Here is a 118,209-nt window from a genome sequence, read left to right on the forward strand (position 1 = left end):
TATTTACCATTTGGCGGCACGTAGGATCAGTGGTTAGCACTGTTTCCTCACAGCAAGAAGGTCCTGGGTTTGGGCACGGGTCAACCCAGGTCCTTTCTGTGTGGAGTTTGCATGTTCTCCCCGTGTCTGGGTGGGTTTACTCCAGGTGCTCTGGTTTCCCCCACCATCAAAAACATGAATGTTAAGTTAATTACTCCTGTCGGTGCTCCTGACCAAGGCACTGGCAGAAGATTTGGAGTTGGTCTCCATTCGTCTTCTTAATTAACTCTATTACCTTAAATAAAAAACAAAAAATAAATAGTATTGTTGTTTGGTCTATGTAAAATGATGTGCTTGTTTTGAAGGTATATTGTGTTTTAAATACAAGGTACAAGGTAGATTTATTAGTCATTTTTTTAGACAAAGTTTCAAAAAGGAAATTAAAATTTGTCCTTGATACTGCTACATTTTTGGGGTTGAAGGATGTCTTAATTAAAATCAGCAAAGAGATTCATAAATCAGGAAGAGCATTTTGGTGTTTATCTTTTCAAATTTTATTTAAAATCAGCAGCTACTATGAAAATTTCATCCAGTATGGCATATTGCTGCTGATGGCATCATACAATACCCACAAGTTAGAATTAGAATTTGCATCGACAGTGTGCTTGGAAGTGCTGCTTCAGATAAAGACCAAGGAATAAGATCTAGCTGACATCTGAGGACAGTGAAATGATGATCCAAGATGTTTTTTTGTGAGTTTCATTTTGTTTCTGACTTTGAATGAAGTGTGTTTTTTACAAGCTGGATGTGGCGACACATTTTGACAAATAAAGGCCTGTCTCAATTAGAAGCTCGGTCTGGTTGCCATTCATCGAAGTTCTTTGGATGTATAAAATCGGGTTGTTGGCCACCTGCTGGAGTTAACATTAGTTGCTGCTTAAATCACACATGCAGTATGTATATATGTTTAAACTTTTGTCAATATGGACAATGGATACTACACACATCGTTGTCTTGGTAAGATCCTCCTCAGTTCAATCACTCAGTTAATTTTACTGAAAATTAACTGAGCACTAGAGAAGATGGTATTATGGACATAGCAAACAGGAGAGATGCAAAAAAGAGATTAGTAGATGCAGATACTATTTTTAAAAAAGCCGGGGAAAAAGCGCCCCTTCCACACAATACTTGGAACATCAACTGCACAGTCCTCACACCGCTCCACTGCATTACTGTTGGCTAAGGAAAGCCACAGACAGCATCAGCTCCATGCTGCTTAAGGACTGTGCACATCAGCTCTATGAGATGGTTCTGCACATTTTCAATCTGAGCCTTAGCCTGGAAAAAATCTCTGTCCTGTAGGAAACTTCCTGCGTGGTTTCACCACCGAAGACTGCGCACCCCAGGGAGTTCAGCCACTTTAAACCGGTAACTTTACCCTCACACCTGACTGACAGACTTTGCATTGTACACCTCGGGGATATATTGTGTTGTATTTATTTCATTACATTTCATCTTAAATTTATTTTCACTTTATATTTACAATACTGCTACACACGTGTTCACTAGTTTTCCTGAGCATAGTTATCCTGTGTACTCTGTCCTCAGAGGTCACACTGGTATGTGGGGCAGTAAGTAAGGAAGTATACATAGTCTTTATTCTTACTGTGAACAGTAGTACTTTTACTTTTATTAGATTTTATTTTTTTATTAGTTTTTATTTTATTTATTATATATTTTATTTTATTTATTATTTTAATTTTTTTATTTTTATTTTTTTTTTATTTTTATTTTTTATTATTTATCATTCTTTGTGTATTTCATTTTCTGCCATGCTTATTTTGATTCAATCCTTTTTCTATCCGTAAATTGCTGGAACAAGAAAATTCCCCCAGTGAGGGATCAAAACAGTTGTATCTTAAAAATGTTAAGTAAACTATATTCATAATTATATATTTAAAATTATTTTACAGATTTTTTTTTTTAAATATTATTTTTGTTTGGAATTTTTTTTGGCAAATTTTCAGGTAATTTTCTTGCTAACTTCTGGGTTATTTCTTCTTTTGTTGCTCATTACATCCTTTACATATTTTTTGATCAAATAAAGCCAATTTGCCCAGGTCTCAAAATGTTACATAAACAATTTGATTGTATTTTTCATCTTTGCTGAGCAAGTTTTGTGTAAAAGCCATTAACAGTCCATCCCACACAGAGGCCTGTCCCCAATAATAAGCCTGCTGAGTTCAATGATTTAAGCTTACAATAGCCTACGTTATTAACTGAAGTTTTACAGTAGGCTAGTATTAATTATCAAAACAAATTAAGAACCACTGTTGTGTTAAATATGCTTTTATCAGTCATTCCACTGACACCGTTCAATGGTGGGATACAGTCATAAAGTGCGCTCACCTTTATTGTTTTCATTCAGGACGTTCAAACTGTCTTTTGCTTCAACTCATTTTGTCTGGACAACTTTGAGCTGACCTGTTGAAGACGTCAGGAACTCAGTCTGAAAAACAAAAATATAAAAAACAGACTTGTTCAAGGCTTCAATTAGAAAAAAAAACGGCATATAATATTTTTGAATGATAAAAATGGACTTGATAGTAGGAAAAAAATATTTTGAATTTATATATTTTTTAATGGGAAATATTACATTAATAAATGTAAATGGACTCAAAAGAAACCCAAAATACAAGAATTCAAAATAGAAATAGAACATTACATCCAACCATTGACTGAAGGACAGCAAAGCTGAGAAAACATCAGACGTTTGTTATTCTTTAATATTGGTCGATTCCCCTAATGTATTTAAGGAAATAGTTGTATATAGTTTGTTCTGCATGGTTTTTTTGGTCTTAGTTTTGTCTTTTTTGTTTTTTTTCATGTTTTGTTTGCAGTGTCCTCGTTATGTTTGTGACGTAACTGAATTTGTAAATAAATATGAATAAAATTTGTAAAAATTTGCAGACAAAAGTTATTTCTGCTCTTCTAATTTTCATATTTTTTTCCAATCTGTTCAGTCTTATCTGACCACCTGTCACCATATTACTATTATGAAAAATAATTTGAATCCATTTACTCAGCCCTTGCATTTTTAATTATTTGTACTTTTAATCGTGAAGATTCAACATGAATGTGACTTTTTTCAGTCATTGGTAAATGATTAATACAAAACAAGGTTATATAATGTACGTTTTCAGATGCCAGAGTATTGGTAACAGGGGCTGTGTCCAGCATAGTAAATAATAAATAAAACATTGCGTAAAAAGTGCACCATTGATGCCCAAGCTGGACAAAACACATTTTCTGATGGTTTATAACCCAATTTCCTAAAAGACATTACAGATTATCACAAAGCAGGGGGAACATTTTTACCGTTTTAATGCCTAAATTGTCTTCTGATTTTGCTGACAGGTGTAGAAGCAGGTCTCCTCCCTCTCACCCTCAGATAAAAACACAGCTACAACAGAAACACACTAAACATTTTATTAATATTACCTGGTTTAATTGGGTTTTTAGTCTCTCTTATTGAGGCAGGGAGAGGAAAATATATCCAGCTGAAGCATGGCAGCCAATGCAGACACACACACCTTCACACTAAACAGGTCACCTGACTACACTAGGTCACCTGACAGGTCACCTGACAGGTCACCTGACAGGTCAGCTGGTACCCAGTAGGCTCCCATTCATAAAAACATAAAGACAAAAACAGTAAAAGATAACAATTTAACTAAATGTGGATTAAATATGTGATGACAAGACAAAAATGCAGATAAAGCTGCAAAAATGTGTATATATAAAAATAAATATAAATACCTACATATATACATATAACCTCACTGTACCATTCTTAGGGCCCTTTCAGTCAGGGGCCCTAACTTTTCATGCCCATATATGTCTTTGGCCTGAATGATGCTGCTGCATTCAAACACTTGTGAAGGAGCCAGATGGAGCTCGTGCTGAGATCTTCATTCAAGGTCATTTTGTTGTGATGTGTTCAAGGACCGGGAACATTTCTTGTTTGTTTCTTAAGAACACATTTTCAACCTTTTTCACAGCAGAGATGACACAACTAAAAGCTGAAAACAATATCACAAATCATTTTCTGCTTTATGTCTTTTCAATCTGCATTTTGCCAAAGCTCAAAAGATATTTTAATTTAAGCACTTTCAATGCCTTAATCCGCCCTCAAGTTCAGAGACTGTCAAGGATTTCAAAGACTCGTGGGAACCCTAAAATAATGCTCTTAAAGATGCTCATGCCCTCAAAAATTGATATTATCCTTCAAGATCACACTTAACTTGTTTAAAATTTGAACATTTAACAAATCCAGTTTATATATTTTTTATATCATGATGACATAAAATACAGCATAGTAGTGTCATACACAATGAGAAACCACATGTTCTACTGAAAGAACTTTTTAATTTATTTATTTATTTTGAAGGATTCACATTTGGATCATTACTCTTTTTTTTTTTAAATAAACAAATTATGATCTTCACAAAAATATTCTATCCATTACATTTTCCAGACTTTTGTAGAAGTGCTACACAAATTAAAACACACACATAACACCAATAGTTCACAACTGTTTGCATTTCCATGACTCAGTTCTCCAAACATGCAAAAATATAAGCTCGGCACGAGAGACAGAGAGAGAGTTTTGGCAGAGTTGTGTTACAAATAACGAGGGTTTAAACTGTATACGTGATCGCTCGGGTCACTGGATGGTGAATCTGTACGCAGGTGTTTGCTCTCCTGCTCCAGATACATTTCTGCTGGGAACATTAAAGCCATTTGCATGCATTTGTTTTACCCACACACAAACAAATCAGAAACTTGTTGAGCTTTCCTAACAATATGGAATAGAAATCCAGAGCCAAACAACGGCTTTCTGAGGAAAAATGCTATTGTGCCCTTTTGTTTATAGCCCTCATTAGTTTAATCCTGATATCTCAGTCTAAGGCAACTTTCCTGTCAAAGGAAATCTGGGTTTGAATGTCTCTTTTGACCAGTCGAGTTCACAGCTGACAAAAAGACATCACAGTGATGGGGAGAGTATACTTTTTAATGCCGTCTGAACAACTAAACACTTGCAGACTTCTTGGCTCGCCTGTATTATGAATACAAGGTTCAGTGGAGGTTAATTAAAGGTCCAGTGTGTACGACTGAGTGCTATCTAGTGGTGAGGTTGCAGATTAAACTGCCAAGCATGTAGGTCTGAACTGGTGGAATATTAAACGAATCAGAAAATGTGAGCAGGAAATAAATGTGCTCTCACATTTAGGATAATTAGTATTTTTTAAATATGCCTGCATACATCGATTAATACAATTAAATTGCCGGTTGTAAATATGCACAGTTTATCACTATGAATGTATTGGCTGTAGACAAGTAGTGTGTAGTCACTTACTTGTGAAAAGAACTATAAACAAAGAGAATTTCCTCTCAGGTGAGAGGATATTGCTTTGGGACCCCTGCGACCTATAATATCTGACGCCCCCAAAACAAGAGAATGGCAAACAAAATGCCAAGTGTCACTACAGACGTACCCGCACTGTTTACTGTTGACCTTTCACATCTAATCTTTTCAGAACAAATCAGCAATCATAGTTTTTCATTCCAGCCCTCTGAAATCACTGCTGACAGGTGAGGTTAGCAGTGAAAGGTAAATGTTTATGGTTTCAGACATGAAAACTGTTCATAATGCCCCATGTTAAAAAACAAAGACCTGTAGGAAAAAACAGCACAAGAGAGGTAGGAATTTGAATTCCTGTGATCCACAAACACTTGGATGTTTTATTGACTTTGCATGCTAATTACCTGTTGGCTGCAGAGAAAAAAATAAAAAAATAAAAATAAAAGCATACTGTTCACAACCAGAAATATGGCACCACGTAAACTAGAGGACACGATCACACTCAGCGAGCCCTCGACCCAGAAGGATATTTACACTGGCAGCGCTCCGGCCCTGGAAGAGTTTCTGCTCTGCTAGGCGACCACTTCCTCACGTGGCAGGTTGAGCCTCACCTCCCCTCCTGCTGCCGCGGAGGCTGAGTAGACTGCGGTGGTGGAAACAGAAAAAGGGCCGTTGGTCTCCATGGTGACGTGGTTACAGGACCCTGGCGGAGCCACGTCAGGAGCCTCTTTTCCTGGGCTTGACGCCCGGGATGACCCTGGGGAGGATGTGGGGCTGAGCTGCACAGCTGTAGTATCCTGCAGCGTGTGCTCGCTGGTCTCTATTTCAAACACCGCCCCACCAGCCAGCCCGCCGTGTCCCATCAGCCCCGCACCCCTGCCACCCACTTTAGACCTCCGTGAGCTGTGGGGAGGTGGGAGGCGGCTGCACACGCAACAGGCGCCAAAAAAGGAGAAGGCCACCAGCAGAAGGATAGGTCCGATGATGATCGGGGGGTTGGCAGAAGGCACCAGTGTGCTGAAGGCGAACGCTCCCACCAGGGTGATGTTGAGTCCAGCCAGCATGATGCACAGGCCGCAGGCGCAGCAGAGCGCCGGAGACGGCAGGCCATGAGGGCGGGACTTCCTCCTCGTCTTACTCTGGGGCTCCTTTTTAAGTACAGGGGTGTTTCTATCGGTGATGACCATGTCGTCACCTCCAGGCTCTCGCTCCTCCACTGTGTTATCAAATTTCCCCGTGTTTTAGTCCGAACTCTTCTCCATGGCAATGTTTAAATGAATTCACAGCCAGGAAACGTCTTTGTCTGTAGATGAAACAGGACAAAAGAGGACAGCTGTAAGCATTTTTAGATATGAAAAATGGCAGAAACTCTCAAAATGTTGCTCTTGTTCTGTGCACCAGTGTCACTGTACAGCTGTCTAAAGACCACTGTGGACACAGTGGAGTGTCCTCCCTGAGAGCGTCTCTTTAATCCAGCAATGAGCTCTGAACATGCATCACTCTGTCCTGATACTCCAAAAATTACACATTTCATGATAATACAATGATGTAGGTGAGGGGTACAGATGAAGTTGGCTCTTATAGTACAGGAGTAGACTTACTGGTCACAAACGGCATGTTTGGGGCGACAGAGGGTCGAGACCAGAGACTGTATATAAAGATGGACAATAATTCCCCCAGAGTGTGATTTCTCAATCTCGAGCGCCCCCTCTTGTCTGACTACAGTAAAGGTCATAAAGCCCGTCCCTCCATGTTAGTGAACGGGACTAAAAACTCAAAGTACACACCAAATAAATCTTTCCCAAAGATGGTTTCTGGTCAGACATCTTTATATACAGTCTTTGGTGCGGACTGATTCAGAGAGAGAAACAAAATTTTGAGCTCACGTCATCAGGATGGTTTTATCAGGACACTGATTTGCTGCATTCTGGTGGATTTCTATGGACTGCTAATTTATGCCTTTGCTGCATAAATTTAGGGTGGTCTTATCTTTATATTTTCAAAATGAAAGTCCTCTCCTCCTCTCATGTTTTTATTGATTTCTATTATTGATAGAATATTGATCTGAATTGGTAGGATATCGTAGAAACCTTTGTATGAGGATACATTGATCCTCACCCAACAGTTAGGATATCCTGCAAATTTGTGCCCCACAAATGACAACACACACTCAATGTAAAGTCAACCAGTTAACCAAAAACGTTACACAGGTTAGGCTGAGAAAAAAAGAAACATGGCGACAGTGTACCTTAAAATTACATATTTTCACACGGGTCTGACCGTCTGAATTTATCACATGATCTCAGCCTTCCCAAATATGTGGGTTATGCACAAATAACTGTCTCATGATTACATGGGATATGTGTACATTTTAATGCATTACTGTGCATAAGAAGAGCCTTGACATTGAGGGGGACGTGCCCCCTGTGTCCCCCCACTAATCTATGCCTATGTTGAAGACACAGCTAAGAATACTGTACATTGACATCTTGAAAACTACTGTTTTTTTTAAAAAAACGCAATTTAGTTTTTTTTTTTGTTCATGTTAAACACAAGAAAAGTAAACATGTCTTTTAACCCTTTGAAACCTGAGCAGATTCGGCCTGATTAATCCAAAATCACCGGAAGAAGGCAACAAGCAATGAAAGAGGAAACGACCCAAAAATTAGCAAGAAACTAGTAAAACATACAAGAAAATTACCTGCAAATTATTAAAAAAAAAAAAACAACACAAAAAAAAAAAAAAATGAAGAAAAAAAAGTTTTTTAAAAAAAACTTGGAAAAAAATAATTAAAAATTAAAATAATTCTAAATATGTAATTATGATATTTATCTTTTCCCCTATACATTTACCCTAAAAAAATTCCCAAGTGTTTTTTTGTGTTGTTTTTTAAGATTTTATTAATTTATTAAAATATGTGGAACATTTCTTACCAAGTTACACATAGCCTTTTGCTCTATATTTTAAAGAAATGACAAAAATTTGTTTAAGCTCCAAAGGCTTAAATAATTGCAAAAGGCATCTGAAAGTAGCACCAGAAAAGTGATGTTGCTCCAGGTTTCAAAGTGTTAACTGAGGTAGACAAAGACAGTGAAATGAGAGTTTAGCGGATGAGAGGTATTGGTAGAATTTGATGTCTATCTTTGTATGATCCCACAGAATAAATGAGACCCTGTGACTCTTGCACCACCAGTTTTAAAAAGTCATGAGTGCAGCTCAATAATTCAACATGTTTGCTGTGTATTTGATCTTGTTTTAAGGCTTTAAATGCGTGCAGTGGCACTGCAGCTGCTTCATTTGTGCCAGCTAGGCCACTGTATCACTGTATTTAGTTGCAATCAAATCAGTCTTTTCATTCCAGCATGCAACAGCACACAGTGCAAACAGAAAGAGGCGATATTATCTTTTGTAAATTGTGCAAATCTATGACACCGAATAGCCTGTATTGCAAACAGTGCATTTAAATGCATACTTGCTGCACTGATGTGTTGCCTGTAAATTTAATACGTAAAAAAATCTTACCTTTTATGTCGATACAATGAAGGTCTGCCCATTGTTTGATCAGTAAATTTCACCGAGATTCCCAGTCTAATTACCGGCTGTAATTACTGAGAGGTTGGAAGGACGCATAAACGCCAAAGGAGGGATTTTCATCCTGCTTTCGTATCTTCACGGTCCTGAGGGCACAAGTCATGACAGCCATTCAATCAGCAGCCACGGAAACATAAAAAGCGAGGCGATCCGACCTGCTGACGGTGATCAAAATCCGAGAGGAAGAGACGGAAGATCACTTGGTTGAGATGGCATTTCTTCTGAGTTGACACACAGACGCAACACAGCGCGCCGCTTCTGGTGTGGACCGAGACGCACGTAACACCTGACAGGTCATCCTGCAACGGAAATGGAGGGAAACCGCTAAAATGCGCGAGGCATCTCTCCGGTAGTCGGTGTGAGGTCGTCATATTTCATGATTGCATGTTTTTGATCTGCAGCGCGCAGCATTCTCTCTCCTCTGTGGACCGATCCGTCCTTTACCAGCCTTCAACCTGTGTGGTGTGTGTGTGTGTGTGTGTGTGTGTGTGTGTGTGTGAGAGAGAGAGAGAGACCAGTGTGATGTGTGTGTGTGTGTGTGTGTGTGTGTGTGTGTGTGTGTGAGAGAGACGGTGTGTGTGTGTGTGTGTGTGTGTGTGTGTGTGTGTGTGTGTGTGTTGAGGGTGAAGACTGTTGCTTTACTTTACTTCTTGCTGATTTTTTTTTCTTTGAAATTTAATTAACAATAATTGTCCCTGATACCATGTTTTAATCACACCATTAAATCTGGATGCACTCTTTCATTAATTAAAATCAATCAGAAATGAATTGCATTAATTATGTAAGTCATACATTAAAATAGTCTTACTGTTGTCAGGTGGTGAAAATTCTCTTTGGGTGTTGAATCATTAATAAATAAATAAGCCAACAAGATTGCAGGTATATACCACAGAAGATGGAAAAAGACTGAAGAATAAATAAACAAATAAGTAAATGTTGACATAAATCCAAAAACATAAATAAATACTGAAATAAATCTGTAAATAAATGTCTAAATAAACATCAAAACAAATAAATACATCCTGATATGAACAAATATATGTATATACAAATACGGGAATTACTAACTAATTAACTAACTTGTCTTTTTTGTCACCCATGACAAATATTCACTCAAGGTTCATTTTTTTTCTGCATTTTTCACTTCATGTTTAAAATGTCAGGGTTTTTTTTAAGCAGTGGGTTTTTTCCAACAGAAGTTCACCTTGAGTGAAAATCTTAAGAGGTTAAACTCAGCTTGTTTTTTGTTTCTTTAGATGTACTATGCAACCATAGCAACACAAGGTCTCCTTAGTGTCTGGCTCCAGCACTTTTAACCATATTGGCCATAAACATCTGTGGTTTGCATCCTCTACATCGAAATTCAGTTCTAGTCTGAAGCATTCAGACTTGAAAGAAAACTCAAAGATAAAACAAAACTCAAAATCTCTTAAATTAAGTAAATCAAAATAAATTAAGTGAGCACTTTATGTGGCTGCCTCTTGGGGGTAATTGAGAAGGTTTTGTTAGTGATTTGGGTGAACTGTCCCTTTCAATGTCTCCTGTTCTGGTTTTAAGGTTAGTCCTTATCAGCCCTCACCACCTTCTGATTTTCTTAACAGGCATCTGGGTACGACTGGGTGGTTTACAGGTGCTGAAATTGTTTACACCTTTTCTAAAAAAAAATATTTTAATTGGCAATCATTTTATTGGGGCAGTTCCACTCAAATTCAAAAATACATATTTTTCCTCTTACGTGTAACACAATTTATCATTCTATCATTTGGTGTGAGTTGCCGAGTGTTGGAGATATCGACCATAGAGATGTGTGTCTTCTCGCCAATATAATGGAGCTAGACGGCACTCGGCTTGGGGATAAAACATCTGAACAACTCAACAGCGATGTCTCTTTCCAGAAATCATGACCTGATTACTCAATATAACGCACAGACCTTGTGAGCCATTTCATGGAGGAACTATTTTCTTTCTACTGAACTACATCCGCCAACCGCGTCACCGTGCAGAAAGAAGCATACACGGACATCAACTGCGTCCTCTTTGGTAGCGGAGTTGTAACAGTAGCTGGCTCAGCGGCACTGGGTGAGCGAGTGGTAGATGCACACTCCCTTCTCTACTGTGATAAAGTTGGTGCATGTAGTTTGGTAGAAAGAAAATAGTTCCTACAGACATTGCTGTTGAGATTTTAAATTGAATTTATTTGCCGCTTTCACCACCACAAGCTGAGTGCCCTCTAGTTTTATTATATTTTAAAGAAGACATGTCTCTTTGACCCATGTCTCCAACACTCTGCTGCTCACACTAAAACATATAGACTGATGAACAGAAGGTAAGAGGAAAATTGTGTATTTTTGATTTGAGGTGAACTGTCCCTTTAACCAATCCTGGATAATGTGCAATTAGGCATTTGTTATGTGTCCCTCAGTTGTTAATTTCCACACAGACACAGAGTGATTTGTCTGTGATTTGAGGCCTGACAATCAAACTGCTGGTTGTCATCAAGGCTCTGCAGAGTCCTTGGGCTCCTGTTGTCGACATTATTCAGCCTCACAGCACGCCACAATTTTGTCAGAGCACAGCGTTCTCCGCCACGCCGCTTTCCATGCAGCAGCCATTCTGCCTGTGCTGTCCTGAATATCAATGTATTATGTTTCACTGCAGGGGTGCAGTTCACTGTGTGCATGCAACACATGTATCTGTTTGTGTGTGTGTGTGTGTCTGTATATGTGTGTCTGTATATATGTATTCCAATTTGTTTCGCTCATGACAAATGCGAGCACGGGAACCTGAGCTGAATCTGTACGAGTCCCATCATCACATAACGACTGTAATCATTTCTTAATTGGCGGCTGAGAACATTGTGAGATGATGAGATGAGCTGCACACAAGTGGGACTACTGGGCTTAATTTGCTTCACTCGTTGGCAGGAAGTATAGAAGTACCTCAATAACAATCACAGTCTTTGGAGACGTTTATTAGACCACATAAGGGCTATATCATGGGGCGATCTCAGTAAACAGGAAAAGTGGAACTAATACAACAATTACACATAAAATTAACATATTTACTCCTACATTTGAAAGAAAATGATTGAAAAAGATTTAGCGGGGAAGTTAAATTATGTAAGTGATTGATAACGACGTGATGACATCATGGCAGGTCTTGATCTGGTGGTTGCTTGAGTTTCCGTCTAGATAAGACGTCTGGCATGTCTGATGTCCTGCAACACACCAGAGCAAGACTCACGTAAGCAGAGCATGTGGTATTATCTGCGTGTTCGTCTGATGAAGCTGAACTAAAACAATCATTTAAAAGGCATCTTGTTTACGATATCTTCAGTTTATGACAGCCTATATTATGTTCCTCCCCTAAGTCATCCAAAATTTGAAGAGAAAGAAGAAAAGAAGTTTAGAAAGTAGTGTCACAAAATCGAGTGATAGTGAATGCAGTGATGATCTCAACTACTTCATTTAAAAGGGACGGTTCACCCCAAAATCAAAAATAAAAGAAACATTTTTCTTTTTACCCGTAGTGCTATTTTTCAGTCAAAATTATTTTGGTGTGAGTTGCCGTAGAGATATCTGCCTATTTTTCAATATAATTGAACTAGATGGCACTCGGCCAAAAAAACATTAACTAAAATAAAAAAAGCTGAAAATTTGAAAATCTCAACAGCAATGTTTCTTTCCAGAAATCATGACCCGGCTACTCAAGATAATCTGCAGATCTTGTTGTAAGCAGTTTCTTATGGGAACTTTTTTTTTCTACCGAATTTCATCCACCAGCCATATCATCTCGCAGAAGTGCATGAGCATCAGCGGTGTCCTCTGTAGCTGAGCTGTAATTGTAGTGAGCTTGTTTGGTAGTTTGGAGGAAAAATATGTATTTTTTGGCCTCGGGAGAAACAGTTTCATACATAGCGAACAACCAACTGAAGCTCACTGATCTTGAGTCACAGCTCAAATAAATGTGTTTTCTGCATAAATTTGAAACTGATGTTGCGAGTGAAAAATAGATGAGGCAGCATGCAAATTGAGAATAAAATTAGGCCAAGCACTGACTCCTGCTGGATCACACAGCGCTGGATCTTAGGTGGATAATTTACTCTCACCAAGACCTGCGCTGAACCTGCCAGAGAAGCAGCACTGGAACCAGTAACAACCTTACGCCCAAGCAGAGCTTAGGTTGAATAAACGGATCTTCAAATCTGGTAAATCTACATTTATTAGACGCATCAACTTTGCATAATTTGGGGCATTTACCTGTGAAAGCATGTATTCTTTTATAAGCATAAGTCTCATCCTTTTCTACTTGCACATGGCAAAATCAAACAAATGAACACATTTAAGGAATTAAAAGTTCTCTGAGTTGAGTGAAACATTGTCATCTTGAAGGTTAGCCTCAAAGTCAGCACCGCCCCTCTCCTGTTCATCCTCACCTTTCTTGCACTATATGAACGTCATCACATCACTACTTGCTCTTGTGTGTAAATCGCTAATCCACATGAACATTATTCACAGGATGTAATATAGATCAGATACAGTACCCCTCGTCTGGATTGGTGTCGGCCATCGGTCCGCCTTCCACAAAGGTTCCCATTCGACTCTTAGAGCGCTCCAGATTTAGCTGACTCTGAGTCCCTGCCGAGAGCAGATTACAGCGTTTGATATTGTAAATACATGTTTTCTATAAAAAGAAGAAACAACAGTAAATCTGTTTTTTTGCTTTTTAAAAAAACAGTCAGATTAAATTTGTTAGATGAAGCCCACATAATATAACATAATACAATACTAAAAGCTATTTAATTTTTCATGTAGAAAGCCAGTAGGTTAAAGACCACCTTTGTTTTCAGGAAAGTTCATGAAAAGTTTGTTCAGACTGCAGACCAAAGTGACCCCAATCTGACTCAGATTTTTTTTCCCCCCATAACAATTTGAACAACATAAATCACATGGAATCAGATATTTTCTAGTTGGATTTCATATGTGGTCCTAAATCAGATCAGAAAGTTCTCATGCACTGTTTGTACATATACCTTAAAAAAGTAGTGCGACTCCATGAGCCAGTAATTTGTGTAAAATTGACATATTTGGGGAGGCTTCATGTGACCAATGTGCTGTCAGGGGTGAAAAAGGAATGCAGGAGTCTCCTCAGGAGAGCGGTGTTTGGGACCGCGTGAACTTTAAGTTGTTTTAAGGTCTTTCTTTCCCTGTTGCGACCTCATTCTGAACACTCGTACCAGAATTAATGCAACTTTTACATCAACCTGGATTCATCACAAGTCCGAACACTAACATATCATCATACATCCTAAAATTTTTGATGAAATCCAAATTATGTTACAGAAAAAATATATGTATTTTTAAAAACTATAATTTTCGGGCTATGTCTTGTTAAGTTGCTCATTGCCTTCTCCTCATATTTTTTTAAAGAAATCAAGCCAATTTGCCCAGGATTCAAAGGGTTAATTGGAGCACAAATATGAAGTTCTTCTAGTCAAGTTCTGTTTTCATACTTTTATAGTTGGATGGTCGTCACTAAAACAGACGTTTTGTAATCACAGTACACTGCTGTGTGATGCTAATACGAGGTCATCTCCCCTTGATCTCATCATGTTTTCCATCTCAGTCAAGACAAAGTGGCTATGAAAGAAGAAAGCATCGTTTTTAAATTATTATTCAGCTGCACCCCATGAGATATTAGAGCGACTTCTGATGCTCTGCAATAAACAACCTAGACACAACACCGCTCTCTGGTGTTAACCCTCAGCTCTCCGCTGTACAGGCAGGTATCAGATTTGCTCTCAGCAAATAACAAACAAAAGACTGGACAGCTGACAATAAAGTAGCAAACTGAGCAACGAATCTTTGAATATTATATGAACTTTAAAGAAAGGCTGTTTCACACACTCACTCACCTTCTCTTCTCAGTGTATCTGCAGGTTGTTCAGGAGCTGGATTGGCAGGTGTGGGGTGCACTCTGAAGTTTCCTAGAAAGTTAAGACATTTTTAGAGCCATAATAATGTTATAGTTTAAATGCTTTAATATTGAAGTTAAGTTTTCAAATTAGGACTGCAGTATATATACTGTATATTATATATTTATAGTTTTTTATCATCAGTGATGTTAGCACAGCTCAAGACTGCAATATTGTTCTCAGGAGTTTTTTTGAGTTATTGGGTTATTTTTTTGATATACTTCCGTCTGTGATATACGTCACACGAGGTAATTACAACATCTACGTACTTATTTTAACACGAATCATGATGTTTTTCTCGAAACATAACCAGGTTTGTTGTTGAAGTTTTATTGCGCACGCCTTGCCTTGATGGTTTTGCAACATTAATCACATTAACCATTTTCACCCAGGAGAAAACTGTGCGTCACATAGAGACATTAAAGGGTGTGTCAAAGATTTGCCTTTACTAGCGAAGAAATGATCCCCCTACTCTGCCTTAATTTGCCTCTGATTGGTTTACCCTGATATTGTTACCAATCTCACCCCTGTTATCCAAAATGAACCAATCCAACCAATGAAGAGTACTAGCCTATGAGGAATTAATATATGAGCACCTGGGAGCGTCGGTATTTAATGACCTGGGATGGTGTTGGTAACAATATAATTCATAATAATAATAATATAAAATTCACCAACATTATCACAAATCACAGTTTCCTCATATCGTGCTGCCCAATTAAAATAATGAATAAAACATAAAACAGCTCACCGAAAGATGGAAGAATATGGTTGATGTTCAGCCAGGCTTTTATGAAGGGGTAGATCGATATGAGCAGGCCTGCAGAGCAGATAGCATAATTAACTTGATCAATTATACAAACACACCACTTTTACTTTAGTGTCCTTGTCAATACTAGTTGAATAAATAAGAACAGATTATTTGCAGTGTTTGTGCAAATGAATGTCACAATCATGGGTTCAAAAGAAATGATAATCAATCGTGTTTATTTCCTGACCTGAATTGACACTGCAAAAAAACAAGGAGTGGAGGAAAATATTGTGCATGCAGGCAATAAGAAAAATCTCATTATAAAAGGGATATCTGATAATCAGTCAGCTTATCTCATTTGCTCAAGCGCCATAGATTTCATGTGAGCCACACCAGAAGGAAGAAAAACTCTTCCCTTTTTCCCTTACTTGTAGACATCACGACCGACAATAAGACTGTTTGATGATACAGCCTTCAGATTATTTTTAGCGTACACTGTGTGATGTTTCTTCCTGCTCAACTCAAAGTATAAAGTAATATCTGAACCGGAGGGCTTGTGTGCCTCCCAGTGGCACTGTGCTCTAATTCAACACAGTTATTGATTTTCCTTATAAGCCACAAGAGCTGGCATTAGAAACCCGGCAGCTCCTGCGGGTGGCCGTGATGCATGCATGTGCTTAAAATGTCATGAAACTGCAGAAGGAGTGAAAAGAATCTGCCGAGAACACTCTGTTCATACTCATTAGTCAGCCTATGTGTCGGAGGAGGCATCAAGGCACATAAGCCCCAAAACACATAATTAGATTCTACTTAGCTGTCAGAGTGAATGCCTCTGTCAAACTGCTGAGCCCAGTTTTGATTTGCAAAATACTTGTGCGCACTAGAAACACAAATTAATTATTGAAAGGTGATCAGATCATCAGTGTGAATACATTTCCCATTAACTATGCATGCTGATGAGTCTCACTCAGATCAGGAGCCCTGCCCTTTGCTCTCTCTCTCTTTCTCAGTGTAATTATCTTGGTGACTCCTCAGGCTGGTTCCAGTTACACGGTTGTATCAAATGATCACATGGTGTGTTTTTCAATAATGGTGAATGGAAAATGTCACAGGCCACAGATCTTTCACTTTTATTTTGAAACAGATATGTCTTTTTTAAATATATAAGTTTTACTTCCTCATTGTTTAGGGTCTCACAGATCCCACAGCTGCATACCTACAAATAATAATAATTGTTGTTATATATACTTTTTTTTCTTCTGAAGTATTTCAGTGCTGGAATGGTGGTCTTTTTATATAATGGGCTGTCTATGCAGTAGAGAGACGGTTGGTTTCTACCATTTTTCCCGTTAAAGGGTTTTTAAAGGGAGTTATTTTTTTATCCGCTGTGAGGGTCCAAGGACAGAGGGATGTTGTATGCTATGAAGCTCTCCGAGACAAATTATGATTTCTAATAATGGGCTTTATAAATAAAATTGACATGACTTGATATTGGTGCTACATGGCTATGGCATTCACTTTTGCTTCAGAGATGTAGAAAACATACAACTACCTGAATGCACTGCGCCACGGTGGAACAATAAATGCCTCCGCCAGTAGGTGACATAATGAAAACTTGTCTGTTTGACCCAGTGGCGGACAGCTGGCAACAAATGATCTCATATTACAGTTAAACACTAAAAAATAAATCTTACATTAACATTCAGTTATAAAAAAAGATTAACATCTGGTTTTAGTGGCTGAAAGCAAAAAGCAATCAAGACATTCAGTGACTCTTAACAAATGCTTTTCCCAAAAGTGGGTCAGTAGTTCCTAAAAAGTTTGACACACACTCACCAAGGCCCCCCGCTCCCAGGAAGATCCCTCCTACAGCATCAGCGTCACACTCCCTGGACACCCCTATGATGATGCAGCCCGCCACAATGCTGAGCAGGGATGAGCCCACCCGCAGCCCGTGGTACTCCCCAACACTGACGGGGTTCATTCAGTAGGTGGCGGCCCCCCACCTGCCCCTCACACACACACACACAGACACACACACACACACAGTGAACAGTCCTGACACTGTAACTGCTCAGGGCCCTCACTGCCACTGTCCTCTGCACGAGCCTCTGCGCTCGTTTTCTTTCACTCTCTCTGACACAGAAACACTTTCTCTGTCTTTTCTCCGTAGCTCAAGACGTCTCATGCATCTTTAAAGATGGAGCTCTGGTTTCCACTGACACCGAAAATTAGAGCGCTTGGGGCGCCGACTCTAATGACAGCGATACTACAAATCTGATCACAGCCTGCTTCCTACCAGCACCGGCATGTAGTATAATGAACGCAGTCAATACCTGGAGTGTAATTTAGGAAATATGAACACCAAAACAACACATGGCTGCACGTGCAGTGCACCAAGGACTTAGAAGTTTGGCTAAAGAAAAAATAAATATGTGTAATGAGTTTGTCATACCCATAGACTGTATATAAAGATGGACAACATGACAGTTCCCCCAAAGTGTGGCTTTTGAATCTCGATCAGCCCCTGGTGTCTGTCTGCAGTATAGGTTATAAAGCCATCCTTATATACAGTCTATGGTCATACCACAGAAAAACATGTTATTATCCACCCAGCCAAATGCAAATCAATGAAAAAAACTGCAGTGTTTAAAGTTAGGTTTCAAAATCATAATAAAATGAGCAGTATTGAGACGCTGGGGGAGTGTCTGCTGACGGAGCTGACACTACATTAAAGATATAACGAATGTTAGAGCTGATAACGATACATTATATTTTAGTGTCTTCCAATTCACCGCTCTTTGTTTTTGTCTGAGTGGCGGCTGTAATGTGTGGTATAGAGTGCCCCAGGGATGATGTTTTTCTGTAGGCCAACCCGGAAGCTAACATAACCCTGGTTTCCGAGGCAAGAAGCGTATGGGATTTTTCCATTGGATTTTGGATTATAGCAGATACCCGATACCTAGCATACCTGTAGTAAACAAGCGTTTATGACACTTACAAGTTTTTTTTAAGCAAGATAATCTTCACAAATGAACACAATTTTCGGGATTATTGAAGCCTAAAAGTAAAAAGGTTAAAAACTAATGTCAGGCTATAATGAACTACACTGCGGTTGCATCACCGCATCTATCAAGCTGCAAAAATGTGAACGTCTTTAAGGCTTGTGATAACCACATGGGGGGACAGGCAGAAGGTAGGCCGAGACGGAGGATTGAGAAGCCAGCAGGTAAGTACTCACAAGACGCAAACAAAATAGCGCATGTGGCGACATAGTCAAAGTCTCTGGACCTCAGAAAACCACAGGTGAACTGACTGAACACTCCCACAGTAGTTTGGCCTCGGATGTCGGTGCAAAGCAGCCACAGGCAAACAGGAAACAAAGATGCAGAAGCAGATCTCAAGGTCAAGGACAGAATGCCGGTGCGTTTACCAGGGATAAGACGAAGCAGGCATGTCAGAGGCAGGCAGGGCCGGCAACAGAAATCAGTCCCAAATCAGATATCAGACTGAGAGGCTGGGGTATTAATGCTGAAGAGGAACAGGTGAACTCAGTTACCTTAATGAGGTGGGCGTGGCTAGTGATGAGGAATCCAATATGAACGAAAAATTACTGACTGAGAGCTGCATGAGTGGGCACACAAAAAAGTATGGAATGCCATTTTTATTAATATTAAATAAATAGATAAACAAATACACCAAAAAATAAGTATGTTATTATGAAATTGTATCCATGTATTTCTTTTCCCTATTTATTTAGATTTACTAATTACGGATTTATTTCATTGTCATATTTATTTATTTCCAACTCATATTTATTGATGTATGTATGTATGTATTTGTTTATTTATCTATTTATTTATGACAGAAATGCATTCTATAGAAAAGAGCAGGTGGCCAGAAATGTGACAGCAGAGGTATTATATTAAGGATGGCTCCAGTGCCTCACCAAAACATACGGGACATACAAAATTAAAAAACTGTTCTCTGGTCTAACTCCACAATTCAGTGCTACACAGTTCCCAGTCGTTTTTTCAGCAAGTATTTTCTAACATTTATGATGTGTTTAGAAAGGAATCACAGATTTTGTTTTCACAGTAGTGTAAAGGGCAGAGCAGCACAGAGACATGAGCAGTGAAGGCAGGATGGAGAGACAAAGAGAGGGCCAACAGTTAGAGAGTTACATGCTACTTGTGTGATTTGTCTGCAAGCTTGAAGGGAATGTGTAATGAAAGGTTCAGAGAGTCCTCTACGGTGGGGGCCCGAGGCCATCCGCAAAGGCCTGCAGTTGCCATAGGAATAGCATATCCATGGCAACAGAGGGAAAAAGAGGGTAAGCAGGATTAACACTGGTGAATAGGATAACAAATGAATTTAGTAGGGAGAGGAGAAACAGTGACACATTTCCTGTGCAGCAAGTAAACTCTTTCCACAGACACATATCTATTGTCAAACAATGCTGCCGGTGTGGTGTGCGTGTGCGTGTGCGTGTGTGTGTGTGTGTGGGACACAGGCAGCCCATACCTTTGTGACCCTTTAAACAACACATTACCAAAGCTTATATATTTCTCAGTTTTGAGATCAATAAAGCATATCTATCTATCTATCTATGTGACAGCAATTAGAGACAACAAAAAGAGGAAGAAAATTGTGTATTCTTCCTTCTCAAAGGCTAACAGACTAATTTTCTAAGGCCCAAAGAAGTAAAACTGTCCATTATTCCAAAAGAAAATAGTAAAGATGAGAGAAATCTTTGAAGCGTAATCAAACTTTATGTTTTTTAATCATTTCGTGACCCCCCATCAGATCTATCTTATCTCAGGATGGTGCTGAAAAACTTGTTTGTGCTTTTATTTCTAGTCGGCCGTAATATTGCAATGCACTGCTCACAGTAATACCTAAAAAACACATAGAGCTACAGCTCCTTCAAAATGAAGCTGCCAGGTTTTAACCCGAATAAAGAAATCTGATCACGTAACACTTGAGCTGAAGTCACTACACTGGCTTACAGATGATTTAAAAATGTTATTGCTCATTTTTAAGGCTTTAAACGGTCAGGCACCCCAATATCTTTCTGATATGACTGTGAGCTATGAGCCGGGAGGATACCTGAGGTCACCTGGAACAGGTCAAGAAAAAAATTAACTTCACTATATATAACATAAATGATAAAAACGGACCGAATGAAATTGCTGCAAAATTGCTGCAATCTCTCTGTAATACTGTATCAAGGATCACTTGTCTCCCAAATTTAAGTATTCTCACAAAAACTATAACATACTTTTTTTTTTTAATTGAGGCTGCAAATATGTGATGACAATTTTGTAACTGTGTAAAAACATTAGCAAAGACTGTTAAAATTGCATGTGTAAATATGTACGAAACAATTTACTCTGAATGCTAATCTCTGCCTTGAAGGTATTGTTAAATTCTAAATAAGCATTTTGTAGTTTACTTGTGCTTTATGATGTATGTGCACGGATTATGATTAGCTGTATGCAACCTAAAATTTTGCTAGCCTTTATAAAAACTGACCTAATTAAAAAAACAGGTTAAAAAAAGCAATGGCTTACTAAATTTATGAATAAATGCTGGGAACTTCTTTTCCTCAATAAGCATGAAAAAAAGTTCTTGATAGCTTATTCTGTGTTTTTTTCTGATTACCAAAAAGCTGATTTTACCAGCGTCAATTTAAAAACACAATGCGTTGGCCGGGAATCGAACCCGGGTCAACTGCTTGGAAGGCAGCTATGCTAACCACTATACCACCAACGCCTTGAATATTCTCATCGGAGGACCCCTAATTTTCGCTAACCAAAACTGTGACACCACTGATGTGTTTTTTCCGTGTGCAACCCCCCCTCCCCCGCTTTCCTCTTCCCTACTGCAAGACCACCGTACCGAGGACAGCCTGTAAAAGTGTCCCAGGTGATGGGTTAAATTATAAAATACCTGCATTGAACGCAGTAACGTGTCCTGAAAATGTAAACAAGCTCCTCGCGCAGCTGTCGGTGGCCGGTAATGACATTTATTTCATGTTAGTCACTAATGTGATGGGCTTGGTAATACCGGATGTAGTCCACTTGGTGGCGTTGTAAACTGTATCAGTGGACATTTTCGCCCATTGTTGCTGTCATTATATGTAAAGGTAAATAGTTATTAATACATATTTATTTGATTCTTATTATTACTTCTTATTATTTTATCTTATTATTATAGATTTTGCACACTCGGTATATTACATATATTCGTATATTTCAATTTCCACATACTAGTGCTATATGTTTTTTTTTATCTTTGTAATTCTACTTAAAATGCTTGCATACTCTGTGCTGGTAACAAACCACAATTTTCCCCAGGGAATCAATGACGTATTTGTCATTCAAATGTATCTGGTTATGTATTTTTATCTATTTTTCGAACATATCTTTTTATTATTTTTAACATATATCGTGTATTTATTTTGTCCTACTTTGTTCTTTTTTTTTTCCTCATCCACCCACCACATAATATGAGGAAAAGTCTACGCAGTTTGTAAAGTTTAAAAGAATGTCATATACTCGTTGTTCAGTACACAGTAAAATGTTAATGGCCCGTACGGGGATCGAACCCGCGACCTTGGCGTTATTAGCACCACGCTCTAACCAACTGAGCTAACCGGCCCACGACTACGCGCTTTGCAGACGTGTCTGAATATTACAGTAGGTATGATGGTTTCTGAAGATGATCTAGAAATGACAAAATACCAATGCGGACTTTCTGATACCCCCCGCCCCGTATATAACTACAATATATTACTGTTACTATTTACATTCATCACAACTCAACATCTTAGATACATACCATCGCAACTGTGTACATGTTCATATACAGTATATACACTATACAGGACATCGACCTCGTGGCGCAACGGTAGCGCGTCTGACTCCAGATCAGAAGGTTGCGTGTTCAAATCACGTCGGGGTCATTTGTTTTGTGAATTGCTTCATTGTTGTATTTATGACAACGCACACTGTTGTTTGTGAATGAAGTGTTTGGGGCTCAAATGTATTGCTCAGGACTCAAGGAAGCGCAGTGTGGAGTGTGTGTGTGTGTGTGTTGTTTGCTTTAGTTGAGTGGTTGTCCAGTATGCTGTTAGCTGTTTTACCACAAGACAAACAATGAATCAGTTCAGAAGGGATGTTTTTGGGCACTTCTATCAAAATGGTGCGAGGGAAGATTTTCTGAGAGCAAAACGGAACACCAGGTCTCAAAAACGGTGGGCTCGTCCGGGATTTGAACCCGGGACCTCTCGCACCCTAAGCGAGAATCATACCCCTAGACCAACGAGCCGATGACATTACTCACAAAAATAAAGCTGGAAATTCCCGACTGTGTGGTATTTGTATTCGTTTAACACTGGTTCTCCAATCTTCTATTGCCCTTTAACAGTGCACCACCGCAAAACAAAACCAGTATCACCAAACATACGCAGTTACTTCAAAATTATATGATTTGATTTGCACCGCCAACAAAAACGTTTTCACAAGGGCCGTACTTTGTATCTTTTCCCAATTTAAAATTGTCAATTTGTAAACTAACTTTAAATTAACATGTTTTCCCTAATGACTCTTAAGTTATACATCTTTATTATATAGAAAATATGCTGTTTTTTCTACATGTTACAGTAAAATGACCGCAAACTACTGTTGATCCTTGTTAAATTTTAGTCGTTTAAAATGCAAAACGTGTGTTACAATTTGGTTTGTTTGTTTTACGCTTGTAACAAATGTAGTCTGCATTTGTGTTTTTGGACATTAAAAGTTAAACGCTACATTAACGTTACGCTTCAACGTACAGTCCCCAAAAAGTTCATTTATACAGGAGATCGTGTTGGCTAATTATTAGCATATATTAGCTAATTAGCAACAGCGTGACCCGTAACTTCATTGGTAAACACAACGTAATGTACGTATTGTTAGCTTATTATTTGTGTTTATTACCGAAGTCAGGTACCTGAATCCATAACATTAGTTAGTTCCGTTGGGTCCAGCTGATGACAAAGCCACGGCCACGATACAGCGCGATGAGGCGCGTCCATTAGCTGGCTAGCGGTTAGTTAACCTGGCTGTGTATTAGCAGCACCGGCCGTAATTACACAGTGATGTGGTAAAACTAACGTGAGCTCCGTTAGATAGCTAGTCCACCACTACGTCTCTGGTTGAATGTTGACTAACCATGCTGAAACCACTGGTACGCTGCCCTCCGGCCCTCCAACAGGTTAATCCGGCCAAGCAAAATAACAGCAAAACCTACCGGAGGGCAGCGTTTGGCTGTGAGGTCTTCACTGACCCGCCACCTCCGTCTACACTGTAAAATATGACGTTGATCTTACTTAAATCATCTTTGAAATGATTGCCTTGAAAAAGTAAACTAAATATGACTAATCTTAATCTTAATTTATGTTTACTTTATGTCGAATTATTCTCACATTTAGCTGCATTTACTGTGAAGTAAACTAAGTAAACTTAAAATTTTATTTTTTTAATTTCCTTGTTCTATTTAAGTGTTAGTAACTTCAGTAAACCAAGTTAGTCTGACTGAAACTGATCATCACAAAGAGGATTTTGCAAATGATACAAACAAATAAAATATGGCTAACTAGTTTGCAACACGCAGTATATATATATATATACTATATATTATATATATATATATATATATATATATATATATATATATATATATATAGAGCACAGTTGATTTAAAAATGCACAGTAAATTTGGTTTACTAAAGATGCTCAAACTTAGTAAGATTGAATTGATTAAACTTGCCATTTTAAGCAAAATTATAAGCAAAATTAAGCAAATATAACTAGAGTTTAATTAAACTTAACAAGGCAATCAGTTTCCTAGATTTTTAAAAGTAAAATCAACTTGTCAGATTTTACAGTGTGTACCAGTCTTTGCACTGTAAATGTAAGCTACACAAACACCTCCAAGATAATAATGAAACAAGCATACAGCTGACTCCATTGTACAAATATGGTGGTAAACAAATATAATGCTGGTGTATAATATTTTACGTGGTTGTAAAATTTTCTAAATTGTATTACAGTTTCTCTTTTTGTTTTTGTCTTTTGCATAACTTAAATTAAATAGTACATTACTCATTAGAATATAGCAAAAGGGCAGGTATAATAAACTTTAGCTTCTGCCTACACCTTTTCGATCCATACTTTTATTTCAGGTGATTTGTTAATTATTAAGGGCATTCTTGAAAAATGAACAAGGACAGAAATTTAAAAAATACCAACAAACGGGGGAGGGGGGTATATATGACAGCCTTACATCACTGTGTACATTGGTTTCTTGGGAAGGTGGGTGACACATAAGGCCCGTGCAATATCCCTACCTTAATACTTTTGATGCGTACAAACCATACATCCATGGTACAAACCACAAACAAAGTAATAACCTCTTTATTTATTGCCACGTGGTTGATACGACTGAATATAGTGTGCACGCTATATAAAGCGACAGCGATAAAAACGGTGGTAATAACCACTTCGTTGTTCGTGAATACGCACCAGTCAGCGAATCTGTCCACGGCATACGGGTTTTATCAGCTGTCATGTGACCCACACTCAGCCATCTTGTGGAAAACGAAGAGAGAGAGAGAGAGAGCCCAGAGAGAGCCACACAACTCGCATACAAACCTTGTGCTGTCAGATCAAGCAGAGGTAAGACAGCAAAAGTTTAACGCACTAGCGGAGAAAAAACGTACATTTGAGTAAAGTGCCATGTCAGAGAGTCATATTCTGACTAGCTGGGGCTGCTAGGGACTCTTGTTAAATCACCATGTTTACTTGGCCTTGCAGCACCGGGCTCCCGTGACTGTGTGTGCGTGTCAGGGCCGTGTGAGCTGCGGGGCGGTTTGACAAGGAAATGTTGTTGTGGATCCAGGCTGCTCGAAGGCCGCGTGTAGCTAGTTAGCATGCTAGCTACAAATGTTGACGACAGGGATTAACTCATGTGTCAGGTCAGCGGTGTATTTATTACACAGCGTTAGATAATGTGACAAGGCGTATTTTCTTGCGGTAAAACAAAACACTGTCAGGATATATGTAAGTATTCACTTATGACTGGCATACATTACCTACGTTGGATTAAAACGCTGCTAGCCAGCTAGGTGGCCAGATAGCTAACGCGCTAGCATCGTTGGAAAACGTTAGCGACGGTGTGGCATCAGCATGTAGCAAAGTGGCACTTTAACTACAAATCTGCTGTCACATTTTAACGTAACAACACACCTGCTGCCAATGTGTTACCGCTGGGAAATGTTTTAGCTAATGTCTGTTGCTAGTGTTATGTGTTAGCTCAGTTATCAATGATTGTTTAGCCTGCTACGTTAGCTAGCATAATCTTCGTAACGTTAACCGAGGATGATTTCCAGTTAACCTTCCAGAGTGACCATCATGGATTCAGCCAACTTTTAACATCCACCAGTAACTAGCGTTAACCTCAGTCCAAATCTACAAAGGCGGAGTGGATCAGTTGGAGTAATATAAGACTGCTGCAGGCTATGCGGTTTAATTATCGTTAATGTAAAGTTACACGATGACTTTTACGCAAGGTAACAATCGGGACAACAATGCAAGATCATAGTAGTTTTTCCGCTGACTTAAGCCGTTTCCTTCACATCTAAAACCCAAATCTGACATAATTAAACCGATAAAAGTTGTGTTATTGTGAACGGATTGGTCAGTTGGCGAGCTTTGGTGACATCAAACAAGTCATAACGTTATGTAAACGTCCGGTTTGTACTTAATGTTACCACTGTGCGAGGCGTGCAGCAGAGTCGCCACAAATGTCGCGATCTTCAGTTGAGTTGGTGTATTTAACCACCAACTTACACGTGGCTTATCCTGCTTCCATATGGTCAGTTGTACTGGTGTGTCTACTGTCGACTGATATTTGAGGAAGCCTCGCGATGTAATAAATCCGTACTTCAACCAAAGTGTTTGGAAAAGTTTTGGCAGTGGAGACACACGCGCAAACAAACTGCTAATCTTATTTGCCAAACATGATTATTTTTCTAGTTTATTTACTCGAGTGACGCAATCTCCGTTTGTCAATTACAGGTGTCTGACATACCCTCTTTGCAGACGGGGAGACTGCTTAAAATAGCTTTTGCAGATTGAAATTGTACACTGCTTAAGTGCTGGTGGGACGGGCTATATATCTACAGGAGTTGTAAAACACGAGAGCAATTATAAAACCTTATGCATTTTTCCAAAGTTCTATCAAGCAAAGTTATGCTCCAGTGGATGAGTTGTGAAATAAAATATTTATTCAAGGTATAGTAAAACAATATACAGGGTTCCCACAGTCATGGAAACCTGAAGAAGAAGTAATGGAATTTCATAATCAGGTATTTCAGACCTGGAAAATTAATTGAATTTGTAAAATAATTGGGCGAAGAATCTCATCTTTATTTTAGTTATTTTCAAGAGTGAGACTCTTTACATATACTTTAATTTAAAAAATGATTTAAAGGCTTAATTATAGAAATAAATCGTTTGTTAAACCAAAACTAACCCTTCTGTTTTCATTCTGTCATTCTGACTCGTAATAATAATAATAATAATGTCACACTGTGAAGCCGCACTGTTTTCTGATGCAGTTATTGTATCATAAAAATCAAATACCATTACAACCTTAAACGAAAGTTTTGGAAAAGTCATGATATTTTGTTGTGTGTAATGTAATGGTTACACTGATTCTCTATAGATAACCCTCCATGTATTGTAACATAACAGCAACTTAATATTCTGAAGCTGTTGACATAAAGTAGCTCTAATTTGTATTAGTGTGTGTGTCAGCATTTTGTCTACCATCACATACGTTTTTTAATTTTATCCCTACATTCTGTCTCTCCCCTCGTTTATGCCTGCAGGCTGAAATTATGTTTTACGGAGTTCAAATCTGATATGTTTGAAAAACACTGGGCAAGTGGGGCAAGAAAATAATATTATGGTTCTTGAAAAGTCATTGAAAAGTTTTTAAATTTTGTCGATGAAAATGTCTTTGAACCCTGAATATAGGTTAGTTGGTAATACTTTGTAGATTGATTGAAATATGTTCAACATATCAAAATTGATTAGCTATCCTACTTTAAGGAATAGTAATTGGTGATCAACATGTGCAATCTAGTAAAAACATACACTAAAGTTTCTTTTAAAGACATACATTTAAAACAGCTTATTGCTGCCAGTGTACCAGCAAAACTAAAATCACAGAACAAAAAACTAGTAGTAAATATTTGTTAAACAAAACAGGCTACACAAGTAAATATTTAGGATTTTCATTTTTTTGGTGCAAGTTTTAGGGGGAAAACTTCTTCATAGTGATGATGTGTATATTTATTTTCTTGCATTTATTTAGAAATAGTTTTTCAAAGTAGTACTTGTATAACGGTATATACTGGGTGATACTAATCCTTATCCTCCCTTTGTAGAACTTCCAGGAAGAATGGCCGAAACCCAGACACTTAACTTTGGACCAGAATGGTAAATAAACAGGCATGAAAGCATCATCAGTCTGACAATAATTATTTGTAGGCTGTGAAACTGGTTTTCTGTTCGGGCCCAGTGCACCTTTTTCATACATGTTCAGACATGTTAAGTGTCACCTCAGCTTAAGTGTTGTCTCCCCTTCCTCTGTCCCTTCTGCTTTTACCCCCCCCCCCCTCTCTCTGCAGGCTCCGTGCCTTGTCTGGAGGTGGTGGCAGCGGCGGTAGTGGTGGAGGCGGCTGTGCAGTTGCCTCTCCACCCCTCTCACCTGCATTGCCAAAGTATAAACTTGCAGACTATCGCTACGGGAGAGAAGAAATGTTAGCACTTTATGTAAAGGATAACAAGGTTGGTATAAAATCTGAGTTTTAGCTGTTGATGCAGGCTTGCAGTCCACATGTTTGCATACAAATCATGTTCCTGCATTAAAACACATTCTTTCAAACCCTTCAGCGTCTTAAAAGGTGAAGCCTGTAATTGTTTATCTCTTTCCTACAGATCCCTATAGACCTACACGACAAGGAGTTCCTGCCCATATTGCAAGAGGAGCCCTTGCCGCCCCTGGCACTCGTGTCTTTTACAGAGGAGGAACAGGTAGGAGTACTTATATTAGCGTCTTTCTTTGTGAGAAATGGTAAGATTAGAAACAGCTTCTGACTTATTGCACAGACCAAAATAAATGTCATATTGGCCTCAGGCCAGCCAGCTTCATATTGTAATATCTTGGATTATACAGAACTTCTGCAGTTAGGCTACCGAATGCAGAGCAGGTGCTGAGAAGAGAGCAGAGAGCTTACTTTTTGCCCCCCGCGCTCCCCTCCCCCGTTTGTGTTTGCAGAGAAATTTTTCCATGTCTGTAAACAGTGCAGCTGTACTTAGGCTGACAGGGCGAGGAGGCGGTCCAATAGCAGGGGCACCAAGAGGCCGAAGTACCTCAAGGGGTAGAGGTAAGAATTTAACTGAGATCATCCCTGAATGTGACATGTTTTCTTTCTTATTTCACAAATAAATCACTGCTGGTGGAGCTTACATTGTGAAAGAACTGTGGTGGATATTTAATTTTTTTTTTTTTTTTTTTGGTCAAACAAGCCTTTATGTTAGATATTTAGCTGTTTTGTCTATGCAGTTTCAGAAGTCAGAAAGAGCACAGATAGTTGAGATGCCTTTGTGGAATCCCACCAACTAAGGCAAGGGGTGTAATATTAGCCCTCTGCAGGTGTTGTGCTTACTCAGCATACTCCTCTGCAGCTGCCTGAACTATTGATGTGTCTCAAACACGGAAAACCCTGTTTGAAGTACGACTAGTAGCGCACACACACGCTCAGACGACTATGTACGTCCTCTGATCAATTAAAGCTGCATACTGTATTTTACAGGAGGTATTTGAGTACAAGTGCACTTCAATTTGGACGTCAATATTTGTTCAACTTGTAGACTTTTTTGCTTGTAAAGGAAACACATGTACACATATAATATAAACTTAAATTAAACTTGTTCTTAAATTTACATGATTTGGATGGGATGCAGTAGTTTTACTACCATCTACGAATACTGGATCTGCACAGAGCCATATAGTAACAGTGATAGATTTGTGCAGCTACAGATAATGTTCAGTGTTTATTTGTCAGAAATCACTTGATCTAATGTTACAAGCAGGATGGTGAGCAGGCACAAGAGTGATGTTTGGAAGTATTTTGACAAAATAAACTAAATGAATGTTCAGAAAGGGCTCCCACTGAGCAATTTAATGTTGAGAAGACGTTTAGAAATGTGTATTATAGGTCTGTTTGTCTACAGATGTTAAGATTTAGTTGTCTTTAGACGTTTATATTTATTTGTCTTAAGCTGTTGAAGATTTCGGGTACTAAAGGTTGAAAAGTGAAAGTTTGGTGGACATCCAGTCTTAACCTTGAAAAAAAAAAAGGTTTATGTGACAAAAAAATGAACATTACTAATGTAAACGTGGGGATATGCAGTACTTTTGTTAGTTATTTACAGGTCTTTATGTATTTATATTTAATGAGTAATTTAAAATATGGTCTAAAATTGGGCCATATGTAGCTGATAAATCCTGGTCTTTAACGGGGCACTAAAGCTGGGAGACAAGTAGTCAAATATGGAAATAACTTAAAATGTCCTTTCCTGCTTTACAGTGCTGTTTAACTGCTTTAGTTGGTTAGCTGTTGGTTAGTTTGTTAGTTTTTAGAGACGTTCAGTATATGGCAGTGCTGTTATTGACTGGTCCATGTGTTGTGGTTACTGCAACAGAATGAAAATTAATATCTTGTTTTTGTACAATGTCATCTCCCACCGTTGCTCACTGCCAGGTTTGTCTGGACCCACTACAGTTTAGAGACGCAGTTCTGGGAAGACAGCAAGACACAAGCCACTCAAAATTTAAAAGTGATGAATGGAATATACCACTGATTGCAAAAACTGTAGGCTATAACTCACTGACCAGCCCTAAAGAGCTTAAACATGATCTTGCAAAGTCACTGGCCACGCCTTTACCAATCTGCTTTTATACTGACTGAGCATATAGCCTGTTTAAACCCATATTTCTTCACTGCTTAATGTCCTGTTCTCTCTGCTGTTGAACACTCAGTTTGATTTACACAGTTCAAATTTGCAGCTTAAGATCGAGGCAATGGGGAGAGTTTAAATTGAATCAGTAGCATTTCTCCTGTAGGCTTCTGTGTACTTCCAATGTTATCTGAGCATGCTAGATCATTCATAAACCTTAAACTGAGAGGTGGTCAAGAAGCTGCGTAGCATAAAGGGTTTATTATAAACAGTAAGTGGCCTGAGGAACAATAATGAGATGTTAACCGTTGCGCACAATAACGTTGTTTATCATCAGACAGATACTGAGAGATGAGAGAATATGAGGAAAGTACTACAGCCAAACTGCTGTGTCACTATTAGAGGATATTGTCTATGAATCACGGAGAGATCAGATGAATTAAAAACCACGAGCTGGTGTATTGTACACCCTGGGATGAAAAAGGAAAGGGAGTGCACAGCATCATGATTCAGCAGATTTTCTGTAATGGATGATGGTGGTACAGTTGTGTGTGTGTGAGTGTGTGAGAGAGAGAGAGAGAGAGAGAGAGACTTTTAGCTGCAGGAAGTGGGTTCAGGCTTTAACCGTCCACTGATGTTTGAGCCACATCTGGTCTTTTGATCAAAATGTTAAATATCCTACCTAAAGGTTAGTTGATGCTTTGCAGTTGCTCACCATTAAGAGCACCTTTACCTCTTCAGGTCATATCGGGTCATGTCAACCTGTGATTGTTTTCAGGCCGGGGAAGAGGAGATGGAGGGTTTTACCAAAGAAGTTTTGATGATGTGGAAGGTTTTGGTCGCGGAGGGAGGGAGATGCATCGCTCCCAAAGCTGGGAAGAAAGGTATGAACATGCCCATTTGTGGTGTCAGGTTTTGTTTTAAAAATCTTACCCTTATATTGACCATGTTCATCAGAAGTTTTTAAACATATTTTAAAGCATTTTTGATTACTTTACATAATGTGTGTGTTGTTTTTTTTCAATCTCTCACCAGGGGAGAAAGAAGGTTTGAAAAGCCAGGTCGAAAAGACCCAGGTTGGTGTTAAATTTTGTTTCTCAAATAATCAATACATGATGTACTCATTGACAAATGCCCTGGCTTATCTACTTGTTGCTCTCTTTCTCCACAGCAGAAGTTGTTCCAGGACATTTTCAGATGAATCACAGTAAGTTTGCCTTTGCTGTTAAATATTTGACCACTGAGTTCTTTAGTAGGTGTAAATAGGTGTTTTTGGACCAAACAGTTCTGGGGTCACCCCTGAGAGCTACATATCTTCAAGGGTTTTTTTTTTGTTTGCATTTGCACAGCCAATAGAAACGCTGAGGTGACATGAAGTGAGCCGGCCGATGGTTGGTATAGCAACGTCGCTTTCACTTTGATGAGTCAAAATCACATTGTATTTTTTCCTTCTGAGCTGTTGTTTTTTGTTGTCTGTATTTACAAGACCAAAAGGATTTTAAAAAAGATGACTGCCAGTTCTGCATCGGCCCGTGTTCGATTAATCAATGTACACTTATGTCACTAATTGTTCCCTTTTTCTGTAAGAAAACCTAAAACTGGGAGCTAAGAAGAGTCCCTCAAAACAACCTTTTAAGAACTATGATCATTCCTAAATCTTGTCATGTGGACACAATAGAAAGGGGGGGGTCAAAGAACTACGAAAAAGTTCCTCTGGTCCAAAAACGCCTAATAACACACAATACAGTTTGTTTACTGATAAAGTGAGTTTGATAATCTGTCTTTTAACATCAACTAGCAATATAGTGATGATGGCTTCACCTTTAACTATCCTCCTTACCACTACTTTTTACAGTCCGAGGCAACTACGAGGATGGTGTAACGGGACTACCAAGGAAGCACGACTTCACGCGTTCAGAGAGTGAGAACTGGCGTTCTGCTCAGAACGGTGAGGATGATGAGGGGGGCTGGCGTCTGGCGGGGTCTCGACGGGACAGTGACCGGTGGTGCCCCCCAAGCCCAGGTGGGCGCCGCACTGACCGAACTATTAATATGTCTATTTTTGTTAAACGTATTTGTGGTGAGCAGCTGTGTTTGCTGCATGGCTGGTTTCAGAATAAGGTACATTTGTGTGTTACAGCCTGTAAACTGTTGTGTGGTCTGTCATTGAAGCACACAGGAAAATATCTAATAACAATACAACTAAAAAAGCTCCACTTTTTCTGTTTTTATAGTGGCTGGTTTGATCGGCTTGAATTATATTACATATAACGGGTACTAATTAAGGGCACTTTCTAATGTTTTGTTTAACATGGACAATTCAGTGGTGAACCGGTGTCTCATTTCTTAGCTTCCCTTATGCTTTTGAACTTCACATCTTAGTGCAGATGCTCAAAATCATACTGTTACTCTTGTGTTATTGTATGTGTAGACACTTTAGTAATGCTAGTGGTGGCTAAAATGTCTGCTGTCCATCTTTTTGTAGCTAAGGTAGATGATGAAATTGATTGGTTGTAAACAAGAACTATTTTCTCCAGATGGGCCTCGGTCTGCAGGGTGGCGGGAACACCCAGATCAGCGTCGCCGATTCCCATTTGATGCAAGAGAAGACGAACGTGGCTACCGGAGGCCACGGTCAGGCAGCGGCAGCCTGGAGGACGAGAGGGACAGCCTGCCAGAGTGGTGTCTAGAGGACGCAGACGAGGAGGCGGGCACCTTCGACTCATCAGGGGCCTTCCTCTCACTTAAGGTAAGAGGAGAATTTTAAATAAATCATTCAAAACGTTTAAATAAAGTATTGATGTGCCAATTATTCATCTAAAAAACGCTTCCTCACTAGAATTTATGGAGCAGATAATTTGTTTGCTTGATGTTTGATGGGATGACACCGGTGTCACAGTCACTGTAATTCTTGTTTTTTGTTGTGTATTCAGAAAGCCTCCAAGGAACCAATTCTGGAGGAGGCAGAGCTCGACTTCAAACCCTTGGAAGAGTGTGAAGAGGGCCTGGAGGAGGAGGACTGTCAGCCCAGGGAGACCAAAGAAATGGAAACAGAGGCCAACAGACAGGCTGAAAGAAAAGGTTGGATAGTGCTGATTTTTTGAAAAATTATTTTTAGTATTGCCGGACAAGCGTAGACATGAAGTCATAGAATTTTACTTTTAAAACATATTCCTCTGTCTACATTGTGGTAGTTTTTAGTTCAGTTACAGAAAAGCACCAGTGAAGCTATTTTTGTGTCTTAAGCGTACTGACGTTGGCTTAAAAAGGTGGGGCCCTTTTGATCAAATTTGCAACATACAAGCTGCGACCTGCAACGTGAGAAATTCCTCTCATGTTACTTTTGACACATTTAATTAATCAAAAGGATCTACATACTTGTGACACATGCAAGAGAAAGTCAGGACTTGCAATTTTATCTGACATTTGTTCTAATCATTTGTGAAACGGAATATAGGCACCCCTTGTGATCTGCCTACAAGCAGTACACGGATCACTTTTGTGAAACGGGCCCCTGGCTCCCACAGCTGAATAGTATTCTTTTCGTAGACTATGCCATTGTGTTGCCTCGACACCACAATTGTACCCAAATTATCTTTTAGAGAAAGTAACGTTAACATCTCAGTTAATACTGAAAAAAAGATTTAAGAGCCACACAGCATTAAACACAAAAAGATGCAATCGATTGCTCCACAGATGGTGCTTGGTTGACAAAGCAGCACCACGATAAAACAGAATTTACTGACAGCAATTTCAAAGCAATCAAAGCCACTTTATTTGAGCATGACCAGTGAATAGGAAAATGGCTGATGTGGAAGATGTTTTCATTTTCAGTTGATTGTCAATTTCTGTAACATCATCCGCAATAAAAACTGTTCCTTTTTAAAATCAGGATCATAGTTATTTTGGTTATGATCCCATCTCATGTCTTTACTGTTATTATTATTATTTTTTTTTTTTTTAGAGTTGTCGAGAGCATCAGAGGAGGTTTTACCCGTGGCTCCACCTGTTGCTCCCGCAGTCTCAGAGCCCCAGCTTCCTACCCAGTCTCTGCAGCTGAGCCAGCCCAACAGAACAGAAGAGTCTGAGAGGCCCGTTGAACGACAGCCACCCCTGGAGCTCCCACCAGAGCCCTGCAAAGTCCCCCTGCACGTCCCCTTGTCTAACAGCATGCTCGAGTCCCTACCCATGAACCACATTTCTACCACCCTTGCAGGTGAGATTTGGTTCTCCAACGTCACTCTGAAAAGGACTTTTTTTGCAGTTGCTTACACCTGAAACATGAAAACCAAATATCTGCTTCTTCCTCATGTCGTTCTTGGCAGACGTATCTGCTCCATCACCCAGTGTGCAGCTACCACAAAAGCCCATGGAGGTACCTGTGGCGATGAACAATCCTCTGCCCTTCCCTTCAAGTATAATTGCCCCTATTGGCAGGCCAGCGGCTGTGCCACACGACACAGATGAAGATGAGGGACTGAAACACTTTGAGCAGGTTCGTTAGTGGACTTAACATGAAAGTCTGTCATGGGATAGGTGGGCTATCCTCCATTCCATCAACAGCCATAAGATATCTTTTACAGATTTTTAAGAAACTCTTAACATTTTGAACTCATAGACTCTCACTGGGACGACATTATCTCTGCCTCCTCTTGGTTCTGTAAAAAAAGGCAGTGTCATTAAGTGACTTTGTAGTGGCCCTATTGCTCAATCTCTGTGTAAAAAGAACTTGTGTCTTGGCATCCCTCCCCAGGAGGCAGAAAAGATGGTAGCGTACCTACAAGACGGTGTAGCAGATGATGACAGACTCACTGCAAAGACTTCAGAGAAGCCCAAACCTGCAGGCCTGCCGCTTACCCATGAGGCTGCTTTGAAGTGGTTCTACAAAGACCCCCAAGGGGAGATACAGGGTAAGTTTGGAGGATGCTCATGTGCTAAAACTGCAACATAAATACTGTACATTTATTTTTAGAACTGTTCCAGTGTCCCTCCTAAATCCCCTTTGTTCTCTTTTTCTACTCTCTCAGGTCCATTCAGTAACCAGGAGATGACTGAGTGGTTCCAGGCTGGTTACTTCACAATGTCTCTCTTAGTTAAAAGAGGGTGTGATGAAGTATTTCAAGCTCTTGGAGAGATCATGAAGATATGGGGGAGAGTACCATTCACTCCAGGTCCTGCACCACCACCTCTACAGGTATGCATGTGCTCAATGTGGCTTGGCGTCCAAAGGTTTGCTTTGTAACCTGCACTAGTTGCCATTACTAACCATGACCTGCAGGTGGTGTCACATTCCACTGTTTTTACCACTACACCTCTCTACTCTCTGACTTGATGGACTTTGTGGAGCTTTATCATGTAACTATTGAGATTTTCTCTTTTGTAATAGCCAAAAAAATGTAAATACATCCAAGAAGCACTGAAGACTGATTGAAATCCACATTTTAGCCAAATGTTTTAAAGGTCAAAATACTTCTGTCTGTCCAAGATGTTTACATTATCTTTACCCGCGGGTAGTCATAGTGTGACTACGTCAGTAGCAGAAGTAGCCACTCACTATCTTTTATGATGGCGGCAGCTTAGGTTAAAACTAAAATTGACTTTAAAGCAGCAAAGTCTATATATGATCAAATATTTCTGTTACTTGTTAGGTTTTTTTTTTTTTTTTTGGGTTTTTTTCATATGGTGACTTAGAATATTTTTTGTGTCTTTTTTGTGTGACCAAATGGCTTTGAATCAAAACTGAAAAGAAATCTTACCTAATCTATGTCAAGTAAAAAAACACAAACAAACGATCAACTAAAGTAATTGCTCTCCTTGAAGATGACATTTAGTAGCTGCGTAGTTATAGAAAAATAATATAATACGGAGGAAAGCAGCAATTTTTAGAGGTAAAGTGAGTAGCAGCTAGGCATAGTCATAGCAAAAGTCATGAAACATATTAGTGTGGATGTACCCTGCATGGTCTTTTTTTACAACTGGATGCTGCTCAAGATCTGTCAAATTGCGCATAGACTGTGAGTAAACTGCAGTTCTGAGGTCTGAAGATGTTGTTTATTTGTAGCCATGTTTTACCTGTTTTACTGCTATGACTAATTCTGACTATGTCGTTTTATGTAATGCAGGGTGATGATCAAGAGAGGTTGAAGAGGCAGCAGGAGCTCACTGCTCTTAACCTTTACCAGTTACAGCAGCTCCAGTATCAATACCTCCTCAGGTAAACCAAGCTCAGATCTGACATTTCTTTCGTTTGCATTTGCAGAATTATGAAAATATACAAATGCAGACATTTATAAACTCACCTCCTGGATTCAATACAGGAATAGTTTACAGAGTTCATCTATCCTCAGAATCAACAACTCTCAACTATCTAATAAAAACACATTCAACATCAAGTCAAATTTATGCAATAAAATACACAAAGAAAAACATCTAAAATGCAACATGCATAATTCATCCACTGATATTTATTCATGTGTTAACTTATCTCTCCCATTTATTTGTCTTGCACCTTTCAGGCAGCAGTATGCTCAGGCCCTGGCCCAGCAGAAAGCTGCAGCGCTCAGCTCAGCTCCTCTTCAGCAACAGCAGCAACACCAACAGCAGATCAACCTGCTTCTACAGCAATACCAGGCTCTCAAGCTAAGGTTCGTGACACACAATCTATTCCACAGTCATTTCTGTATCGCCCCACCTCTAAATAAATCCGTACCAGCGCCTCAGCTCACGTTAGGAGATTGTTGCATTTATTAATGTGTGTTTTTTCTTATTTTTCTTTAGAGCTTCTGAGAGCCTCCTACCTCCTGTTACCCGATCCCTGTCTGTACCAGACTCCGGTTCTGTTTGGGAAATGCAGAACCCGTCCTCTCAGGCTTCCTGCACGCCAAGCGTCCAACAAGCTGCTCAAAACAGTGAGTTTCTGCCTTAAATGTTCTGCGGTTTCTTTTTGAATCATGAGAGGACAAGAAAGAGTGTTTCATGTTATAGCAGGTGTAATGCATTATCTTATATCACACTCAACAGCGTGGGACGGCAGCAGCGTGTGGGATTTGCCTATAGACTCCATGGCGCAGGCTCCGACCATCGAGCAGATGCAACAGTTAGAAAAGACAAAGTCTGCAAAGGTAGACAGTTTTTCTGCTCACTCTTCTGTTTTTGCTGTCAGTGTGAAATGGCTCTAAAAAGATTTATCAAAAGTCAACACCTTTAGTAGTCTTGAATACAGTAGCAGTTTATGTCTGTTTTCAAAGTAGCTTCTTGATTTCTAAGATGAAGTAGATTACATTTAAAATAGTCTAATCTTAAAATAAAGCTGATGAATCTATGATGTTAACATGTAGGATTAGTCAGAAATATTTTCTAATCTCTCATCTCTTCAGATAGTATCATATCTCTATTTTTATTTTCTCACCCGACAGTTGGAGTTGGAGAGGCGTGAGGCAGAAATGAGAGCCAAAAGGGAGGAAGAGGAGAGGAAACGGCTAGAGGAGGCCCTGAGGGCTCGACAGGAGGAAGAACGCAAACGCTTAGAAGAAGAGGAGCTGGCACGGCAAAAACAGGTCGAGCATTTGGACAGTGTCAATATGAAGCCTTTGAGCTACTGTTTCATTATAAGCCACTTTTCTCATATGGAGTTGAGACTGACCCAGTGTTGTAAATCTTTAGGAAGAAGCTTTAAGACGGCAGCGAGAGCAAGAGGAGGCACAGCGCAGACAAAAAGAGGAAGAGGAGAGACTGGCTCAAGAGGAAGCTCTGCGTAGATTAGAGGAGAGGCGGAGGGAGGAGGAGGAGAGAAAGAAACGGGAAGAGTTCCTACGCAAACAGGTAAGCTAATGAAAACTTGCCCTTAATTCTACCTCCTGTCTGAATTTGTGAAGTTTCCCTAAATCACAGTTTTCTTAATCATCAGGAAGAGGAGCGCAGAAAGCAGGAGGAACTTGAAGCACTGAGGAGGCGTGAGGAGGAGAAGCGAGCGGAGGAAGAAGCGGCAGCTGCTGCAGCGGCAGCTGCTCTGGCCCAACAGCAGCTGGAGGAGCAGAAGAGGAGAGAGCAAGAGGCCCAAAGACAGCAGGAGCTGCAGAGACAGAGGCAGCAGCAACAAGAGGCTCTCAGGAGACTTCAGCAACAGCAGCAGCAGCAGCAGCTCGCACAAATGAAGGTGTGACGGCTTTTCGTTTTTAAAAGCAGCGAGCGCTGAATACATGATCTGCTCTGACGTACTTCCAAAAAAACGTCCTGTTACTTCACAAATTTAATTACTTAACAGACTCAAACATGTTCCAAACATTGTCTGTAAAACTCTGTCTGTGTGTGTGTGTGTGTGTGTGTGTGTGTGTGTGTGTGTGTGTGTGTGTGTGTGTGTTCATTGTATCGTGTACTGTATGTTCATTGTGGCTTCGGCTGCCCAATGTTAACTGAAATCGCACCCATATTACCTGTATCTTACAGCTAGAGGTCAGGCCATACCTGACATGCACACCAAGTCTCTCCAATATAAGAAACATTCATTCAAATGAATACAACCCACAGCTCTTAAAAAACACTTAAGTTTCTAATACAAAAATATGTTCTCAAAATATTTGACATTTTGCAAACCTTTTTTTTCAAACTGCTATGACAGAAGGTAAAGGCACAGAGGAGAAGGGGGATCAAAAATAGAAGGTACAAAATATTTTTAAAGTTGCTAAAACACCTTGTCCTGCTCTGCAGCTTCCATCCTCCTCCAAGTGGGGCCAGCAGTCGGTCAACGCTATAAACCAGACTCAGAGCGCCCTGTCACTGGCTGAGATCCAGAAACTGGAAGAGGAGAGAGAACGACAGACGCGGGAGGAGGTAAAGACAGCAAGCAGCCTGGTTGTGTTTGTTGGCTCTATCATCAGTAGTGTTTTAGTGCCTCTCCTGAGTTTTTGACTAATTCCTGTCATTTAGCCAAATATCATTTTTATGCACACTAATTCAAGTTCTCCCTCCTCGCCCCCACAGCAGCGTCGTCAGCAACAAGAGCTCCTGAAGCTGCAGCAGCAGCAGGCCTTGCAGCTGGCTCAGCAGCCCCAGGCCAAGCTGTCTGGTTGGGGCAGTGTGGCCAAACAGCCGGCTGCTACCAAGTCTTTGCTGGAGATTCAAAGGGAAGAAGCCCAGCAGATGAAACAGCGGAAGGAGCAGCATCAGCAGCAACAGCAGCAGCAAACACACCCCATTGTCAACCAACAGATCCGCACTCAAAACAGAACTGTACGTGACCAACAAGATAACATGTCTGTTTCGCTAAAAGAGGATAAAAGCTAAGCAGAGATGAAGGGTTGGACAGTCAAAAAGGGAAACCGGAAGAACGTCAGGACAGATATGAGATTCTAGTTAGCACAGATTAACAACACATTAACAACACAATACGATGCTGCAAGAACACATATTTACTGTCAGCTAGTGAACCAAGACACAGTTATTAACTGCTTCTACTAAAGAGCTCAATGGCTAAAAAAATGTTGCCTATTATGGTTTTGATCTCACGCCCTCTTGACTTTTTCTACTTATGTTTCTCTTCTGGTGTGTTGAGCTGAACTGCTAATCAGAGTGATTTCTCTCATGGTCAGATGTGACAGCCGATACAGGCCAACTTGTGCCAAAGGTGCAGGAAACACAGCAAAAACTAGGCAACAGGATTACCTCTTTAATTTCAAAAACTTCAAGTGATCTTTTGCAAAAGAAGGACGGAAGGCTAAAATTATGAAATGAGTCAGCAACTTTTGTTTGAATCATTATAATTATTTCTGCGCTTTTTAAGCGCAATGCAAAACATTCCTTCATTCCAGCTATCTAGTTAGTGAGGATTTTGTGCTTTTCTGTGCACAATGCAACAGAAAACCAAATATTTGGAGGTTTTGAACTGTTAGCTGAACAAAATGAGCAAGTTGTTAGGTTTCAGTAAATTGCGATGGGCATATTCTGACATTTTACAAACCAAACAATTGATTTATCAATGAAGTAATAGAAATCATCAGTGTTATAATAAATAATCTGTATTGCAATTTAATGCGACTTGCATTCTAAGAAACAAGTGTTATGTCAGTAACAGTATCTCCCTCTCGCAACAGACGGCGTCTCTGAGTAACTCAGTGTGGGGGTCTGTGAACACCAGCTCCTGCACTAACTGGGGCTCAGACTCCAGCAGCATCTGGGGCGACACCCACAACTCCAACATGGGCTTCTGGGACGAGGCTGTGAAAGAAGCTGTCCAGCAGCCTCCTCCAACTAAGAAAGGCAACACGCAGAAGAACAATAAAGGAAACGCCAACCTCAGGTATTTAAGAAAGCCAAAATGGAAAAAAAGTCTTAGTCATGACCTCCTGATGAGAAGCATGATTTACAATACGTAGGATATGAGTAATACACTGATCTTAATGACTTCTTTTTGTCTCCCGCCTGCATTTTTCTGCACATGTAAAGCAACTCTGTGAGTGGGCGGGCCAATAAGAAAGTAGAAGAGGAGGAGAAGCTGCTAAAGTTGTTTCAAGGGGTCAATAAGAGCCAGCAGGACACCTTCATGCAGTGGTGTGAGCAAACCCTGCACACCCTCAACACGGCCAACAATCTGGATGGTATGACTTTGAAAATATTCTTTGCAAAGGCCTCCCACCCACAACTATTGATCAACCATTTCTGTAAGCCAAACTCACAAATGTTCTCCATCTGTCTCCCTGCCAGTTCCAACATTCGCATCCTTCCTGAAAGAAGTGGACTCTCCATACGAGGTGCACGACTACGTCAGGGCCTATCTGGGGGACACTCCCGAGGCCAAGGACTTTGCCAAGCAGTTCCTCGAACGTCGTGCCAAACAGAACGCTAACCAACAGAAACCGGCACCGCAAAACCAACAGCAAGCCCTCAAGCAGCAGCAGCAGCAGCAGCAGCAGCAGGTGAGCAGGGCTGAAATAGCACCAGCGAGGTACAGCAGATGAGGTATCATATGTTTTGGTCCCATTTTAAGTTGTGAGACTTGTAATATGATTTTTTTTTTTTTTTTTTTTAAAGGAGAAATCTGTCCCCTTTGCTCCCTAAAAATATTTTGCTCTCTGAAGCATTTTTGCCTGGCATGTTCTGACCAATCAGAGCAAGTCATCTGACACAGTCAATGCCGTCATACTCCATGGCTTCAGCTACTATTTACATTTCTGTTGTGACTCTCTTTCTCACGTCACCTCTTTGAATCGGCTCCAAAAGATTTCACTGCGCTAATTATTCCTTGTTTCCCAATGGGGATAAAGACCAAATATGTGATCCTCTTTCAAAGATGGTCCTCGTCGTCATTTCTGCTGTCGGATACTTTCAAAGTGCATGACAGATTTCTCAGGCCTGTCTCTCTTTAGTGTTGCTGGGTGGGTTGTGTTTCATGAGCAGCATGGCTTCATGGCAACACTGCATCGTTTTTAATTTAATTAATTTAATTTTTATTAGTCTGACTCACTCTGCGCGGTGTATCAAAACATAAATCACACATACTCTTAACGAGGACTGCATCCATAATGCCCTCATCTGGTGATTGCACTTTAACTTTTGAAGGCAGCTTTATCTTCAGTAATCTGACTATCTTCTTGAGACAGCTACTCTCTGCTTTTACTTGGCTCAAAAGCTCAAAAGCTTTGACTCATTGAACTTACATAATCACCACACTGAGAACATTGTCTTCCTGCTGAAATATTACTTTGTCTGAATACCATTTAGAACAAAAGAACTTCAGTAAACCCACATCTGCCACTAAAACAATGACAAAAGTTGTGTTTCCATTCAATATTGACAATTTTTAACCTTAAAATTTCACAAAAAAATGTTTTTTAATAAAATAATAAACTATTCTACTTAAAGGTTCAGCGGTATATAGCAGCAAAATTTCAGATCAACCAACTAAAACTACTCCTTTTTGCTAAACATGTACGCAAATTATAGTGACAGATGTGAAAACAGGATTGAAGAGGACCTGCTCCGTATGTAGATATTAACGGGTCATTCTACAGTCACAATAACATAATTCTTAGTTTCAGGTGGTTAAAAACAACTGAAAACATAGCCATATATATAATACACACTATTTCTGCCAAAATATGCCCCAAAATCCTATACACTGGACCCTTTAAAGTGTAGTTTTATCAGAAGGCAGTATAGGCTATACTTAAGGCTTAGCTGTAATCTGCCAGTAAACAGAGTAAAAGTAGAGGTTGCCAAATGGGGAAAAAAAGTGAGAGATAAATGGAGAGAAGTCTCACATGGGCAAATGCAGGCTAATGACTGAATGAAAAGCTAGAAAGCAAACATAAACAGCGAAATACGCTGACAGCAGAAACAGTTGATCTTGGTTAAATGTTCGCTACAACAGGACTTATTCCGCAAAGGTGTTTCCATGTCCCATTTAGTTTAACATTTTTTTGACAAAATTAAAAAAAAAAAAACACTCAAGTGAGTGTTAGAACTTTCTTGATTCTTCAAAATGTGCACAATATGTTTATGAAAACGCGGCTCTCTGATGTTACTTAATGCGCACTACAATACATGTCTTGAGAAACTGAATGTTGCCATGTATCTCAGTCTGACATTATGTTACGTCAATAGGTTAAATGGAAGTCATGTTTGCATTTAATTGCACAATAAATAATTCTTAGCTCTTAGAACCTAGCTCAGTCTTTGTATAGTTTTGAAAAAGAAAACCGAAGCATTACTGGTTTTGATTTCCCCTTCTTCCAGATTTTAGCATGATTGTCAGTATTCTTTAGGACCACATGATGTCAAGAGGCAACATTTTGACTTTGCTGGTGTCAGCACAGACAGTATTTTTTGTGCCTTAAATCCTCATTTCTCTCCTCCCCAGGATTCTGTATGGGGTGGAACAGGATCTTCGCAGCTCTACCAGTCCAACCACACGAGTGGCCAGCAGCAGCGTTTTGAGACTGTCACCTCAGGGAAGAAGAAAAAGAAGCAGAAGATGGTCCGCGCAGACCCCAGCCTTCTAGGTGAGCGCAAATGCCCATCTGCTACTAAATCTGAAATATCTGCAACGATGTGTCACTGCTTTTTATATCCCATCTGCTTATTGGATCTGTCTATTTTTTTAATCGTCAGGTTTTTCTGTGAATGCGTCATCTGAGAGATTGAACATGGGAGAGATTGAGACTTTGGAGGACTTTTAAGGGACTGCAGCCAAGCGACCCCCACTGACTGTATCCAATTTGAACAGCAGCTGATTTACCCGAACCCCTGCCACGACCCCTTCGACTGCTTCCACAACTTTCATCTTTAGTTTCACTTTATCAGAACTACTCTGGTTATCCCTCACAAATTTCAAATTGTGAAGAAACAGCGATCTCTGAGGCAGGGCGCATTTTCCTTGTGGACCTATAATCTTCTGAAAACTTCGAGAGAAATGGACTGGACCAAACTGGCCAGTGAAACATCCGACCAGCCAAGACAGCAATCACCATATGAACTCAAGTTTCCGGAGACAGTCTGCAGAAGCGTCGATGTCTGTTCGGCATCAGCTGCTCAGTCCCAATCGTGTCCTGTTGTATTCGCAGTGACAACATATTTCAAATTTGGCCCTCATTGTATGGGTTTCTTTTAAATGTGGATATATGGATGGGATGGTTGGGGTTTAATGGGAAAGGTTAGAGAGATTATATCCATTGTTTTTGATTTATTTATTGAAAGTTTTTCCCTTACACTTTAATCCCCCCCTTCTCCTTTCCCTCCCTGTTTTCTGCTGGGTGTTCATGGATAATGATGGCAAAGTAGAGCCCAAGGATTCGTGCCCACTTATGTCCTGTTTTAAGGACATGTTCAAAAGTTCCAAGTAGTTATCTATTTCTTGTAAAATACTAGGCTGTTTAAAGAATAAACTTTCAATTCTGCATCTGTATTATAATATATGAAAATGATCCTCTGGAGTCATACTTTTTTTATTGCGGTATGAAATAATAAAACAGTCTGATGTGTGGGCTGTTCACACCTGTGTCTGAACTATTCAGAAAAAAACACAAATGTGCAGAATTCATTTGATTCACACGCATTCACCCGGTCACGCTACGACAAAACGAAGTATTTCACAGAGATCCCGTTAATGTTCCTGTCTAGGCACTGAAAAAAACCCTAAAAACGTATCTGTTCATCAAAAATGCATACGTAGAAAGTTTTTCAACCTGGACCCTATTTTCCCATGTTGTGGTTAAGTGACTAATGAAACAACAGTTTTTGACATTGGTCCAGCACTGAGAGAGAGCGCTGCAGCCATTATACAAGCTGGAAGGTAACCACTTAGGGCATGTTTGCACCATCACCATCAAAAGAGCTTGTTTTTTTGCCACTGAAAGGCTCAGATGATAATTTAAGTGTCTAAAAAAAACATTATGGATAGAAAACTTAGAGGTGGACCTTTTTATTAAAGTGTAAGATCCTATTTATCCAGAAATTGCTATTGCCAAATCCACCAGACTCTAAATAAACAGTAATTTTATCATCATAAAGCACACTTTACTCAAAGTCAACAGGACTTTGAAATTCTACTCATGGTAATGTCTTGTAGGACATAAAAATACACCATATGGACACGTCAACAAGGTTTAGGACTTGATTTACATTGAGTGGTGTCCTCAATAATAATCATTTTAGTCAATATTAATAAATAAATAAATACATCAGTAAATAAATACATTTGACTATGAAATAAATAAGGAAAGGATCGTTACAGAGACGGACCTTTTTACTAAAGAGTAATTTTCTTTTTTGTTTAAAATCACTATCGCTTTATTTCCTGCTTACATTTATTTATTGATGTATCTTATTTATTTAATATCAACTAAAATGGCATCCGTTACTTCAAGAGCTAGAAATGCATTAATAAAAACCGATTGTTGCCAGAGAACATAACCTAGTTATCTGCTACCATGTCCAGATTTATAGTTTGTGTCAAACAGATGCAGGAGACAGCAGCAGATGGGATTGATGGTGAAACTGAAAACTAACACTGAAAACTTTTCAGGAAGTAAAAGCACATTGTGTAACTGATTACTTGTAGTGCATATTTGACAGTTAAGGTTTTTAAATCCACAATGAGGAAGTGAAACCCACGAATTCCCTCTAATGAAAAGCAACATCACATTTCTAAGCACGCACACAGATCGTCATCTTAGTGAAGCAAAAACACTTCACTGCTAGTGTGAAGTGTACCTACACTAACAAAACATTCAAGTATTGTACTTAATCACACATTTGTGGTACTTGCAGTTTCTCTGAATACATTAATTTCATGGAACTTACCACTTCTATATGTACAATTATATTTTTTACTCCACTAGTTATTTGACCGCTAGAGTTACTGCTTACATTGCAAACTAAAAAGGGCACACAAAACTTTTAATCAGCTCAAGTTTAACTCGAAAATATGCACCAGAGAAGACTTTACAGTTGGGCAGCTAGCTAGTTACATCCATGAATAAAGAAAGATGGCGACAAGTACGGATGAGCTGGACACAGCTGTACGAGTCCTGATTGGCCTTACAGAAACAACCCTTAAGTCAGGTTTGATTAACCTGAAAAACTTAAAAAAAAAACTGCTCTTAGTCACTGAAGCAGCAGCTAACAAGTCAACTGAAAATGATGTGAGTGGGATGTCACTTACTACCAAGTGGCAACTTCCAAAGCTGAGAAATGAAGCCAATGAGGAAGTGCAAAAAAAACTGCAGGTAATCGAATGGCCCCTTCAGTCAGTCCACATAGACCCCCATGATGAAATGCCTAACTTTACACCAGAAATAATTATGATCACTTCTGGCTCCAAAAACCAAGATGGCGGCAGCCAAAATGCCAAACTCAAGGTTTCAAAACGTAACCACAAACCAATGGGTGACTGAACGAAAGCTATGTCCATTAGTAATACAGCCTATGTTTGCTACTGACTGCTCTGGGAAACACAAAACAATTCCTCTTCCAACATAATAACAACACCAGGCTGAATAAATGAAGAGAAATATAATGGCCATTCAGTCTGATTATTAGGCAAGTTGCATTATGGGAAATACAGGACCCAACATTATCAGAGCTTGACCCACACTTGGCACTACTGTCAGGATATCTCTGCACCTACAACTTTGACCTAGATCATTTTTATTCTGATTTATCTGATGTGAGTTGCCAACTATCTGTTCTCCGCCGCAGTAGCAGGTCCGACCACGTGTGCATGTTACTGCATGAGAGTCTGTGTGTGTGTATTCCTCTGACTAGTAGGGGTGGGGGAAAATTTGGTACATCAGTATCGAGATACTTTTGTCAATATTGCATCGCTATGTATCTATTTCTTTATTATATGCATTATTAATATTGCAAGTACAAATTAATACTTTGCTTATCTACAAGACCAATAAAATTATTTAATTTTTCAGTCCACAAAATATATTTTGCTGCAATAAAAAAGGCCGATGTGAGATGAATGGACTGAAAACTTTTATCGTATTAGGAAACATATTACAAAGTTTTTTTCAGTTGATAAAATAGGTAATGAGTCTCATTATAATTCAGTACTTTATTGCCTATTGCAATACATATCAAGTCACCGTGACATTGTATCGTGACGCAGCATTGTTGCTATTCTTGTGCCGTTTATGGAGTTAGCATTGTGAGCTGCCAGTCGTTAGATCGGTTTCCTCAATGTTGAGAGCCATGTTCAGACAATCCTGCCCCTGACCCCTTATAGCTTTGAATTTCGCATGCAGCTCCTTTTCGAATGCAGGATTTTTCTTTTGTGATAAATTATTTTCAAGGCTGAGATGTTGGTACTTTTAGCTTTCAATACTTCCTCCACCACTGAAATTTAATTTCTTTGCTGTCAAATATTTCTTTGATGAGTAAAGGCGTAAAACGTCCAGGAGAGACCTTCGTGATGTGACCTGGCCAAGGTCAGCGGTTACTGAATGTTTACCCCTCACACCCAGTTATGTGGCCATAGGAGTTTGGAGTGGGTGGACCCTGCGATGATGTGCTCACAAAGTCCACACTGTCCAGACAACACACCTAGTCCCGCCCCTGCTCTCACCCCTCAGCTGCCTACCTCTCCAGCTCCTGCGCTGCCCTGTAGTCTTCTCCTGCTCCTCTCCCAGGGTCAGCTACTTGGTTGAAGTTCGAGGAGTTTTGGAGACGCTCTCGTGCTATCTGACATCCCACACAGCCACCATGGTTCACAGCAGCGGCATCTGCAGATTCCTTCTCCTGGTGCTCCTGGGCCTCTTGGTCGCCTTTGTACACACAGGTAAATGTCCTTTTGAGTGTGATTAGTATGTTAATTTCATATCTGTGGATGGGTGACAAGTATGCAACCTCACCTGTGTGTGGTAGAAATATTGCAAGCAACAGAGGAAGGTTTAGGAAGATTTATATAAATAATCTGGCTGTTGTTCTTGAAATTAAAAGATTAGATGTTTACAAATGAGGCAACAATAATTAGTATCAAGAAATTTTGTATGGTCATCAAAAAATTGGTCATTTTAAATCATTGGTGATCTTTTTTTTTTGCATTATAAGGCTGTTTCCTGAAACATATGGAACATTTTATCATAGGTACCCTCTAACCTCCTATAGATGTTTGTTTATCTGCTGTATGTGATTAATGGGCTCATGTTTGGTCCTCTGTGGGTATAAAATCAAAGATGTGTGTGTACGTGTAATTTTTGCCCTCTTTTTTCCACACACACACACAGGCCGGTATGTGTGAGTCTGCAGCCTGATGTAAATGATGCAGTTGTTGAGAGTCTGTGAAAGCTGCTCTTTGACAAACAGGATGACTCAGAGGCTTTCATGATGCCTGATGTTCATACAAAACTGAGTACCTGCTGCCCTCTGACTCAAGCTTTAAAGCTGAAGTGATTCTTTTTCGTATTTAGTATTAGTTTGAGGTAGTGAAATGTCTGCATGTGTGTAGCTTAATCGAGGTATTAGAAAGACTGTCCCAACAGTGTGAATGCTATTTAAGACTTGACAGATCAGCAGTTATTTTCACTTTCACTTACCGTACTTCTTTGTTCCTTTTTGCCACGTCTCTCAAATCAACTTGAAAACACAGTGGAGCAGCTCTCAGGCCCTCAGGTCACATTGGAGGTCAAGAGGGCACCGGGATGACAGGGACATAGCAAATCAATGTGCACCCTTTCCTGTGAAAAAACAAACAAACATGGCTGTCACCTTTAAGACACAGAACCTACTGTGATAGAAAACACATCGGTGCCAAACACTTTGTCAGAGTTTCTGACATTGAGGTGCCTTTTTTTCTCTTAAAAAATCATCCAGTGTGTTCTTGTTTTGTACAGTTTTAAGGTGGAAACATATTTTTAATGCTTCACAACACTCAGTAAACCCATCAAAAGAGATGTTACGAAGGACGACTGTGCTTCACACTGCCTCCTCTTATCTGTCTGTGGTTGCCATGTACAGTATTTGATGTTTTCAAAGTAGTGCCACCAATCTTGACCACATCACCAACTAACCTGGTGACTGAAACATCGTGAAATGCCGCCCTGACGTTTGACTCAGCATGGGAATCAAACAGATGTGTTACATAAGAGCCTGAGGCAACACAGTGTGGTGATTACTCATACTTTCCTTGATCTTCCTCAAAATGACTGATCTGATAAAGTGTGAGAGGCTTGTACTACAATACAGAGAAGTGTTAATCACAACTTTCAGAATAAAATCCAAAACACGCTGGTCATCCCAAAAATATTTTACTAGGAAAATGCGGCCGCCACCTCTGAAAGTTTAAGAGGGTGAGGCAAGGACACACTACACCCTCGATGTCATGTTTGGGCTTCGCGGTTTCGATGCTTGGCCAGGTCGCTTCTCACACACACTCGTCTGCGCGTTTTGTCATCTCTCTGGCTGGTGTGAAATCCTGACCGAAGAGGTCTGAGGTACCAACAAATGGCCTTCTGTGTTTTGAGTGTCTGAAATCAGCCTTCCCTACAGTCTGCCAGACTTTTATGAGTCTGAACGAGGGCTCTTGATTGACACGTTGAGTCACGTTTTCAAAAAGTGCGACTTAGTGCAGTTATTTCCCATCCAGGAGCACTTCTGTAGATACCAGGTGATACATTTAAAGTCCTCCCTTTGACACATTTAAAAATATTTAAAAATACTGTGCTTAATATTTAAATACAGTTTTCCCACATAAAAAAGTGGGGAAAAATTGAAAATAGGCCTGAAGCAGACTGATGTTTCTTTTTCGCTTTCTCCAGCACTGGCACACCCTAAAAAAAATGTGGATATAAGTCTGGTTATAGGAGTCTCGCCCCATGCCGACCAGTGCAAGAAAAGTGTGCATCATGATGGCTTGCATTGGCGTTAGAAGATTCAGCTCACTCACTCAGACGAGGAGTCTGTTGTGCACCAAAGTCTGCGACTAGAAGACGCATCAGAATAGTAGACGTGAGAATTACTAAAGGCCTCAGGATACGACATTATCACAATATTTATGACATGATACAATGTGATTGACCTGCAGGCTGTAATCACACTTTTGGTCTCTATGTAAAATTGGCTTTACACACACACACACACACACACACACAGATACGGAGCAAGGGGTTTGGTGGTTCTCTGCCACAAAATTCAGAGTATTAAACCACCACAAACAACTGCATTTTGGTGATTTCTTTTATGCACCTATGTGTCTGCTCTGCAATTTCAAAATCAATTTATAGCATGAATGTCTTGAATTTTTTTTTGCTAACTCAATGTTATTATTAGAGGAGACAAATACACATGCTCTGTATACTAAGGGAGACGTGTCCCCCACTCTTCCCCATCTATAATCGAATCTACACCGAGGGGTAGAGGAGTACTTGAGCTCATCTCACAGGGCTGTGGGGTACATCAGACAACAAATATTGCCACTGACCAAGCAGCGAGCAGTCAACTGTTTTTTCTTGTCGCATCAGTTATTTTAATTACATTAAACAGAAATGACAAGCTGTAGTGAACTCCTCCTCATGGAAACAAACACCAATGGAAAACATCATGTTATTATTTTTTGCCTTCTTATTAAATCAAGCTGTCCAGAGGGCACAGCCTTTTACACACATGGACTATTTAATAAACAAGTTTGTTTGACATCTAGTGCCCAGCCGGTGCCTGGTTTGGGCCTGGCCGGTTGCTACTGGTTGCAGCCCGCCGCCCTGCGTGACCGCACAAACTGCCTTTTGTGCCCTCAGCTGAAGGCCTCATTGATGGCTGAGCTGGCCAGAGGCCCGGCCCTCCAAACCTCTAGCCAGCTACAGGACAGGAAGCTGCACACGACTCAGAGTCCACACAGCCGCATCAAAATACATCAGAAGTGCATATCAGAGTTTTGAAGAAACCGCAGCTAACATGCTGATGTTAAAGACTTGAGATTATATCATGGCTTTTGAGTAATTGTGTCCTGTTTTCCACTCTATTAGACAGAAAAATGAGAAGCTTGTTTGATAATGACAGAGGAAAGACAGCAGAGGAAAGATGTAAAGCAGGGTGAGGGAGTTTACTGAGGGCGTCAGAGGCTACAAAGTAAATATGTAGCGTTAAATAAACTGAGTGTAAATATGTTTGGATTACGGTTTTCTTGGTATGTGTAGAGCTGAGGATAGGATAAGTGAATCAGTGAGTGGGTGGGCTTGTGTGCGAAGAGTTTGTCTTTTTCAAGGGAGGTGAAGATCAAAATTTCCCCGTTCCTCTGAATTTCAAAAGAAAAGCTTTAGAGCTGCTCAGTTAATGATGTCAGCAACCATACTCGTCATTTTGTTTTTTTAATCTTCAATTGAGGCTCTGAGAAACATAAATGTGGCCTAGAGAGAGACCTTGTTTGTCTGGCTGCTGTAGAAGTGTGAAAAGTCTCAGGGTAACTTCATGCTCAGATGGGAGGAATGTCAGAGGACAATTCGGGGTGGGAAGAGAACAACAGCTGATAAGCAGAGAGACTTGTACAAACTCTAAGCTTCATGGAGTCAGCAATTTACTGCCTCTCCTCCACTGAAATAATGAACCTTTTAAAATCTGGTCAGACATCAGTTTCTTGTTCTGCGTTCAGACACCTCTCACAGGCTATTTAACCCATTGACAACTGGGAAAATTGGTTGGATTTCTTTCAAAAACATTGGGGAAAAAGAAATGTCCCACAAACTGCAAAAAATGAGTAAAAGGTGACTTAGAAAATAGCCTAAAAATAGCCTGTAAATTAGTTTCAAAAAAGGGGGAGAACTATTATAAAATGACCAAAAAAAAAAATCCAGAAAATTATATTTATATATATTTTTTTATTATATAGTTAAAATTTTGTCACAAAAAATAATGGGTTTATTCATATTCTATATTCTGAAATTTTTCTGCGTCACTTTCTTGTTTTTTTTTTAACTTTTCTTTTTTGTTTATTTTTTGGTAATTTTCTTTTAACTTTTTACAGTTTTTCGGGTATTTTTTGACCATGTGTTGTGAAGTTGCTCTTTGCATGCTCTCCATGTTTATGAAAGAAATCACACCAATTTGCTCAGGTTTCAACGGGTTAGCCAAACATTGGTTGGAAGTTTTTTTGGACAATAGAAAACCTTCGTTGAACCCTTGAAACACGTCAAGAGGCTACATGAAGCTCAAACGGACGAAATGTTCATCCTCTACAAAGACATCCTTATGCCCAGGCCTAAGCCGTTAACCCACTGAGACAGAGAGAGGCTGTTGGGGTCATTACAGACGGGGCCATGTGTGCAGCTCTGCATCCCCGAGGCCTCCACGTTCAGAGAAAAGTCAAACAGAACCATAAGCGAAGCGCCTTGTAAGTGTAATTAGTGACTTAAATAAAGGTACAGTTCACCCAAACAGAAAAATATTTTTCCTCTTACCTGTAGTGCTATTTAAATCAATCTGGATTGTCAATGGTGTCCTCCTCTGCTGAGCTGTAACATTAACTAGCTCAGTGGTGCTAGGTGAGTTAGCAGTAGATGTGAAGCAGTTCCTTCAGCACTTTGATACGGTTGGTGGGTGTAGTTTTGCTTTCTACCAAACTACACCCACCAACCGTATCACTGTGCAGAATAAAGCGTGCATCTACTCCTAGCTCACCTCGTACGACTGAGATAGCTAACAGCTCAGCTGATGAGGACGTCATTGATATTTACATCTCTCAGTGTCTTCCATGAGTAGATGTACACTTCCTTCTGTGTGGTGATTCAGATGTTGTTTGGCAGAAAGAAAATAGCTCCTACACAAAAATTCCTCTCAACAAGGTCTGTGGATTATCATGAGTAATCAGGTCATGATTTCCTGCAAGAGACATTTCTTCTTTTTTTTCAGTTATTATTTTTTGGGTCTTTTTGCCTTTACTAAATAGGACAGCTTAAGCATGAAAGGGGGAGAGAGGGGGGATGACATGCAGCAAAGGGCCGAGGTTAGAATCAAGCCTGTTGCCGCTGTGGAGAGGACACAGTCTCTGAACATGGGGCGTCCACTCTACCAACTAAGCTACTTCAACTTCAATTTCAAACAACTTTATTTATCCCAACTGGGCAATTCAGGTTCACAATCTACCCAGACTATACACGACCGACAGACAATAACACGCAACACTCAGCAGGGAACCCCCTGGGAGGACACATTTCAAATGTATTTTTTTCACTTTGAGCACCACAAGCTGAGTGCCATCTAGTTCCATTATACTAGAGAAAAGGCAGAAATCTCCAACACTCAGTGGCTCACGTCAAAACAAACTGGATTGATAAATGGTGCTTCAGGCAAGAATAAAAATATGCATTTTTGACTTGGTGGTGAACTTACTTTAAAAACTGCTTCTGGATGAAACAGAAGCACAAGTGGTAATTTTTCTGTCTGGGTCTGCAGAGACAATCGGAGACGCGACAACCAGAGACAACCAGGACACTATGTCTGGAGAGCCACCCAGTGACGTCACCACCAAAGACCCTTTCCAGGACATGACGGAGCAGTCCTTCACCTTCGACTACGAGGACACCACACACTCCCAGGCCCTGGACGAAGAGGAGGGTAAAACTGTCTCTATATACACCATTTTTTTGTCAGTTTTATATATTTAAATGATTAAAACTGCATGTATACGTGTGTGCAGGGGTGCTGGGGCCAGGGGCCATCACAGCTATTGTTATAGCAGTCTTCCTGGGAGCGTCTGTCCTCCTCGCCCTCATCGTCATCACACTCAGGAAGTTCACTGCCTCCTAGAGTGAATACATCTTGTGTGCGTGTGTGAGTGTGTGAGTGTGTGTGTGTGTGTGTGTGTGTGTGTGTGTGTGTGTGTGTGTGTTTGTATGTCAACTTGTCTTTTGCCTCTCATCTCTCAACTCAAACTTGCAAAGATTAGTTATGACTTTCACTTTGATGTAGATGCTAAAAATTGTGGCAGGTCCCTTGACTGACTATCTACAGATTTCCTGCTGTAAACAGGAGGAAACCTGTTGTTGCTCAACATGTCCACTAAAGGTTTGATGTTAGAAACTGGCTGGCTCTTCCAGTGGAAATCGTAGAGTGTCCATGTCATTCATTTTGGGGGTTTTCTTGATCTTGCATACTCTAAAGGGTTTTTTTTTTAATGTTTGTGGGCTGTTTGTTACCTGATGTGAGGTATCCTCTATGTGTTTGCTTTTAATTGTATATGAAGTGTGCGTGCTTTTCTCAGTCTGTCTTATTTTTTTCATTCAGCAAGAAAGATACACGTTTTTATTAGTCTTTCACAATGATTTTAAAGTTTTCCAAAATCATGTCTAAAATATTCCCTGGGTGTTACACATGTAGAAGTTTGTATTGCACCATTTACAAACATTTGTAGAGTCAAAATAAGAAGAAAACATTTTAGAAAGGCTTTTTTGATGAATGTAAACAGGGTAGTTGGTTGGTTGTTTGTACCTGCAGAGCCAATATAAATTTAGAGTGGGGATGAATTTGTGTTTGCACTCAAGTGAGTGTTTGTAGCTTTTTGTCGTTGTATTATTTACAGGGGGATTGGAAATTATTTTAGTAACATTATTTTGTCATTTTGTATATGCCTCAGCCATACAGCTGGGTGTTACCATGGTAATGTCATTGCCAAATTATTTTGTGAGATTTAAATTGAATAAATAAATCTAATAAATCAGATACCAAATGTCTGTGACATCTGTGTGGGTTTTTGAGTGAACATTATATATGCAATTGTAATTAGATAATATATACACTATATTTATGGAGGATTTTTTAAAAAAATATTATCATAGCCATTTCTTTTCTGTCAGTTAGCATAAAAGTATTGATTGTCAAGGTAAGGTAACTGCAATCTTAGTCACAGAAAACAGATTTCTACAAAATAAATAAACCATGTTTTTCTAAAACATGACAAAGAACCTGCATTTAATATTTTTTTTCCTTTTCAGTGTTTTTTAATCTCTAACTGTAGACTACATCACAATAACTTACTAATTAACTAACTACTCACTTACATAAAATGAAACAGTGCTGTGCAAACGCTGCCTAAATTAGTTAGTTTTTAGCCATATAAAACAAGGCTTACACTAAAAAAAGTTAACATCAGATTTCTGTATTAGAAGTAGATTTTAGAAGACCTCCACCACTTGATGTTCATGTTCTGTGAAAATGCATTTACATGATGTAAAAAATGCTGCAGCATGTGTTAAAAAATGTGTCTCAAATAGCTATACAAAATAAACTCTTTACAAAAGCCCTTTTGGTCCCAAAACAAAGATGAGAATATGAAGTTAGGCATGAATCTATATAAACCACCAGGCTCACTTCTGGCACAGCAGTAGGTGGCAGTGCGGATACCAGTTTCGTTTACATTTACAGAAAAAAAAGGCAATGGTTTTCCCTAAAATGAAATTAATACTATTAATATTACTATTGGGCTCTAAACCTTTATGATTTTTTCCACTTTAAAAACATTTTTCTGCTGACTAATGAGGATTCAAGTTCAAAGTGTCCTTCACAAACATCATAGTTAATATGTCTTGCATTTCACTTTTAAATAAAAGGGTTAAAAAGAAAGTCGTCACACTTTAAATACAGTTAAGTCATCTCAGTACTTGAAACCAGGAAACCAAAAAACTTAATCTATGTCTAAATCTGCTCTGCAGCTTCTCGCCTACCTGAAACATGCAATGCTTTGAACGTCTTGGCTTTCTGTCTCCCTTTGAGACAGGAAGACCGATTTCCACAGACGCACTGAGACTTAAACCAAAACTAATACCAGTATAGAAATCACAGTGTCGGAGTCTGTCTGTCGCGAGATTTAAACATTAATGAAAAGATGGAAACTACAAACAAATTAGTCTTTGACCTAAAAATAAAAATGTCAGTATATAAAGTCACCTGATCCAGGCCTTTTCTTCACGTTTCAACAGACGAGTGGCTGTTTACTGTAATCTCTACATCACAACACTGAGTTTAGTAAACACTTACATACACAAGATACAGTGAACAATCACCAACATGACCTCATATATATATATAGTTACAGAAATTCCTGTTTGAGGAAATATAATACCACAGTCCTGACATGTGACAGACTGACATGACAGACATGAAGCAAACACTAGTTTCCTCAATTCGATATAATTTCATCCAGTTGAAATTTGTATCGTGTGTGTGTGTTTTTGATATTTTGCTTATGAATCTTTGTTCTTTTGGCTCATTTTTAGTCACACTATTCACAACTTTAGTCTAAATTATCTCAGCAACTATTAAAAGGATTAAAATAAAATGATGTACAGGCAGTTATCGTCATCCTGCTGACTTTGTGAAACCTCTACCTTTTCAACCACCGCCAACATTTCAATATATTTAATCAATTTATTTACAAAAAAATACTTGCTAAAGTATACTGACGTTCCCAAATGTAGCATGATCACATGCAATATAAAATGTTGAGCATGGTAAAAATTTGCATGTTTTTTTGCAGACATGCTTGCTGTTTAACTTCAAATGTTGAAAACTACACATTTTGCAAGTTGTATTCAATGTTTTGTGTTGATATTGTTATTTGGACAAGATTATTTTAAATGCATTTTAGTTTTAGGATTATTTAAAAAAAAAAAAAAAAAATCATTATTTACTCTCTGTCAACAAAATAGCAAAAGAGTGCCTGCCACAATTTCTCTGAACCCAAAAAGATGTCTCTGAATGCCACGTTTTGTCCGAGAAGCAATTTAAGTCAAATAATGCTTAGTTTAAAATTATATAAAACAGAGAAAGATGGTGTATAGAAGCCTTTTCAAATTCATTGTTTCAGCTATAATTCGGGTTTTTTTAATGCTGTGAAATTACTCATCATTACTTACACTGCAAACACGATAGTATGAGTATCTAAGTATTAGTAAATACATATATATATATATATATATACACACACACATATGTATATACAGTGAGACCTGCTAGACAAGTTCACCTTTGTGTTTATTTTAAAACGGCTATAATGCACATCTGAACACACACATGATGTGTGCCATGACTCAGGAAGTGGTGATGAAACAACAAAGGTACAGAAAGCAGAAGTGCGTCTGGGAGGGCACAGACTGTCAGACAGACACACACACACACCCCGACGTTCCACTGAGATATTGCGATCTGTGAGGTAAGACAGCAGCTACATTTTCCACTGTACGACAAAGTGCTGGGTTAGATATATTAAATGTTGCAGTTAAATGTTTTTGATGAACTAAATGTGAGTATCACCTTTCTTTGAATGTTTAAATTAAAAGCCAGACTTTCAGTTTAAATATTCAAAATTTAGAGGACATGTGAAAGGAATAAGTATAAAATAATTGTAAAATATTTTAGTCTTTCAAAAATTCATCGAGAATGATATTGATCTAACTGAAAAGGGCTTCAATGTCGATCACTTGAGTGAACAACAGCATACTGCAGATATGTCTGCCGACGATTATCTACTTTCTATCTGCTAAAATGTGGTTAGTCTGGTGGGTGATTTTTAAATTCTCCTCCAGATACAAAATATGTTTTTGTTTTTTTTGTAAAACCATTTTTAACTCCTCATTGTAGTAATAAATTTGGGTTTTCTTAGTAACAAGCTTCCCTTCTCTAGCAGTGATGAGTGTAGAGTAACGCAAGTGTTTAAATAATTAACAGGTCAAACAGAGATTAAGCTACATTAATTCGGGTCAAAACTGAATGTCAAAATAAATCACCAATTTACTTGAACTTGTCCCGACTACTATAACTAGTTAAAACATTGGTCATATTGAGCGTGTGAACGAAATTATTGTATGTTCTCTTGGTATAGTTGACCTTTACATAAAAAAGCAGATACAAAAACACATTTGCAGCTACTGAACCCACGCAACTGAAAGCTTTCACTTGGCTAAGTAAAGCAGCATATAGTTTGCTGTGTGAGATCAAAGAGTAATGACAGGGAAAACTGATTAACTTTGAATTCACTCTTGCAAAGCTGTGAAAATCAAATCAAACTATTTCCTCTGCAGCAGCAGTAGCAGTAGTGGCAGCGAGACCATGACAAGCAACTGTTCGTTTGAAGGGGTGGACGAGCTGATGAGATATTTGGAGCTGGCTATCTACATGCCCATCTTCCTCCTTGGTGTGATTCTTAATGTTGCAGCACTCTTAGTCTTCTGCCTCTTGCTGCGGAAATGGACGGAGTCAACTATCTACATGACCAGCTTGGCCCTGATGGACCTGCTCCTCCTCTTCCCTCTTCCCTTCAAAATGCACTCCACCAATCACCGCTGGCCCGGCCACCTCCAGCCTCTCTGTTCGGTGTTGGAGAGCCTGTATTTTGTTGGGATATACGGCAGCATCTACACCATCATGTGTATAGCTGTAGACCGATGGCTGGCTATCTGTCACCCATTCAAAGCCAAGCAGCTGCGTTCACCCAAAGCGGCTCTGGGGACCTGCATCGGGGTGTGGGTGCTGGTGCTGACAGCGATGTCTCCCACCGTCTATCAGTTCAGGGAGGCTGATTTGACGGACTTCCATTGCTTCCACAGGTTTTCAGCAAAAGGCTGGAGCCCTCCGGTTATTATCTGCCTGCAGGTGTTTGGGTTCCTGCTGCCCGCGCTGGTGTTGGTTTACTGCTCAGTCCAGACCATTGTGGCGCTTAAGCAGTCCGGCCAGCGCAGTGCCCAGAGCCGAGCCTGTGTGAAGATCATCTACAGCAGTCTGAGTGCCTTCCTGCTGCCTTTCACCCCCAGCCACCTGGCCATTCTCTTGCAATTCTTGGTGAGAGAAACTGCAAGGTCATATTCAGTAAACTGGTCTCTAAATTTAAAAGAGTGAAGCAGGTTAAAGTAGGTAAAAATCTCACCTCAGGGTTCATTTAGTAGCTGTTCTGGTGCTTTCGATCACAAGTATTCATTAGAGGATGGGGTTAAACCCAGTTAAATGAGAGATGTTTGAATTTCCATTTTATCGCACCACATTAGGGCCTCATCTTTATGTATAAAGATCTTTTTGAAAACTGATACTTTTCCTTTTCTTTTACAAAAAAAAAAAATCTGTCCACACAACCTTCGTTTGACAAAATATTTCCCATCACAAATGACTGCCGTTAGCTGTCTTCGGCAGTCTCCTCTTGTTGCAAAGGCAGGAAAGTTTACAGGTTAATGTTGTCTTTTACCAAAAACATACTGGAGATCTCATCACCATTGATTCCCTTTCAATATAAGGTTGAAGGAGCTCCATCAAACACACGAGCGATGCTCTGAAAATGCTAAAGGTTGAATTTTTTATTCCTAACTGACAACAATCCCACTCTGGAAAGTGTCCCACTATCAGCTGGTTCGGTCAGTGGACTAACCCGTGGATGTTGCGGTGTGTCCTCTCTTAGTAGAAAAGTTGCACCGACGCAGCTGCTTTGCGCTCGCCTTACACTGTACGTTGGTTAGATTTTTTAATATTATTATTTTTGGGGGCTTTTATGTCTTCCATTGAGAGAGGGCAACATGCAGCAAAGGTCCAAGGCTGGAATCGAATCCACGGCCTCTGGACAAGGACATCACTTTATACATGGGGCGCCTGCTGGGGTTTCAATAGTATGCATAATTTAAAATGACACATTTGAAATTTTTATACTTACATAAAACATTGCAGCAAAAACATTGGCTGCATTAGACGCCTCTGTTCGTCCATGAAGTGTTGCAGCAGTAGCCTAAGTTTAAGTGTTAAGTAGTCATGAGACCATGCAGTGCTTTCAAAACATAAGCAAATCATTGTCTACCATTGCTGTTGTTTGTAGCGTACGCTCATCACACAAAGCAAAAATGGACATGCACGAGTTGAGGAGATGACATCATCACTCAGTTCTACGCGTCAACACAGTTCAACAGTAACCGCAGTTTTAAAAACATGTGCACCTCAGATGTTGTTTTTTTTCTCTTTTTTTCCAAAAAGAAATGTTTGACGTAAAACTCTGTGTACAAGAGACCAAAATGTAGACAAAAAAATCAGTACATGTAGACAGGGCCTAAACACTTCCCATCCATGTTGACTTAGCGAGTAAATGATTTCTTTCCAAAATACAATATATACATGAAATATATATATTTATATAGATATGTATAGTAATGACTAAAAATCATAGGCTTACTTTTGCAATTAACAAACAATATAAATGAGTTGAAATGACTTTGTGTTATACTGCAGTCAAAAGCTGCTCTTCCATCTTTGTTTTTATACTAAACCAAACAAACTAGCAGCGGGCACAGAGCAGGGCTGTAACCGGGATTTTTAGAAATACTGACAACCTTTGTGTTTTGTTTTGTTTTGTTTTGTTTTTAAAAAGACAAACCAGTAAGCTTACAGTTATTTGATCATTTTCAGACAAATTTTCTTAGGTGACTCACTGTCCCTTGTTTCAGTTTAAATGGTATTAAAATCCATGCACACAAGAGCAAAAAAAACAGCTAATTTAACTAGTGGTGAATACACATTGTGCGCAGTTTATTTTATTTTTCTATTTAAGTATCAAAAATGTTGTGTGTGGCCATTCTATAAAGATGATTATGAAACATCCTGAGTGAGACATACATACTAATCACTGCTGCTGATTTGGCAGACTGTTTTAGCAAGTGTGGCAAATGTACAAAGACAAGCCTGATAAGAATATGAAAAACCACAGCAGAGTTCACAATTCTGGGTCACCGCTAGTGTTTTTAAAATGTATTTATTTATTTATTTTTGGATATCATGTTGTATTTTAAGATTTTGTAAAGCTGCTACCTTAGCCAAGTCTGTCCTGTAAAATAGATTATTGATCTTAGTGGGACTTCCTGGTAAAATCAAGTTATTTGTAGGTATTTTAAAAACCCCGATTTTCATACAGTTTGTCAGGATGGTGGACTAACTTTTCTCTGTCCTCAATCTGTGACCCTTCACATTATTCCAGGTACGCCAAGGAATAATTCAGGACTGCAGCAACAAGACCAGGATCAGCCTGTTCATACAGATAGCTATGTGCCTGTCCAACATCACCTGCTGTCTGGACGCTCTGTGCTACTACTTCATTGCTCGTGAGGTGAGGAGCACCAAACACACCTTCAGGATATCAATGGTCAGCCAAAGAAGAGCCACCTTCAGCACCTCAGAGGTCTGAACACAGAGACAATGCAAGTTCAAATTTATATTTGCCCTCAGAGGACGGCTGGTGGTGAATACCAGATTTGGCTTCCTGATTTTAGGAGGGGATTTAAACTAATAAAGAGCCGGTATTGTTTCCAGAAGGTGATAATGTAGCCTGCACTAAGAGTAACAGGGTCAGAGTGCAAGCTCAGTTAACCACAGTGCTTGAAAGTAAGGTGAAAATGTAGCACAGGGAGAGGATCTGACAAGATGTGATACACGATTTGGTCCAGTGACAGGAAGCCTGTAACTTAGGTAACTGTAGACAGCTCTCAGAATTTCGGCTGCAAAAAACAAACCCACAAGCCACAATGTGACTTATTCTTATGATGATTAATGGATGAGCTTGTGATTTGGTTAGGCACTTCCAGATCATCCAGTCCTACACGCTGAGAAAACTGATGAGGGCTACGATGCATTTTAAAGCAGTTAAACTGAGCAGTGGCAGCTTGTTGCAGAGCTTTGTGTCTATTGTGTTCAACAGTGAAGTCAAAGGAGCTCTTACTGTTGTCAAGACCAACCATTAAAAATCTGAGACCGGTTTGATTCCATAGATAGTCATTGAATTGTATAACTTCTTGTAACTAACTATAACAATTATAGGTTTTATTCTTGTAGCATCTCTCATATAAAATTCATATTTGCATAAAAAGTCAACCTGAAAAAATAATTTAAACTCAAGCAAGTAAATAAACTGAACCTACATATTTATTCAAACGTTAATTTAAAAATTCACTTACCTAGGAGATGACTACATCAGGGCACCGAGCAGTTGAGATCTGAAAAACACACAAATGTAACTGATTAATATAAATTGATAATTACTGAGAAAGATCACTTTCAAGTAATTTTATCTATCAGTGATTAAAAAAAAATCTAGATATATGGCATCAGATATATATTTAGCCCATAAATGTTGGGTATTCTGATGTGTTCATTTTAATTAATCATGGACAGAAGATACAATTACGTATCCATCCAATAAATTACTTTATAGTCTAAAAACAACACCTGAGGCTCAGAAACAAATATTTTCTATAGAATTAAACTTATACAAAATTATTAAAGCAAACTCAAATAATGTTCATACTTAACACATTTAATATAGTTGCCCTGATATGAATGAGGAAGCAAATAAGTGGAAAGGTCTGCTGAACATTTTGACTGACTGTAAAGTCACCACAATGTGTATATATGACATAAATGTATTTTTTATTAAATTAGATTTTTGTACTTGATTTTTAGCTTTAAATGTGCAATTTTATATATATATATTATTAAAAAATTGTTAAAAGCCAGCAATTGCTGGCAGTCAGCCTGACCTGTGAACAAAGTGTTAATGAGACTTTTTGATGTTTACAGGAGGATTTTATGTTTGTGTGAAGTTGCACATGCAGTGAATAGAGCCGCTTTCTGTCAAATCTTTCGGATGTTGAACAAAGTCACCTTGTGGTAACAATGGAAGGGCTTACTGTAAATTAATGCTGTTAATGTTTTATTTATAGATTTTAAGTTTTTTAAAACAAACAACATAATCATAAAGGAGTCACCAACCTCCCAACAAAAACACGCTCTTATAGGCAGTATGATAAGTAGAAGAGGCAGCACCAACCACAGAGTGAATGTCTCCAAAATGAGATATATAAATAGTGTACACACATGCTGAATGTACAAACCTATATCCACAAGTGAATATACACCTACATACACACAAACGCTTTAGGCCATTCTTGATAAATAAGATAGAAATGGTTGTCATGTTTTATCAAAGATTGCTGAGAATAAAGAACTGTATTGAACTTGCTCCATGTGTAACAAATTTAGTAATTTCTGCTTAATAGAAGGCACATACTCAGTTTTACAGAGGTGAAATATTCCTTTTTAGTCACAACCATGTCATATTGTATAGGGTTTTGTTGCATGTGGGAGGGTGACAGAGATAATACTGTTTTTATTGTACAGAAAAACATGTTTCTAAAACCAGAAACAAAATATGAAAGTTTTATCTACTTGCATTACTTGTGTCTCGATACTTTCGTTTTGCACATGCCTTCCCTTTGTTAAGATTCAAAGTTGTATTTGTTTGTGCACAATTCAGTTTTTTGTTTTAATTTTCCATGTTTTTCTGCGCAACTGGTCTGTAAAATAAAGTAAGCCAAGACAAAAACTGTCAATGTAAAAATTAAAAACTCTTTCATTTCAAGGCCCTTGACAGTTGGGTAATGTCAATCTTGTTGACCTATTTGTGTTTGTATTTTTAAAACCATAAATGTTACTTCTAAGGCTAATGTCTGTTTTGAAACTTCAAGTTTGCATTTGTATTATGACATGACAAGTGGATCAATTTAGCCGTTTAAGTCAACTTTTCTTTTGCATAACATCACTTTTGAAAACAAACTTCCATCTTCCATTTTAAAGTGAACTAAAGCTAACAACAACATATTCATTTTGTGATGTGTGTCATAATTATCACACTGACGCTGCAATTTTATGTTCTATAGAAAATCAGATTTGAGGCAGCCATTCAAATACATGTTGCACAGAATCTGAACTGATTAGAGCTTTGTGTTTGTCTCAGTTACATCCTGTCTGACGGTGATAGTCTTCTTAAACACCAGCTGCCTCTCTACCATGTTTACACACTGGAATATTGTTAGCACAATATCCAATTATTCTACCCCATAATTTGCAGACTCGTGATGTGTATAATTTACTTAAACTGTTTCTGATGATCATTCAAGCATACAAAAAAAGTTTGATTATTTATTCTTAAAGCAGCAAGATATTACAAGAAAAATTGACTGTACAACAAAATGAAATATGAGCACATATCACAGGTCTCTCTCTCAACAGAGACTTATTTGCTCCAGGTTGTACATTAGAAAGACACCCGAAATCTTTTTTTTTTTTTTTAATTGGGACAAATTAACATTGTGGAGAGTATAATGCCAAGATAGGAAAAATTGGGAACTGGTGAGAGCTAAAGACAACAGGCAAATCCAAATGAAGAGGAGGAAGAGCAAGACGAAATAAGTTTTAGCCTTTGATATCATCTACAGTAAGTGATCTAACCAAAAAACATTCTAATATTTCATAAATCCTTAACATTAAGATAGCATAGCTGACTTTGGTTCCTTCATGTCATTCTAAAGCGCTGCTACTAATTACAGTCTAAAGCCATTTTATCCAAGGAGTAGTAAAGTTTGATACCAAAGGAAATTGAGACGAACCATAAAGAAATCCAAACGAGTCGATTTAAGATACAAATCTATGCATGTAACAATATGAAGTCCAAAGGAAAATCAATTTACAGTATATATTGCTTAGGAACAATCAAAAGTATATACACCATTCATTAATGATACAAACCAGCAAAGAAACATCTAAACTACATGAGGTATGTTTTGCAATTTTCTGACATTCAAAACAAAAGAAACAAATATTAACATGAGTGCACCATGCAAGCAGCTTCCAAGTTTCCTCACTATCACTCACAGTGCACTGTCACTAAATAACAATAAGGACAACACTAAAATAAAATCAGGTCTTTTTCTGATGTAAGTATCACATTAACTGACAGACATGAACATCTTATGCACAGCTTGACAAGCCACAGATATATTCAAACACATTTATAACATCTTTTAAATATACAGACTGAATTAAAAAAGACATTAACATTGTACATGAACAATAAAAGAGCATTTCCAACTTGAGAAAACATTAAAACTAAAACTGTTGGACAAACAACTTGCTCTTAAAGTGCAGTTAAAAGCCTAAATAATTCAAGAGGTATGGTTTGAAATTGGCTTCAGAGTTGGATGGCTGTGATTTCCGCCCCAGATTCAGACCCTGTCACAGATGACGGTCTCAACCACAAAAGTGTTCTCGAAGTGACGAATGCTGTGGCACTTCTTTGTCTCGCGCCTGTCGATACCTGCAAGAGAAAAGAACATGCATGAGATAATCTGTTCAGTGCTGAAAGTGGCAAAGGCAAGGCAGCTTTATTTTTGTAGCACATTTCATACAGCAGGGCCATTTAAAGTGCTTCACAGAGAAATAAAATATAAAAAATAAAATATAAAAAACATTAAAGGACACACCCCGACTGTTTCAGATCAGAGAATACTGTGCATTTTTTCATGATTTTGAGACCTTCTTTCACATGCTTGGCAATTTTTTTGGTCATTTAAATTTGATCAGGTGTTTAATAACACATCTTTCTGTGATGTGACAAACTCAGAACACATTTTAATCATCGCTTTAGCTGGACTTTAATTGATTTAAAATCAAGTTTAAAATAATTTTGCAGTTATTACTGGGTAGAGTAGGCAGTTTAAAAAAGGAGTTTTTAGCTTTGACTTATAAGTAATCAGAGTCAGTGGTCATATTTCTACTGCTATTGGTGTCTAATTGCATTAGCAGTGGGGATCCCTGTAAACCACATCCATATATGTACTCAGTGGAAGTTCCTTGCATCAATAACTCTCACGCCAATCAAAGGCAGCAACGGCAGAGATATCACCGGAGCGCATCACTACCTCCTCCAAAGTGTGTGGATGTGTCCACGGCATTACCAGTGACTCAGTAAGCAGGAAGTTCCCAGGCTGCGCCCACATATAAACACTGCAATGATGATCAGGCTACCGAGCTGTTAGAGGAGGATTTTAAGCAGCAGACACAGTGTCTGAAATATTCACTAGGAAGCCTCTATTTGGATCTGGTTATATTTCTCAGCATCTCACCATGGTTGGTGTAAAAAGGGAGATAAATTAGTGGAAGTAACACATCACTCATCATTTAGCATCTCATATTGGGAAAAGAGGGGTGCACTCACGTCTGCGCTGGTTACGGCGTCTGAGGCGGTAGGTTTCTTTGCCGTAGCAGAGCCTGTGAATGAACGGGCCCAGCTGCCTCATGTTCCTCACCCTCCCTGTCACCATCATCTCTTCCTGGATGATGTAAGTCTGAGGAAGGTACGTCCCTCTCTGTGGCAAAAAAATACAAATGAATCACTCAGCTGCTCAGTCTGTGGGAGGAACACTTAACCGGAAGAGGAGAATACACTCCACTTTTATCTCTCTGACAGATATTCATCTCTAACAATGCTTTTACAACACCAGTGACATCAGCAGCGAATGTAGGGAGTGCCTCACCTTGACATTTACGAGCAGTTCCCACAGGTTCCGTGGAGGCATCACCAAGGTTGTGTTTAGCTCAGTGATGTAGCATTTGTCCAAAGCAATGTCGTGATAAGCTGTGAGGCCCTGGAATCAAATAAAAAAAGGGTAAAAACCTAACACTTCAACAAGAACGTGTAATGAGAGCAAACCAGTGAACATATGCATTAACCTACCCTCTGAAAGTCGTGGATGATATCGGCGGGGTCGCTGCCTCCAAAGTGTGGCACAGGTACACTGATCTGCTCGTAGTTATCATCAAGATAGATGCCCACATTCTCCTCAAGTTCTTGCCGGCCCCTCAGTGGAGCGTACACAGAGTCCTCGTAGATGACCCGACAGTGGAACAAGCTGTCTTCTGGGATCTGCTAATGGGGCGCAAACAGAGCGTGATTTAGCATGTGACAGCTATAATGTAATAATAGTGACTTCATTAAGGACACAGAGCAAGATCCATAGCATAAAAACAGACAAAAGGCTTTGTACAAAAATACTATGGATACAATTTAAAAATTTAGAAAATATATGTATTTAGAAAATGCACAACTCTGCATTATTCAGTTACCTGAGGTATGAAGTAGTAGCGATAGACGTAGATAGAGGCCAGAACCAGTCCTGACATAAAGACCACCAGCCCAAAGGTGAGGCAGCAGAGGCCTGTTGGAAAAGGTTTCTTGGGCCTGACAGGAAGAACCAGCTGCTCCTGTAGAGAGAAAAGAAGTTCGGTTAGAGGACAAGTTGACGAGGAAAAGTCAGCCAAGTGATTTTGTTATTTTGAATATTTTGAAGGAGTTTTTTAATAACACAAAAATATGTGCACACATATACAAAGAAGATGAAGCAACTACGTTTTAACTAAACACAACAACAAAATACTTAAAAAATGTGACCTCTTTTTCATTTAAGCTATTTAAGGAGATGATTTGGGAGAAGTCTTGAGATTGTAGTTTAGCAGTTAACCTGGAATTAATCATATTCAGTTCTATGATGGAGTATCAGCAGGCAAAACCTCCTGTCACACTGCCATAATTTGTACAAAATCGTTACAGTTAATTTTGCCAAGAGATGCTTGTAACGTCGTCAGTAAGGCGAGTAGATCTAGTAGACGTAAGACGGAGTGGTATGAGGCATGCCAGATGCCCTCCCACAGTCTCTCAGTCAATCTGCTGCTGCCTCTCCCTACTACAGTTGCTATGGAGAGCGGAAGCAGGGAGAAGAGATTGTGCCAGGCACTGACGAAGACGTTGGCACGTGGCCGTCTGGGTCTATTCTTGGAGGCCTACTTCCACGCTCCATATTTGTTAGTTCCCTTGCGCCCTAAGTAGGAGTCGAGTCGAGAAGAATTGCGTGGAGGAGCCCCTCAGCAGAGGCGGTCGTATTAATAGATCTACACACATTGGCTCTGACGCCTAGCCTACTGTCGCAGCCAACCAGAATCCACACAGGCTTTCAGCTCATGTCTTATTCTTCTGCTGACGTAACAAATGGGTGAAAAATAATTATTTGCAGAGGTGATGCTTTTGCGTCAGCGAGGGGTACTCATTGTGTATAGTGTGTTGGGAAATAAGGATGAGACTAATCCAGGCTTACACCTATTGTGTGCCAGATATCTAATTATGTTAAACTCCTGGGAAGAAGTCCAGAGAGGAGGCTAAGAAAAGCTGGACTTATTGTGACAAGCCTATTTTAGTTCAGGTTTAAGCCATTCTACAATCCCAACTCAGAGATCAGACAAATCTTTAGAAAATATCATGTGCACTATACACAACTCTAGATAGAATTTGATAGATATGACTATCTATCTATCTATCTATCTGTCTATCTATCTATCTACTTTAAAGCACAGTTTTGCTTTGTTCAAAATATTATAAAACCAGCTAAGCCCTGTTAGAGAATTTGAGTCTGAAAACTTCGGACGTGAGATCTGCGATGTTGCAGGTAGGATTGCAATGGTTAATTTTCAAGGTACGATAACGTCTCACAAAATATTGCAGTTTCACAGTATCATGATATTACAGAATGATTATCAGTTAGAATGACCCATAAAGAATTTATAACAGAACAAACATTTCATTAGCCTACTATAATTGAAACTTGAAACTAATTTTTGTTTAGTTTATGTAAAAAGTCTCCATTCAGAAAGTATCTAAAATATAAGTGAGATTCTCCATCCAGTTGCTTTTTTTTATTTTTTTTTTTTCAAAATCTAAAACATACATGGTATGATAACAGTCAAATTTCATATCACTGCATCCCTAGTTGCAGGCAAGTTTCAAGGCAGCAGTTGCTATTAACACAATGACAAACAAATTAAATCAAATCTACCACATAACCACACCCAGATCCTATTCATAGGACATGTAGCTAAAACTATAAATAAAAGAGTATTAGTCCATAATTATGGCAATTTTAACTCCTGAATTTTTATGATCCCAGTTTAGAGATATAAAAAGCTAAGCTACCTTTAGATGGTGCCCACTGTTTAGAAACTACACACATTGATCCTGGCACCTCTATTACACTGTCAGGCGCTACCTGCAGGATCCACGTGGTATAACACCTCGTGACGTCACTGACTGGTGCAGTGACCGCAACTAACAGCTCTGTTATTTTCTCATTTCGACAAAAACAGCGGAGAAATTGAGACTATTTGCACGCTTATATTGAAAAGGGGGGAATATTTAACTTTTATATTATGCATACCTACGGACTCATATTACATCTACATTAGATGCATTTAAACTAATGTTGACATATGCTGCAGAAGGCACAATCACAGGTCAGCCATCTGCAGTGTGTCCTCGCGGTGGCCAAACAAGGTGACGTAATGTCAACATCCCCAGGCTGGGATGGCCTGCAGCTATGGGTCTTATTAATATAATATTATAGCTCAATAAGCATTAAGCAATAATCTTTTGTTGTCAGAAATAGTGCCCTACAGTAATTGCACCAGCAAAAGCCATATTATAAACTGCAGTACATTTGGATTTTCAAACATTAAATTGCATAAAAACATAATTGCATCAAAAAACATAATTGCAGTATGTTATTTTAAGAATATAGAATCATATGTTGTTTAGATATAACGTTGTTTGCACAATAGATCATCGATTACCAGTAATTTAATAAAATCCCATGAAGTGACATGATGATGCATAGACAGAAAAATCAATCACTACAGCTGAGAACAAACAGATTACCGCTAACCTGCTTTGCAAAAGGAGTACTGATGCTAGACACAAGACAAATGCTACAACACAAAAACAAAGAATAACAAAGTGTGCAAACTCACGTGAGCCTGAGGTATAATGATCTTGTCTCCATCGATCTCTTTTTCAGGCTTCTGCGCCGAAACTGGCTGGAAAGTGATCTTCACCATGTTTTTTTCGGTGTGTGTTTTCTTTGTTTCGTTAGCTGGTTTAAGTGAGCTGGTTTCATCAACCGAGCCGGGAAGATTATATACCAGCGGAGCAGGCTCGCCCCCGGGACTCAGTGACCTCAGAAGAGCGTCTTCTCTGACGAACAAGCACTGTGTGGGTCTCAAGGAAAAGCCGCCTCGCCGCTGTCAAAATAAGAGTCCAAGTCCGGCTGCGACGTTTAAATTTAACACGAAATATACTTTTTGTGGGCTCTTTGGCATAGAGATACATATACCCAAATGTTTGAACATCTTTAGAAAAAAAGATCGCATTTTAATGTCCCTGTTATTGATATTAAACTACATTGTGCCATGATTCTGAAGGCAAGTGCCCGATATGGTATTGCTTTCCGCATTTTATTTAAAGCTGCATCTCCTCTTCTCAACCATGTTCTCAACCGTGTTCTTAACACTATCATCCGGAAATGTAGGGATGTTTCAAAGTCTCAACCAGCTACTAGGCTGCAATAAAGTTAGCTCCAGGTCACTACAACTGATAATAATAATGATCATAATAATAACTTTTTGCACAAGAGCATCAGCAAAGCATATAATGCGTACAGCAATGTACAAGACAGCACACTGTGTTCTGTACAATGTGTGCCAGAATACAATGTGCATCTTGTTTTGGGTTTTTAATGTATAGTTTAACCATTTCAAACCTGAGTAAATTGGCTTGAGTTCTTTCAAAGCCATGGGAGGAAGGTATTGAGCAAAGAAAAAATACTTATGATAATTATGAATATAGTTTCCCCCTGGCTTTTTACTCAAGCTTTTTTTAAAAATTCTAAATCTACAAATTTCTTGTAATTTGAGGAACATTTCCTACAAAGTTATTGACTTTTTCCCCATGTTTTGACTGAAATAGAACCAATTTGCTCAAATGCTCAAAGGTCTGTAACATCTTATGTAGTTATGACAATAATGAATATAGTTTTTCCCCTGCTTTTTTTCCCCCTTGACATTTTACAGAAGTCCAGAAATGACAGACAATGCACGAATTTGCTCACAGGTTTAAATGCTTGTGAAAGGAGTCTGAGAGCAGCACAAGAAAAGGGGGAATGCTCTAGGTTTCAAGGGGTTAATATATAGCGTAATGCAATGTAATTCTATGAAACCTTTAAGAGAAGCATAACACAAATTCTACATTTATAAAATAGTTTCACTGTGCTTACGATTTGGGGTATTTTAGATAAGAATTATCTTATAAACTATACGCTAATGTCAAATTTCATGAGCAAAATTCTGTCATGGTCAAATGATCAGGCATAATTAATCCTTTTTTTCATTAACCAAACCAACTAAAAGCTTCCTTCTTATCACCCAGCATCCAGACTATCAGCAGTGTACTCACACAGTAAAGTTGTAGCAGTTGATCACTTCAAATGAAACTACATGTAGTGTTGCATATCACTCAAGATGCAAATTACACAACACATGCAGATCTGCAGACGAGCACACAGCTCTCATCACCCTATGGGAACAGCCATGGCTGTGTGTCCGTATAATTCACTACAGGCAATAAACAGTGTGTTATAATTGTCATTACTTAGGAAATTTACAACCAAAAAAATGTCTGAAAAGCTACAGTTTTTACTACAATGAGGAATAGAAACATGTCATAAAACCCTCAAAACGCAGGGATGATCTCTTTCCCTGCCAGCACTATTTCAGGCTGCTTGCTCATTTCAAGAGGGCTCTTTGCACTCTTTACACATGAGAGTACTGCACTTGATAAATGGCTCATATCGTCCAATTCACATTAGCTTTTTTTTTTCTTTTTTTTTTTTACAGAGGGAGTGGAGCACTGGCGTAGTCCTCATAGGCTGATTGATGGCTCACAATCAAACATTAAATAGGCCAAGCTGACTAATGATGCAATGTGAGTATTAACTGATATATGGCCTTGAATGGGTGACACACACTGAAAGAGAGTGCTCAGGAACGTTAACGGTAAAGGGTTAATGTTGAAGTGCTGCAAGAGAAGCTTGATGGACTGAAAATAACCCATGTAAAGGACTGGCTATGTTTTGTTTTGAAAGCAATCTAGAATGGTTATAATGCATTTATAACCAAGAATAATGCTCTGTGTATTTCCGTTAGGCCTATTTTATTTGTTTAAAACTGACGACCACCACCAAATTCTGCTTAATTTTATTTTACAAGTTTCTATTTTTAATCTGTGTGAACTTTCAGACTGAATTTGGAGACAAGAGCTATCATGACCAACTTAATTTGATGCCTTAGAAGGTCCAGGAGCTCCTTATCCTCCGAGCAGAGGATGAGATCAGCCACTATATAACAGAGACCGTAAATGATTGTTATTGCCATGTTATGCTATTGCTATTGTATAGAAAGGGCTGCCAATGTTATGCTATATGTCACACGAGAGGCCGACGCTGTTTTGTTAAATGTCACACTCATCAACCCTCTTTTGATTCTGCGATGCTGTCTATAATCACACACTGAAGCTGAATGATGCTGCTGTTGTTAGTGTCTGGGTGAACAAGAGGGGACTCAGAGCAATCCCTTTAGTAAAACTAAGGATTAGGGCCATGTTAGAGACAAAAAAAAGTTAGATTTTGAAAATAAAGTAACAATATTATTATAATAAAGTCAGAATTTTGAGAACAAAGACGTAATATTATGAGAAAAAAGTATCACAACCACAAAACAAAGGTCAACAGGTTACCTGCTGTCTGTGTGTCACTGCATGACATGGGAATAGTAGTAGGTCTCACCAGCTTTATAGTTTGCTGTACGTTTACATTACAGAAAAATAAACATATTTGTATTATTAATGTAATTCCCATTTCTTTTAAAAACACAACTTTACTCAGATAAAATTACAACTTTTTTCTCGTAAAACTAAGAGCTTATTTTCGTAATATTACTTTTTTTTCTCATAATATTACAACTTTATTCTCAAAGTCTCAAAAGTTCCCCCCCCCCTCAATGTGGCCCTAAAACTCCACCGTACTAGCGTGATCTCTGTGTAAAAAGGACTAAAGTTACACCCCAGCCACACACGTCCTGTGATAAATAAAGCACAGTCCCTTAGTGGAAGCTTTTTGGTGTCCCTGTGGGACATAGCAATTATTTCTTGTTGATTCCCTCCTTTTAAATGACCTAAAAAACAGCAAAAATTGTCTTAGATTTTGTTCTCTGTGGTTATTTGATGATCTGACTTTAGTGGCCTCGCCTGAACAAAACCCAGTTATACAGGCTACATCAAAGTTGATTGGCGGGTACGAGCGTTGCGCGCCCTCGCTGTGTCTAGCTCTCGTAGCCGGTTTCTCCCATTCACATGTAAATGAATCGTCATATATACCTAGTCCTTGCCCCCTCCGAGCAGCACTGAGGAGCCCAGTCCCTCTGAAAGCTTTGTCGGCCGCTGGGATCACCCGGCCATCTGTCCCATTGACAAGCTGTAACGGCTCTCTGGATTTACACGCCAACCTCCAGTCCAGTGGCAGCGCCTGGGTTAAACTTAACATGGCCCCCATCCGTAACAACACAAACGGCACGGACCGAGGTGATAACTGCAGCGGAATTCAATCTGACAGAAAGGTAAGGGCCTTTAAAAGCACTTAATATGTCTGTTTTAACTTGGCTGCTGACGGACTAAGCAACTCTATTGTCCTCACTTAATTTGGCAGATGAGGAAACCTCTGGTCGAGAAGAAAAGAAGAGCTCGTATCAATGAAAGTTTACAAGAACTCAGAGTGCTCATGGCGGATGCGGACGTAAGACATATATTTTTGTACCTTTATGTGGTGTTTAACCGTAAAAATTAACTTAAAAAGTGTGTTTGTGTAGCTAGCTTGTGTTACCGGTTGTTGCTTACGTTTTCTTGTGTCACCCGCTGCAGTTACAATCAAAGATGGAGAATGCCGAAGTGCTGGAGATGACAGTGAAACGGGTCGAGAACATCCTGCAAAACCGGGCACAAGGTTTGTAACCTGTATTTACGTGAAAGTATGCCTTTAAGGTAGAACTCGCTTAATATATAACTTTTAAGCAAAATGTATTAACATGAACTAGCATGATACTTACATGTTAATCTTCTGCCGAAGAATACAGTTCCTTAAAACCAACTTGTAAATTAATTTAGTTAACTTTAGAGTACGCCTACGCAAGGGTTCACTAAATATCAAACGTTTTACCAAAAACGAGCTTAAACTAGCGCACAAATTAGCCTACATGTTATATTTCCGTCGAACGATAGTCCTATATTTCTCTAAAACTAACTTTATAAATTCAAATTTAACGGTCGGCGCATTAATACTCTAATTGACTGTGCTGCGGCCACAGGTGCGCGTGAGCTGAGAGCCCACAGCCAATCAGAGCAGAGAGCCCGGTCTGACCGTTGGTGGCTGCTAACCTCACAGCTAACCGTCGGTTTGTTTCGTGTTCCCGCAGAAGTGGACACCGTGAACCGGGAGGCCTGTGAGCGGTTTGCCGCGGGCTACATCCAGTGTATGCACGACGTCCACACTTTTGTATCCAGCTGCCCCGGGATTGACCCAACAGTGGCCGCGGAGCTGTTGAACCACCTCCTGGAGAGCATGCCCCTGAACGACGAGGACCGCCTCCGGGTGATGCTCCCGGACGCGGTGGCGGAGTCCCCCGGCGGTAACAGCAGCACTTGGCCCGTGTTTGAGAGCATGTATTCGGCTATGGTGTCCCCGGCCCCCTCCTCCTCCACCGATGACCTCTGCTCTGACCTGGATGACACTGACTCGGAGCAAAGTCACGTTTCTTCCTCAGAGGAGGCTGACAGCCAGGATGTGTTAAACTTAACTTACTCCAAATTAATGTGGAGACCCTGGTAGATCAATATAAATAAAATAATAGCATATTTTAGTTGATTTAATGCTTTGTGTTTGTGGGGTAGGCCTCAGTGCATGGCAACAACACTGCTGAAACTTGTTAAAAAGGTATCTGAGAAGCTCTTTGTGTAATTATTGGTGAACTGCAATTAAGCTAAAATGTATTTAATAAATAAAATGTAAGTAAATCTGTTTTGCAGAGGTCAGAGACTTTTAGGGTATTCATTTTGATGCGTATCGGCCTGCCTTCAGTGAAGGGGTAATTGCAATTGTAAATATTTACTTGTTGAATATGACTGGGCTGTATAGAAGATAGCTGTCCCACTAGAAGTTAGTCGTATGTAAATTATTTTGTATTTAGGAAGTCTTAACTTTGTATTTATATGTGACTTTTAGGAGGCTACCTCATCTGATCGCCTAAGTTTTTAATAAATATCTTTTTGACTTTTTAAATTCTGATTGTGCAGCTTCTTCAGTTTTCACACACCAGGATCCCACCATCCACCCACCCGCGGCTGTTTGCATGATATTAGTTATTACTCTGCAATTGTGGACCATTTGTGTGCACTGTCTCTCCAAAATCCCTTAGCACATCGTAGGCATTTGTGAGGTGTGAAATGAGTAATCCACTCACTCCTTATATAGGCCTAGTTGAGGAGTTGGCAAATGGGTTTTATAACTCCACTTGACTTAAGCTTTTTTTTAATGCTACAGTTTTAGAATAACATGGGAACAAATACCTTGCTCAGTCATGGAAATGGGTTTTTAACTCACAAGGCCGCCACTGTTAAGCACAGTTTCATAAATACTATACTATATTATGTGGCTTTCATGCAGGGCAATAAAACTGGTATTTTGCCAAATAGGTCAGTGCACATGACTGATAAAACGTATTACAAATCTACCAGTAAAATCAAGTCCCATGTTAATTCACAGACACTTCAACTTTGTGTCTGAGCCCTCAGACATGACCTCTGTGGTCCTGGTGAGAGCCAGAGACACTTTTCTGCCTCTGCGCCTTCAGCTGCTTCAACGACAAATGAATAAGAAAAGAGAAGCAATCCTGAACTCACTTTTAATCCATCTGTAGTCAGATGGCTCCTCTGCTGTTCCTGTGATGTCCAAGTGTCATTTGTGACACGTTGTTACCCACGCTGAGAGGGATCCTTGGAGGAATGACAAGGAAAAAGATTAATACAGTGAGCATGGGATTATAGTAGATCTTTTCTCCTGCTTAGCATTACATATTGACTGTGGTGGAAAGTAACTAAGTACTCAAATAGTGTTAAGTACAATTCTGTCTGAGGTACTTACACTTTAAATGTGTTTTCATCGATTGCATTTATCTGAAGAGTACACTTATCAGTTACTTCACAGATTGTCCAAACAAAAACAGACAATTCATTATTGTAGATTAAACTGCAACAATATGTTAAGTATTTTAAATATATAGTTCACCCACAACAATGAACATTTGTTGAGTGATTAATCATTACATTTTACCTTGGATATGTGAAGAGAAGCAGACAAAACAACAGATGTATTGATTTATTTGGGACTATGTTTAACAACAGGAAAACTATCAAAAACAGACATTAACAAACTCACACACAACTCCTGCCAAGTCTCATAGATCCAGTCATATGCTTAGTATGCCCCAAAACATGATTTTCACAAAAACCTTATTTGAAATGGAACTAAAAGTGAAACTTAGCTACATTACCAGACTCCATGACTACGTTTTGTATGTATTTTAGCAAAAAAACTACATGTGTTTGGGAAGTACATACACATATGCATACGAGTGGTTAATTGAGAATTAGATTTTACTGCTTAAGTTCTGTGCGAGTTTATAAACGGATGCTTTGATATAGTTTTGCTGTTAAATGTGGACCCCAATCAGTCAATGAAGTCACTGTTTTCTGTGGAGGGATGTGAAAAAAAGTTTTCTGCACAAATTCAAGGTAAAGCAGCTTGAATAACTAATACACAAATGGTCATTTTGTTGATGAAGTATTCTTTTAAATTACTTCAACCAGCTACTTGTACCTTACTTTCCTCAAATACTTTAATTTTGTGCTTCTTTAAACATCAACTTCACATCTCAGAGGGAAAAATGACTTTGTACTCGACTACATTCATCCCATTGTTACTTTAAAGATTGAGACTTTAGTAGCCACAAACTGGTGCTTACATTCAACTGCATCAACCACAACAATATCGCAGTAACATAGTAAATGGTTAAAAATTTTGAAAAGGGGATGTTCTGCAAAATGAAAAAGCTAACTGCATCGTGGTAGTACTTCAGCTGCTTCTTAAACATCTGACCTGAGTACTTCTTTCACCACTGCAGATTTCACACCACATGACTCCCACAAGGGTTTTTACAGAAAGAAAGAAAGAAAATTGCAGGATGACAAACCTGATAAGAGTCCGCTCAGATCTGTGCGGTGATCAAACCGGATTTGCGTGTCTCTAGAGGTGCAAATGACCGCTGCAGGAGGGCGGTTTGTTAATTTTGTCCAGGTGTGAACGGTGGAGGGAGGAGGGGGGCGCAGGAGAGAGGTCGCTTTGATCCGGCCTGCTGAGTCGCGGACTGTCTGCAGAGGAGGACACCGGAGCAGCTTTTGTTTCAGACATTTACATCAAGAAGGTGAATGTCACGACTTCAGCATGGAGAACAAAAAACGCATGCGTTTTTATTTTTGTTGTTATCAATATATGCTGCCTCCTAACCATTAATCTAACATCGATCTGCTGCAAGATTTCTCAGAGTCGTCCAACTCCATATGCAGTTGATTCAGGTATTTGTCCATTTCAGCCTAATATGCGCCGATTGTCTGAATGCAGGAAAAACATGTCAGATGCAAACATTTCACCGCACACTTAACATCGTTGTCAATTATTTTATTAAGATAAAATTTAACAAACATAACAGGTTGCTCACCATTAAAAATGAGAAAATAAAACAAAAGGTGCATTGATGTCAGTGTCTTTTCAAATAACAGAAGAGACAAATGACAAACTCAGGAAATGTTCAAGTTGCCGAACACAAACGAGCTTCAAAGTGAAGGCGAGCCTCTTGACATCTGTCTGAGCTGCTTTATACCCGTGCAATAACCCTAAACCTCCACTTCTGAGGTGACCACACAAAACGGTAATGAGCTTCAGACACTTCCACAGGATGCTCAGGAGGCTCCTCTCCATATTTATGAGGGGCAACATCACACAAGTGTTACGTGACACACTCTTAAAACTGTGGAAAACATCAATATTCTCCTCACTTTATATTTACCACCCACCATAAACAACATTTCCAGTTCGTGTGTGTGTGTGTGTGTGTGTGTGTGTAGGTGGGGTTGTCTTAATTTTCATTTCACACTTTTTAAAACAGTATTTACAGTAAATATTAATAATCTTGGTCCTGCTTTGCATTTTCAGCTGGATTTGCCATAAATAACTTAAAAACACAAACATCTTTATACACAAGTACTGTATGTAAAAATATAACTGTATGCTCAGAGTCAACGACAGCATTCACACAAGCATCAAAGTGCATTAAATAAAGGATTTTTTTGAATGAGGCAAGTTTCACAGCTGATACTGAAACAAATGCTGAGTGGAATTTAAAAAAAATAGCTAAGATGCATCACTTCACACTTGACACGGGTGGCTCGAAAAATGAATGATCATTTCTCAATGTAACACGATGGGTTTGTGGGTAAATACAGTTTTACAGTATATGTTTCACCTGATTGTCTTTTTCTCAGTGCAAATGTTTTCACCACCTCCATCACCACTGGGGATCAGTAACATGTGTACTTAGAGGTTTCAAACGTCATTTTTTTTATGTGACATATAACATACCCTCCAGAGGCGCTCTCTCAGTAGTAACAATAGAAAACAGGGCAACAGCAATCATTTAATGTCCCTGTTAAATGATCGCTGATCTGGACTTTATCGTCTTCCTAATTTGTGGACATTTTCTGTTGCTGTTCTTCTTTGAGTTACCTGCTAACTGCTTCTAACTACTTTTTAAAATCTCCCGCCAGTGGATTGCACGTGTCCGAAATGTCACGTCTTGTCCTGCTGGCTGTCTCCAGACGTCAATTTGTCATTGTTGCTACCTCCACTGTAGGCTTAGGAGCGAGACAACTCTGTCTCCCCATTCTGCAATCTAACTTTTTATACAGGACAGCGAGGCAGAATAACAGTGCGATATTCTCACCTTGAACAGGCGGGGTAAAAGCAGCTACTGTCTACAGAGCAGCACCAAACTTTTTACCTGATGACATTTCAAGTTTGAGTCTTGCTTCTCTAGTTTTGGGCTTTGAGAGAAAGAGTAGCTCATGTTCACAAACAGAATAATATATTGACTGTAGGTGGTGTCCCAGTGGGGATGAAAGTGGTAAAAAAACCTTCAGTCATTGATTGCCGGTGAGTCCACGCCTGCTCACTAATGTTCACTTTTTTTTCCTCACAGTGACTAAATACAACACCGGCGAGTACTCAGGACAAACAGAGCCGAAGTTCAGGAGTCTTGCTCATGTATTTCCTCTCCTTCCAGTGCACCCCCAAAGTGCATTAGTTTGGTGCCGGATGGTTACGCATGACAGGAGTGACTGAAACTTAACTCCACCTGTTCTCACCGCATGCTGACGTTGCACAGTGTTGTAACTTCGGAGATCACGTCACAAAATGCTGAATTCACTCATTTATCGCCACAGTCAGAACACCACGGAGCCACTTCCTGCCGTTGTTGGTGTATGTTTGACCTCCACTGTGCTGCATGGTGTATGAGCACGTGCTGCATTTCACTTTTTGGGCTCTGCCTCTCCTGAAATGCTACACAGACACGAATGACTTAACACTCACAGAGTTCGGCACTCGTACATTCACAAAAGTCTGTTTTTCCTCAGACGTCTAAAGAGACGACGAGAGACAGTACTGAAGAATGTTGTGTGAAGAGCAAAGGGCCTGTTAGGAAAGGACGACAGTGTTTGAGGTCTCCTCTGTGGGCCTCCGCTGGCAGCCAACCTCCCCCGTCTCTGTTTCACCCATGTCCAGGTCTGCTGCTGCCTCTGAGGCGCCGGCACAGCAGGAGCACGCCTGAACAGCACAAACAAAACAAAAGGGTGAGAGAAAGTCTAAATCTTTATATTACATTAACTAGTTCGATATAACATGATGTAATGTACTTAACAAACTACCAAGCATAAAGCCTCTTTTCCAAAATTAAACAGCAGATACTGTAAATCAAGACTGTAAAACCATCTTGACTTGCAGATATTCAACATTAAAGCCGAACTAAAATGAACTGAGCAGAATTTAAGAAAAAGAAACTTTTCCTACCTTGATGTCCATTGCCTTGGGCAGACCGCCCTTCTTAATCCAGGGGTGGACCTCCATCAGCTCCTTCTTCTGCTCCTCTGAAAAGCGCGGCTGGTTCTTCTGCAGCAGCCGCAGCTTCTCTCGGTCTTCTCTGAGGACTCTCTCGATGTCACTGCAGACAAAGCAAACACACAAACCAAACTACAGTTAATACTCAACAGTAATATCTAACTAACATTTTTGAGAGTTTGCAAAAAAAGAGGGTTGAATATGTTCTTAATGTTGCAGAATCACAGAAGAGTGAATAAACAAGACAATGCTTGATTTTAAAGTGTTTGTCATGGAAACTATTCACAACCATACAAGTTCTCTAGTCTAATTCAAAGTCAGGCACCTCATTTCTACTGACTCGGTGTTAGAGCAACAGTGCCGCCTAGTGGTGACAAATGGTCCCTGCAACAATCACGCTTAGAGTTCAGGACTCTAGTTTTAATTTTTAATACATGCTGTCCCTCACAAATGCTCAGAGCCTCTAAGGGGACATGGGTGGGCAAAAATATAGATGGCTGAACAAACACATAAACAATTTGGTGTTTTCTCGTTAAACTTTTGCGTCCCCTGCAAAACTCTGGTCCTCTTGCAAAACTTTTGCATTCTCTCTAGAAATGTATTGAGTCTCCATGCACTCCTCCTGCAGCAGCACAACATACAAAGGGCTTGGCAAAGGTGAATATAGTCTAGATCAGCAGGTGGTAAGACAATGAGAACAGCATTTTTAGGATTTACAATAGTTTTTATCCTACTCCTTACTGGCTACGCTCCTGTCCTCTGACTCACCGCGAGGGCAACTGATAGGTCATCATGACCTTGTCATCAGTGTTGGCAGTGAGCAGCCACAGCGGGTCCTGCAGTACATACTTGATGAAGTGTTCGCTCTGCTCTATCTCCACGGGCCTTCCCTTGCTGACGCTCAGGTGACCTTTGACCTTTTGGCTGTTCTGGGATGAGTCCACGCTGCCAAAGTATTTACTACTGTTGTTGCTTCCTGAGAAAACCCAAAGAGCACAGTGTCATACTTTTCAAACCTTTTTTTTAACTGAAAAAAAATACGAAAGATCAAAAATCATGTTCTCATCACATCCTGAAGTCCAGACCTGTTCCACTGCCGGAGGTCCCACTTGCTGACGTCCTGCTCTTAGATGTCCCGCTGTTGGACGTCCCGCTGGCTGAAGTTCCACAGCCGTTGGACCCTGAACCCATGGACCCCGAGGTGGCTGAGCCGGAGTCCTCGTGAAGAATAATGTCCAGCATGTCACTGGATGAAGAGTTGGCGTCACTGTTATTCTCGTCGCCACGTGAACTCGCCTGCAAAAACAAAAACATTTGAAAGCGATTAAAGAGGAGCTTGACTTAACAGCTTGGGCCAGCAGACTGCAGTATCTCCTGCATCTTTATCAGACAGGCGGGTGCAGTATCATCAGCCGTGTTGCATCCTGCCTCTGTATTTTTAGACTCAACTGGGAGTATATTTCTGCGATTAGCAATGAAAATAGCTTGGAAAGTTGTCTCACCAATCACCTGTTAGCATGTGATTACCACAGCTACACAATATGGTCGAGCATAGTTGCGATTCTGATCCGCCTGCAGCTGATTTAAAGTAGTGCAAATCGATAAGTACCACAAATTTAAGAGTTTGGAAAAACTACTCGTGTGTAACAGAAGAATATTTTTTTTGTTTGCAGTCACATCTATTAAAAAAAAAGAGACAAAAAAAATATTTCCACTGTGCAACGTTGCCAGATATATAATAATGATCATGTTTGTACGATAATTCTGCCCTTTATACGATGTGCGACCAACAATGCCAAAAAGTGCCATAATTTACAATAGTTTGACTGCTGTGTGATGTTAAAAATTAGTAGTTGGTTTCTACGTCCGACCTCTTTCCAGCCGATCGTGCGCGTTTTGGACCAGAGGTTGCCAACCTTAATATGCCAACCAAACTGACAACACCTGATTTAGGAACATATTTTAGGGATATTTCATTTAATATTCAGTGCATAACAATAACAGTACAGAACAAATGAGAACTGCGAGATGGGTTTTCCTGGTATTTTTAGAAACTTTTAATGAGATTTTCTATCTGTATTGTGTTTTTGTTTAAAATTTTTAACAATTATAAATACACAATAGTCTTATTTTATGACAGTTTTAGTGTAGTCTTCTCCCTGCTGCTGGGCCATTGTTCTTTAGCTCGTCAGTTATTTTAACTGTGAGGATGAGGCTGTTTAGCAGAGTAGATGTGAGTGCCGTCTCACGAGCAGAAATGTCAGCGGAGATTGAACTTTCTCACTAAGGTATGCTGTATCTTTTTAATTAGCTCAGCTTATAGCCCTTCTGCCCTTCATGCAGAATATAAACCGACTCTCAGTTGTGTTGTCTTGTGATATATTTTTGTAAGAGCAGGCTGTTACAATTGTAAATATTCAGACTGATGAAATAATGGACTCATACCCCCTTCCACGTATCATGGAGACATGTGGTCTGGGTATTTGGAGACAGGTCAAAAAGTCATTCAAATAGGTGTTTTTGCAAAATACTGCGCCTATTCATTCTTGTGGTTATGACTTGCAAAGGATAATTTTCCTGAAAGTATGAGAATTTTACGCCTCTGTTACCATAGTTACCATAACATTTCTCATCTGGCAACGCTGCCGGTTTCCTTTTGATACTAAAACTGGTTTTCACTGCTAATGCTAACTGTGTGGCTGAAGTCTCTGTTTGTGTCTTGCATGCAAAATCAAGGAGCGCATATATGTGCACACAGAGTCATACATTCAGTACAACTGTGTACTATAACAAAGTTTTAGTTTAACTTTTAACATTTTTAAAGTCATTTTTTCACATCAGATTATGGCTTTTCTCAGTCTCATGCTCTACTTAAAATCAGTATTTTACTGGATAGACAAGAACATTGCAAGATAAAAAAAAAGCTTATCATAAATCATGTTACAGTTATAATTGACATATGGAATCAGGGAGGGATGGGATTGGAGAAGTGTGGAGGTTTTCTGATGATTTGCCTACCTCTTTGCTGCAAGCCCTCAGCCTAGAGCACACTTTATCCCAAGAAAAACGCTCACAGACACAGGGCGAGCCCTCGCAATACAAGGGTCCAGGTGGACCAAGGAGACTGAGAGACGGCTAAAGGGTGTAAGGGATAATAACATCATGTGTTAACACCCTGGGCCACATTTCATCTGAGGAGTCTAGACTGACTTGACACATTGCAAAGCAATACAATCGTAAAGAAAAAAGGTGCACTTTAATACTGTGAATAATGTGGAGGATCACTGACGATGGCTGAGAGACATATGGATGAATGTCTCAGGGAAACATGCCACAGCCCACCAACAGGAGTTCAAACAACCCACAATGAAACATGTCAGCGAGGCATCGACATTTTATCGTGACAGTTAAAGAATATTCAGTGGTGGAATGTAACTAAGTACATTTACACAAGTACTGTACTTAAGTACATATTTGAGGTATGTGTACTTTATTGTACTTTTTATTTCATTACTTTTGTCTGACAGTTTTAGGAACTTTACATATTAAGATTTTTGCATTAAAAAACACAAGAGTTTATCAATTATGATGTTTTGTTATAAATTAAATAACAGTTTATACAAGTACAGCTGCAATGATTAGTTGATTAATCAAACAGTCAAATGACAGAAAATAAATTGCCAACTATTTTGATAAACATTTAAGTTTTTTTCTATTATGTTTTTTCAAGTTTTTACTTTTATGGGTGTTCTTTCTTTTTTTTATTAATAATTTTGAATTTTTGAGTGTTTCCCCCTTTATTTTATTTCATTTTTTAAAAAGTTTTTATTTTTTGAGTTTCTTGGTAGCTTTAAAAAAACTTTTTTCTAGTTTTGGAGTGTTTTTTTACAATCTCGAGTTTTTGGGGTGTTTTTCAGATTTTTCTCCAGTAGGTACTTTTACTTTTAATACTTAAATAACTTATTCCTTAATACACTTACTTACTCTGACTTACGTAAAAATTTCAGTGCAGGATTTTAACTTCTAACTGAGTATTTTTTTAAAAGTGTGGTATTAGTACTTTTACTCATGTAAAGGATTGAATTTTTCCACCACTGAGAATGCTACAGGTGAGGAAAATCAGGCATTGGGAGACTTTGGGAGGAAAAAGAAAAAGAAAAGGGAAGAGGAAAGCAAACAAAAAAAGGTTAGTTTCCTTCTTTACCTGCTTCAGCTCTTTGGACTGGCTGGCACTTGCTCCTTTCTCCCTTTCAGCCGTGTTAGTCCCTTGTCCTCCAGAGGTGCTGTCCTGCCGGTCCACAGACAGCTCCAGCTCCAGCAGGTTGAGGGGGGAGCTGCAGCGAGACTGGAACAGTGGTGGGGACTCCTGGCCTCCATGTCCTCCAGATTGTGGCGTAGAACAGCGAGACTGGCCCTCCACCACGGGGCCCTTTGGGGTTTCCGAGGATGGAGGGACGTAGAACGATGGGGTCAGGTAGCCTGTCTGAAGAGCAAAGTGGTTCTGGGAGTTGACCTGGTTCTGAACATTGAAGGAAGGTGGAGCTGTGAAGGGGCCCTGGCCTGGAAAAGCAGCCTGACAAAAAGGCTGCATTTGGGTGGGGAAGCCACCCATCACTGTGTGGTACACTGGCTGTGAAGGGGGCAGTCCGGGGGCCATTGGAGGGTAGGACAAGGGCAGCATGACAGCCACAATAGGGGTGTAGGGAGCAGGGTGGATGGATGGGGGGCAGGGAGGGGCCTGGTTGCCCTGATTGTCCCCAAAGCCTTGTAGAGTGCTGTTTGTGTGGGGAGCCATGGAACTGGCTCCGGGGTAAACTTGGAGGGGGTATCCCGGCATCATGGAGGGGTACGCCATGGGAAAAGTGGACTGTGAGGTGTCAGAGCGAGACCAAGAGGTCGGGTTAAGGCCGTGGTTTAGAAGAGGAGGCCGCAGATGTTGTTGTCTGTGATGAGATGCTGCGCTGTCTGAAGACTCCATCTGCTTCGCTCGCTTTGACTTGGTTTTCCTGTTTCGTGTGCCCCGCCGTGCGGTGGGCTCTGCACTCGGTCCACCCTGCTTGGAGGGTCGAGCAGCAGGTACAGCTAGAGGTTAAAGAGGAATAAAAAAAATATCTCTTGAGTAATTTGTGAAAACAAAAGTGATTATTATTGAAAACTATACAATTTGTCAGCAAGATACAAGTATGAGTTAAAAGGTTGAGTCAGAAAGTCTGCCGAAAAGACTGCTGATATTTCAAGTCAAGATCCAAACAAAAATCCCCCTTCTATCAGTGCTCCTTCAGAAACTCTGTTAATATTTACATCTATCTGCTATTGTTATGCCCTAGAAATAGAAAGAAACTTTAACAAAGATAGACGAAGAGGAAAACTCCACTTGATTAAACTTGGGTCTTAATTTTAGCAACCATTGCTAGCGTTTAGGATAAGACTCAACAAAGTAACTGCAGAGGTTTAAGAACGTAGTGACATCCCTACGACAAAGACCAACGGGGCCAAACACAAGCAGTCAGACAGACAGATCCCAGCAATTAACTTTCGTAGTAAAATATTATTATTAGAGATAGAAACTACAAAAATGACAGTTTAAATAAACTGGCATTATCCTTTAAAGGTGTTTGATATGATGTGTCAGTGTGTGGTGCTCAGAGGTACCATCGCTGGTGATCTGTTCTCTCTGCCGCTCCAGGTACTGAGAGCAGTTTTCTTTGAGTGCGGTGAGTCCTCGATGCTTCCTGAAGCGATACAGAAACGTCTGCTCCTCCTTCTGTGTATGGGCTGCCAAAACCTGCTTGGTCAACCCCAGTTTCTTATAGGACTCCCTCTCCTGAGTGGGAGGAGAAACGACAGACAGAGGAGCCCCGGGGTTCTGGCTGGACTCTACCATCTCTCCTGCTCCCTGGACATCCTCTATGATCTCTGTATGTCAGAGGGTGACAGCAGAGAATTGACTTTAACATACTCTGCTAAATTGCAAAAGCAATGCTGATCAAGCCTTGTGGTTGCTTGACTTGACAAGACACAATTTTGTCTTTTTTAAAGACTATTTCTGGGTGTTTTTGCCTTTATTTGCCTTTATTGGCTGAACAAAGGAGTTGCTGGTCTACTGCTGCCTAAATCATTAGTATGTATTATTACTATGACTTTGCTGAATCCAAACTTTTTAACACCAAAGTTACACTGTAACACAAACAATTTAACTTGTCAAGACAGCCGTGGACCAGCAGCTTAACCGTTAAGCACGATGAAATGACTGTTTTTGTCAGTCTGGCTTTGAAGAGCATATATATATGCGTTTCACTTTCTCCTCAGCGCAGAAAAGGCTGTCTGTTTAGGAAGCACTGAGTATTTGGTTTTTGGTTTGACTGATTAAATGACACTTTGATTGATAATTGATTGAATTAATTGATATACAAATGGTCATTTGGGGGTGAATTTTCCATTAAGGGCTTCAGTATTACTCACATAACATCATTCGGTGTCGCGCCTGGCTCACTTACTGGCTATAATGATCACTCCAGCACCACTTAAGAGTATTACTAGTGTTTTAAATTTGTGCTAAATTTACAATAGCTCTTTAACAAAAAGGTCTATCTCTGTAGGGATCCTTTCCGTTATGTTGTCAGACACTAAGAATAATCTGATCCTGTTCATGGCAAAAACAAGCACTTTAAAGTGAATGTAAACTGACGGTGTGCACATGCCCAGAGTGGTTACATTGCAGCTTGTATCACTGTTGCCAGCTGCAGTGCTCCCACTTAATACAAGACCAATTTCAAAAATTGTTGCCTCCATTAGTCAGTCTGTCACAAAAACATGTGAAAATAAGATCTAGGTTGAAAAATACTTAAGACTTCAACTGTCTAAATAGTACATTTGTAGGATCTGATAACTTTGCATGATAAATACCCAACAACAGTAATAATTAGGTTGAAAGGAAAACTTTATCATGACACTGTACCTGACTCTGGTTGAGGTTTCTTGTCCCCAACATGCACTATAGTGCTACTGTAGCTACACTGGCTGGTTATGGACACCACACTTTCTGGTTTGTTAGGTACAGGTAGGGGCAGCGAAGTGCCCACTACAGCTGTGGTTGCATCACTGGACTTTTTGTCTTGATCTTCCAAAACTGAGAGAGCAGTGTGATCCTTCAACAAGGCTGGTTCTGCCAAAGAGAACAGAGAACAAGAGATACTGACAAGGATCTGGCATTGTAAAGTCTGAGAGAGACATTTAAAGGAAAGGCCGAAGCTTTGTATAATGAGGTGACAATAAGTGTCTGTTATCCCTTCTTGGTAGAAACTAGAGCTGTGATCTTTGGATTTTTATTACTGCAGAGAAAAACCAATGTATTCACTAGAGCTGCCCCCATCAGACAGAAACCCCTCATTCGACTGAGATCCTCTTTTGAGCAGTTTTTTTATTATTTTTTTTTTGTCAGGGTGCAGTGTACTTCTAAGGACGTGTCTTACCCCAGATTTAGCTGCAAAGTGAGAAGGAGGAAGCTGCCCGCAGAGGGAGAGGCTTTACCAAACAGACTAAGAGATAACATTATCATGTGCCTTCTGCTTAGAAGTGCTGAATTTACAGCTCACAGAAACTTAATACTATATAGTCTCTGGCTTTTGTTTGATTGATCTTGTGTTGGCACAAAATGTTGTTGCACATTTCCGATCCATCTTCAGTGTAATTAGCACACATTAACTCGGACTTACTCAGCTTGTTACTATATTATGTGAACCTGTTCAAACTCTGTACCTCTGAAAAATTAGCACAAGTACTCAAGCCAGAATTAATTCAAAGAAATCAAATGTTTAAGCTGAAATGAGGACCAGCTTTTTTTTCACAAGCCGTTAAACATAGGATGGAATCGCCAGTAACAATAACTAAACAATGATAATGGTTTTGATTATATTTCATATCATTCACTATATGTACTCCTGTAACATTCACCAGCAAAAAAATAAAAAGGAAAAAATAAAAAAATAAAGGTGGCGACAGTCATGACCTCAACCTTGTAGTGGGTATCACATGACTGTGGTATTGTGGTCATGGTTACAGCCCTAATGTGAACTGAAGTGGTAAAACATACCTTCAGACATCGGCATGATGTTGGGTCCTTTCTGTTTGTCCTCGTCTGACATAGAGGACGTGGTGTTAGAGGAAGACTGGCACTTCCTCTTCATGGTGAGGGGAACATTACAGCTCTCCAAGTACCTACAGAAGACATAACAGCACACCGTCAATATTTGTCTATCTGTGCTTCTTAATTAGTTGTCTTAAAGAGTAGGCAACATCACAAAACAAGAAATAAAAATCAAAAGTTTTTGGTTTATGACATTATTAAAGTGGACAACTCAAAGAAAACAAGTTTACCAGAACCATCATAACAATAATCTTGATTAAGTTTTGTGCCAAAACACTGTCTGAAAAATCACAGCCGAGGTGAATTCTGAGTCAAATATTTTCTGTGGGCCAAAGAAACCTTATTTTTGTAACGTTTCAATTGGTATAGCTCGCATTTGCCATATTGATTATGTGTCAGACAGTCGACAACCTTGAAAATGTTAGTGTACAAGGATGGGTATTGTGCCCGACACAGGCGGATCACAGCTACCGCTCCTTGATGTAAATCTTTATCTTCGTACCTGACGACACTGTCCAGACAGCTGATCTGCTGGTAGGAGTAGACGGTCTGATCATTGAAGGCCGTCTCCTCCTGGAAAGAGGACCTCGTCTCCTCCACATTGGCAGCGGTCTCCTTCCAGTTGAGGGGAGCTGCTGAGTCTTTAGGCCGCACCACCGCTGAGCTCTTATGTGCAGACTCTACTGGAGGAATGACAGGAGTTAGGGGCAACTCCAGTATGCGGTCAATCTTTCAACATTTTCCCAGCTACCTGTTCTCAACACGTTACTATTTTCACACAAATATGCAGGTAGTTATCAGCTGGACTTACTGCCACTGCTTTTCCTGTTGTCTGGTTTGGTTGTCTGTTGCTCCTGGCTCTTCTGAAGATGTATTCCTTTACAGATTTCCTGAAAGGTTCGCTGTGAAAGAGAGACGCAAAACTCAAGAGTCATCTGATTTAAAATATATTGGTAGTAAAGCTCTGTTGTTATGTATGTTGCACATCTCTGATCTGCTGTATGCCAACTTAGCATGCATACGCTTTGAGGGCTAACTTGGCTTGTTTGCTATATCACATGAACATCTCTGTCACCCTGAATGTCTCGCCACACCATGTCTCGACTGTTTTAACTCTCAAATTGTATATATATATTAAAAAAACCCAAACAAAAAACCCATAAGAGCAGCCAAATATTCATATTGAACAGCCATATTGGATTCCACTGAGGTAATTCTAAGTTGGGTACAGCCCTACTGAAAATCTTTGGATTCTTCGACTGTTGATCACATAAAAAGTACCATTTGAAAATGTCACATGCGCTCTGGGATATCACACTGGGTGGGCTTCATTAAATCCAAAATTAAAGTAATACAGAACAAATTGGATCAAATTCATCTAGCTTACATTACTTAACAACTAATAGGGCTGCAACTAACAGTTATTTTCATTATCCATGATGATGCGAATTAGTTTGCCAGTTGATTGACTAATCAATTAATTGACTAATCGTTTAAGCTCTAATAAATCAAAAAATATGCATTTATCCTGCTGTTTAGTCTGAGAAGTCAGGTCATGGTTGTGTTTAAGTTCAATAACGGAGTTCCTGCCATTGACATATCAGCCTGTACAAGAAGGGCCACATGGGCCAGAACTCACTGGACTAAACTGTAAAGACTGACTCACCGGTCTGGCTTTGCCCCTCGGTTCCTCCTCCTCTTGTCGGATCTTGCTCCCAATTCCGTTGTTAAGGCTCTCGTTAGAGGAGCTCATGCCCACAAGGTGGTCCGTTCTGCTCAGGCTATTGTAACCACTGGACCCACTGTTATGGACCGGCTGATCACAGATAAAGAGAGGAAAGAAAGATGAAAAAGATGAAAGAAAGTTGTTTTTACAATTTTAAACCTGTTTTTATTTGTTTTTTGGAAGTAAGATGTTGTTTTAGTGCGTTAGGTGTTTGTATCAGTCAGTGTTTTCCACAGATTGCCAGTGTATGTGTGGTGGTAGCGGACATCTCCTTCACAGCTGAGTGTCACTCGTGGGGTGCATAATTGATCTGTTGATACGTTCACAGCTGATCAGATCGATGGATGAGAGAAGATTCAGCAGATTTTTGTAGGTAAAGGGGGTTTTAGGCCCAGCAGAGTCAACTGTTTAGTTACACTTTTAATGCACCTGACGCTCTGCTGCTCATCTCTGCCGCTACTGCGCTATAATTTACCCAATGATGTTTTAATACCGCTCCTAATTAACAGTCCAGCTCCAATAAGACTATGGCAGGCTGCCATAGTCTTAAAATTAAACTGTGTCAGGCTGTCACAGTCTTGGTTCTTTATTGGCTTTTATGATTTATCATGGCTTAAAGAAACTACCCCTTCTTCTGTTAGCGATACTGTGTTTCCCTGATTTCTGTGCGTCTTTATTCTCTCTCACCTGTAGCAGGAGACGATGGATCTGCTCAGTGATCTCCTGGATGTCAGGGTCCATGGTCTTCATCTCACGGACATTAGAGACCGGGACAACGAAAACATCCTCATTCACGGGCCCCCTGGTAAACAACACGCACATCAGTGGATCAAGATAGATAATGGTTCATTAATGTTTGTCTACCAATTCAAAGAGTGGCTTGGTAACGCTTCAAAGCACTTACGTGCGCACTTTATGTCTCCCGATAACAAAGGAGACCTTATGGCTCCAGGGGTTGACGAAACTAGACCAGCTGGTGTCAAGGATGATGTATTCTCCATTTCGTGCACAAAACCGGATGGACGAGTGATCAAAAGGTTGTCCTGCGAATTGAAGAACTGCATAGAAAGCCAAAATAACAATCAGATCATGATGAAGACATATTTGTACAATCACTGGAAATTCTGAAATCTATTATATATTCTGTGGACTCACTCTTTCTGTGAATGGCCAACATAATCGGTCGGTCCTGGGGATGCAGGTGGAGGAGAATTTGTGTGCCTATCAGGTCCTGGGGGAGGTACCCGAGGAGAGGAACGGCCCTGATACACACGAATCACAACCAAACCAATTGTGTTATCCTCTGATAGTTTGGTGATCTGTGTACTAAAAAACTCAGGACTTTTGGTTTAGAAGTCAAAACGTCCCGCAGTGGCTTACCTCTCATCCACATCCTGAAACACACAACTTGGAGTGTGTGTGGTGGTGAAGATGCGCTTGTCTGTTGGAATTCTGGGTGCTTTAAGAAAGAGAAATTATTGAAGTTATAAATAGAAATAAAATAAATGACCTAAGTTTTTAACGCTATTTTTTTTCCTTTAGCTGTACAGAGCATCTGAGGATGTTGTGGGTATTGTGGATTGTTAAGCCCTTTCAAGCTAACTTCTAATTTTTTATTTTGGGATATATAAACAACACACTGTCAGACAAGACACTGTCAACAGAATCTATTCACACTCAATAGCGCACTTATGTACAATTTGGTCTGACATGTTTGTGAAACATAATTGGTTATTATGTTTTCTTCTATTCCACAGTTGTACAATATTATAGGATTTAAATTACAATAATATTTACATTTGTAATTACATTTTTCAATACAGCATCATAATAACTGAGGACCTCCATTAAACAAGCAGCCATAACATACTGAACTAAACATTTTTAATCATGCTTTTTCTCATTCTTTATGAATTGTTCTCACCATCATAACCAGAGTGAACTCTCTCAGCCAGCAGGAGGCAGCAGAACTGATCTTCAGCATGCACTGTGTCCTGGACCTTCATCAGGTAGGGTGTCATGCGGAACGGATAGTACTGCAGATCACCCTCACACTCTTTACCACCACTAAAGGTTAGACAGAAGAAAAGGTAAGCAAGATAAAAGTATGTCTGTTAAATTGAAGTACAAGTTCTAACAAGTGGTCTCTGACCAGGGTTGTGGATATTAGACTTCAGTGTATTGAGCACAAGGGGGCAGAGTTTAGCTATATTTCCATCCCTATCTGTGTACAATTAATGAGACTAAGTTTGAAACCTCAAGCGTGATGACACTTATACATCAGGCGACTGGTAAGATCAGACTGATAATTAAACTGAAGGTTTGGTATGAGGAAGGGTTTGAAATAAAGTAACGATGTATGTCAATGGAAAGTCCTTACAAGTACAGTAAGATAGGCGTGCGTTAGTGTCTGTATGCCTTTATGTATATCACCAGACTGGAAAAAGCATTTGATTACAGTTCACAAGCTTATGATGTCACAAACTAATTGAAAAAACATCTGGAGTGGAATGAAAGCATGAATAAAAATTACAAACAGGTAGAAGCAGCAGATGGCCCGACACCGTGTTTGAACCAACACACACCCACCTGATACGACAGAAGAAGGACTTCTCCTGCATACAGTCAGGCGGCGATGACTCTGAAGCGGGAAAAAGATAAATGTTTTAAATCAAAAGCAACACAATCCGGCCGAATGCTAAATGGGGTCTCAGCTCCAGCAGGTGATCGAGCTTTGATTAATTACATCAAAAAGCGCCACTGATGGGCGCAGCTCAACGCTTAAATGAAATGAATTTAAACAGAACTGAAGCTCGCTGAAGTGAGGAAGACAAAATATTTCCGGGCATATGGAGGACAAACTATAACAGATTGAGTTCAGCTCTGGGTCGGATGTGAAGAAAAGGTTTATGGTCACAGACCAACAAGTCAATCAGGGCATTATCGGTTAAACTGGAGAGGATATAATGAGCTCTCCAAGTGGCTGGAAAAATGAAATGAAAACATTTTCACATCTGAATTCAGAATGTGCTTTTAGCAGCTGTAGTTTTCGTTTTTTGTGAATCTGTTGGACTAAACACCATTCCCATTCAGTAGTGCATTTGCACTGAGAGAGCTCAGTCTGTTCTTTCCAGTTTGTCTGAAAAGAAACAAACATCATTACTTTGATGAATAAATAGTCTGGTCAACTTAAACTTAATGCTTTCAACTGGTCAGCACAATTTACACTTTGAAATCTTAAGTGTAACTATGTTAGAATCAGAGTATTTTGATCAACAAAGACATTATAATTTCAATGTCAAATGTTGACTATTTCTACAGCAACCTAGAAAGGACAAACTACACACTGAATCCTGTGAGGGCTTTTTGCCAGTTTGCATTACCCGCAGGCCACTGTAGGTTCTCTTATGTGCTTGGAAGGGGAGAGGTGAGAGGAGGGGTATTTAGTTGATTGAAATCTGTAATCTCACAGTAAGATGCAACTAAATCCTACACGTCAACTTTAACATAAAAATAATAGCATCTCCAGTATAACGGGGTCAGTGGAACACTGTCAGTATGGTAGACGTGACATCTTAAGGCGCTCCCAGCTGAGACTCTAGGCTATTGTTACACCTGATATAAAGTTAGCTGCATTGAAAAGATATCTTAAGGTAGACAGTGCAAGTTCTAAAGTAACTCCACTGTTCATGTGACACATGTTGCTCATGTGTGTTGCTCATTGTGAGACACGACTCGCAACAGCATATCATGCAAAGTGTAGTTCTGTATTTACAGAGTTTATTAAGGCTTATTGATTATAGCTAATTATTAACTTTTTTCTTACGTCCGATTCCAGTGATTTAGATGAGTTTTGAAGTGACACTGAGTATTATTTGCTGACTGCACAGAGCCAAGTAGCAGTTAAATACGTACCTGCTCCAGTGCACATGCTCCAGGAGGGCAGTCGGTACGGTGTTGTGAAGCTGTAGAACACACTAACATCCTGCGGCGTCAGGAACTCCACAAACTTGCTGTTCTTGAACACCTCTCTTTTGCAGTTGAGGATGGAGGCTGCCTGATCAGAAATGTAAACTATCCTTCCTGTGATGAGAGACACTGCTACTGCAAAAATGTCCTGTTGAGGAGACAGAATCCAAATGGTGGTTTAATGAAAAAACTTGCACTCAACTGCTCAAACACAATTAAAGTGTTCACAGTCTTCACACCAGTATATGTAGTTAAAAAGATTTACATATTTCTATTAAAGATAATTAGGTGACTCACGTTGTTTTTGAGGGTGTATTCAGAAGTGATGCTGTCTATCTCCTCTATCGTATAAGAGGATACATCCAGGCCTGAAGGCTGACTGTCATTGATCATCAGCAGCTGGTAATACTCTTCATTGGCTGCAACACAGAGATAGTGATTTTATTAAAGTCTCATCACAACACAATACAGCACAGACACTGGAAACTGGTGTTTTACTGAAAACAACAATGATGTATTTGGGTAAGGATTTCAACATAAAGATGATGTATTCACAATGAAGTCACAGACATTTTTTAATGATGAGAAATGTCTCAGTGCTACCCTCAACTGCGTCACATTCTGTAACAACCAAACTGAAAAATTTACTGTTGAACCTCTATCCGCCCATTTCCATCTGTAAACATTTAGGCATCATAAAATTAAACCTTTACAGACCATTACCCATAGATCTGCCGACACAAGTTTCCGTCCCCCAATGTTATGTCTTATTTTGTTACTATGCTTCCTGAATTCCACAGAACGGACATCATTGCGGTACAAATAAAAGCTACACTCATGATGAGTGTGGAGTGAATTATGAAACTGCAGACAGTTAAAACACAAAAGCGCTGTGTAGAGGAGCAGGGAGGAGACAGACAGAGAGCTATGAATGCACTTTACCTTCAACTTGTTTAACACAGCGCAGTGCGTATTTGAGGGTGTTCAATGTGGAGGGCTTGTTATTGTGTCTCTTCTCAGCGGGCAGGTGAAGCTTCAGCTCTTTCAGAGTTTTAATCACCTCCTTCTGCGTCTTGGCTTTGGCAGACTCCTGACTACTGCAAGTTGCACAATCACACGCACAGCAGCAAGTCAGACAATGCAACAACAAGAAGGCAGTCACTAAAAAATAGATGAAAAAAAGATCTAATTGTATATAACTTAAAATGTAAACCACATTTTTTGTAAGCAATTAACATGCATCTTGGGTAATCGGATCACAGGTGGACAGCTCTAAGTACTGATGTGAATGCAATGATGTGAATTGCCTCATAAATGTGTTCTGAGATCCGATTGCTCAGACCAAATTCAGAGGTGGCCCGGGCTGCATATGACCACATTCTTTAAGCAGTGTGTGCGTCCTAGGCCACAATGACGGACCTTATTGCTTATTGAGTCCCTACCAGAAGCTACACGGGTCACCCACAACACCTACACATCAGTCCACAATAAGCCCCCATCGCCCCTTGCTCTGGAAGTAGAAGCCGTGAGGAAAATGCTTAGTTAACATTAAACATTTGGGTAACATTTCACTACAACACTGCATGGTAGCTGGGTTTAAATAATCGTCGCGTTGGTGGGTTTGTGTTGTACTAGTGGTGGGTGCGATTTATAGTGGTGTGCTGTGTACACTCAAAATTATTTGTTTCTGCAGTTATTTGGGCTGTCAAATGATGACTTTTTAAAATCCTGATTAATCGCAAAATTTCTTTAGTTAATCGCGATCAGTCACATTTGTTATTGTATATTTTTAATTACATCATTTTGCATTACAAAACAGTTTATTGACATGACACACATGTAAAGCAACTCTTACCAGAGGAATCGAATGACAGTAAAAAACTGTATGGGACTTGCATAAAATGGGCATGTCTGTAAAGTGGACTCATAAGTACCAGAAGAACCCATTTTCATCAAGATATCTTGAGGTCAGAGGTCAAAGGATGCTTGTTAAATTGCCATGCCGTTTTTCCATCGCACTACTTTGGAGCATTATTCCTCCCCTTCCCGAGAAACTAGCCTGACGTGGTTGGATCCATCCATGGTCACTGCTGGATTCCTCAGGCCTTCTAGGCCTTCATATGATACCTGTATCATCACTCTAGCTATAAAGCTCAGTACAACCTGGTACAACCTCGTAAAGACGGGAATGTTGGCTGCGATTTAGAAAAACTAATGCTGACAGCCCTAGCAGTTATACATGTCTCCTCAGCGCTGAAGGACTGTCCCCAGACACGCTGTCCTCCTGGTGATTGATTGGTTCAACACCAGCCAGGTTAGTAAGAGCCAACATCAGCTGTTAAACAGTCCTAACAAACTCACATCAATGCTGGAAAGGCTAAACTCTGTCATTAAACCTGTTAATAACTGTTGGGTAACAGATAGCCCTGTCTGAAACAAACCTCCCGCCAGTTTTAAATAAGAATGAGACAACTGTCTTGTGAGGTGAGGAGTACTTTTAGTGTTACAGCGGTGGTTGGTGCACTAACCTGCAGCCGCTGGTTGAAGGGTTGTCCTGCTCTGAGCTCAGTAGACTGAAGGCGTTTGAGCTGCTGGGAGGAGACGGACTGTGAGAGTTCGAGCTGTGGGGAAGAAAAGGAGAGCTGAACATTTTGCAACCAATGAATTTACTCCATTCACATCAATGAGAGACACAAAAGAGAAAGAGACCCGCAATTGATTCTAATTCAGTCCGACTCATTTTAAACTTTGCTAAATGAAAGTTTAAAAAATATATATATATATGTAATCAAACAGTAGACTGATAGGGTGCACAAAATGCTAGCATCATTTCTGGCTATTTTTGAAGCACTAATTTCACATTTCACACACATCTCCTTCTCACTCAGCTGAGACACCTGCTGTTGCTAATGCACTCGAGTTACCTAATAATGAAAAAAAAAAAAAAAAAAAAACAACACCCTCCAAAAAAACAGGTACTTGATAATATGGGTTCTTCTGCTGAAGTGAACCTAAAAAAGACTTAACCGATTTTTGCCTTTGTGAAAGGGGGAACAGCGTGGACACAGCTTCAGCTCTCATTTAGCCACCAGGTAACAAAAGAAAGCACTCTAAGACTGAGGTCACTGTCACCTCGTGGTCCTGAAGTGTGTATGCAGCTCAAAGGGTGCACAGCAGGAAAGTGCCAATACAGCAAAAAAATAAGGGCCTAAATACAACAAGGAGCAGGTGCACAGCCAGCTGAAAACAGCTCTCTCTGTGCTCTTAAATACAATCTCTGATAGTCTGTGTGGCTCTGGGGTCCTTAAGTCGTTTGACCCTCCAATGCCCCGACTAGGAGTGAGAAAAATAATTACTTGTAATGCCAAATGGCATCGAGTATATAATTAAAAATTGCAGTCTAGTCATCTTTAAGTCTTAAAAATTTCAAAACTTTTCCATAAATTGTTAAGAACCTGTAATATTTTTTTCTTACAGGGCATTTTTCAAACAAATCAGATTCAAACTCTAGCCAAACATAATTTCAGTTAGGTGGCATACAGGAAAAGCGGGTGAAAAATAAAGAAATGTACATGCTGGTAAACAAACCGTTATCACGTGTTGTTGATATTAGAGCTAAGTTACGCTGACAGCTACAGAAAAATATTTGCCGCTATGATGCCTTATGTGAAAAATTTTCTACGGAAGTTTACTATAACAATTTCATTACACACACAAAATTTACAAATTTTTCGCAACACTTTCAATAATTTTGACGAATCCCAGAACTTTTCTAGGCCTGGAAAATGTGATTGTTAAATTCCAATTGACCGTAGGTACCCTGATTCCTATATGAACATGCAGAGCAATGCAAAGTGAGTCCTCTATTGGTTGAAGATCAAAGTGTCTGCTCCTTATTTTTAAGTAAACTGTACTCATTACACTGAGCCAACTCCAACCACTGAGAGACCGAGAGGGTTTTTTTTAAGTTCTAAAAAAAAAAAAAAAAAACAAAAACAAAAAAACTGTGAAACTTAACATGTAGTTTGTTAAATTGCCCCGTTTTCCTCATGCCTATTTCTTTATATGTATGTCTATCAAATCCTTTCAAAAACAAATAATCATGTATTTGAGGCACAATGAAGTAAGACTCATGTAGAAGGGCTTCAGTGTATGTGTGTGTGTGTGTGTTTGTGTGTGAGAGAGATCCACTGTATTAACCTACAAGCTTTGCTACTTAGCTACCTGCCACTAATACACGAAAATGGACAGCCCTCTGAGACACTGACTCATCACACTACAGGTTACTATATTTAACCTGCTTACCTGGCTAAGAATAGAGAACACCTTAACAAATAGCCTCTTTAAGCACAAACAGGCCTTTAGTGCACAAGAATGCAACAGCTGGTTTTAGACCGGACAGACTGAGCCTGTATTAAAGTGAGACTTAGTAACAGTTTATCACAGTAGGCTATTTCACAGCGTGCAGTAAGTCTGTGTGCCACCCTCTGTGGAAATGTTACCAAACAAGGTGCTTAAAGAAGCAAGGGAGTCTCTGTTTTAGTGTTTACTTTGTGTCCAAGGTAAAGGCGAGGACAAGGTGGCTTTGTTAAAACACCTCTATCATGACGTAAAATTGAAACAGAGTTTTTTTTTTAATTACATATTACAAAAGCAATCAGTATATACTGCAGTGTGTTCACACTTGAAAAGTGACAAATAAACCCTAAATAAAAAGTCAGAGGGCATCCTAAATCTGCAGGACTTCGGAGTCTGATGCATACTATTATGCATAAGTCCACTGAATAGTGTTTGTGTGCAGTCTACTGTATTAGCTGACAAGCTTAACTTGAAACTATTAACAGCTGTTTGAGCTACTGACTCACCTGAGCTACAACTCAGGTTACTATGAATAATCAGCTTACCTGCCTCAGAATAGAGAGCAACTACATGAATAGCCTCTCTAAGCGGCAGCAGGTATCTAACTCTGTCAAATATAGCCTTCAGAGCACAAGAATGCAACAGCTGGTTTTAGACTGGTGAGTCTTAAAATGTGTAAGTGTTCAGTGGGCTAATTGGCAAAGTCGTAGTCTGTCTGTGAGCTTAGGAAACATGTTCCCAAAAGAGAGCGCCCAACTTTCTCTGCTAGAGGTGAAGATCAAGGCAAGGTGGCTTTGTTTAACCCTTTGAAACCTGAGCAAGTTGGCTTGATTTCTTTCAAAAACATGGCAGGAATGCAATGAGCAACAAAATGAGAAATGACACAAAAATTAGCAAGGTTTGTTTTACGAAAAAAGTACTGAAAAATTACCTGGAAGTTATTAAAAAATAAATTAACAAATAAATAAACAAGAAAAAAATGAAGAAAGAAAGAATAAAGAAAAGAAAAGAAAGTAAAAACCAACAACAAACTTGGATTGAAAAGTATTTAAAATTATAATAATTCTGTAACATAATTTTAAATATGTAGTTATAATCATGACAAATATATTTTTTATAATCACTGTACTATAGGTTTTTCTTTCTCCCCCAGACATTTTCCCCTACATTTTCTAAACATAATTGTCTAAATCTATGAATTTCTCACAATTTGTGGAACACTTCTTGCCAAGTTGCTTATTTTGTTTTTATCCATGTTTCCAAAAATCGCACCAATTTGCTCAGTGTTCAAAGGTTTCAATAGTTGTGAAAGGCGTGTGAAAGCAGCACAAGAAAAGTGATGTCGCTTCAGGCTTCAAAGGGTTAACTACAAAGCTTTCACTGACAGGTTGTGTGAAATATTTACCTCTTATATCATCAGGTGTATATATGGATTATTTCATCACATGTTCTGACAATGTACACGTGAGTTATTTTGAAAATAAAGCGCACAGATAAGAAGCTTGTCTAATACTGATTTGGCTAAAAAATAAAACTTTACACTGAGCTTGACCAGCAGGTGTAATGTAATAGATTTGGTCAAAAGTACGACTAACTGTTTCTTTATTCAAAACTTGCACACTGGTCGTCTTGCAGAATCTGGTTATGTTTGTATTAGCCTACAAACTTTTCGGTGCACTAATACACTAAAATCAGCAGATCTCAAGAGACATTGACTCACCTTACATGTTGCTATAAATAACTGACTTAAATGATTCAGTATAGTGACAACTTTCACTATCAGCCTCTCTGAGTACAACCAGGGAAGTTATTGATTTACAAAGCCACACCTGTACAATGTAATGTTCAGATTCTGTTCAGTCAGCGTTTGAAACTGTTCAAGCTCTGTTTAACTGAATGTGAACAGCAACCATAATACTATAATAATTATAGCACTGTAATTTCTAACGGTTGACTGAGACTGCTTCAAGATGAGCAGTTGTTTTTTTCTGTGCAGTGTGCTTCTGGGGATGTTTTAGTCCCCAGATATTGATTTTCACATTACTCTTGGCACAAAGGAGGAGATGAGAGACCTTCTGCTTAGAAGTTGTGAATTTACAGCTCACAGCAACTTAATACAACACAATCTCTGGCTTTTGTTTGCTATCTAGTGTTGGCAAAAAATACTGTTGCACATTTACAACCCATTCTTAGCGCAACTGGCTTGTTTACTATATTAAGTGAAAGCCACTGTCTCACTAAATGCCTCACAGAGCTCGTTAAAACTTTCAGACTTTGTAAGAAAACAAAATGAATAGTTGAATGATTGTGTTAGGCAGACAATCAGCTGGCATAATTCTGAATTGGGTACAGACTACAGGGTACAGACTGGCAATCATACATATTGTCAAACATGCAGGACGGTTTCTTTACAGGTTCCTTAGCCAAAGTTGTTCTAACACCAATACATACAACCACAGACAAATGTACAGCTGTGGGCCACAGATAGGTGAAGCAGGATCCTTGAAGAAAGAGGAAATTAAACTTAATATGGCAGATGCTATTTATGGGTTTTATCCACCAAAACCACCATAGTCAACAAAACTCCAAAACTCTACATGGTGGCTTAATAAACCGCATTACAAGTACCATACATAAGGAAAAAAGTAGTTTTTTACTTTGACTATATTCATACCTTCGTTACAACTGGTCTGCTATAAATGAAGTGAAGGGGAGACATATGAGGAGCACCTTGACTGCAGATGCAAAGTTGCCAGCTGCCTGAAAGAAAAAGACACACCTCCCGTCCTTTGGCCACGATGTGATGATGACGGAGCAAAACCAAGAACAAGAGGCAGCTTCGAGCACCAGTCCCTGACCACATCTGGCAACCCTTTACATACCAAAATCTAAAAGCAACAACAGTGACATGAGAAAGTTCTTGCTTTACTGACAGAAAAACACAAAGATCTCCGCTTTAAAATCTCCTTGTCTAACCTCTTTAAGCTCACTGAAGTAGGTTGCACATAAGCTACCATAGGTGAAAATGTAGTTAGCTAGCAAACGTTAGCTTTGTTAATATTTAAAGTTATGATAAGGAAAAGAGAAGGAAAGAGGAAGATATGGAAAGAGAGGAAGATTGTTCGTATCTCAGATGTAATAACGTTATCCTTTGTGATTATCCTATTTGATTAACTGAGCTGCTCTACTCAATTAAAAAAAAACTAAAAAAGTGTTTTCAGTATTTGTGCAATGGCCTAAACAGAAAGTAACTAAGCATAACAGCGTAACTGTTTTTGAGGGATTGGTTTACAAAAAAAATTGGTACAAAAGGTTAAAAGTTGAATTAAGGAGAGGGAGGGGTGACAGAGATGAAGAGAGAAAAAGAGAAAAAAAGTGAGGAAAAGCGCGTATGTGCGTGTGTGTGATGTACGATACAGACAGGAAGAGGGAGTGGTGGAAAAAAGGGATACAAAACGTCAGTAAAGTGAGTGAGGCAGAGTTGAAAGTGAGCAAGATAGAACAGGAAAGCATGCAACCCCCAGTGACAAACAGAGACAAACATTGCGTTGCCATGGCAATAACAAGGAGTTGGAGAGCGTGACACAACCCGTCTGGCATTGAGAGAAAGCCAGCCTCTCCGATGACATCAACGCAGTCTTCCTACTTGGAGCAACAGTCGATGTGTTTTTCACACTGCTAAACACCTGCTCTGTGTGCTCATGGGCAGACTGCACTGTGTCTGAAACCTATTTCTGGTCAATCTGAGGTCACGCTCCGGCTAATTTTGATTCAGTCAAATGCCCACCTCTGTAATGCAGCTCATATGCTGTACACCTACACACTGATGGCAATCGAGCAGGCTGACACTTCAGCACAGTTAACTCTGTCACCTGCAGGTTTAAATGTCACTTATAGGATGTGCTGACACTGAAAGCAAAACTATTAAAAAGGTTTTTTTTTCCCAAATCAGTCTCTTTCATTTGTAGTTTTGCAGGAACCTCTCATAGTCAGTGAAAAAGAAATAACGCTTCACTTAAGTCTCAAACACACTTCCTGGATGGCCTTCACTGAAGCCTTGACTCGCTTATCTACTGAAATTAGTAAAGGCTGAAAGACACATCATGTCCAGGCTGTGGTGGTGGAAGGCAAAGTGGAAATGACTATTCATCCTCGATTTATGCTTAAAAGACATTAGTCTATATGAATATATCAATGCAAACGAGGGAAAAAGGAAGAAAAGTGAAGTCGAACATAGTTTATCAGCTTTGACCTTTTTTTGAGAGCCGTGACTAAGTGGCATCCTCCGGGGCTGAAAAATTAAGCCAACACCAAAAAGCCAAAGACTGCAGACTGCAGAACAGGCTGTCTCGGAGGCAGAGGTGTCTCAGACACCATGTTTAAACGCCCATCTTTCTGCAAAAATAAACATGTTTACAACCTGGTACAAAAAACTTTTTTGGTCTCCATAGCTAATTTCAAAATTCCTGACAACTGTGCGGAGGTAAATTTTTATATAGCTTACGCGTTTACATTTCAGGAAGGCTTAAAGTTATGCCTAATTAAAGGCGGGGACGCTTTCAGAGACAGTCTGTCTGTCGATAGCGTCCTCAGCAACTCCAAAAAAGCTAGTTCACGGATGTGGATTGCAAGGCTTCAAAAGCCTTCAGTTTGGCCTATGCTACCTTAATAGACCCGCAAAATGTCTGAATTGAGAGAGGAGATACAGAATGATAAAAAAGCCACAAACCACTGACCTCTTGTTGCTTTCAGAGGATTCGAGCAGTGCCGAGTCTTTACTGGTGCCATTGGAGCTGCCCATTGACTCATGGCCATTGCTGTCGTTGCCATGACTCTCGTTGCCGTGGCTTTCGTTACCGTGCGATTCGGTTCCACTCCCGCTAGACCCACTGCTCTTCATCTCCACGTCCTCCTCAGGGAGTGATCGTGAGCGGGCGTTCTTGCGATGCTTGTGCGGCGAGGTGGGAGGGTCCTGACCGCTGCTGTCACTGCCCTCCGACGGGAGGCCCAAGTCAGGCCCACCTTGGCTGTAGCTGCCCATCCGATGCATCTGTGCCATGGAGCTGCACCCTGAGGCCCCCCTTGGCATGGAGCTGCACGATGCTCCATCTTGGTCCTCCAGCACCGAGAAGCGATACGGCTTGGAGTCTGAATCTTCCGACATCAGGAGGAATGCTGTCCTGGGCTTGTTCCAGGTGAGTTGTGATTAGATGATGAAAGAACACAATCACCCCATTTTAACAAGGGCGTCAACGGAGAGAATAAAAGACGATGCGGATTGATCTGAAAAGAGAAAAAGATTACACGTGTTAGTAATGAAGTAACACTTGTCCATTGCAAGTTATGCATGTTTTAAAATATGTAAAAAAAAAACCAAAACAGACAGTCGGCGGGATCCTTCAACTGCAACAGTTAATTAGTGTTCAAGTGAAAAAACTAAAACAAGACTCCTATGTCACATAAGTTTCAAGTCACTGCAAGAACATTTTAAAAGGATACTTTGCCAATTTTCAACCAGGTCTGTATCAAAACAATGTGGGTAGTATGTATGGATGATCTGTAGTAAAGTTCCCTTCATCTAACCAGTTCCTAGATCTCCCTCCTCCCCCTATGGAGAAACTCCGCTGGATGATGTAAATTGATGCAAAACACCTCATCTGGCGGAGTTTCGCTCACTCTTGGGGCTGTTGCTCGAACTACAAGCTGTATGCATTTTCACTTCCCCGCCATTAGTCGCCACTGTGGACACAAAGCATATATAGGCAGATCGAGAGACAGTCACCCATCTCTCTGTCAAACTCCGACCAAAATATGATTAAACGGGAAAACTAGGCAGTGATGATCATATATAAATCAAGATTATGTTACTGTGATGCCTATTTCATGCCTAAAATGTTTTCAGAAACATATTTAAGAGCTGTATTTAGCTTTAATGGCTACGGTTTGTTAACAGGAAGTGGGGCAGAAACAACTGAGATGAAATGCTAAAACTGCATTGCATATTTGTCACCTCAGATGTATTCATTAACAAGTTTTTAGCTTACTGTTTAACTTCATACGAGATTGTTTCACATGTACGAGTCCGAATTACATCACCCACCAGAAGAGGATGACTGTTCATTGATTTAGTGTGGCGCAATGCATCCTGGTAGTTGTAGGTTTTCTAACTCTTGAGCAAAAGCAAATCTATATATGCTATAAATATATATAATATCTCTATTTTATCAATATAAAAGTTATGGCATGCTTCTGAAAATGGTAAACAATAAGCAAAGTATACATAATTTGCAGGACATTAGTCAAAACATGCAAAATCACTAACAACGATGTGCTTACATATTTTCGCAAACGCACACACACACACACACACACACACACACACACACACACACACACACACACACACACAGAAATAAATCAATGCTTCACCATGCCTTCAAAAACATGTTTTTTTTCTGTTGCGATATCAGAGCACAGTGCAGCGTTTAACCCCTGACCTCTGCAGAGCCCTGCAGGTGCTTCTCTGATGTACAGTCAAAATTCTGTACAGACAGTGTGGCCTTGAAGAACAGTGAGGGGTTGAAGGGCTCAGATGGGGCAGACCCCATCTGAGCCCTTCAACCCTTTCAAAAGGATCATACACTCTAGGGACACATAAAACATCTGAGAGCATTGATCTAAATGCCACCATAGGTTGCTGGCCAGCAGTGTGGAAATTATGGCCCTGTTTTCTGTGGCTTTGAGTTGAAATGTAAAACCGAGAGTAGGGTTTAAAATACTGCCCTACAAAAAAAACGTTTCATCTCATACAATCATGCTATATAAATACTCGATTTCAACAGAATGACCAAGAGGGATACGTAACTATTCAAACCACCCAGTGTTGGGTAGATCTTTCCGAGGAAATTTCCTGTGGTTATAGGAAGAGACACGTGTTGCATTTTTGGGAACATCAACAGACGTGTGTTTGGAATGAACACAAGTGACACTGGGAAAACATTATCAGAGCAAGAGACTCAGATAATGACAGAGTGAAAAAGACATTACGGGGAAGGCAGTGCTGTATGTTAAATGATTAAAGGGAAATGAAATTCAAAAACACAGCAAAGACAAACAACTGTGAATTATTAATTTTGGTTAACAACAAACTAAAAACAATGGAGGCAACTGAAAAACCGACTACAGATTTCCAAGATAATTTTTAAAGTAGAAACTTTCTGGCAAGAGCAACACTGAGAGTAACTAAAGATCAAATCATTGAGGTATTGTGAGGTATATGCTGCTTCAGCCCATAATAATATATCATCATGTTAATTATACCAGAGTGATGTAATGTAACCCAAGGCTTGTATGACTGTTTCTATGTGAAGAACTTCACTTTGTAAAGTCACCGGATTGAATTGATCTCTCAACTTAGTGATACAAACATTAGTTTGATCTGTTCATGAACATAAAACTTGGAATTCAGAGCACAGGTGAAAAAAAGAAGACTAACAAAGACGTGTTTTCATGCACATAGTCTGGTTTTGGGGCAATATTTGAAGGTCACATGAAAGCCACAAAGTGTTCATGTATAACTTCCTGCCTGGGTGTTTTCCAGGGATAACCTGGCTAAGCGGTGGCATGCCTTCCTCCCTGCCCCGGAATGGATAAACTTCTATTTTCTGCTCTGACTGAAGACACACAGCTCTATGACCTCCTTAATTCAATTCACCTGAGCTCTGTGGGGATGAGTATTTGAGTTAATTTAGTCTAACCAAGTTATACTTAAGCCAATGCATCTTTTACATAGGCTTTTCCGAGTGTGGTGCTCAAATTGTGCAGATCTGCTAATGATTCATTGAAAACTGATTTTGACTGTGAAAATTATAAAGGCTGCACTAACACACAACAAACAATGAGCATAGATACATTTTATGATATCTCAATATGTTGTAGTTTGAAATGTGTTTAGGCCTTCAAAGCTGGGGATCAGTGAATGGAGCACAGGACATTGTCATGTGTATATTTTTCCTCAACAGCAGTTTATGATGTTTGGATGTCATTATGAATTATTGATCTGGTCAGAGAGGAGCAGCTGCTGCAGAGGCAAGTAAATGTAAACTTTTAGAACCAGTGCAACTTTTATAAACATATTTTTAAAAATGGACAAAAAATTTGGGGCCATGGTAGCAAAAATGATTCAACTGGCAATTTTAGAGATATTACATAAGGTATAGTAAGGTGAAATAAAAGTTGCAGTCTCTATAAATTAGTTCTTATGCAGAGGGAAGGCTGAGGCTTCAGCAACAGCCCAATGAAACCCCAACCGTAGCTGATAAACTGTATCATCAAGTCATGAATTATGCAACACAATGGTTGTGATTTTGTCAAGCTTGATGTCAAAATGAGTGGTAAAATAATCCCATTCATAACAATCAACATGTTGACCCTGTTAGATGGAGGACAGAAGTGAGTTCACAGTTGCCAGTGTTATCACTGACCTGCCACAAACAGGGTTTTTTACACTGTGAACTGGGTCAATATAGAGATAAAGAATTGCGACAATCAAAAGAAACTAACGAACAAACAGATTTTCATAGTTTACAGACTGCTTTGTCAGATAAAATGAAAAAATGGCTTTCACTATGACTTATTTTCTGTGCAAAGTGCAGCACTTATTTTGCAGGATAAAAAGCCCCTTCATAAAAAGCTGTCCGTTATTACTCAGTCGACGTGCTATTCATACTGAACATTCTGCACAAACCACTGACTGAAAAGTTTTTGTTGCACAGAGAAGTGTTTTGACAGGCCCTGCTACTCAAAGTCTGGTCAAAAGTTAAAGAGCTGACTGCAGATGTGCCCAATATTCATAAAGCCCAAGAGTTTACACTGGTTACCAACTACAGTCACTGCTAGACATCAACCTCATTAGCTCGTTATCACACATCTTTTGGCTTGACACCAGCAGACTGAGAGAGAAGATGAGACAGTCAAGCTCTTAAAGAGACAGATTTACAGGATATAGAGAGAGACATCTAAACATGGTTTTGAAATGAGAGCTTTAGGTGTGCATATCCACTTGGTGAATAGATACAAGCTCAATGACACTTTAGACAGGACATGTATAAACACACAAACAGCCCCCTCTCTACTCTAAATGCAATAATACAAATGGAGAAGAATAGAGATTTGTGCAGCTGCAGACCAACAGGTGACTGATGTATCAGCATTTGAAATAGACAATCAAATGTTTACTTTAGCACCACTGAAATACTTCTGAGATGATTAGACCCACTTCACTTTGCAAGCCGATCGCCAGAAAAACATGTTGGCAAACGACGAATAAGTTACATTTGCATGCTATTATTATTATTCAAACTTTTAAGATTAACTTTAACTTTTTAACAATGCTGGGACTACATGTGGTTACTTTTAGGAAAAAAAAACACTTAAGAAGGTTAAGAAAAATGTTATTTGGCTGACAATCCCCAGTTCTGTGGGCATAACCAAACTGGAAACGCAACAATCTATCACTAAAAAAATGTATGCCACTATCCCAACAGGAAACACAGCAATGTCATGGTGAAAAAAACACCCACTTTTTTGTGGCACTATACTTGCTGGAAAAACAGTTACAGGTCACCAAAAAACATTCATGCTTGGGGGCTCAAAAACTGCTGGAATAACAGCCATGGGTTCCTAAAAACACCCAACTTTGAAGACTGAAAAGCCACTGGAAACACAGCAATAACCCTGTAAAAAACAACCGGTTCTGCAGTTTGGTCTCCCAAACAGTCCGCTTTAATACTATGTACCTCTAAAAACATTTATATGACATATATGAGCTTGCAAATGTAACATTCTTGGTTTCAGAAACGTACTATACCACCATTTTCTTCTGTTGATTGTGATACATTCCTGTGTTTACAAAAACAGAAAACAAAATAAATGTCGCTAACATAGCGTTTAATATTGAACATATTTTCAGAAGGTTTTTTACTACAGCTGATAATAGTGTATAAGTGTCAAATCTATCTCTGCAGTAAGAGTTACCTGAGGTTACTTCAGTATCTCTGTGATCTCTGATTTTACTGCCATTCACTGGATCTTTTCATCCCGTTGGGTTGCTGCAGCAAAGGAAGTGGAGGAGAGTAACATGGATTTTCTTTGAAACTGAGTTATCTGGCAGGGATCTTGATGCCATTGGAAGCCATTACACCCTACTCTGAGGTGGGCACAACGTGTAACAGGTGGCTAACGAGGCAAGATGTGAAACACACCACAATTACAGGTTATATATAACTCCTCTTTGGCCCTTTCAGTCTTTTCAATGTAATCAAAAAATCGTTCTCGGCTATCAAGAGATTAAACAAATCTCGACCTGTTAGGGACATGTTGCTCACTTGGCCTTTCTGGATCTTTGGGGAGGAAGGTAATTTAAAATAAATCACCTTTTCATTGTAAAAACATAGAACAGTTCATTCAGACATGGCTTTAAATCTTAAAAGTAAATATTGTAATCAGGGATGGAAATTAACATGTAACTATGCTTGGTCCATTGTTGGGTCTTGCTACCTCTGTAGTGGTGATCGCGGTTTTCCTTAACTGTTAGACAGAAAGCCTTTGAGAGATTTCTTTATTATCTTCTTCTGTCTCATAATTTTACAAACTGTTGCTGTTCTTCTCAGTCATCATAAAATTTTCCAATTCATTTTTGTCTGCTGTAAAAAAAATAAACACGTCACAGTGCTCTGATCATATTATCTAATACAGCATCTCAAACCATCTTATACAACAGCTGCAGTTTTATAACAGTGTATCGTGTTGCAGGCATTCATTTTCTTAATTAAAGTGTTTAGTCACCATCTTGTACAAAAGACTCTATTTGCATGATGACTTACATAAGTTTACAATGAGTGATTCAGATAGAGTGAATATTTACTTAATTATTTTTAGCTATTATAACACGCTGGAAGGGGGTATATTAACGCATAACAAGTGCAAGATGAGATGACACCTGAGCCAATTTCATTCACTGAGAGGCTCTGATTTTTAATGTCTATTTGCTGACCATCAGCATGTAATCTAGTGTTTTATCAGTCTATTACCAGACTTCTTCATATTGTATTTTCCACTTCTTTTATGTGATTTCACACTGTGATCTCGATCATTGTGTCGGCAAACATAGTGGTTAATATCAAACCGTTGGGGTAACAAGTGCTGTGAGTTTTTTAACATGGAGACATGACTGGGGTTTATCAACGGAGTTGTTGACCTACATCTATTTTCAAGGATATCTTAAAACAATCATAGTAGGTCTCATGCACACTTCCCAAGATGCACTTCCCAAGACCACCCAAGGCTTCATCCACTTTCATTGTGGCTCAAAAGAGGGTCTGGATAAAGCAAAATGAGTTTCTAAACACATTAGCAATGTTAAAAAACACTTATTGAAAACGTGAAAAGACCAGGAACTGTGTAGTAGCCTATCGCATGGTGAAGTTTTACCATTTTGTAGTTTTTCACCGTTTCTGCATCCAGAAGTTTTTGGCGGGCCTTAGAAACTTGTTTAATGACGCCCTGGAGCCATCCTTAACATAATCCCTCTCCCATTCTGTCAAAATGAAGAGGGAGCCACTGCAAAGCAACAGACTCTCCTAAGCAGCTAACTCAGTAACTCAAAGCAAATATGTCCCCCAGGATGAGGAGAGAGCTGCTGAAGAGCTACCTATTCTCGTTAGCAGCTTAACCAGTAGCATAGTCATATACACAGAGAGCCGCTCCATGGGGAGAGACTCTCGTTAGCAGCTAATAGTAGCTAACGTTAGCACAAAGCACTCACTCAGTAGCAGTGAGGCGAACAGGGCTGGAACAACTGAAAGTTACATTCGTTCCCAATATTCTGCTTTTGTTTATATGATTGTGGCATTTAACAGCCTTGTTTATTCATGTTTTTATTGCACTGAAAGAGCTAAGCGGGCGTGTAGAACATAGTGAAATTGCCGCTCACACACAGGGGATGAATCAAACGACACTAACATATAACACTATGAGCTCAAACACTGCAAATAACCGTAATGTAGTATCAGCTTCCTCAGGGGACATGCCCTCAGCATCTCAATGCAAAGAATACTGCCATTTTTTCCCCCATTTTGAAACCTAATTTTATATACTTGTCTATTTCTTTTAATAATTCAAATTTGGCTGGGTGGTCAGTAACACATTTTGTGTGATGCAACAAACTAATGACACATATTTTTTTATATATAAAGTTTGCCTGACAATAAGTAAGGAAAAACAAAGTAATTTGCCAGCCCCTCCCCTCTTTCTGCGTTTGTGGGCGTGGAAGTTTGTACCCTGTTTGATGCCACGTTTGGCTGCTTGCAACAGTTAGATAGGCGACCCTAAATGACTTCTCCCTCACCAGCCTTACATGCGTCAGCCATCATCTCCCCTCCTTTTTCAGTCACCATGGGAAAGCTAAATATGACTGCAGTCACTTTGGACATGCGGCTGATATTCTGCACGGCGTCTAACGGTTTAGAATCACTGTTAAATTAAATTCAATGTTATAATGCTATATACTGTCTGTTTTAAAGGGCAAAGGCTATTGTTATCATTTTAACACATCCTAGCAACATTTGTATTACCAACACCTGATTTTCTAATGCTTCTGTCTTGACTTATGTTCCATGCAGTCAGGTATCAGAAGTGAAACTACTACCTAGAGAGACTTAAATTGTCAGACCACTGAGTATTCAGTGGAGTACTTCACCCAAAAATGGATATTTGTAAATCAATGTCATGCCATGTTACCTTGAGGAAAAAAAAAGGTTTTCTTGCATGCCTCCAAAGAAAACAGCAAAGATATTAATTGATCGGGGACCATGTTGAACTATAGCAAAACTACATCAAAACAATCGTTTAGAAACTCTCACACAACTTGAGCAGTATAGTACGTCTCATTTATCCAGTCGTTTGCTCAGTACTTCTGAAACAAAAGCATTTTTGCAAAAAAACCCAAAACAACCAAAACACAACAAAACAACCTTATTATCAGAGTCTGGCTTTGAAAACGGCTTAGATGAGTTTCACTCTCAGTTCAGTCTTAAATAGCTTTCACAAAAAGTGCCATGTGTTTGGAAAGTAGTGAGCATAAGACTGGATAAATGAGACTTAGATTATACTGCACAAGTTGTGTGAGTTTGTAAATCCATTTTTTGATATAGTTTGCTTTGGTAAACTTGGTCCCCAAACAATCGATAAATCAATATGGGCACTATTTTCTGTAAAGGGATGGAGAACGTTTTCTGCACAAATTAAAGGAAACATGGCATAAGTAACTGATATACAAATGGCCACTTTATGGGTAATGTAATCCTTTAAATGCTGTTTAAACTCCAGGAATGATTGTACTAGCAATTACGTAAAAACTTTTTTCATGTCTTTCAGCTTGCTGCTGCCCAGGATGAGACAATTCTCCACTTTTAAACCTCTTTATATAATGTGAACAATGCATTGCATCATCAGGCAAAAAGGGCAGATTTTTCCATATTTCCTGTAAAAGCTAACATTTTTTGAGACAAAGATTTGTATTTGACAACAACAAGATGTAATCTCCTACTTTGCCTGCAAGCAATTATCTCCCCAAATTCACAGCTGAACACACCGGCACAAGTATAGGCTAACCAAAAGTAAATACTTAAGTTTCAGTATCATGAAATTGTACGACAATTCGTTAACGTGTAAGTACTTCGCAGCTCTGCCATAGACAGCTTAAACACAATGAATAAATGCTTCCAAGAGGCAATGCCGTGTTTATGTAAGATTTTTACCTCATAGCCAACTACGCACTAAGCATCGCAGCATGATGACACAGTCTTTTCGTGGAAAACCATCGCTTACATCTCGAAAATTCTCTAATCGGTGCTGCATATGAGCTCCTGCCATGTGCTGCTGCAGTTGACTCTTTATGTAAGGCGTAGTGCCGGAGTTTTCATGTGACAGTGACACCAGAAAGCACGTCTACATTGCACCATATGTGACTGACATCCCGACCTCAGTTATTTCTGTCTGGTCTGATCTATAACAACTTCATGGCATCGCGATATCAGTTTTATTGCCTGCTGCATTGAGTTTCGTTATGTAAACACAAGTTCCTTTGATCGCATGTCACCGTTGGTATTTCAGCTTACAGCACTTTAAGGTTACTCCCCTAATGATGGACTTACGTCCCCACTGTCATGTGGGCAGGGCTGGCTGCCTGCTGTAGCCTTACTGACCGGGATTGAGTCTCACTGACACAGTTATGCAACTTCCACGCTTCCCGCTTAAATTAGTATTTCACACATTCAGAGCACAGCACGTTAACACTGATGTTATCTTCATATGTCGCAGTTTAAAACATCTTTATCGCACAGTAACACTGATAATGCACGCTAACGTTAAGGCTCGAACACACAAGTAAAACTCCACCAACCTCACACAAGGAATCCTCTACTAATCCCGCCGTGAAATAAAGACTTGTTTCATATCTCTTTATGGTCCCGAAAAGAGTTACTCAGCTGGTCCTGGGCTGGTCTGACACACTGCTCTCCGCGCATTAGGTTCACATACACATCGAGACGCTGCCCTGGATCTCCAGTGAAGGCAGTGACCTCATTTCGAGCTCCTCCCCAAGCTCCACCTCCAGATCTTTTCCCATTGGCCCACAGAACCGTCTATCTTTACGTCAATATGCTTTGCACCAATCGGAGCTGCCCGCCCCCCATGAGGGCGGCTCCGCTCGCTGCCGCTCCGCGCTGCTATTGGCCCCTCGGGCTGTCAGTCATTTTACATAAGGATGTCATCGCTTTCACGTGGAAACCCACGGCTACCTCCGGCGTGTGAGAGGCAAGAGCAAATCACTACGACGGAGCTGCCTGTGAATGAAGCGGTGCCGATGGTTGGCTCACAGCTGCTCAGCACGGCCGGCTGTTATCTAAACGGTTATACAAGTGTGTGTGTGGCCAATGTGGGTGAACTGTTTGGTGTCATCGTTCGCGTGAGCATGCGAGTTCCTTGACTATGCGAAAAAATGTGATAACACTGAAGATATCCTTGATTTGTGCTTGTTATTTAACTTATAGCCACGCTTACATAAAGATCACCACAATGTCGCGATGATGTTTTTACGGCGTTGTTTTTGCAGTTACGTTACATTACAACACGTTTTATTGTTATTTAGTTTGTAAAGCACGTTTTAGTGTTATTTAGTTTGTATTTAATTTTTTGTTTTAAGATCCAGTGTGTAGGATTCAGGGGGATATATTAGTAGAAATTGAGTAATATAATAAGAAAGTTTGTCTTTATCACCTGTTATCCATTACCTCTTATTCTTAAATCACCTGAAAATAAAAGTTATGTTTTCCTTAAATTTGAATTGTTTTGTCTACATATAAGAAGGTCCTTGTTCATGGAGATAGCCATTACCATGGTTCTACAGTTGGCAGCTGTGTTTGTATAGTACAATTCATACAACAAGGCAATTTATAGGGCTTTATACAGCACTGAAATAGAAAATATAAAAAAGGATACTTATTTACAATAAAAGAGTAAAGAGATAAGATATAAAAGGTAAAATTAATTACTTAATTACTTTTTAATTAATTTAAAAAGATTTACAATTTTTTAAATAAATATCACTAAAAAAAAGAAAAAGCGCAGACAAGAGATACAAAGATAAAATGATTGATCAAGTTTAAGAATGAGTTTGCAGTCATTAGGGGGTGGAGTTGGCAGTTGTAAAAAAGGAACATTTTAAACTTTGACTTAAAAGTGGCCGGTCTGGGGTTGTATAACATCATCTAGGAAGTTGTTCCAGCCTTGTGCTGCATGTTATCAAAATGCTGCTTTACCATGTTTTTGTTCAAGGACAGACAAACCAAACACTGGCTCAAGACGGGGCCATTCACGATTTCTCATCGGCCACTGTGGTTAGAAGCCCATCTACAACAAGCAGCGTCTGAGTTACACCGATTTGTAGCATGAACCTGCTTTCTTCAGTGTTAACACCACTTTAAGTCAATGGGTCTATTATTGTGGAGAGGAGACCACTGTGAATAATTTGGCTTCCGGTGACAACTTCCTCAACATCTGAATTTTACATTATCGAGAAAAAACGTGAGCATAGATTAGCAGGTGGTGGGTGAGCCGTCTGCAACACCATGCCAAACAGTGTCAGTGCAGGCGGCGCTGGTTATTCAACGTTGAACTGCTTTCTTCAGTGTTTTTTACTGGTTTAAATCACCAGGTTTTAACTGGTTTAGGGAAGAAGGACACTTATGAAGATAATCTGGCTTCTATAACAACCTCCTGAGCAATGACCGCTGAAAGAATTCTAGTGAAGTTTTAGTAGACTGAAACCTGAAATTCACCGATAGTTGCCACCAATTCCCCCTAAATCTTACACACTACCTTAAAGATATGTTGCAGAGGTGTGCTCTGACAAATAGACAAACAGAAAAGACAAAAGGAGATATTTAAATTCAAAGCTCTGATTTTTTATCTATTTGTCTAGTTGTTTTAGTCATTGATCTACGAGGTGTGTGAGGTGTATTCATATATAAAATTTTCATATTGTCTAACAACAGGATTTTTATTATTTCAGCTGAGTGTTTGGGGTTGTTTCAAAGTCTTATTTTCAGTCAATTTAGTCCCTCTAGTGGCTGGGTTTGGACTCATGTCAGCTTGTGATGAAACCACTTGTCAGTGGTGAATTTGTGACCTGTTTTTGGCACCAAGGGTTTGGTGACCAAAGCAAACACTCATTACTTCAATTACAGTCTAACAATACATGTTGTAATTTATGATTTTGACCCTCAATTGATGACACTGTGTGCATGTGTTTACTATACTTGTACTGTGATACTTCTTCCTGTCTTGTTTGCAATATGAATCAGACGCTGCTAGTTATTCACATCATGACAAATGTAGTGGATGATGAGGACAAATCTTGATAAGAAGATATTCAAATGCCTACCCAAAACTGAAACTTCCTTTAGAGATTCCTCAGATGAACCTCGGGGTCAGCTAATGGACCTAACTGCCTTGTTGAACTTACGACTCTTGTAAGCAGAACTAAATTACGACAGATTTTATTGCCCGACCACCAGTTTGAGTTAACTTACAACTCAGTTGGGGCAAGGAGCTGTCAACTGAGCTCCTGCAAAGACTCAAGGAGACATCAGGAGATCTCTACATCAAAAAACCGACAATTTATGTCTTTGTTGCACAACCAACATGTGACATACCAGAACATCTCCAGACTGTAAGAGAGGGACCACATTAACTGATTTCCGTATTCAAAGTAAGACATACTTTGAAATGTGCTACACATGTTCTAAATGACGATTTAGAACCAGAGGATTTTGCACGAGAGAGCCTGTGGGACAAAGAGAGACTTCGAATGAGATGAAGCCTGATAAGCTGTCATCGTGATCTCATCTCAGCCACATGAGGTGTCAGAAGATGATCCAGCTGTTCATGGAGAGAGAGAGATGGACGAATCAAACTCAAGCCGAGTTTGCAACGTTCAAACCAGCCGAGGCCAGCCACTGGAACCGCACGAGCGTAACCGAGCTGCCCGTCCTCACAAAGGCCACACTCCAACTTTCCAGAGCGAACCGTTTCCCTGGCATCGAGACTTCTGAGGAAGGTGAAACGATCTTTCCTGTGCTGTTATGGGGTTGATGCTCTTAAATGACAGCGGCACATAGGAAGTGTTAGACTTAAGTTAGGATCTCCCATTAATACAATTATGGGTTATTCTCTGATCAGGCCTCTTCTTTATCTTTTACCTCAATGTTTTATGGGACAGGCTGCCTCTATACTGTTGATCGATGCTTGACATTGCCTTTTCTTTAATCTTAACTTTTCATCTGCTTGATCATCTTGCACTATTTCAGTGCACCTGATCAAGTCCAGATGTCACATCTAATTCAGTTCCTCACTGGTTTTCATGCCCTCATTTTTATTGTTGCTTCATTTATTAGTTTGTTGTTAATTTAGTCATTTTATTCACTTGGTGTCTTTGCTGTATTCACTGTTTCATCATTTATCCCTACTGATGATTGAACTCATTCATTTGTAGTTTTAGGAGTAGTTTTGCTGTGTAGTGAGTAGTTTTATAAAACTTTCATTCATAAAGACGCTTGATCTTGTGATGTGTGTGTGTATAATGTCAGGTCCCTGTACACCTGGAAAAAGAACTCTGGAGCAAATTTCACATTATGAAACTAGATTAATTTATAAGGCAAAATGGGCTATCAACTTTTTTATTTTAAAGAGTGGTGCTCCAAGGTTTTGAACTCTTTAATGTAAATTTTTAATGTAAATTTATTGCTCCTGATAGCCAAAGTTGAGTCCCATTACTCCACTTCATCTTTATACCAATTCATGTTTCTGAGTCATAATTTTGCATTATGAGTTATAGTTACATATTTTGGTATTGATTTATTAATGAATTAATCATTTTAATTAGTTGCTAATTAATTAATTAATACATCCCCCATTTAAATCGCTACACAAATTAACACGTTTCTCACATTATACTGACATCGGTTAACACATTTAGAGATACTTCTGTAACCCTGTCTAACCATCTGCTCCAGAGAGACGCCTTTCATCAACTGAACGTCAAGACAAGGCAGTGATTGACACACACAAGAACAGGATATCTCAAGAACACCTTGAAGGAATTTCTTCCACTTGGATTAAAAAAAAAGGATCAAGGACACTGACGTCACAACATATGTTTTTGGCTGTAATGCAAGAATTTGTTGCAAATTATGACAATATTTCACCCAAATGTCTAATAAGTATAAAAAATATACTTTTCTGGCCATTACTCAACTTCATATATCAGGAACAGAAGAGGAGACATTTGGTTGGACATTGAATTGGTGACACTACTCCTGAAACTGTGCTTGATGTATAGATCTTCAGTGCTGACGGGTTGTCGATGTGCGTGAAGCATCCATGTTTTCACAGACATGGATGTAAACATTACATTAAATGTAACTGCAGCTTGACTGGCGTGCGGAGGCATACAACCACCAGGCTAGAATTCTATTTTTTTTGGTATTCTGTAATAAGCTATTTCAATTTCTTTTATTTGTTGTGGATTTTTTTCTATTGGTATATATTTCTGTTTACATATTTATCTTGTAGTGTTAATTTATATGTATTGCTCCCTGTATAGTGCCTGAATAACCTGCTGCTGTAACAAAATATTTTCCCAATTTGAGATCAATTAAGTTAATCAATCTACCCACCCATCCATCTTTCTATAATTGGACAAAAGCCACAAAAAAGTTTTGAACATGTATGATTTGTATGGGTGGGGTCAATGGAGTCTAATTAAGCAACATGCTACATCAATATAAAATAGCTTTGAAAAATACTGAAACTGTTAGCCACTAAAACAAAACAAAAAAATAAGCCAATTAAAATGGTTGTTGTCTTGATTTCTTCAACTGGGCCCACAGATGGAAGAGAGTCTGTTGTGTGATCTATACTGGCACAGAAAAACAAGTTTCCGCATAAGGAACAGGCCAGCACCAGATGACAGAGAGAAATAGCTGGTTTTGACGGTTATCGCTTGCCTTGTGATCTGCGTCAGGCTGAGCGAATGCAAAGAGATGAAGGTGAGAGGTGTGTGGGCATGACATCAACATGTAGGGCGCACATGTTGTATATTATAA

At 39.5% G+C, this 118,209-nt stretch overlaps 8 protein-coding genes and 4 non-coding genes across 19 annotated transcripts; 5 read left to right on the forward strand and 7 right to left on the reverse strand.

Moving 5' to 3' along the window:
• Positions 1 to 5,701: 5,701 nt before the first annotated feature.
• On the reverse strand, positions 5,702 to 9,329 carry LOC121950889 (transmembrane protein 275). The gene is made up of 2 exons (XM_042496978.1): positions 8,928 to 9,329; positions 5,702 to 6,707 (listed from the first exon to the last, which is right to left on the reverse strand). The coding sequence occupies exon 2, from the start codon at positions 6,589 to 6,591 to the stop codon at positions 5,977 to 5,979; it is 615 nt and encodes a 204-aa protein (XP_042352912.1). The 5' UTR covers positions 6,592 to 6,707; positions 8,928 to 9,329; the 3' UTR covers positions 5,702 to 5,976.
• A 2,617-nt stretch (positions 9,330 to 11,946) lies between these two features.
• Positions 11,947 to 19,211, reverse strand: kncn (kinocilin). The gene is made up of 6 exons (XM_042498481.1): positions 19,155 to 19,211; positions 17,558 to 17,727; positions 15,722 to 15,790; positions 14,911 to 14,982; positions 13,540 to 13,633; positions 11,947 to 12,213 (listed from the first exon to the last, which is right to left on the reverse strand). The coding sequence occupies exons 2-6, from the start codon at positions 17,703 to 17,705 to the stop codon at positions 12,144 to 12,146; spliced, it is 453 nt and encodes a 150-aa protein (XP_042354415.1). The 5' UTR covers positions 17,706 to 17,727; positions 19,155 to 19,211; the 3' UTR covers positions 11,947 to 12,143.
• A 2,213-nt stretch (positions 19,212 to 21,424) lies between these two features.
• Positions 21,425 to 21,496, reverse strand: trnag-ucc. The gene has a single exon. It is a non-coding gene; the product is annotated as a tRNA-Gly (tRNA).
• An 814-nt stretch (positions 21,497 to 22,310) lies between these two features.
• Positions 22,311 to 22,384, reverse strand: trnai-aau. Its single transcript has one exon. It is a non-coding gene; the product is annotated as a tRNA-Ile (tRNA).
• A 232-nt stretch (positions 22,385 to 22,616) lies between these two features.
• Positions 22,617 to 22,688, forward strand: trnaw-cca. The gene has a single exon. It is a non-coding gene; the product is annotated as a tRNA-Trp (tRNA).
• Positions 22,689 to 22,981: 293 nt separating this feature from the next.
• On the reverse strand, positions 22,982 to 23,053 carry trnap-agg. Its single transcript has one exon. It is a non-coding gene; the product is annotated as a tRNA-Pro (tRNA).
• Positions 23,054 to 25,360: 2,307 nt separating this feature from the next.
• Positions 25,361 to 44,444, forward strand: gigyf2 (GRB10 interacting GYF protein 2). 4 transcript variants are annotated; one of them, XM_042497535.1, is made up of 29 exons: positions 25,361 to 25,443; positions 28,221 to 28,272; positions 28,464 to 28,623; positions 28,774 to 28,869; positions 29,114 to 29,222; positions 31,577 to 31,682; positions 31,834 to 31,874; positions 31,970 to 32,005; positions 32,654 to 32,821; positions 33,336 to 33,547; positions 33,732 to 33,879; positions 34,763 to 35,014; positions 35,124 to 35,293; positions 35,552 to 35,708; positions 35,826 to 35,992; positions 36,921 to 37,012; positions 37,314 to 37,442; positions 37,576 to 37,706; positions 37,819 to 37,919; positions 38,214 to 38,354; positions 38,461 to 38,619; positions 38,705 to 38,953; positions 39,505 to 39,627; positions 39,778 to 40,026; positions 40,887 to 41,092; positions 41,239 to 41,390; positions 41,497 to 41,708; positions 43,652 to 43,793; positions 43,903 to 44,444. In XM_042497535.1, the coding sequence occupies exons 2-29, from the start codon at positions 28,235 to 28,237 to the stop codon at positions 43,968 to 43,970; spliced, it is 4,014 nt and encodes a 1,337-aa protein (XP_042353469.1). In that variant the 5' UTR covers positions 25,361 to 25,443; positions 28,221 to 28,234; the 3' UTR covers positions 43,971 to 44,444. The 4 variants fall into 4 exon arrangements, with proteins under 4 accessions (XP_042353469.1, XP_042353471.1, XP_042353472.1 ...); XM_042497537.1 differs by having other exon boundaries at positions 41,497 to 41,702; positions 43,649 to 43,793; XM_042497538.1 differs by having other exon boundaries at positions 32,654 to 32,746.
• A 3,442-nt stretch (positions 44,445 to 47,886) lies between these two features.
• On the forward strand, positions 47,887 to 54,033 carry snorc (secondary ossification center associated regulator of chondrocyte maturation). Its single transcript, XM_042497197.1, has 3 exons — positions 47,887 to 48,076; positions 53,680 to 53,841; positions 53,924 to 54,033. The coding sequence occupies exons 1-3, from the start codon at positions 48,001 to 48,003 to the stop codon at positions 54,031 to 54,033; spliced, it is 348 nt and encodes a 115-aa protein (XP_042353131.1). The 5' UTR covers positions 47,887 to 48,000.
• Positions 54,034 to 57,384: 3,351 nt separating this feature from the next.
• LOC121951738 (G-protein coupled receptor 55) lies at positions 57,385 to 62,687 on the forward strand. The gene is made up of 3 exons (XM_042498192.1): positions 57,385 to 57,433; positions 58,302 to 59,058; positions 61,223 to 62,687. Exons 2-3 carry the CDS (start codon positions 58,330 to 58,332, stop codon positions 61,427 to 61,429), a joined length of 936 nt encoding a protein of 311 aa, XP_042354126.1. The 5' UTR covers positions 57,385 to 57,433; positions 58,302 to 58,329; the 3' UTR covers positions 61,430 to 62,687.
• Positions 62,688 to 64,205: 1,518 nt separating this feature from the next.
• itm2cb (integral membrane protein 2Cb) lies at positions 64,206 to 70,385 on the reverse strand. Its single transcript, XM_042498301.1, has 6 exons — positions 69,928 to 70,385; positions 67,201 to 67,338; positions 66,812 to 67,003; positions 66,612 to 66,722; positions 66,293 to 66,443; positions 64,206 to 65,392 (listed from the first exon to the last, which is right to left on the reverse strand). Exons 1-6 carry the CDS (start codon positions 70,012 to 70,014, stop codon positions 65,301 to 65,303), a joined length of 771 nt encoding a protein of 256 aa, XP_042354235.1. The 5' UTR covers positions 70,015 to 70,385; the 3' UTR covers positions 64,206 to 65,300.
• A 2,861-nt stretch (positions 70,386 to 73,246) lies between these two features.
• hes6 (hes family bHLH transcription factor 6) lies at positions 73,247 to 75,338 on the forward strand. The gene is made up of 4 exons (XM_042498303.1): positions 73,247 to 73,623; positions 73,713 to 73,799; positions 73,925 to 74,006; positions 74,476 to 75,338. Exons 1-4 carry the CDS (start codon positions 73,549 to 73,551, stop codon positions 74,886 to 74,888), a joined length of 657 nt encoding a protein of 218 aa, XP_042354237.1. The 5' UTR covers positions 73,247 to 73,548; the 3' UTR covers positions 74,889 to 75,338.
• A 2,439-nt stretch (positions 75,339 to 77,777) lies between these two features.
• On the reverse strand, positions 77,778 to 113,083 carry per2 (period circadian clock 2). Of its 5 annotated transcripts, none has more exons than XM_042496993.1 (24): positions 112,947 to 113,083; positions 103,222 to 103,768; positions 96,655 to 96,747; positions 95,069 to 95,223; positions 94,424 to 94,545; positions 94,073 to 94,274; positions 92,747 to 92,798; positions 92,082 to 92,224; positions 91,538 to 91,616; positions 91,313 to 91,419; positions 91,062 to 91,215; positions 90,845 to 90,959; positions 90,098 to 90,247; positions 89,243 to 89,333; positions 88,934 to 89,111; positions 88,378 to 88,502; positions 87,244 to 87,450; positions 85,938 to 86,201; positions 84,490 to 85,367; positions 83,304 to 83,420; positions 81,371 to 81,581; positions 81,054 to 81,261; positions 80,238 to 80,388; positions 77,778 to 79,994 (listed from the first exon to the last, which is right to left on the reverse strand). In XM_042496993.1, the coding sequence occupies exons 2-24, from the start codon at positions 103,647 to 103,649 to the stop codon at positions 79,866 to 79,868; spliced, it is 4,359 nt and encodes a 1,452-aa protein (XP_042352927.1). In that variant the 5' UTR covers positions 103,650 to 103,768; positions 112,947 to 113,083; the 3' UTR covers positions 77,778 to 79,865. The 5 variants fall into 5 exon arrangements, with proteins under 5 accessions (XP_042352927.1, XP_042352928.1, XP_042352926.1 ...); XM_042496994.1 differs by having other exon boundaries at positions 81,135 to 81,261; positions 88,934 to 89,114; XM_042496992.1 differs by having other exon boundaries at positions 88,934 to 89,114.
• Positions 113,084 to 118,209: the final 5,126 nt, after the last annotated feature.

Source organism: Plectropomus leopardus, chromosome 12, assembly GCF_008729295.1.
Source record: "Plectropomus leopardus isolate mb chromosome 12, YSFRI_Pleo_2.0, whole genome shotgun sequence".
Taxonomy (NCBI): domain Eukaryota; kingdom Metazoa; phylum Chordata; class Actinopteri; order Perciformes; family Serranidae; genus Plectropomus; species Plectropomus leopardus.

Excerpts from the sequence above, each read along its gene's own strand:
- LOC121950889 (XM_042496978.1), bottom strand. The coding sequence starts at position 6,591 with ATGGTCATCACCGATAGAAACACCCCTGTACTTAAAAAGGAGCCCCAG.
- hes6 (XM_042498303.1), top strand. The coding sequence starts at position 73,549 with ATGGCCCCCATCCGTAACAACACAAACGGCACGGACCGAGGTGATAAC. Across the intron at positions 73,800-73,924 it reads TGCTCATGGCGGATGCGGAC|TTACAATCAAAGATGGAGAA; the intron begins GTAAGACATATA and ends CACCCGCTGCAG. Across the intron at positions 74,007-74,475 it reads CCTGCAAAACCGGGCACAAG|AAGTGGACACCGTGAACCGG; the intron begins GTTTGTAACCTG and ends GTGTTCCCGCAG.
- gigyf2 (XM_042497535.1), top strand. The coding sequence starts at position 28,235 with ATGGCCGAAACCCAGACACTTAACTTTGGACCAGAATG. Across the intron at positions 31,683-31,833 it reads TCCCAAAGCTGGGAAGAAAG|GGGAGAAAGAAGGTTTGAAA; the intron begins GTATGAACATGC and ends ATCTCTCACCAG. Across the intron at positions 41,391-41,496 it reads CACGGCCAACAATCTGGATG|TTCCAACATTCGCATCCTTC; the intron begins GTATGACTTTGA and ends TCTCCCTGCCAG.
- itm2cb (XM_042498301.1), bottom strand. The coding sequence starts at position 70,014 with ATGGTGAAGATCACTTTCCAGCCAGTTTCGGCGCAGAAGCCTGAAAAA. Across the intron at positions 67,004-67,200 it reads GCTACTACTTCATACCTCAG|CAGATCCCAGAAGACAGCTT; the intron begins GTAACTGAATAA and ends GCGCCCCATTAG. Across the intron at positions 66,723-66,811 it reads TCATCCACGACTTTCAGAGG|GGCCTCACAGCTTATCACGA; the intron begins GTAGGTTAATGC and ends ATTTGATTCCAG.
- snorc (XM_042497197.1), top strand. The coding sequence starts at position 48,001 with ATGGTTCACAGCAGCGGCATCTGCAGATTCCTTCTCCTGGTGCTCCTG. Across the intron at positions 48,077-53,679 it reads GGTCGCCTTTGTACACACAG|AGACAATCGGAGACGCGACA; the intron begins GTAAATGTCCTT and ends CTGGGTCTGCAG. Across the intron at positions 53,842-53,923 it reads GGCCCTGGACGAAGAGGAGG|GGGTGCTGGGGCCAGGGGCC; the intron begins GTAAAACTGTCT and ends ACGTGTGTGCAG.
- LOC121951738 (XM_042498192.1), top strand. The coding sequence starts at position 58,330 with ATGACAAGCAACTGTTCGTTTGAAGGGGTGGACGAGCTGATGAGATAT. Across the intron at positions 59,059-61,222 it reads CCATTCTCTTGCAATTCTTG|GTACGCCAAGGAATAATTCA; the intron begins GTGAGAGAAACT and ends ACATTATTCCAG.
- per2 (XM_042496992.1), bottom strand. The coding sequence starts at position 103,649 with ATGTCGGAAGATTCAGACTCCAAGCCGTATCGCTTCTCGGTGCTGGAG. Across the intron at positions 96,748-103,221 it reads TCCTCTGAAAGCAACAAGAG|CTCGAACTCTCACAGTCCGT; the intron begins GTCAGTGGTTTG and ends TCTTCCCCACAG. Across the intron at positions 89,334-90,097 it reads CGAGGGGCAAAGCCAGACCG|CGAACCTTTCAGGAAATCTG; the intron begins GTGAGTCAGTCT and ends TCTCTTTCACAG.
- kncn (XM_042498481.1), bottom strand. The coding sequence starts at position 17,705 with ATGAACCCCGTCAGTGTTGGGGAGTACCACGGGCTGCGGGTGGGCTCA. Across the intron at positions 14,983-15,721 it reads CCATATTCTTCCATCTTTCG|GAAACTTCAGAGTGCACCCC; the intron begins GTGAGCTGTTTT and ends TTAACTTTCTAG. Across the intron at positions 12,214-13,539 it reads GACACCAATCCAGACGAGGG|GACATCAGACATGCCAGACG; the intron begins GTACTGTATCTG and ends GGTGTGTTGCAG.